Consider the following 115248-nt stretch of genomic DNA (forward strand, 5'->3'; position numbering starts at 1 on the left):
ATGTGTTGAACTGGTGAAGACCAAGGTTGGTTGGTAAGAAAGTGCTTCCACCTACAGGTGATTTCTCACTCTATCGGGCAAGAGGGGGTAGGATACCCGAGGACCAGGAGTACCCGGAGAAAACCTCCCGGTGGCTAGCTCATGGAACGGGTGTGATACATAGAGTGTCCCGAGACGAGAGCTGAACCCAGGGCCTCTCACTCGTGACAACCAAGGGGTCGCTAAAGTGCGTTACATAGCGCGTGCAGTCTGCTAGTCTCCGACGTCCACGTGGTCTGAGGGCGATGGGGGGAGGTCAGGAGGATAAACAGTCTGGCACAGCATCTGAGGCATCCATGGCATGTGTCCTACGATGACAGGACAAACTTGTCACCTGGTGACCTGAGTACAAAGACACGTTTGTCAGGGGTGACTGCAATGTCACTGACAAGCGTGACACACTGTGACATACACGTGACCTAGAGTTGTCTGCCCCTGACACACAAGCCTGGCACTTTCACTGTCAGGTAAAGACTTCTTGTGACACTGTCTGTACTTTCTGACATGACTCTGTCTGTCTGTCTGTCTGTCTGTCTGTCTGTCTGTCTGTCTGTACTTCTCGTCGTGTGGAGCTTTCTCCACTGTCCGCCTCCAATGCTACACACAGACACAGTGAGTGGTTGTGAAACTAAACACGGTTTGCTATTCCGCCCATCAAAACATTTTAAGAAGCAGAAATATTTTATTTTGCATAAAAGAGAGTGGTCTTGCAAGTGAAAATTCTCTAATTCAATATTTGCGACATTAAAAAAACTATTTACATTTATTTATTATAGCTGCCTTCAAACAACATTTAACCTTTGCTGAAAAAGCTCGCCAGTGCTCATCAAAGGATGGCACCAAGTGCTGAGAACTTTCAGAAACTATTTAAATTACAAGAACAGAATTCCAGCCTCTTATAAAATTGATGCTCCTCAAGTTAATGTACCTCTCCCGAGTGAAGAAATCGATGAGTTGAATCGATCAGCCTGGCGGCCTCTCAACAACGCCCCACTTTCTCCTCCTTCACTGAGTGAGTGAGAGAGAGAGGGACGAGAGTAGGTATTGTGCTGAGTGAGTTGCACGAGTGAGTGTTGAGGTAAGAAAGTGAGTGTGAATAGCAGGTGTTGTGACGAGAGTAAGACGAGTCAATGTTGTGCTGAGAGAGTGAGTAAATAGTGAGGTGAGAGTGAGTGTGGTGAGTAAATAGTGAGCTGAGAGAGTGAGTGAGAGAAGCAGGTACTGTCCAGACAAAGTGAATGCTGCATGGAGGTAGTCAGGTGGTGGTGTAGCAGGGAGGACGCCCACTCTGGATTTGTCTTGTTTACGTGGTGGAGAGTGTGAAGGTGTGTTTGTCACGGGGCGGGTAGAACAACACACAAGTCCTGGTGATGGCGATTCGCCTTCATTAGCGGACTCTGGTGGGCGACTTCTTGCAATTATTCGTCCCTCCAACTTTGTGCCCAGGGCCTTGTTTTCGTCTTCTTCCCATCAGCATGGCGCCCTCTAGTGGCGTGCGCAGCGCTCACTGGGACTGCGTGACCTGCGTGACCTGCACATGCGCAGTGGCCAGTGGGGTCCTGGCTGCTTGTGTTTGACTATTTCTTTAACTATTTCTTGAGTTTTAACCGCTCCTGACAAGCGCCTTACCTTCCTACAAACTCCAGCTTCGTGCACATTCAGAAGACACGACAAAGCACAAAAAGACAGACATGTCCTGAGCCACGTGACCTCAGCATGATGGGGAGGGCAGTGACACAGATGAATGATAAGACATGTAACATCCCCAGTTTCGCTCTTTCATGGACTACAGAAGAAACACGTAGTAGGTTGCGAGTAGTCGTTACTGGGCGGCGCTATCACAAGCAGCCTCGTGACCACCAGTTGTCAACTGTGGCTGGTGGCAGTCGCCGGCTGTGATGTAGTTGTTGCCGGCTGTGGTGTACTTGTCGCCGGCTTACCTGAGGACAAGCTGAACAAACCTCAGACTCGAGCTAACCTCCTCCTGCTTCCTCCACTGAGCTGCTCACCTCACGTGACTGGCTTCCAATCATAAAGTACACGGTGACCTTTTGTAGTGTCTGGTCTATTGAATGTATCCTGTCTACCCTGTCTAATGTCCTGGTCTATTTAGTCTCTTCACTACTGAATGTATCCTGTCTACCCTGTCTAGTGTCTTGGTCTATTTAGTGTCTTCTGACACTACTTTAGTAGACTACTTGTCTACCTAGTTCCTACACTACTGACTGTACCCTGACTACTTGTCTAGTCTCATTCTCTTTCAGAAAGCAGCACGTGCGCTGAGATCTGATGACGTCACTGCGCGTGAAAGCCTGTGCAAGTTAATGAAGCAATCGCTTGAAGTACGGGGGGGGGGGGGACCCCAGTGTAGAGTTGCTCGCCGTCAAGCTCACCTTGTCCACAAATACTTAGCAGATTGACTGTGGGGGTGTGGTGCATGTCGGGGTAGGGGGCAGATGCAGCAGCAGCACACGATTGTTCATCGCCAGCTGATTGGCTCGTTTTCTCGGCCGTTAACTCTCGACGTCAAATTGAATTCAGGTTGCGTTTACCTTTCACTTTATTCTTTTTACATTCCCTCGGCATTTTTCTTCCTTGCACGAAGGAGCGAAGGAGCGCATAGAGTGACTGTTACTATCAGTTTTCTTGCAAGATCTTTTAGTTCTCTAGTCATCGCTGCTGTCGTTTACTGTTGCTCAACCGTTGGTTTGCAGATGAAAGACGAAAGCCTCGGTGTGAACTAGCACCGACATGGAGAGCACGTGACGGAGGTCGACAGGAGGCTCGGGCAGGTCTGGTCTCCTAGGCAACAAGTCTCTGGTTTGGCAAAGACACGGGGGAGGTGAGGACCTGCCCTGTAATGACAACACTGCCCTGTGTGTCATGAATGTGTCACCATGTGTGTCATGAAATGCTGCCCCCATGTAACCAGTTACTGCTGTACGTGTCATGACATGACAGTCCTATACACAGTGCTGCGGTACAAACATGACCAAACTTTACTTTCATGTTGAATGCCAAGTCTTGCTCGTGTAATGCTGAGGTGCCGAGGGCCTCCTGGGACAAGAAGACCAGTAATGGGTTACACTGCCACCTTCTCTCCTTCTCCTCCCTCAGTAGATTTTAGTTTCCTTCCGCTTTTCATTTCCGACACCAGAGGTCAACACTGCAGTCGTCCGGAGTCAAGTTCTGTTTTCCCTTCATTTCACTCCCGCTGTTTCCTAGTTCTTGTCTGTTTTTATTCAACTTCAATCCTGAAGTTTGCTACAGGAGTGAGTGAGCGAGGGCAGTTGTGTGTCCTGATCAAATGAAGAAGTGCAGCCTGGTGATGTGATGGTTGACAGCTGGACGCTGGGCCGCCCCCACCCCCCATAGTGCACGAGCTCTCGCCTCCTCCATGTGTGTCTGCTGAACATGGAAATCTTTCTCTCATCTTTAGACTGCCATTGGCTGGGGGGACAGGCCCCTGCACACTCCCTCCCACACACATTTCGTGTGCTTGGGATGTGCAAGGTGCGAGGAGCAGGAGTGAACCTCGTGTCTGTCCACCTTTCATCGTGCAGTGGAGTCGTTGTCGGGTGTTTGCTGTCCACCCGGGCCCTGCAGCCCCACCCTGGTGTCTCCTGCAGCACTGACCAAGACACAAAGTCCACGGTCCTGACTTGTCAACAGAAAACATTCTCAGGAACTGCATCAGCAGCTGCACTGATGGTTGTGTTGTCGCCCTGCACACAATGAGATGACAACAGCCACAGCCCTCCTTTATTTGTCAACAACACATGGCAGTGTCAGTGACTGGCTGGCTAGTGTCAGTGACAAGTGGTTGAGGACACTCAGGCTGACACGGCCTCCAGGCTGTCCTCAGGTGTTTGTATTTGTAAGTCTCGGTAAAGGTTTGCACCTCCGATGTCTTGGCCAGCCTCCGTGGCAAGTGGTCTTCAGGGCTTTGTGTGCATAAATTAGCAATTAGCTGACATGGGTTGTTTACTGATATACATAAACATTCACTTGCAGCACTTGTACTTGCTTTTAACACTGGAATAAATGATAAAGTTGGTGTCGTAGACATTGTGTGTGTAACTCCACATGATTGGGTGTCAGCTGACAACATCTGTAATGACATCTGGCAGCAGCTGATTGAGTTTCTTCTCTACAGCAGTTGTTACACATCCAGACATCTACAGACATCTACTGCACTGCTACAGACAGCATTACTGTCATCCAGACATCTACAGACATCTACAGACATCTACAGACAGCATTACTGTACAAACACATCAGTCAGTTCTCTCCACACACAAACACAACGAGCAGTTTTCTCTAAATTTGTAATGCTGGTTATAAACTGTCCAGAAGGACAAGGCCAATATCTACCAATGTAAATAAACATTTGAACACAATATTATTGTTGCTATGCTATCATGTATAATATTACTCGCCGAGAACAGGGGAGGAGGTAGACACTAGTCGTTAGTAAATAGGAAAATAAAAACTGTGGGCCCCTCCACTCGCCCCCCTCTCCCCCCTCATCTGCCTGTCTCACCCTTAGTCTTTGTAGGCAACATCTCTGTCTCACCCTTGGCCTTTGTAGGCAACATCTCTGTCTCACCCTTGGCCTTTGTAGGCAACATCTCTGTCTCACCCTTGGCCTTTGTAGGCAACATCTCTGTCTCACCCTTGGCCTTTGTAGGCAACATCTCTGTCTCACCCTTGGCCTTTGTAGGCAACATCTCTGTCTCACCCTTGGCCATTGAAGGCAACATCTCTGTCCCACAACGGACAAAAGAAACAAACAAACAAGTTCCGCAGCAACCCACTCCTCCCATCGTTCCTGACCTTCTTGTAGACTAAGTCGTCCTGTCCATGTTTGTGAGGACTGGAGAAGCGATGTGGACATTCCGAGGTTTGAACCAGGGCTACACAGAAATATCGCCGCCCTCGCCTTTACTTAAAAGATTCAGTCTCTCGTCATTTATTTCTCGTCTGGTTGATAGCAGAGTGCGCTCCCCTGACATATTCTAGAACCTCGCTTGAGGTGTTTACAGCCAAACAGTTTGTGTCCTCAACAGTTGTTGTAAAGACTGAATACTTGTCACGCTTCTCAACTTGACTGAACGCCTCGGCCTTAGAGAGACTGCAAGTCGATTGTTTCACATGTGAACATGTGTGAACAATGTGTATCCTCAGAAATCTAGGTGCGTGACCTTCTTCCCCTTGTGAACGTGACTGAACTTCTCATCCTCACAAATACAATGTTCGTGACCTTCCTTCTCTTAGTTTTTCTCTCTTTATTTCTTCGTATTCGTCATTCTCCTTCTACATGAAGAGCTGATCGTCACGTGTCTCTCCTTCGGTCTGGCCAATGGCTGGCGGTGGTCACAAATAACATGGCGTGGTCACGTGCTAATCAAGGACGCAATCAACAGTAGTTGACAGGAATTCCATAAGCTGATCAGGAAATCTTCAGAATTTCAACATCTTTGTGTCAACTTCCCCCAAAACCCCTCCCCCTGTTTTGTACGGAAATGTCCTTCATCGGGCGAAACGTGGGAAACACGAAAAGTCCTCCCACACACACCACCACCACCACCACCACCTCCACCACCACCACCACCTCCACCACCACCACCACCACGGGGAGAAATGGATGATGTTTTAGGGAAAAAGATTTGTCTTAGTGATGCCTTCATAACTGAGAGACAAACTGTCATCCTGACAAAGACATACCTGGACCTCGCCAGCTGCCTGTCCAAAATGACAATTTTCCAAAAGCGAAGACCAGGTCTGGCGAGGTACCTGCCAAGAATGTCAATGTTTCGAATGGAAGAGGAGTATTCCTCTACCTGTGTACCTGTCGACAATGTCAGCTGCGCCAATGGAGGACCTGTCTTTGTCTGTTGAGTTGCGGTGATAATATTGAGTTGATTCAGACGGACATTGCACAATGTCAGCAGCACCAACAGTCTTGATTATACCTGTCATCTGTCCCGAGAAAACTTTTTAGTTCGTTTTCTCTAAGGTGCCAGCGAGTCATGCAGCCAGCCAGCCATCCAGCCAGCCAACCAGCCATGCTGTTCATCTTTGTCTGCTGCCTCGTACATTGTGCCAGGGCCCGCTACTCACGTCCTGAGGGTCCTGTCTTCAGTCCCCAGCTTACCTTCCCCGAGATTCCGCAATGGCCGCGTTTTAACCCCAGTCAAAATTCCAGTCAGCAGCGCCATCAAGAGATCAGAGACGACTTACAGTCTCAGACATTCCCCCTCCTCCATCCTTCATATGACTGCGCACTGATCCGCACCCCGATGCACGTGGACACATCCCAGGATGCTCTTGCTTCCATGCTTGTCCTCCAACACCATGCACACTCTTCCCCCCCCTGCCCTCCCCAAACTTCTCTTGCATCGACATGACTGTTTAGGGATGCGACCCAGAAAAGTTTTCACATAGCAGATTCTTACTGCACGGGCATCTGGACACTGGGATCACTCCGCCAATCGTCCTGACCGCCTGCAAACAGGACAGAAATCGATCCCCCCAAACCCCAGCCACACCCCAGCCACACCCCAGACTCTCGCCAAGGTCTCGGCGTCCACCGCACGAGCTGACGGCTGCTTTATGCACAAATATTATTGCTTCCGTTCCGTCTGCACCCTTGGAAACATTCGGATTCTTCCTTTTAGGGCTTTCGTGCACAACTTTGTTATCATTTTTACTCCCAGGACTTTGCCTCAGCACTTCTGGAGTCAACTTGGATTTATCTCCCTTTTCTTGACAGTTGAGCTTTGGAGGACGTACGTCACTCGGCTTCAAGCTCCACTTCTAATAATGATGATGACGACGATAATACTAATAATGTCCACTTCTGGTCTAGTACATGACTTGGCCATCTCTTGACATCACATAGAAACATCTAGAATAGGATTGCAGCTGACTGCAGGCTTACCTGACAGTAAACTTTCTGTGAATGTTGCTCGCTCTCTAAAAAATGACTTTCTGAAATGTCTGCGAGAAAGAGAGAAAGAGAGAAAGAGAGAAAGAGAGAAAGAGAGAAAGAGAGAAAGAGAGAAAGAGTATTTTGTGCTTATGTATTGTGTGGCTTCTCTCCGAGATTTGGAAGCTTACTATATATTTCATTAGTGCGGCACATCTCTAAACTGAGAGAGTGCCAGAGTCGGGGGAAGAGGTATAAAGGTGTCCCCTGCTGGAGAGTGAGAAGTGTTCGTTGTGCACGAGACTGACAGGCGGATAAACTGCGGGAAGACAAAGAGCAGTGTGGCTGGTGTTCCTCGCCCACACTTGACCCCCCGTATCCTCAGGTGGAACTAATTACACACTGACCGCCAGTCGTGCTTCGTTAGCCATGTTTTCTTCCCTCATTCCCGCCATACGATGTCTGAGCCTCGCTCCTCCTCGCCGCTTGCCTGCAGGCCATCCCCACCCTCACACGCTCGGCTGTGTCAAAGGTCATGAGAGGAATACATTGACCATGGCCGAGGTGTTTTACGCATCCACACACTCAAACACAGACTAACACAGACTAACACAGACTAACACACACACACACACACACACACACGCACACACACACACACACACACGCACGCACACGCACGCACACGCACACGCACACGCACACGCACACGCACACGCACACACACACACACACGCACGCACACGCACACGCACACACACATACATAACACTAACACTAACACTAACATACACATATACACTAACACACACACACACACACACACTAACACACGCACACCTAGAGATATGCATTGTACAGCTGGATGCACACTTACCAACATCAGTGTACGACTGTCGTGTGTCGTGACTCACTATGCGCCCCTCCGCATCCCTCCACTAAATACTTTGTCTTTATGTCTTGTGGTACTTGTTCACAGAGCTCTGGCTTTCCTCACTGCTGTACATGTTCACTAAACTTTCTCACTACTGTACATGTTCACTAAACTCACTGCTGTACGTGTTCACTACACTTTCTACCTGCTGTACGTGTTCACTACACTTTCTCACTGCTGTGAGTCTCTGACACCTCACCTTCCACCACCCCAACGACCTGAAAAGTTAGTGGGATGACCTCTCATCCGTGTCTGTACCCGAGTTGTACCCGTGTTTCCATGTCAGTCATTTCCACACTTCAGACGTTTGTAGATTTTCTGTATTCACTCATCTACACATGCGCACAAAGGTTACTTACTCGCCTGCTGAAGAGAGAAACCCTCCTGCCTGACTTTTGCATCTTGAAGACTTAAACAATTTGGAAGAAATAAATTTTGCGAAAATCGTTTTTATTTCATGTCGTGGTCTTAAACCTGTCAGCTTCGATGCAGGAAAGAGCAGCAAAGGGCGAGTGTCTACCCACACAATCGTCTACCCACACCCACACAAGTGTCCACCCACACACCTAGCCGGGGTACAAGCAGCCAGGAGGTAGAGCATCACAGCTGCCAGACAATCAAGCCATAAACGTCAGACTCCTTCACCACTCTCTCCTTCATGGCTCCCTCGGCAGCGGCTGTCGTCTGGTGCACGGGGGACCTGCCAACAGACTCCAGAACGTGGAGGGAACTACAGACGGCGTGTGGTTGGTCACGTGACCGGTGTTTGTGTTGTGCTTCATGTTCATGGTCGTGTGCAGTGTGACGTGGGTGACGTGGGTGACGTGGGTGACGTGGGTGACGTTTGTACGCCTGCACTCCTCTAACTGCCGCTGTACTCGTGCAGACAGCTGTGATGACATGGAGGTGCTTGCGGCTGCTCTACTCTGCTCGCTGATGATGCAGAAACATTTGCAGCCTCGCACAGTGGCGCCATCACACAGCTGTATGTCTACGAGCGCCCTCTACACTGCTCTCAACGAGACAAGAGACTTCTCCATCCAGGGGAGGTAAAGCCTGGCCAGCATCAACTCAATGTAGTCCCCGACCTTAGTGATGTCTTAAACTTGTCAACTGTCAGTCGCTCACTGCTCGTCATCAGCCGGCGTTGCGGCAGTTAGTGGATCCCGGCATCAAGTTGAGCCTCGTCCTCGGCAAAAACAACATTTTATTCAGTTAAGAAGGAAAGGAAAGAGAAAATGGCAAACTGAAGGCACTAAAGACAGTTTCTCTTGCAGCTTTTTTGTGTTCGCACGAAATACGACACAGGGTCCGATTATGCAGCTCTGTGGTTTGCAGCCACCCGTCCTCCTCCCCAGCTCCTCCCCAGCTCCTCCCAGACCATCATTTCGGTGTTTCCTGCTTGCAAAGAAAAAGTGTAGTTTGATGATTTAGCTCTGTCGCCCAAGCGCATGAAGAACCTCACATATGCACGCGAGGGGTGAATGACAATCCGATTACAATCCGCCTGCAGCCCTGCTTTTATTGGCCGCCACCCAGCGTCCTCCTCCTCCTCCTCAGTTCCAGTGGGAGGCGGCGCTGGTGAGGGTCTGGTGCTTCCTCCTCCGCACCTCACAGAACAGGGAGCAGCTCCGTGAGGGGCACAGTCGTCAGTCTCACCACAACTCACAAACAGCTGACATCGAGCTGAGTGTGAGCATCGAGCTGTGTGAACGTGCAAAGCTCATACTCACAGCTGTGTGAACGTACAAAGCTCATACTCACAGCTGTGTGAACCTGGTGACATCAGACCCAAGAGGTGCGGTATCTCAGATATCCCAGTGTCAATACTTATCTCTGATGCAGGAGATGTGACGTCACACAGGTCATGGCAGACCGTGGTCAGTGTAAAGCTTGTCTGCTGTAGACATGTCCAGCGCGCTACACGTTACTACAGGCTGGGTGGCTCACTGTGTCAAGGCAGACATACACGTGTGTGCATGTACCCAGCATGCATGACGTGTGCACGCACACATACACACTGCCCACACATCTCAGCTGCTCGTTGCATCACAGCTGGAGTATGCATGATGTCCAACAATCCAGGTGAGAAATGCAGCCGAGGTCTCAATCTCGCCACGTCACACATGTTGTAGTACATCATTCCTTGTTTGTTTACTACAGTAGTCACGTGACTAGCTTTTACAAAATATCACCAACACTTTGTTACTGTAAGTAAAACTGTTCACTGCTGACGTCATTCACGCATGTACTTTATGGTGGACTTGCGTGGTGTACTACTGCGCAGGGCGCACAGGGAGGGAGGGAGGGAGAAAGTCTTTAAATCGTCACAGCCTCGCTTTCACATCGCACCACACCTACCACTGGTTGTGACGGTCGTCACCGTCGACTGTTTGCTGCACCAGATGGAGGCTGCACCGGAAGCAGGCTGTTCCGCGCTCACACTCGGCAGTCGCGCTGGGTTGTGTGGCAGTGCTCCTCACTTCTCACTTCCGGTCTCGTAGCAAAGTTCATTTCCTGTGGGAGTCAGACGTCCATTCTGTCCCCGGCCGACCAGTCACGTGGCCGTGCGTGCATGGAGCGCCTTGACGTGAGCTGGTTTATCCAGGAGTTATCTCCCTTCCGACACCAAAGTGCGGGTATGTGTTACGCCTCGTGTGGGGTCACGTGACCGGCTGCCATGTTGTCTGGGTGCTGGACGTGTCAGACGACCAATCAGTGGTAAGACATGCTGTGACACTTTATCTGACACCATCTAGCAACATACTGTCTGTGACACTCAGCTCTGACGACACGCTGACACAAGGGCTAACAGAGCGCTAAGGACCTGTGCTAACAACAAGCTAACATGTCACGGACTACATTCAGACAGACGACCGCCTCTCCAACCCTCACACGCGCCCAGTGTGTTGTGGGAGTCGACTGGTGGTCGTCAGGCAAGTCCACCATGTCGTGGACAAGACGTTCGGTCTCACTTCACTAGAGACTGGCAGTCACGTGGTGAGGCGTCGTGAGTAGTCAGCACCAGCACCACAGCTGCAAGGACTGCTCCTGGCGGACACCACAGCCTTCAGCCAAACCACAGTCAGCACCACGCGAGTCACGTGATCTAGAATAGCCTCTTTAGCCTTAAGCCCTCCATGGCAGACAAGGACCACGTGAAACACGAGCTTGAGACTCAGATTACGTAACATGGGGGGACAGATGACTTGGTCTTGGTGCTCTGGTGACGTCACATCTGGCGCGATTGTCTCCCTTGACGTCAAAAAAAATATTCCCAACATGCAACAGGCGGATTAAAGGGGAGACAAGCCTTTGCGACTTACTGCGGCTTTCCATCCTTCTCCCAAGCGCCTGAGAAAAGCAACAGATGTTCACAACATCATTAGCAAAGCAAAGGCTTGGTCCTCGCGCGGTCACATGACCACCACAGGCTCGTGTAATGCGGCAAAGGGCGCGTAATCTCTCTGCGTCACGTGGTCTTATTTTCATCGCCTGCAAAAACCACCCGTGACCTTTACGACCTTTCTCTCTTGCCCTTTTTTTCAGCCCGTCGAGCTCTAAATTCTCGACACTAACGTGCTTTTGTTACATGATCCGCCACCGAGGGTCTTATCGTTACTTTTATTGGAGTTCTCGCTGCAAGTGTTTGCGCTGTGTGGAGGGACACTGTATGTGAGGAGGGGGGAACTGTTTGTGTGTGGACGGTCAAGTTCTCTGTCCTCATCAAGGGGTGGATGAGTAAACTCAGTGCTTACAGTGCAATGTCAAAGATGGACGACAGACTTGTTCTGACATTTCTCAGATTTCTGAATGTTTTCAGCTCGGTGTCATTGTCACGTGGCATACTTCACCTCAAGTTCACTTTACTTGTATTCATTGAATCTCCTTCTCCGGTGGTTTTTATTGGTTGTTATTTTCATTTTTGCTTTTTTTTTTTAATAATGTGTTCTTCGTGGGTTTATCGGGATTCAGAAGATGAAGATGTTTCAGAAGCCGGTGTAATCCAGTTACGCCATGAAATAAATGTTGTCATCTGAAGACATGGAGATGTTCGCCTGATCGTCTGTAGATGTTCCATGTTTTTATCACCAGGTGTATCGCAGATCATTGACATTCACACCCACCAGACCGTATCGCCGCCATCTCCAACATTTTTCCAACATGTATTCTACTCTGCTTCATTTTAACTGTCACACTTTCTAACTTTGTCAGAAGGTTGTCTTCGTGTCCTCTCCTGAACCTTCGTGAGCGCTGCTCACCTGTCACTGCTGTGTCGTCCTCTTCGTTCTGTTGTCACAGTGTGTGGCAACACTTGGCTGGACTGACTAGGTCGGTGCCTGCAACAGTTGCCTCTGTCTGCACACATAGCATCATGCATGCCAGCTGTTAGTAGCGGACGGACGGATGGATGGACGGCGTGGTATGTCCGCTATGACATGAGGACCCATCCCCAGTCCTTCACTGGCAGTTGTACAAGAAGTCACCAAGTTCGTGTGCAGGGGTCAGTCCGGCAGGTCGTGTCCAGGGGCTGGGGGCAGACGCAGTGTCCGACCCTCGGTGGCGTGTGTGAACAGGAAGGGTTGGTGAACAGTGAACAGTGAACACCCTCCCGACAAGGAAAGTGAACGACAGGCCGACCTTCCCGACCAGAAGAAAGCTCGCGCGCCAAACACTTGTCATCGCTGAAAAACAAACACAATTAAAACACGAACTGTAACACAATGTCTTACTCCTCACACCCTGACTACCACCGCTACCCTCACCTCCCCATCCCTCCCTCAATTACCGGTTACCTCCCCTGATGAGCGGCAATGATTCCCGCGTTAAACGCCATCACGGCCTGCGCTAACGACGTAGGTGTCGCTGGGGTCTGACAGCTGACGTCTATCGCAGTAGATGTTGCAGGTTTGATGGTGCCGGCAACTGAAGTCTGTAGAACAATTGTGTCCACCCTCCTTACAACATGCACCACCGCCCACGCCACCATCCACCAGCGATGGCGAGGAGACGGTAATGACAAAGTGATGGTCACTGGCCGTCATGACGAGCCCTCGTCTCTACACGTGCATCGTCACACATTACACAACAACACTCACACTGCACGGGTGTGTCCACGGGTGTACACCTGCCTCTATGTCAGTGTGAGTGTGTGAGAGAGAGATTTGTCTGCAGAGGGACAGGTGAGGTAGGTGTGTGTAGATGTGTGAGTAAGCATGCGTGTGTGTGTGGTTTGCTTATGTACAGATGTACAAGCATACGAGTTATTTATGTCTCTGCCGATGAAAGTTGTCATGGTGACCTATGAGGTCAGACACCACCACAGACACCACCACAGTCAGCACCACAGACACCACCACAGACACCACCACAGTCAGCACCACAGACACCACCACAGACACCACCACAGTCAGCACCACAGTCACCACCACAGACACCACCACAGTCACCACCACAAACACCACCACAAACACCACCACAGACATGACTTGCAGGACTTCACTTCTTCCTGAGTTATCGACATCGGCACTGAAGCCCTGTGTGGGTCAGACTACTAAAGTGATGAAAGGTCAGCACTCAAGTAGCTGATGACAAGCATTTGCTCCAAGCAAGTGTTCAAACAGTCGTACTTCATCATCAACTGTCATCACTATGAGCATGGAAGGTCTCGGCTTGCCATGTCTACAGCGCCAGAGGTCTCGGCCTGCCCACACACTGAATGCTTTCACATTTGTTCACAACCTCAATCACGGGGGAATTTTTTGAAAGGTGGGAACACTGTATTTACGCCAGCAAAGTTTTCCTCCAATCAAACCATATTGTCACATCGCATTTTTAGCCTCAATTTTCGTCAGGCTGCCGAGACCTTTGCCGAGTGCTGTTTGTCTTGCAGGATGTCAGGGTGACTGTCAGGGCGGCGATGGAGAGAGCAAATGGCCCCGTAATGAGCGCCAATGTTATTGATGGAAACAACATCCGCACAGGAGGCTCATAAAAACGACAAGGGAGCAGCCAGCAAAAGTAAACAAGTAAACAAGTCATCGTCAAGGAGGGCTTGGTCGCAAGATGCAGCTGCCGATGGGCTGTGCGATCGCACGCGCCGTCTCGTGGTGCCAGGCGATAAGAAGGTGGCGGCGATGTTCGTGCGACGAGGAGATGAGTTGATGGAGGCAGCGGCCAGGAGCAAACTGCGGCCATAAAGCTGTCCTCCTGCTTTCAGGCGCAAGTAACTCTCGCAGGCTCCGTCAGGCTCCGTCAGGCGCCACGAGGCTCCATGCTCTCTCAGGGCGAACCTGTCCACAGAGTGAAGTCTGTGGGTGTGACGGCTTCTTGCTGCCACCTATTTCACTCGCAACTACACACACTGCAAGTGGGGCGAAATGGCGAAATGGCGAAATGGAGAAATGGAGAAATGGAGAAATTCTTTTACATTTTTTTTTTACTGCGAAATGAGATTTTGTCAGACGAAACACAGAAACGTCCATCTTTGAAGTGTGACAGCGATAACAGTGTCTCCGGCTACTTCCACCTCACAAGTAGAGGTCCGTGCACTACAGTAACACCTGCTTCTTTGATCACACAAATAACTTCACATGTGCGAGTGATGTTTGTAGATGTACTCAGCTACATTTGGTAGTGCAGCTATTGTAGTAGTGTAGTTTGTATACTCAGCAATTTGTAGTAGTGTAGTTTGTAGATGTACTGAGCTATATGTGGTAGTGTAGTTTGTAGTAGTGTAGTTTGTAGATGTACTCAGCAATTTGTAGTAGTGTAGTTTGTAGATGTACTCAGCAATTTGTAGTAGTGTAGTTTGTAGATGTACTCAGCTACAACTAACATTGTATAACACTCCCACATAGCTACATAGTCACAGAGACAAACTATCAGACAGTCGGACATTGAGTGTAGGCATGACTATGAACTGTCAGACTGTCGGACATTGAATATAGGCATGACTATGAACTGTCAGACTGTCGGACATTGATTACACACGTTGATTCGTGACTGACGACATGAATAACTCACCAGATGTCATCCCTTTAGAGGGAAACTCAAGGCTGTGCTAAGGCTGTGGCGACGGTCAAACGTTTCTAAAATATATTTAGTTACAATTACAGAGCACGAGAGCGATACAGGAGAAATAAAGGATTCGTTTCTCACTTAATTACACTTATTAACACTATTTCGGTTGCCGATGTTTATAAAAATTGAAAAAATCCAATGAAATCGACCGTTGTGTTCTTCCGCCGTGTAACCGCGATAGCTTCCCGAGATGGTCAAGCAGAGGAGTCTGGGTGTGACGTCAGTCTGGGTGTGACGTCAGTCAGTGACGTACAGCAAGTGTGTGAGGTCATTGCGAAGATTTGACGTCGTCATCGGTGGTGTCACGTGAGTTTATTTAGGTTTTACAGTGAACTGTTCAAAGCACAGTTTTAAAAATTACAGAAAACAGTCTGTCACCTGGTAAGCAGTCTTGGTCACACGACGACAAGCCGGACAGCGACAGTTGTGTATTCTACAGAGGACTACAGGATGGACAGAGTTGTGTACAAATGACTACATGATGGACAGTTACAGTTGTGTACTTCTACAGACGACTACAGGACAGCCAGAGCTGTGTGCTTCTACAGAGGACTACAGGATAGTTGTGTACTCTCTACAGAGGACTACAGGATAGTTGTGTACTCTCTACAGAGGACTACAGGATAGTTGTGTACTTCTACAGAGGACTACAAGATAGTTGTGTACTTCTACAGACGACTACAGGACAGCCAGAGCTGTGTGCTTCTACAGAGGACTACAGGATAGTTGTGTACTCTCTACAGAGGACTACAGGATAGTTGTGTACTTCTACAGAGGACTACAGGATAGTTGTGTACTCTCTACAGACGACTACAGGATAGTTGTGTACTCTCTACAGACGACTACAAGATAGTTGTGTACTTCTACAGAGGACTACAAGATAGTTGTGTACTCTCTACAGACGACTACAGGACAGCCAGAGCTGTGTGCTTCCTCAAGTTGCTGGAGGACAGATGTCGGTGCACCGAGAACAGGCGCCGGTGTCCCTCCGGTCTTAGCTACCAGAAGGAATATCCGAGAGAGAAGAATTATCTCGTTCCTTTAATGGTCGGCGGCTTGAGGAGTCTGTAACTCTCCTCCTTAGTGTTCACCGGCAGGACCTGGCATCTTTGATCTCCAGAGAAACAGCCGTTATTCTAACTCAGCAGGCTGTGTGGCTGGCTGTGTGGCTGGCTGTGTGTAGACATCTTAGCTCGGAGTCTTGTCTGGGTGCAGCTTGTGATGTGTTGGTAATCACTCCAGAGACAACATGGCTTAGGGCTTATGAACCCAGGCGCCCGCCCGTCCGTCCGTCCCTCAGCTGTGGGCTGGTCATCAGCTCAACGACGACATCAACCCCACCGCTGATCGCCAACCACCTCTGAAGGCTGATCCACTTAGTGGCGGATAATCATTTCTAAATGAACAGTGCTGGCAAGTCACAGGATACCAAACCATAAGGCTACTTAGTATTCCTCTGTCAAAGTATTGAAAGGTCCACCAAGCCTTTGATCTCTGCTGTGTGATGTCGCGCCACTATTACTGTGTCACGTGACCCACTGTCATCAAGCTTCGAGTAGTCAAGTCCCGCTTACCCTCCTGTACTAGATACAGGAATAGACACTGCCACCGACTGTCATGAAGACAATGGTAAGCAACCAGAAGATGAAGGGCGGTGTGGTGATTACTCAGACTAATTAACAAAGGTCGTGCGGGGTTAGAGACTGTAGGTAGGAGAAGTCTGGTGAATAAAAGAGGGTCTTGCTACTTCTCCACAGAAGCATGTGGCACTACTACCACCACCGTCTAACGATTGATGTGAGTATTTTTCTGTTTAAGATGTTTTTATTGTCCAACTTGTGTGTCAAAGAGTGGGTTACATGCACATCTCCAAACACGGAGAAACCCACAGCAAGTGAGTGGTGCTCAGACAGCGAGTGGTGGAGGGTGTGCATGTCTTCTATTTCTGTCCTCCTCCCGACGATCTGTGCAAAGAGATCGGTTACCACCAGCGGCGACGAGAAAAGCGGACAAAGTATTTTTGTGCCGAACAAACAACGGCGCCAGACAACAGCAAACAGTCGCGAGCGACAACAGTCAACACAGCTTTTGCTCTGTCACCATGTCCCCCACGGACTGTTTTTACTTTGTGTTGTTTGCCATCACCACAAAACTAAACAGCTCCCTCTTAAAATGTCCCATGTCCAGCGCATTGCAAGGAGATTGTTAAAGAGGGATCTGCTTGTTTGATGTTTCATTGTTGTTTATCATTCCATCAAAATACCTTTTTCCGTTATTCGTGTGTATCTGAGGATTTTGCAGGCACAAAAGAATTTCTATTAAACGCTAGCAAATCAAGTTTATGGCTCCATCATCGTGTTTCAATTCCACTAATGACCACCTTTTGTGCAGTGAACGAGTTTGAAGCAAGTGAGTTTCCTCCGTCTGCCCTCGCCATACTTTGTCCACCCGGACTTGGCAGCCCTCGGGAGAGCTTGGCAACCACCGGAAGAGTCCACTCTGCGCATGTGTCCAGCTGATAGCCTCCCTTGTTGGCGCGAAGATGGACAGACAAGACCTGCCCCTCAGGCGAGGGATTTCGCAAAATAATATTTCTGCCGTGTGTAAGGTCGGATGCAGTCAGTCAAAGGAAACAGATTTCTGCAATCGATTTCCTCCGCGCATCGCGGCATAAACTGATGGCGGTGCAGGCGGCAGATCGACAATCTCCATGTTGCTGGTCTGATGGTGTAGACCCCACCTCCCCACCACCACCACCACTACTACTACTACCACCACCAACATCACTACTACCACCACCACCACCACCACCACTACTACTACCACCACCAACACCACCACTACTACTACCACCACCACCACTACTACTACCACCACCAACATCACTACTACCACCACCAACAACAACACTACTACTACCACCACCACCACCACTACTACTACTACCACCACACCCACTCGCCAGAAGAGAAGCCAGCAAAGTCTTGCTGTTCCCGAGTGTCGGGGACACGAGAGGTCAGAGGTCAGAGGCGTAGGTGATGAAGCCAGACGAGAGAACAAAGTCCACTTCATTAGCAGCAGCTGTCAGACGTGGACATCACTGTAGACACAGCAACAACAACAACTACCAGGAGGATTTTGCTAGCTTCTCATCAGACTGCTCACCACCATGACTGTTGTTGATGCTGCAGCCTTCTGTCGCTTTGACCAGAAACACGGGAACCTCCTCGCCGTCTGCCCTTGGCACCCCCGACATGTTGCAACAAGAAGTCACGTGACCGGGATATTCCCTTCCTGAAGCCTTCCGAAGAGCGGCCACACCACACCACACCGCCAGACACCACACCACACCACACCACCAGACACCACACCACACCACACCACACCACACCACACCACCAGACACCACATAAACTTTGATATACTGCCTGTTCAAACTAGAAACGATTAAAACATTCTGTGCAGCTACCTCATGAAAGCAGGTGAGACACAATCTCTGTCCTGCGATCAAACTACCAAACTACCCGAGAGCAGAGTAGTTGTCTGACTACCAGCCACTGCCCACGATTTTAACAATATTCATCTGCCATGAGCTGCTGTTTGATCGAAGCCCCTGTTTGCAGAAATATGTTAAGATATTAAAAGAAAGAACAAGTGTTCACTATCCGATATTCATGTTCTCCAGCTTCCAGTAGCCATGCTCCGAGTGTCCGGTGATGCAAGAGCTGCTTTGTCTGCCACAATTAGCTGCAGCAGGTCAGGAGGCCTGCGTGTGGTGAAACACATCAACTGTCTGCTGCAGCCACCAAGACCTCGAGCTGTCCAGGGTGTCCTCCTAACCACCCATCAGAGGCTTTCAAGCAGCAACTCGGGTAGAGGAGCACGGCAGGCCATGTGCAGCAGCAGCAGCAGCAGCAGCACCACACACCCTGCATCACAGCCAATAATGGCTTCGCTTTGTGGTCTGAGTTCGCCAAGTGCAGCCTAGACATGATGATTATGGTGATGGACACAACAACAGGAAGATGACAACGACGACGATGATGATAATCATGTGATGATGTTCGTACTGATGATGATTGGCGTGGTGTAGTCAGCACGGACGGAGCCTCCTGACGACAGCTTCACCAACATTAGCATTGATGGCAGTGAGATCGGCGCTGGTCAGTCTGCCAGGATTTCCCATCATCCCCAGCACACCCCCGCCCCCCACAGTCAGTGCCCAGCAAAGCTCCATCACCGTGATTCATCCCATATCCTAAGACGGATCTGGAAGTGGTGAGCTAGAGAAGGGTTAAAAACGAGAACCGATGTACAGAAAGATTAAACAGGGTTACGGAAAGAAAAGAAGCGACTGAAGAATGAGATAAAGAGATTTTTTGCATTAACAGAGTAAAAACATCAAACTGACAGTCATGATCGATTGCCGGCTCGAGTATCTGCAATTCAAAACTCTTTGTAATCTGGAGGCAGGCAGTAAATATCACAGCCTCGCTCTCGCATGTCTCAGTCCTCCCTCCATTCACTCACTCACAGCTCCTTGTACGGACATTTTGCCTTCGCCGACATCGCTGCAGCTTTTTGTTGGACTTTGTCTTGGTGATGGCTGTCCGTACAGACTATGGAGATCCTCGGCGACAGATGTTGTAGCTGTTGTATATATATATATGTTGTATATGTTGTAGTTGTTATATGTATTGTATATATGTTGTATATGTTGTAGCTGTTGTATATATGTTGTATATGTTGTAGCTGTTTTATATATATATGTTGTATAGATGTTGTAGTTGTTTTATATATAGTATATGTTGTAGCTGTTGTATATATGTTGTATATGTTGTAGTTGTTTTATATATATGGTGTACATATGTTGTAGCTGTTGTGTATATGTTGTCGCTGTTGTATATATGTTGTATATGTTGTAGCTGTGTAGCCACTGACTGGCTGCAGTAGTCAGTGTACTGTAGCGGCCTCGGTGACATCAGTCATTAGTACCTCCTACAGTCATTAGTACCTCCTACTACCTCAATGGCGGATGCCCTGATAACGTGATGTAGCGGCACCAGAGGATGAAGCATGAAGGAGGCGGTTTCCGTGTCAAGAGGTCAGAGTGTCACGGCCATGCAGTCTCTAAACCTACAACACACTGTGCTGTAGGCTGTCCTATAACATGGCCCTCAGGACTGCCACTCACAGCCACCAGCCCCCATACATGCCCCCCCTCCGGGGGCTGTGGGGGGCGAGACGTGGTCAAGTGGCGGCTGCCAAGACTGCGGGGGCCTTCAGAGCTCCATCGCCAAGCCCGGGGGTCAATACCAGCCCAGCGGCTCACAGGGCCACAGGTCACGCTCTGGTGACAAGCGGAGACCACTCTACACCTCAGGACTGTGTACATATTGGACATACTTACAGACAAGTATTAGTACAGTGCTGACATCTACCTCACAGCGCCATACTTACACAAGTATTAGTACAGTGCTGACATCTACCTCACAGCGCCATACTTACACAAGTATTAGTACAGTGCTGACATCTACCTCACAGCGCCATACTTACACAAGTATCAGTACAGTGCTGACATCTACCTCGTGCCACCCAATGCAAGTCACGCACGTGTTACAAACCTCACAGCCGCATGGCTGTCTAAACAAATAGTCCAGACCTGGTCACAGACCTCGTCACAGACCTCGTCACAGACCCAGTGTCAGACGAAGACCTACGTGACCGACATGACAACAGTTGTTGACAAACATCCAGCACGCGCTACATGTTACAGTCCTCCACTGCCACACTATCAGAGGATTCCAGACAACACGTTTATCCTACAAAAACAAGGCTGAGACACAGTACAACTTGCGTTTGTCACTTCGATTAGAAAATAAATCAAAATAAATACTCAGTCTTCAATAAAATGTAAATAAATGAATGTGTCACAACGGAAAGTTCTGATGGTATTTGTGGGGAAGATGTTTTTTTTAGAAGGAGGATGAATTTGGCTGTTTTGTAATACCCCAACATTAAATGAAGCCAATCTTTCCCTATTTGTAAATTTCTTTCCTTTTTGCCTTATTCGTGTTTTCTCAATCAACCACCGATTTCTTCATTTTAAACTGGACGGCGAACTTTCTTGTGATTTACCGAAAGAAGACAAAAAGTTTAATGAAACATCTCTTCTTTTCCTGCTTGTTTTATGTCACACACTTCTCTCAAAACTCAAAATCGACAGATTTTTATTGAGGGTGGGGGGAACTCGGCTTCCTTTTGACCTTCTTTGACTTCAGGGTCAAGGTCAGGTGTTCTTCATTTTGATTTCTGACAAACTTCCAATAACTGAATATATATTTACTTTTGTCAAACTACTCAGAATTATATATTTTCTAAATTATCTGTTTGTACGTTGACATCGAGAGAATTCAGAATAATTGGGTTTTTTTAAAACTCGCGTTAAGATTTAGTCACGTGATTCAGTGAGTGGTTTATTTCTGATACACTCCACTGTGAGTAGCTAACACTTGTGCAGAGGACATGTGCTCACTCTACCGTGTCCGTCACTCTGTGCGTGACTGGCTTCTCTCTACATGGCTGTCCTTGGCTACCTGGGATACTACGACACTACGACTGTACGCCATTACCATACTACGACTGTACGCCATTACCACACTACGACACTACGACTGAACTAATTCACACATTCACAGCTTTAGTCAAGCCACACGACTTGATAATGAGGGCGATGTCGTTATCAATGACACGATGTGTCGCTGCACTGTGGAGGACAATGATGGTTTGTCTTCATGACTTCAGAACCTTTTGACTGTTTGGCTTTGGAACTCGACAGATTTTTATTGTGTAATACGCTCTGCTTTGAGTGAATAAACTTTGCCATTATCCATTAATTTCTCATGTAAATCACGTGATTGTGAAGTGACAGTTTCCGATCCGACGGGCTGGACAGATCATGTGACACCACGTGACAGCATCATAAAGGTTTCATTGGCTGGTGTGGTTGCACCGTGAGCTAACACACATCGTTGTTTACAAACCAATCCGCTGACCGACGCTCGGCTCTGACGGTGCCTCAGCCTCCCTGTCACGTGCGCCGTCCGCACCTCACCCCTCAGCTCTCCACCCACACCTCACCCCTCAGCTCTCCACCCACACCTCACCCCTCAGCTCTCCACCCACACCTCAACTCTCAGCTCTCCACCCACACCTCACCCCTCAGCTCTCCACCCACACCTCAACTCTCGCTTCATCTCGGGGCGCAGGCCGCAAGCAGCTGTTTTCTCTTCAAATCACAAGGGGCGACACTAAGCTCGTGTAATGTCCACGGTTTCTTAAACTCTTTCCCCTCAAGATATTCTCGCTTGATAAATCCACAAGAGAAAAAAAGACAAGAACATTTCCTACCTCTGGAGGTATTATCTGCTTTCACTCCCTTCGACCCACGAGGGTCAACATTACACTTTTTTCAAAAAACTTTACGGCCAAGAAAAAGCAGAACAGCGCTAAAGACACGAAGCCTTCGTTATCTATTAAATTGTTGCCTAAAAGATGGCACTTCAGTCGTGAAACTTGTCTCGGGTAGCTTTTCGTTGGACAGAAAGATCTCCCGCAGCTTGTCTGGACTGAAGTGTCGCCATGCCCACAGCTGCAGACCAGACTGACTCACAGGCCCTCGTGTCCATGTTTTGAGGGAAGCATCAGCATCATGTGAGGCGGACAGCAGCCAAGCGTGGACAGTGGCTGTCATCATCAGCTGTCGAGGGCTGGTTCTTGGTCGCACCTGGCGGCGGGAAAGAGAAAATGAAGGGTTTGTCAAGCCTGGCCTGCGGGACTGACCATCAAGGCAATGTAAACGAAGTAGTCTTTCTTCTCCAATCCCATACCTGCAGGCGGGGCTACAGTTGCTGCCGCTGCTGCTAACTTCACTGGGTGGGGTTCCTCTCTGTTCTCGCTGGCTAATTGATTGTGGGTTGAAGGATGCCGGTTGTGTGCTCGTCCAGTGGCATCGTTGGTTGTACATGTGTCGGACACATTTAAGTTAAACAAGGGAAGTACGACTTCCCAGAAGTATAAATGCTTGGTTAGCAGTCGACAGCCTTAAGCTTCCTCCGACACCAGAGAACTTTTCTTCCAGACAACGGACATTGAACTGCGAGTAGAGAGTCACCGGGGGGCTGCTGCTGCTGCTGAGATGAGCAAAACTGTTGTTTGAATGTATTTTGCATAATCACTATGCTTAAAGGCCGAAGTTTTCTGTCAGGACAGAAGACAGTGGTATCGCCCGTGCGAGGGAAGGTAGGAGTACACGCGATGCTATTTGTGTCCAGTCGTCTCAAATTACTACTGTACCTGGACAAAGGCGGGGTAGAGATCAGAGACACCGCCGACCCGCCTGGCAACAAAACTTCTTTCTCCTCCGACCATTGTACTTGCCGCAGGGTCTGAGCGATGAGGCGAAACGGCTTCTGTGTGAACCTACTGTCACAGGCTCTAGTCTAGCAATGCAATGTCTTTCTGAGCTGAGTACTTGGTGTTGGCGGTTAGAAAGCTGAAGTGAAACGGTTTCCAACTGAACACACTGTCAGGGTTAGGACTGAATGTATTCTCCACCAACAAACAAAACTAGAATATACAAAACAGAGAAGAATGAACAGCGCAAGTGACACAAACATAAAAACAACTGAATTTTCAAACAAAATCAGTGGCTGGAGGCACTGCCGTACAGATTGATACATAACAAAGCAAAATCACCAGTATAACAATGGAAGCACAAAATTTAACACTATTACTCATCCTTCAATTGATATCACAGAATAACAAACATGTAAAGTGAACAAGATAAAAATCAGCGATAACATACGAGTGGGTCTTGCAGTTTTAGACTGGAAGGAACATGTCTATATAGACAATACATTTATCGGTGTGGAGCTGTACCGTGGTAACAACAATTCAGTTTTGAAAGTACAAACATTGATGGTAAATTATTATCTCATTAATGAATGATGGTTGGAATTTGTTATTTAAATTATATTATTAATTTCCGAATCTTCATCAGAACTACTGTCTGTTTCAATTAACATATTTTCCTCATGTTCGGAATCAAATTTGTATTGTTCAACGACACATCTCCAGATATCCTCTACTAAATTATAAGTTTTCTTTTTTAATGTGCGTTGTCCAAGTTGTCTCCGATTGTGCTGTACACTTGCTTTGTTATAATTGGAAGTAGAGTCTCTATCAACGTGTTCATTCCAGTCTAAAACAGCGAGACCCATGCGCATGTCATAGTGCATCGTGTTTTTAATATGAACACGCTTAGGCAGATACATCAGACATATATTATTAAAACTTTCAACATAAAATGTGTCCCTAGACATCACGTAGTCCTCTGGATGCTTATACAAAACATGGCCGTGTAGAAAGTCGCTCAGCAGCTTGACAGCAGCAGGATCAGTCAGCACTATTAGAGATGGTATATAGAGCGATTGCCTGCAAGGTGAGCCTTGGTTACACTTGTCATGGATGTTTTGGAAATGTGTAATACATCCATCCAACAAGTGCCTAAGTCTCACAGGGTCGCCATCGCAATGATCTATACACCAGTACACATGATCTCTGACCGCTGCTGTCTTGTCGCTGAGCTGAGGATGCCACGTCTTGCCGATGTTGACTTTACTACCTTGCGCCAGTTTTTTCATCCCAGCTTTGATACTCTTAGCGACGTGCCACCTCTCGTTGATGTTTCTAACACCTTTATTTTTTACTAACTTATTTATTGTCACGTTACGATCGTGAACGTGTTCTTGAATTCTAACACCTGACTCATTCATACTTGCATACATCCTCTCACATCCCACTGCCTCGTGCCGCTGGGTGCACACGTCGTCCTCTTTGGTGATATGTTGGAGGTTTACAACCTTGTGAGTCGACAGTCCTAAAGTAACATGATCAGTGTGATACGAATTTTTCCGACAAGCGTGCCGTGCATCTGTCATCACACTGATCCCATCGTCCACAGGAGACTGTTCTGCTGCAAGTGCGGCTGCGACGGACTGGCGCTTCAAGACGTCAACGACTGCAGAAAACCGTGGCAGCCTTTTCCTCAAAAATGTATCGTTCACATGTCCCAAATTGGCAAAATTAGAAATTTTTTTATATTGAATGGGGATGATCCCCGACGTAATGTACGCAAGGTACATTCTTTCATTTGCAAAATAACTGTCACCTAGTGGGGATGACGAGCTCCAGATGATAGTATGTCTGTTGGCACAGCCCAAAGTGATGATCAGCACATGCCCATCCATTGTTGAATTATTCACTTCGAGCGAAGAGGTGCACGAGACTGAATGTGCATGAACTTGATCAATAATATCCTTCACCTTGTCGTGCTCACCAACAAACAAACATGGGATTGCTGATGATGTTTGTTCTTGTATGGGTACATTATCACTATCTTGACTGCAGGGAAACTCAGGACTTTCACCGCTCAAGAAATTATCCAGTAGAGAGGACACAAAAGCAGACCGGGACTTACATCCCGATTTTTTAGCCCAAGTTCAAACTTATCATTAAATATTTTTCTTGCTTCTTCATCATCAAAAAACAAGCGTGTATCTTTTGTTACAGCATTATACTCGTAGGTTTTAACAGTGCCGTCCGCCAAAGTTTTCTTACTGCGTTTCTTCAGTGGCGTTGGGTTTTTCTCCATTGTAGACTGGTCACACTGTTTGGTAAATCCAGGTTACAGACTGGCGCTTTTCACAAATGTATCATTTACATGTCCCACATTGGCACAATAAACATTTTTGAAAATATTGAATGGCGATAATCCCCGATGTAGTGCAAGGTACATTCTTTCACTTGCAAAATAACTGTCACCTAGCGGAGACTAGTTACAAAATACAAACGATATTATGTCCGGTAGGACAACCAAAGATGATCAGCACGTGTCCACCCATTTTTGAAATGTTCACTTGAAGCCAAGAGGTGCACGAGACTGAATGTGCATGAACGTGACCTACAATTTTCTTCACCTTGTACTCACCAACAGACAAACATGGACTCTGAGTTACAGGTGTTACAGGTGTTACAAGTGTGAATTGTTCCCCATTTGTAAAGGTACGAACATTGCACTCAAACAGATGTACTTTATGTCAGTCACCAGATGAATAACCTGAATATTGTGAATATTATCAACCCTTATGAGTGAAGAAAGATATAGAGAGATGAAAACAGATACACGAAAGCATCAAAAATAAAGTTTTAAAATTCAGTTGTCTTTGTGTTTGTGTCATTTCCGCTGTTCATCTCTTTCTCCCTTATTTTCTTTTTATTTGATGGAGAATACATTCAATTGCCGGTCCTAACTCTGACTGTGACAGTATGTTCAGTTGCCAACCGTTTCACTCCAGCTTTCTCACCGCCAACCCCAAGTACTCGGCTGAGAAAGACGGTTTATCGCCTGCGATCTCCACCCTGCCTCGGGGCCAGGGTAGCAATTAGGGAAGACTGACCGCTGGTACTGACCCCGTGTACTCCTACCTTCCCTCGCACGGGCGAAACCATTTGAAAACACGCCCATTTCGACTTCGGCCTTTAATAAATCTTCTCTCATACTTTCATCCACACATCGTTAAGTCTTTTGTTCGGGGGAGAGAAGGGGTGGTGCTTGGTGAGCCACATGACCAATGGACTGACGTGTGAGCCTCACGTGGTGTGCCCGTCATGAGGATGTTGATGTCGGTAGGAACATCTCTGTGTCAACTCTCACCCTCCTACACAGTTCCCCAGGCCCAAAGTTTCGCGTTTTGACAAGAAATATTGTAATAGTAAGCCTCAGACAAGTAGCATTTATTATATATCATACATTTACATGAAGAAGACAGTGAATTATATATCTACAAGAAAGATAACACTTGTAGTATATATTTACAGGAAACGCTACACTTAAACCAGCAAACGAAATGCAAGACAGGCTCAGGAAATTGGATTTTCCGGCTGATAAATCGTAAACCAGAAGATATTTTTAAGTTTTCATGTCCTTTGTGTCAGACTGAGGTTTCCATCTCCGTCATTAACCTCTGTAGCCGATTCCCAGTGAACACGGCAGTCAGCTATTAAAGGTAACCATGGTAACTGTGAGTCCCGGTGAACACGGCACTCCAATAGTAATTGTGGGTTTAGTCTGTATTAACATCTTACTCTGTGTATGGCGGAATGCGTTGCCTCCTCCCAGTTCCCCCACGAACTGCCTGATACCATCCTCAGAAGTGACTTTCAGAGATCTTCAATTTCTTCATCTCTTAATTTAGGAATTGAAATAAAACTGAAAGATTGGCAGATATCTTCTGAGCTAAATACTCGACTTGTTTCCATGAGGTAGTGAGAATGTACTCTCATCATCTGGACTCTCTGCTGGAGCAGCCAGCTTTACCGCCATTGTGTTTGGCTGTAGACGACTCCCTGATGATGTTGCCCAGACATTTATGAAGACGACCTCGTCTGTGGGAGTGGAGCGCTGAGGATGAAGAGGAGTTAATAAAGCTGCAGTCATTTCGCCTTTTTATCTGATAAAAACGATGTTTTGTATTTTATGATACTCTTTGTAGATGTCTTTCTAGTGAGGGAAGGGAGCTGACACAGTGAGAGAAGCGACACTGGTTGTCTGTACTCGTATTGTTCTGTGGCTTTTCGTAAAGTTCCACCCGAGGACACGTGTCATGAAAGCCCATCGCTTCAAGTGAACTGCGAGGTTCGCTCGATAAACCGTTTACCGAGGTCCGTGGTCATGGTGTCACAAGTCATCATCGACGATCCTCTTGGCCAGCAGTCAGTCAGTCTGGTCACCAAGGCAGAAAGAAGGGGGAGGGGATGGCGTGGACTGGGGGCAAAGCGCTGTGCAAGCTGCCAGTGTTGTCTCTCATAATAAGGTATATGCATAATGCCTGCGCCTCCCTGCCTGCCTGTTGACAGCACAAACACCAGCATCCAGCCGCCCTCGACAGAGGCCGAGCCCCGGCTAGCTTCAGCCGCATCCCGCACCTCAGCCTCCGCGATGGATGGCTTCTACTTGCGCTTGTTTCTCTAAGCCCACCAGCCTGTGCCAACTCTTTCCTATACTGACATGTCTTTTTTAAATTATGACAGAAGTTATATATCGTCTGGGGCCTTGCAGCCACTGATAAATGATAATAGCTTGCCTTGATGTGTGAAAATGTGATGAGAACAGTTGTTAATGTGTGCAAGTGCGATGATGACACTTGTTGATGTGTGCGAGTGTGATGATGACACTTGTTGATGTGTGCAAGTGTGATGAGAACAGTTGTTAATGTGTGCAAGTGTGATGATGACACTTGTTGATGTGTGCAAGTGTGATGATGACACTTGTTGATGTGTGCAAGTGTGATGAGAACAGTTCTTGATGTGTGCGAGTGTGATGAGAACAGTTCTTGATGTGTGTACATGTGTTAGCTTACGTTTTGATGACTGACGGGTGATGAGTGTTTAAGTGTGCAACTGTAATGAGAGGAGTCGTTGATGTTTGAATACATAATGAGAGGAGTTGTTGATGTGTCAAAGTGTAGTTCTTGAATGCGCTGCTGTGTTTTGATGCCCATTTCGTCAGGTTGGTCTGCTACATGTTGAGATGTGTAAACTCATTATTGGTTAATGAAGCACTGTCATGAAAATGTCATTCCTGATCACTGATGACATCTCATATTTGCATTGCCTTCGTCAGTCATCAATTTCATTCATCTGTCTATCCAACTGGTCAGGACAAGCTCTTGCCTAGTACTCACTAAACTCTCACGGTTCTCACTTCCACGCTATTTTTAGACCTTTCTTAACATTCTTCTTGTCATCATGTCCAAGCCATTGACTACCTGCCTGGAGAGACTTCAGAAAATAACTGTAGTATAAACATTCGACAGCTTTTAACATCGCACAGTTTGAGATTGACCATCATTAGTTAACATGGACAGTTAACGATGTAACAAGTATTAATTATCATTTACAATTTCAAGACTTCATCAAGATTTATTATCGCATATCTGCTGTGCTTACTCCTGATTACTAATTATCACCAATAGCCTCTACCCCTGCTACCACTTGTCATCAGGTGGGTACGTGAACCTGCTCCTAGCGGTTAATGATATAACTGCAATATGAATACTGACATCTGCGAATAAGGGACAGAAAGAGAGGAAGAAGCTTTGAAAGACACGAGGACACAGTTTCAATTCGATGTTAAAACTATTGCCATCTTTCTCTGGCAGTTTAACCCGAATCCCTGTGCACTTTGTCAGTTGTAAGTTTACCGACCTGGACAGAGCAATGGGCTCCGGGTATCTAAATATGTCTGAAGAAATAGCTGGTGTCGTCAGGCCAAGACTTTGGTGATTACTTTTTCCGTCTTTGAAGTCCCCTGGCTTTTCTCCGGCACAGAGTCTGACACGCGCGGGATGTAGTGGAATGTCGTCTGCTGTCTTGCAGCCTCCGTCGATGTGCTCTCCTCACGCCAAATGCACGGCAAGGTCTTTCACAGGGAGAGTATCTTTTGATGTGTGACTAATGGCATCGCACAGCCACTATTTCACAAAACTCGTAGATAGAAAAAACTGGTTCTGGACAAGATCACTTCCACACAAGACGAAGACAGAATGCAGGAAATAGGAGGAGATTAGCCCTGCCGGTCTATTAGCTAACTGAACCTAGTTCTACTCTGGCAAAACAATCTGCGTGCTTCTTGGGTTACCTGGTGAATGTCCGCAGTGCCTGTGTGTGCCTCAATGTCCTTGTGTGGCAGCACACATCTGTATGCACGCACTCGCATCCTCTCAGTTGTAATTCAAAGTTTGTTTTCTTCTCACTTTACACTGAGCCTCTCCATCCTCTTTGTGGGCTGACATCGTACACCTAATGATAACTGTGCTCGACTAAACAAATTGCCGGTTCCAGACTCTACAAGGCCTCTGAACACTGTCACAGACCCACCATAGTCATTATCTTCCATCCCCACAAGAATTCGAGTGCAACATCTTGCCACTTCTTTCAGGCGGTTTGAATGCTGTTCAACATATTTCTGGAAAACATATGAGAAACCCTTTGTAACCACAACAACTCCGTTTCCATCGGAGGGAGGTCCTTACGTAACTTACACTTTATCATTGGTGGGAATTCAATATGTAACTTACATTTTATTATTGGTGAGAATTCAATATGTAACTTACACTTTACTGTTGGTGGGAGGTCCATCTATAACTTACACTTTATTCGTGGAATATTGACCTGATGGCAGGCAGCAACAGGCATTGGCAATAGGTCACAAACAAACTGACAGACACCGCGAGTCCACGCAGGACAGAGACCAGCACTGGAAAAATTAAAGTCAACGGGCATAGCAAAGACGAAATCTGTTTGAATGAAGTAAATCACAGAGATGAACAGTTTTTGGTCTTCGTGAGCCATCTTTTCCGGAGATGGCAGGCGTGTGGCAAATACCTGCATCACATACCCACATCAGGGAGGCTACAGGCACAACTGCAATGGTCAGTCTGTACAGTAGCATGAGGTTGATCACCAAATACTGACTCTACAGTGCTATGAGGATGACCACCAAGTACAGACTGTTCAGTAACATGAGGCTCACCACCAAATCCAGGCTGTGCAAGTCACTCGTACCACCCAGCCTGCTGTGGGGTTGGGAGACGTGTCTCTGAAACCAGAAAACAAATCCAGGCATTTCAGATCAAGTACCTCCGAAAACTGCTTTGAATCTCCTTCATGGAATGCAAGTCCAATGATTTTTTTTTTTACGGAGCACGGTCGCCACTCTCCTGGCACACCAGCCCCTCCCCCCTTCTCTCAACAGCCAAGCATCGCAGACCGGTCTGGTGCCGACATGTCGTCTGGCACGACACTCTAGGCCCGTCCTTCAGGTCTCCTGGAGATGGACAGACAAAGAACTGCATCGTAAAAGAGTGGACTAGTCATTCCATGCAGGACCTACTCACTACCGCTCGACCGGCCTAAAGAGGGATCATTGTCAGCTTCAACATCTAGCAAGGTCTCCCTTTAAAGGGTGATCAAGTAGTACTAGTCAAGGGATGATGATGATGATGATGATGATGATGATGATGATGATGGCGATTACCATATAGATAAAAAGGGTCAAAGTGAGAACCTTTCACAAACCCAACTTTTAACTATGAAAGGTAGCGCCACCTACACTTCTACAAATGATGCTGTTACTAGTACTTGACCATACTACCTCGTTGTTAAAGTCATTATCTAAACATAAAATTATTTTTAAGAATTACCATTTTAGCATTATACTGACTACGCTCACCGATGGAAAGGTTGGACAGTGGCCATGAATCTGCTATAGTGCTATATAGTATTTGCTGTAGTGTGATACAACATTCACAATTCACAACATTACACAACGGGAATGAACATCAGATCTTATTGTCCAAACAGACGTCAGACCTCATCACAGTCCGATGGATGTCAGATCTCATCATCTTGCACATAGACGCCCATCTCATCTTGTCCTAAATGGACGTCAGATCTCATCATCTTCTACGTCAGTACTCATCTTCTCCCAATTTTCTTCTTTCGCTCTGTTTTCTCCCTCTGTAGCTACTACTCACCTCGTCACCTTTATTACCTTATCTTTCCTAAAAGTTCAAGATTCAATCCTCGCTTTAATCTTCACAGATATTTGAAGTTTCATCTGTGTGTACCCTACTGACCTATCAGTGGTGGTGTGTGCGCCTTGAAATGTTCGCTCCCCACCAGCGGCTGTCGGAAATCGAGCGAATGCTTCCCCGTTGTAAGGGAGTTAACTACAAAACGTGCGTAGGTCTTTCACCAGTAGTTAGCTCCCTGTAAAACCCACGCAAAGTGATGGAAAACTGCTTTCACCGCTTTCAGTTAAATACAGTTTATTATTTACATTGTTATCACTCATAACTACAGAACACAATGTATCAACTACTAATCACAGTGTGTCTCTTACAGGGCTACTCTTACAAAATACAGGACAGACTGACATGGGGAGGACATGCATGGCTAATCAGCAAATCCTATTTCACTTCTGGTAACGTATGAGTATAAACTAGTGCAGCCACCCTGGAAATGTTACGCGTGAAATGCAGTACAAACTAGTTTCTGCAATGTCTGACATTGGTACTCTCTATGAAAGGCTGCTCAGTACATTCCAGTGATTTATTGGTGATACACGACTGAACAGTTGCCTGGCAACGCTAACTGGATTCTATGAAGAGGTTTTTAAGATGCATTTAGACGACTCTTAAGAACCAACACCAGTGGCGATGGCAAATATTTAGAATATTCCTTGTTGTCATTGCTAGCAGCTGCGTCAATTACTTATCTATTTATTTATTATATAGGCATCACCATCTTACCATATGAGCGGAAGCAGCCAGAAATAAACGCGGTTTACAAGGTGGGAGGAGAGTTAGCTTTCTATGCCAAGGCAACAAGTAAGTCTATATCACAACAAACCAGCCGGCTCTGTAAATAAGTGTCACATATGCAGATAAAGAACAGCGTGCCTGAGATGAGATCTGAACCCAGGAGTTTTCACTGCACTGGTGACATGTGCTCACCGTTGCAGCAGGATCACAAAATTGTTAACAGGTAATGGAAATGCCAATCCCGATCTTATTTAAAAAAAAAAAAAAAGATGAGGAAGCGACATGAAAAACAGACTCACCAAGGCAAATCAAGCCTTTGCTAAATGCTAGAAGAAACCTGGAAGTCAAATTAATGTCCTAAGAATGTATAGAAGCAATGTCCTTTAAGTCTTAGTCTAGGGCAGGAATGATGGAAAATAGCAGCGAAACTCGGGCAGAAACTAGAGACCTATCTAACCAAATGTCAAAGAAAATCCTCAGAATATGCCAGTATTTACAATGTCGAGGTCTGACATCCCAGCGAGGTCAGGACAGCTAATGAACCTCTAGAAAGGTTGCGGGATCTGTGTTGTTACTTTAATGGTTTGGCCTATAAATTATTGACCATCCCATCGGCAAAAGACCTCGGAGGCCTTATGGGTTCCACACTTGTCCAGTGAGAAGGTGTTTAATAGAAGAAAATCCTGATGAAATATTTTTAAAACCCCTAGCTACTGCAAGAGGGTAGAGACGAGAGCGGGTGGGCCGACTCGGCGTCCTCTGTACAGGAAAACAACTTCCCCTCCGCAGACTTGTTCACTCTTACGTACTCATCCTCACTGTCCGAAGACAAAGTCTCTCTGCTGCATTTCTAAAGACTTTCTGTAGCTATAGTTGAACGATTTATCTTTTTTTTTTCTACTCCCCACACATCACGGAGCTCAGGAAGAGGATGTGATCGAGCGGTACCACTTACAGGATATTTACAGCAGGGTCGTACAGGGCTACAGAAGTATACTCTGGCCTTCAGAGGCTTGATTAAAGCCACAACTGTCTAGAAAATATAGGACAATGCACAACCAGCTGACTGGAGTGGGCCACACCAATATCCCCGTCTAGAAGTCCGGCTAATGAGTTGTGTTGGTATGACGAGACACAACCTCAGTATCAGTAAATGCAGGGGAGCTAAGGAGACCACAGAGAAAAGAGACCAATGGAAAAGGTGTGATGGGAAAATGACAGGAGAAAGACCAGTATAGATAGAAAACAGGAAAAGTAAAACAGGTTAAAATGGTAAGAGTTTGTTGAAAAAAAATATAAAAGGGCCGGTAAGAGAGAAAAATGAATAGCAGAAGAGAAAGGGGTGGGCAAGCTCAGTTACCAAGCCAGAAAGAGGCTGGTGTTGGCAAGAGCAGTCAGGCCCAAAGGGGCAATGACTCAAAAAGTATTAAACACACACACTAATCAGGAATCAAATGCACTTTATAATCATTCACACGCAAACATAGTGATACAGTAGACACTGCTTTTGGACATAGCAGTGTGTGTCACAGGCAAATGGAAACATCCTTTTACCAGGTAATGCAGGTTATAAAATTTATGGCATCTAAAATAGTTTAATAATTTAAGTTTTATCATACAAACACCAAATATGCAAAGAAATGTTATCCGAAATGTTCATGTTAATAAAATTTATTTCAGAAACTGTTAAACATAGCATAATAGAAGCTCAAAATTTTCAGACTTGGGGGTCTCTATACAAACATTTTTGCCCTCACAAATTCTCCTCTTTAACAACAGCTGAAGGAAACATAAGCCATTGATTGAAAGGACGTCATAAAATTGGGACTAAAGAATCTTGTCCAAAGTAACTTCAGCAAACGAAAAATCTCAAATACATTAGAAACACATGAAACCATTCTGCATCTTACTCAGATGAAGATCACAGAAATAAAACACTCATACATAAACATTTTATGAACAAGATTAAATAGAACTGATTTTTCAAATTTTGACATTAAGTCCGTTGTCTACAATTAGCTGCCAACAAACTCTAAGGCACTAACAGTAAATTTCTGTATACGAAACTAGACATTTGTTGTAAATGCACAGATCAGATTAAATGAAATCTGACAGATGTAGACAGTTCAACCATGTCATGTCTTATGCAAAATTTCCTTAAACCTTTAATTAATGATTATGATGAATAAAAACACAAAATATATCTGTGGAGAGATTTTCTTTTTGTGCCACCATACTTGTAATGCCTAGTTCAACCAATAATTGGTTTACTTTACCTTTCATGCAAAAGTTGGTGGTTTCACCAAAGTTAGTAAGTCACAAACAAACCGGTCTTGTTAACCAGTCAGCTATGTGATTGCTGACAACATAGATCCTGTATCAGGAAAGAAAAACACACTTTTTTCCTGTGGTGGCAATGCTGTCAGGACACTAATGTTTCACTTTACAGTAAGTACACAAAGCAGGTAAGACTTGACCATGTAATCCGCAAACTGTCAGGCTTCTGAATATCCAGTACTCATAAATCAATAAATGGATTATAGAAGCAACCTTTCTAATACCCTGTTTGAAAAGGTCACAGAAGAAAATTTATACATTATTCCTAATAGATTTCTAACTGTAGTTCTTATTATAGGATGACATTTTCCAATGTGAGGAATACGTGACCCTACAATTGTCCAAGAAATCTCTGTCCCTTTAGGACTAATTTTGTAAAGCCACTTTAGTCTATAGTTTTGTCAACATTTTTATGGTGTCGATCTGGTATATAAGCTATAGCAAGTACTGAACTAAAGTCAATACTTCTTAGCATGCATTTAAATCAGTGGTGCCCAACTTTTTCTCACCCAAGGGCTGTGAGCCTTTGACAGAATATTAGCTTAACAGTAGTTTGCCAACAAAACACAATATCACTGACATAATACCTGAGTGTCATTGTAAATCTTTTACATAATATTTCCAAGTGCCAGGTGTGTGGGTTTCGCACAAGATCATTCTCTGGCCTTTAATATCATGCATGCTGTTACAAAAATGTAAGGATCAGATAAAATGCATACCAGGCAGCCTGAAATCATTTTGTCACTATGAACTTGAGGGACTGTTTGTTCCTTTGGCTGTGAGGATTCAGGTTGTCTTTACCTCAGCAAGATTTGGTAAGCCAACCCAGCAATTAAAAACCTGATGCTCAGTTCAAAGCTTGTAACTGCTCTAAACAAAAAGTTAAAATTTCTTCTAAAAGATGGGCTAGATGGAAGTCGAGACAGACTAATGTTGCAAGTAAGTACTTTATGTGACTTTGGCAGTTTTGTTTTTTGCTCTTCTAGTTGAAATATGTTCGTATTCTCTGCAAGTGCAATAGCACCAAAAAAATTCACAATCTCAACTGACATGCAGCATTAAGAATAAGATTCTGAAGGCCAGTCAAATGACAGCATAAAAAAAATGACTCTAGGAGCTAGCAAAAGAAAGTAGCAGACTGTCTAATACCCTAGATGTCAAAATGAATGCAACCTGTCAGTGAAACCCCAGAACAGAGTTTTGAATCTTTAATGTGTGGTATGGACCACTACTCAGAGCTTTGATTAAAAACTCTGAAAATGCCACAACATACTACGCCTCTGTAGGTCACTCCTAACGGTAACTTTTTTTTTCAATTATACATCCCTCTCCTGGCACAAAAAATGACAAGTATCAGTCTTACTCTTCCCCCACCCCCCACCTCTCTCACACACACATCCTCCCACACAAGCAGTAAAATGACAGTTAACAGTGTATTTTTTTTCCCATCTGCATTAGTTTTTGAATAGTCTCAAATAGTTCACAGATTAAGGTAATGAAATGAGAAAAAAAAAATCAAAGCATTTATATCACTAATATTTGTTAGACAGTTCAGACACTCTAACAAGTGTGGTTTCCTATAAGATTTTGCATTTTCATTAAGAAAAATAATGAACATAATCCCATTTACTAAGAAATGATAATTATGCTGCAGTGTCTGGCAACAGTTAAGCCAACAAATGTTCTTCAAGTGCATTCTACAAATCAGCATTGCAAGACCAACCTTGAAATGTAGCATGAGATCACAATGTATACTGCCCAAACATGAAGAAATGGTCAGCAATACTGAGGGCAGTCCAGTAGCAAAGCAGTGCAATACTGGTCAACTATACAGTGAGGAGTGTGGTTTCAGATCTAGTCACAGTGCGAAATCACTGCCAGGTCCTCTCAATCTACCAACTTTCTGAATTTTGCCACTTTGACTGACCTATTGCAGTCTGTAAAATACAAGACCTGTCATCAAACCTCAAGAACAAACTACCGTAAAATTCTGCCCATTTTTAATTCTAATCCGTTTGTGTTCTTTATGATATTCTCAACTGTTGCATTCAATAACTTCTAATCTGCACCTTTGGTGTTATTTGTGAAATGTGAAATGCTGAGTACGTTGCAGAGGCTGTGATAACCGCACTTTTGTGGTCTAAAACAACCAGAAACAAAAACAATAAAAGCCATGGTCAAGGCAGGCTTATACAGAAAGGAAAAAGAAAAGCTCCCCTCTGCAGACATTTCAAGTCTTCAATGCTGTTGTACAGTCACTTATCTGCTGATGCTTGTGCTGTGACTGACATAGTGCCTTGTCAATCTCTCTCACTTTCTGTACATTAGCACTGCAGTGCACGTGTTCCCTCGCTAGCACCCACCACAAAGAAGGTGGCTTTGTTCCCAGTACTTTGGTAACGACTCTGAAAAATATCAAAAACAACATTACTCTCAGATGTACCCTCCCTGATCAATCCAGACAATGATTTCCCAGTAATCACTGTCTATAAATATATCAGCATCTGTGATGTGTGTCAATGCTTGTGATAGGCATCATATGTCATATAACAGACTACGTGGTATGTGAGCAAAAAAATGCAAATTCCTATTTTTAATGTATGCAAAACACATGCCAACTATGACAACAGAACCAAAAATGTCTAGCTACTGCTGTGTCAGCAACAGTTATTTTAAGAGTTATCATCTATATTGCATCTTCATTCACAAATATCAACTCACATTTATACATTCAACAACTCTTTCTACAGCCTCTTTCTTTAGCAGTGTAACAGTACAGCCTCCAAAGCCCCCTCCAGTCATGCGGGAGCCGAAGACCCCCTCATCCCTCATCTCCAGGGCTGTCTCCACTAGCATGTCCAGTTCCTTGCACGAGACTTCATAATCATCCCTAGTAAGGATACAAAGGCAGCTGCTCAAACCTTACAGTCATTTTATTTCTTGTAAAAACTTAACTTGGCCTTCTTAGCTTTTTCTAGCTGAATGCTAGATCAAAAAAAATATAATGAGCGTTAAGGGCAACCGATGATAGGAACTTCATTAGTCATAGATGTGAAGAAGCATTATGTCATTACCTCTTTAATATCATAGATGTTAATTAACTTCTGTTTCTGTACTTATTTTGAAATATTAATCAGATTTTATGCTTAAGAGCTGACTAGCTTAAAGTGACATAAAATGAGTTAAAGTGGCATCATGTGTTACATTCATAATTAAAGCCTGATGGTGAAACTCTATGACATTAATCAGTCATAAATGCAAAAAGCTTTAACATTTTTCGCATTAACAGATGTGGTCACAAACACATCACCTTTTCCATATGTGCCTGTAAAGCTCACTCTCAAATTTATCATGAAAACATAATTTTTTTAAAAACATTACAGTAACCACAAAAATGGCACATTGTTGTACAAAAGCACTGCAATAAGCTGAGTCCTGACATACTTTCACAATGACCCATATGCTCAATCATTTATTCCCACACAGCTGAGATTAAGCAATTAGATAGCATTTTCCCAACCTGAGAGAATTATGACTCTCCACCATCAAATGACCAAATCTTTTGTAGTCACCACGCTCCAGTGCATCTGCTGCTTCCTCAGTTCGCTTGATCTCAGTGATGACATGACGAGCACGGCGATATGTTTCACTATCCAGTTTATCTTTGTTAGCTGCACAAAGAGTCAGTCTTGTCAAGTGGTAGCTTTAATTCCAAAAATAGCCGCCACCTACAAAGTCTCTGCTATGGCAGAGAAAACAATGCTGCTCAAATACTGCTCAGTAAGTCACCAAAGAGGTTCCTCAATTTTTTGTCAATTCAAACATTTGTCTCTTACAGCGAGCTTTTCTACAAACTTTTCTCCAACATGCTTCTGTAATTTGAATTAGACCAGCTATAATATTTGCAATGTTTGTATTCTGTACACATCATTCACAAGCTGTACCTTCAAGATCAGCCGAGGAGGCTTCACGTAAACTTTTCTTGCCAAGGGTTGCTGCTGCCGTCTCACACTGACGTCGGCGCATTGGGTACTCAGAACCAGTTAGTTCATGCTTCACATTGGAATTGGTCACCAGAACCACAACACCAGCATCCTTCATCGGAACCAGGCGACCTTCACACGACCTAATGAAGCAGCAAATCCAGGAGATTTAGGTCAGAATTCACCGCATAAAAAAATTGTTTAAAGAAAACACTTATCAGCCTCTCCTTAAGCTAACACCCTCATCTATGCTAGCTCACCTGCAATCAATCAAAAGGGCATGATCTGTTTTGCCCATAACTGAAATGAACTGGTCCATAATACCACAAGGCATGCCAGCAAAGTCATGCTCTGCTTTCTGGCATACTAAAGCCTTGTTCAGCTGCTCCACTCGAAGATTAGGCACAAGCTGTTCCAAGAAAGTGAAGGTTGCCACTTCAAGAGAGGCTGAACTGGAAACACCCCCACCAAGTGGAACAGAGGTCACTACCACTGCATCAAAGGCAGGAACTTCACCTAAACAAGAAGGAAGACTATTTAAAACTCCCTAATACAGTTGATCATCTATACAGCTCTCTGGTGATCCAATTTCACTATTAATATTTTTCAAATATTAATATATGCCTTTTTCCCCTCCAACATTCACCATCTGCATTTGCTTTTATCTGCCTACCTACATCAACCTTTACAGATGTATGAAACAATAAGGTCATGTAACTTTCAAGCTAAGGCAGGAAATAGTATTAAAGAACAATGATTCCCTGTCAAATATTGTCACTGCCACCGATGCCCTTAAGGTCTACCTGGATTTTGTTTGAGGTTTCTCTTTATTTATAGTCAGCGTATGACTGCACATATGCTGAACTTCAGCTTTCTAAATGACACAAACCATGATTACATTCCGCCCTGCGAGGAGGGGCAAGAAATTCAGGTAAAAATCATCACAAAATATGCTTAAGGATTTTTGAATTTTTGCTAAAATCATAAACTGAAGGAAAGTCTCCTAGCCATCATACCGTAACCTTGCAGGCGTGGAAAGAGGAAAAGTTCTGGTATATCTAACAAAATTAAATTCGAACTAAAAATAAAATAAAAATGTTTAAAGAGTTAATGATCAGCATTGAGACTGATAAATATTAAATACACTGACCAAACAAACAAAAAAAAAAAATCAGGAAGACAATTTTCCCCACATAATTGTAAAACCTGTTTTTCTCAAAATGTGTCTTTTGAAGCAATGTTGGAGACCAATCAAAAAGTCACACAGATTTGACAAGTTTAAGCAAAATTCATGCCTTAGTTCAATAAGATAAACAGCAAATATCTCCTTTATGAAGTTAGGCTATTTTTATGCCATTAGCATATCTTGACAAAAAAGACCTCAACAAAGGTTTACACAGACCCTAATTCTTCGTATCTCTTTTCATGCTTCAACTGATTGTAGCATAGCTCTATACAAAGAACGTACATATTTAAAAATATTTTTACAAAGAAAAGAGTGTTAAATGTCATATTCCTGCTTACCTGGAAACTTTGCCACCACGCCTTTTATGTAGTTTGCCCATTTGGGAGAACCTGGTTCCAGCTTTTGGATCTTGGGGACTAGAAACTCAACCAATTTTGGTTCATTGGGGCCTTCTGCTAGGGTGAAAATGCGACAAATGTCCCCATCTCTCTCTCGACCAACAAGAATAGTGACCAGAGGTAATGCCTGCAAGTTCGTGAAAATGGTATCATCGTTATAGTAGGCTGTCCGTAATTTATTACTAAAACATAACTGTTCAATAATAGAAAACATGAAACAAATCAAAGCATCAAAAAGATTCAGTGATTCTAGTATACCTGAAGGCTAATGGCTGTGATTAATAGGTTCAAGAAAAACTGAAGTGCAAAACTATTATCTAAAGACAAAGATTGCTGGGTTTGATAATAGCAATACCCAGATAATTTGCTTAAAGCTCTCAATATGACTGAAGCAAAATCCCAGAAAAATTGTACTCTAGGTCAACAAAATAAAGACGGTACAAGTGTATTACTTTAGGGCACACCAGAAGCAGGAGTGGGTGAGATAGGTCATGCAACATGCAACAAGATCCTATTGAACAATGGGAAGGAGAGCTGAGAAGGTTGAACAGAGGGAAGCAGGACATGGAATTGTGTGGCGTTAATGCTGTGCCTTAGTTATAAACCTTGTAATAACGATATTTTGTATTTTGTTATCTATTAAGCTTAGACTTAGGACAGACAGAAAAGCAGTAGTATGTTATATCGACCTGTCAGCAACTTTGAGCAAAGTATTACGTGCTGTTTAACTTGGGCTTCTCTAACAAATCAACTATCTCATCTTTAACAACAGCATTTGAATATCCTTTGTATCACATACAATGCTGACTATAGCAAACATTAACTTGCTTATCCACAAATTCAAAAAAAAAAGCATTAAAAACACTAAAGATAGAAACAAAATACTTAAAATGACAAAATTAACTCATGAAAGACTATGTGGCACGGTTACAAGCCACTGACTGATATTTCTGGGCTGCTAAATACTTTTTAGTGGGGACAAAAAAAAATTATCTACAGTGTTGTTCCGTTCATTTTCCCAACTTTTTGATTTGAGGCCTCAAGAGGGTGACCGGGGGAAGAGAGGACAGAGAGCAGGTGAGGTGAATTCGTTCAACGCGAGAACAGGAAGGAGTTACAGAGTGTAGATAGCAGCCAGTGCACGACACGGGACTAGGCCCACCTCAGCTAACCAATCAAACGGTGGCAACCACACACACACCCACCGCCCATTTATCGACAGGCCACCCGTGTCAGCGATGCCACGTCAAGGCACGTGTCACATGGCACGAAAACAAGATTGCATCACCACCTGACCTCAGGTCTCCGCCGACTGTTTAACAACTCAGTGGATATCACGTGCATATTTCCATGTCACATTCTTTAGTGTCCAGAGCCTGTTTGGAAACAAACCCGAGACTTGGCCTACACTACATCCCATACATTTTTTTTTTTTAAAGAAGGGGGATCGGGAAAAGGTTCGCTCTTGACCTGAAAGACTCGTAAATATGTTAACAAGCAATTAAAGTGCGACAAACTTACCATGGGAAACACGAACCCCTCGTTGTAGTCTGTGTGTTCGCCGATGAGATTGACTCGCCCGGGAGCACAGGCTGCAATGTTGGGTGCATCGCCGAATTGTTCGCGGAAAGCAGCGACAGCTGCCTCCATGAGATCTTTAAGAGGTGGAATTGGTGAAATCATATTGTCTATGAGACTTCAAAACACAGCGGGGGCAAATTTGAGTGAGGACTCGACGCTAACACCAGCAGGAATGCCGCACTCGCGGAGAACAAATGTCATTCAAGTGATCTCTCCGCCACACGCCGAGTGAGGATGGCGCCAAGTGAGGACTGGCCTTAACCCCTACCCTCCTAAACGAGCATAGTGCACATTTCTCTGTCTCACATGATACACATCATTTATGAATTTTTGATCTAGAGAACTTGAGAAATAAAAATATTTAAGATTTCACTCATTATTTTGATTTTTTTTTTAATGACATAGTGTGACTTTTACTACACACTTTCTCAGCTTCAAACCTGATTTCTTTCTTAGCTCTTATATATACATGTATAAGACATTGACTAAATAGGTAATATATACACACACATATGTATATGTGTGTGTGTGTGTGTGTGTGTGTGTGTGTGTGCATATTAAATAAGAAATTATACAATATACACGTGTAGATGTATATAAACGTTTATTCCATCCAAAGATGAGGCAGATGCCTTTACCTCATGTATGAACATGCATTGCACATTGATTTAAAGGATTTATACATTGCTTGAAATAAATCTGCTCTTCGTCCTGAGTGCTGTTCATGATCAAGTAGTAACAATTCATATAAGGATTGCTTCCAGTATTTCAAAATTTCTTATTATAGCTCAGTCAGCCCCTTGACTTGCACAGACCATCAGGAGAATTAAGTGGATGAGGCCGATGACCAAGTTAACTGCTCATGTAGTCTTTGTTCCGTGCAACAACAAAGCAGGTTTGGTGTGGGAATGTCTTTCCATTCTCATCATCTTCTTCTGTTGACCTTGGCATCAGGCTGCCAGGCGCAAGGAAAGATGATTTTGCAATGTAAGGTCAGTTCACACCAGAAAAGCAGGAAGAAAACTACTTGTACATTCGATACTTGTAGCCAATATGGTGGTGTTGCTATGCTAAATCCAGTTCATTCTGGCCATTGCCACTGTTGCTGTTACATTCTTGAGACTTCTGTCATGAAGCTGCCATCTATGGTTCCCATTGACCAATTTTGCTGTCACCATTAACTGATCTTGTCACAGCTGGCCGCCCTCCACTATGCTAATGTTGTGTCACTGTGTTGATGAGGTTTACTGTCACTATGTTGGTGAGATTTAGAGGCTTATTGTTGCCTGCAAAGCACAGATTCTGTATGAGCACTAACAGAGTGAGGTAGTTATGAAGCTTTTAGAAGATGAACTCGAGAGAGAATACACCAGGAGGGGGGAGAGAGGGGGGGCAATAATATAGTATAGTTGTTATATTTTTAATATTGCATTGGAATTTATAACTGGAAAATCTGATAAATAACAATGCAGTTAAGAGATTTCCATAAGTGGTGGTAGGAAGATGGGGAATCCAGAGTAAGTAATCTAAGATCAGCGAGGAGTTTCGAACATCAAGGATGATGGCACTGATGGCAGCTATTCATACCTTTTTTCATCAAAGATTTCAAATTTACAGAGTTTCCCCCGAGGCATACATAACTAATGATCGGAGACATCCCCATTGAGTCTACTGTAACTGGCATCTGTGACGTCCAGTATGATACACAAGCTGCCGACCTGTTCTGCACAAAAGCCCTGACACAAGAACCCAAACTTTGTATTGTTTGTCCATTTTTACATTGCTACGTATATGTATGTGTGTGCATGTGGTGTAGGACAGCCAAATGGCGCAGGGCCAGGCTGTACAGGTCGAAGAATGTGAGTGGTGCTACTAATACAGGGGTGGGCAAACTACGACCCGCGGACGTCTTTGGGCTGACCCGTCTGAAAAAGTGTGAAGTGCACATGTTATCATTTTTAAAAATTCAGCCTAGGTTAATTTGATCAAAATTTAATTTATCAAGTACAACAGCGTTAGAAATCGCCAGTCCATAACACTCTAACATAAACAAGGTACAAAGATAACAAATAACAGGCTGACATGTCTGACAGAATCGTTATAGAGAGCATCGGGGGTGGCTGCATTCAAAGGACAGGCTGGTTTTAAAGTTTCACTGAGCAAATTCAAACAGCTTCCCTTTATACAATAAATTCAGTGAATGAACGCTATTATGTACTCATTTGTTTTCATTCCATGATCACTAGGTTTGTTGTGTAGTCACCTGAACTGGGTTTTGGGTAGTTTATCGGCCTGCGGCAGAGTTAGAATTTTGAGACCGGCCTGCAAATAAAAAAGAAAAAAAGAAAGAAAAACGTTGTCCACCCCTGTACTAATACAACAGTGACCTCGCAGGATTTGGACAGAATAGAAAGGGTCTCACAAATTATCGCCACACTGCTCGCAGGTTTGTTTTGCCTGACACCAGCTCACCTCTGTGATACATTGCATCACCCGCCAGCTGACTACACCAGGGACTGGTGTACAGGTGTGACTGCCCCACACGGTCAGGCCTGGCCCTGACGATCTCATGTCATGCTTTGTCTTTGCATTGTGGTGGAATAGACTACTTTTTAATTTTAACATCTGTGCCCTCAAGGTCAGCTGGTTCAAAGATTCTTACCCTTGGTCAAAAGTGTAGAATACGAACAATCCTACTCCAGGTGCGTGACATATTTGTCGCCTCCACTCTTTCTAGGTCAAGATCGGGTTAACAGCGGTATAACAAAATTTGTCAAGGCAGCACTCTACAAATAGGTCACATTAAACACCACACCGCAGGCAAGGTTAACATGTTGACCATCTCTCAAGCATGCAGCGTAGGGAAGGGAAGAGATGTGATATAGTCACCCACAGAATACACTGAGGAAACCTATGGTCATAATTACAAATTTAATATCCAAAGTATTGTTGTCCTTCCTTTCGGCTCTCAGAAAGCATTAAATAAGGCAACTTAATTACTTTTGTAGGGATATTCAGAGCAGTAATGCTTGTAGATGGTGTATTTGTTTTTTGGTTGTTTTTTTTTTTCTTCCGACTGCCATACTAAATAAAGACAGCGGCTGTGCGCAGCAGACATATGTACAGCGGTTGTGTGCTGTGTAAGCAGGCTGAGGGCAAACAAGGAAGCTTATAACTAACACACACACACGCGCGCACACACGCACGCGCACACACTCACACGCACACACGTAAACCAAACGACGCACGTTCCCTCCACGTGGCCTTGTGCCAGGAGAATGCTGGTGCCATGTGTTGCAGGGTGCGTGGTAACGGTATTCGCCTTCTATTGTCTTTTGATTTTTTTTTTCTTTCCTTCCTATAGGCTCTATCCTGTTTGTATCAACACGAGGATAAAGATTACCATTTGTACTACACAATATATACAGCTGCACTATTAATTACATCTCAGCTAGCCTCCACCCCGCTTCTCACAGTGTTAAAATGTCGCTAATAAAAAAACACTTCGCTAAATGAAGGAAGGGGTGAATGTCGAACGAATGAATGATTACTCTTTGTTCTTCAATGAATCCTGTGATCTAGTCTGCGGACCTTTTCATTCTTGAGTTCTCGCTTAATCTCGTTTAAATAGAAGAAAGCGACGAATGAAGCCATCAGATAAAAGGATTAGGATGATACAAATATTTTAACATATTCCACAAACCACAGTTATTGACATCTCTACCTGTCTGACTGTTCTGCTGTCACACACTCGCTCATACAACAGCACCCACGAGCTGACTGAAGGCAATCGTTGCTTGCTTTCTTGCTTTGGCAGGAACGTGCTTTCACCTACAGGTGATTTCGCACTGTAAGAGGAGAGAGATGGGGGAAGGAGGGGTGATTGTTTTACGCCGAGCAAGCAGCTAAGGCAAAGCAGTCAGCCTACAAACAGATGCCAAATGCAGAGAAAGAACAGCGTGCCCGAGACAAGATCTGAACCAATGACAGGCAGTCTTCACTGTGTTGGTGACAGGCGCTCCGGACTGCAGAAAAAAACCTGAAATCTCTCAGACGGCCGGCCCTGCGAACAGGTGACACATACAGAGAGTGCCCAAGACTTGATCTGAAGGCGTCAAACATCTACAACTGTTACATACATGTACCTGGCAAGAAGCCTGTAAGGCAGCGGTTCTCAACCCTAACCCCCGACGTGTTTACAAGGGGGGTGCGAAGGTGGTCATTTTTTCAAAAGTTTCTTATACCGGTATTAGTGAAATTATCTTACATTGATGGCTAAGGGGGGCGCGCGGACGTACCTTTGTTCGTCAGGGGGGCGTCACAAGTAAAAGGTTGAGAACCGCTGCTGTAAGGGAATAAAATTAGAAGTGAACAACATTAAAAATTGTAGGTCGGGGCTGTCATCAGATCAGCGGCCTACAGAGGGGTCACGGTGCCGAGGGTCAGCAAAGCCTCATCCGACACTTGGCCAAGACTTCGCGCTCCTCGGCACCAAATAGCAATGCCCTGAATGAACTGCTGCACTTGACAACCATGCAGCAGGAAGAAATTGTTGTCAAACTTCAGACGAGTACGATAGTGACATACTTTGCTCCCATATTTCAACCTGAGTTCATGTCCCAGAATGCGCAGAAGATAACAGGGAAAATTTACTTAGTACTTACAGTGACAACAAGGGAGGCAAGTTCCTGAACTCCGGCTGCGATAAATGTGATCGGAGAGCCACCTGTGGTTGTCATGGTAACAGGTGTTCACACGACCAGCAGTGGGCGGAGTTAGTATTGATGATTTTCCTTTTCCTGCTACGGCTGTTGGACATTAATTTTCTGTTCGAGTCTAGTGTACCTATTGTGAAACGATCTCAGTTTACAGGTTAAAAACTAAAAGATCTTCATTTTCACCTGTCGCACTTTACTGGCTATATACAGTATATACCTTCTTGTCACAGTGCACGTGTTGTACTGTGTACTTTATACAACAAAGTTTCTGTAATGGCTATCATGACCGGGGCCCGGATTCACATAAGCTGTGTGTGCAGATCTGTGTCGTATGGTCATGGGACATGGCCGGCTGGACAGTAAGAATTATGGTCTCTAAAACTTTCTGTAGAAATTCTCCACTTTTTTACTTTTTATCCCCTATCGATTGCTGTACCGTAGGTCTCACCTGTATCTCACGAACCAGCGAACAGCCGTTTCTAATAGAGTATTTATTGCATGATGCACTCTGGTTTAACCTTAACAAAAGAAAGTGGCCGGGTCAAATGAGGATGACAATCCGGCCATAATGGTAAAGCCTGTGACATCTCTATACATATGAAACCCATGAAAAGGAGTTCTGTCGCAGGTGTTATTATTGTGGGTGACATAAACATATGTATTTTATTACGAAACTCGATCGTTGAAATCAACAAGAACAATTAAGAAGCATCGATCTCATTTCACACAAGGTGAGAAAATCGTTTAATAATATATCTAGACCATGCTGAAATGACCCGGTGGTGGCAATATATATATATAGTTCTCTCGATCTCTCTCTCTGTGTCCATCTTTAAAACAAAATCAAACAGGAATAGTTCCGACACGACATGCACGTACTTCGACATTACTGCTACATGTAATGAGGAATTAAATAGGTTTACGTAGAATACAAAAATATATATACATAAGAAAACACCTGTATGACTGTACAATTAATGGTCGCCATGGCGATCTATTTCACTCACAGGCCTTTCCTGCAAATTAAATGTCGGCGTGGGAGCAAGCAGACAATTAAATTCCCGTCGCAGTTTATCGAATCCAGCGTGTATAAATGTTTTCTTGAGGAAGGTATACAAGCACGAAGCAACCAGTGCGCAAAAATAAGCGATGTCATTGTGTGCAGGCTGTGATAAATGTTTGCGATCGATAGCCTCGCGCCATGACATGCGTGGCGTGCGTCTCCGGCCGCCACCTCAGCCTCGCCCATCATCTTGTTGCCATGGTTACAAAGACCACGCACTCACAGCTTCCGCCGGCCGCCGAGCGCCTGTCGTCTCCACTCGGAACATTCCGGAGACAGGCGGAGACGGCCGCTGCGCAGATAGCAACTTCCGCATGAAGCTGGCAGCCATGCCCGCGATGGTACAAAAGACTTGAAGATATGTGTTTTCGGCCAGCTTGCTTGTCACATGGCGGTGAGACAGCCGACAGCTTGGGTGTTACGACGTATAGGACCCCCTGCTTCCATTCCAGAGGTTGCGGATTTGGCGGTGTAAGTATCAACATCATTTCTGAGGCGAAACCACGCGTGCAGAGATCGTGATCGATAAGGGTGATAGTTTTCAGCCTTGACTGCAGAAGATGAGCTTGGCTGCAGAGGCACTTTTTTTTCCCAGGGTCGTGCTTGTTTTCGTACTCAGTCTTTCTCTCTTCCTTTCTCTTGCTCGCGTGGCGCGCGCGCGTGCACACGCAACCACCCACACAGCCAGCTGAGTAACAACATAGCTTATTGCATCCATTCACCCAGAATATTAGGCACTATATCAATATGCCTGTCACTTATCCTTCCATGTAAACCTTGCTGGCGCTGTCATGCCTGAAGTGGCCAATCGGATGACTGAACAAAATAATGATGTTTACATACATTCATCTTGTACAGTGGGACAGAAATGGGCTCAACTTTGCCACCATTGATGGGCATTATATAGAGTCGCCTATAACATTGGGACTGATTACTTTTTTAGGGGTAGGGTAATAATAATGAAGTAGATTTGTATATGGCATATCAATAAGACTAGACTCAATACACTTTGCACATATAAAAGCAAATAACAGATACAGATTCAAAATGCTCATAATACACATTCAAACAGACCAAACTATCAGCAATCAAATATGCAAACCATATCAACAGATGCAGAATACAAGGTAAGAAAAAAGAGAATGACACTAACATGTTACAAAAACAATGCATCAGAAAGATAACTACTCTTTCTACTCTTTCTCCTCCTTCCTTTCGTAGCTTGCAAACTGTGCTTCTGTATTTGTGTAGCTTGCATTGTGTGTTTGTTTCTCATACTGCTCATGCGTTGAGATCCATAGGCCTGGTGGCCAAGTTGTAACATCCACTACACACCAGTCCATCATTGCTACAATCAAAACATTAAAACTCTTGAAAGTGTTTTATAGAAATAATATGTTGTAGTTAATGCATTCTTATAAACTAGTTATCGAACACTTTTAAATATTTATGCATTCTTCTATTTATTATAAATATAAACATTGTATATTATATACTTGGTTACGCATTTTTTTATTAAACCTGTTGTTAGAAGTTTCTTCAGTTGATTAAGTTGCCATGTCACCTTTACAAGATGAGATAGGTTGAGTAGTTGGTAAGTGAGGGACAGACAGAACACATTACATTAGTGACTGCTATAAGATCTAATCATTGCCACTTTTTAGCATCTGGAAAATGTGTTTATGCTATAAGTTGAAAACCAACCTAATACCGGACATGAGGAGCAGGTATAGGATCATTTTTGGTCCATCTGAATGTTATACAATGCCGTGTAGAAAACTGATGCCATTTCCTATTTAAATAATAATGTGCTCTCAAGAGATTGCAGAGCTTCCCTCATCTCTAAAATGAAAATGTCTGTGACTGCATGTACAGTTTTATTCATTTTATATATGATGGTACTCCTGAACTTATTTAGCATTAATATTAGCTTGGCTGAGCAGTTATTACTGTGTTTTATAGTTATAGTGTCTGCAGGGAAAATTGTGTTTGTTTATCAGTGGGCAGTCTTGCTCGACGCAGGCCCTTAACAAAATATTTTAATGAAATTATGATAGGCACAAGCAGGCTCTTTACACGATATTCTAACATAGTTATGATAGATGCAAGCTGTTTTGTTCTTCAGGCTCTTTACAACATATTTATGAGCAGAGTTATGAGCATAACCAGTATCATTTCTGCATAAGCAACATCAAAGATACACTGAAAGTCACATGTTAATCTGTTTCACTAATTTACTTACCTTTGTACATATACATTAAATGGTCCAATAGCTTTTTTTTTTAAAGGAAAATGTTAATCAACTTAATGTCAGTTGTATGATGTTGAACAATGACAGGTAGCCCCTGACATCTCAAACTTTAGTGTCACCTTACAACAGGAAGAGCCTTAGGGATTTTATTGGTAAGCATTTTTAAGTTGAATTTCGTGCAGTAATACAAAGATGTTGTCATTGTGCGATAAAGACCCTGTTTTGCTTGTGCTGACTGTTGTGCAGATTAAAGGAAGGTGCCACTGTGTTTGGGCGAAGCACTGGGGCAGACATCTACCTGGATTCCAAGCATCTGCGAAATTTTATCTCGCGGCGCCATGCAGTTGTCATGGGAGAAGTTGGAGAGGATGGACAGCTAATATTTGTACTTCACAATAGTGGGCTCAATGGGACATACATCAACGATGTGCGGGTACAGGCTCTTTTACCTTTACATAGTTTGAAAGAAACTTGTCTTATAATTATTTTTTTCACTTCCCAATTTGCATCATGTGACCATGGGCTGAGGATGGCAACTTTGGTATCTGGTAATAAGAGTTGGAAGTGGATTAAGAAACTCATCGGTCTCATCAAAATTTTTCTGGCCACTGCTTATATCTCTGAAATGTTGGGGTGTGTAGTTGAAGTGTGCACTTACCAAGTATTTCAAACTAGTATGCTAGTTTCAAACAAGGTATGCTAGCAGATATTTATTATAGGGGTTAATTGTAGCTTAAATAAGATTTTGTTCTTTTTTAAGAAAGCGGTCCAGTGGCGCAACGGTTAGCGCCTGTCACCAATACAGTGAAGGTTGGCTGCCCAGAGTTCATTTCTCGTCTCGGGCACGCTGTTCTTTCTCTGCACGTGGCATCTGTTTACAGGACTGGCTGCCTTGCCGTAATATAGCCTCAGCTGCTGGCACGGCGTAAATCACCAATTCCCCCCCCCACACACTTGTTCTTTTTTAAAGAGTGCTTATGTTTATGGCTCTATTGAATAAAGTTTCTGACCCTAAAGGTAAGAATTATTTGTAAGACAAAAGTACTAAAATTGTTAAATATTTTGGGGGTTCATCTCTTAGATGGGAGACAAACAGCAGCTGCAAGAAGGGGACAGAGTGATCTTTGGCCATAAGAATGGTTACAAAGTCAAGGTGGGTGAGAAGGCGCTTCAGCCAGACTCCGAGTTCCAATTTGTTGTAAGTGCTCATTTTGTTCTTGTTCTATTGATCACTATTATTAATTACATAGCTTTGTAAGTCAGTTTAGCTAACAATAACAAGCGTTTTAATTTATTTCATCACGTGCTATGAATAATCTGTTCACCACTTCTTCTGACCAAAATGTGCTGATTATAACCACACAATAATACTTTTTTAAAACTGCATTTCTCTGCCACTGAAGGTGGACACAAAGCACTTAAATATGCAGACATACTTGAAAACAGGTTGGCATCACACAAACCTTATAAAGCCTATTATTAATATGGTCATAGAGAATGGAGGAAACTGTATTTGTATTGTGCAGAACTGCCAGTTTAACAAATATTGTCCAGTTTTTAGTATATATTATGCTGCTGAAATAAATATTTTTGGGATTAAATTCAAAATAAAAAATTAAGTCACCAAACTATAGTGAAAGTGCTTGAAAGTTCTTTTTATTGATTGCAGTTGGAACGAGTTATAAGTTCAACACGGTCTTCGCCAACAAACATCAGTGAAATTGACAATGATTTTGAGGTTGCTAATGTGGAACATAGCAAAAACCTTTTTTTGTTGCATAAGAAGGATCATTGCACTAGCTTTCAAGGATCGAAAAATTCAAGAAGTCTAAATGGCAGGGCAAAGTTATATGATGGCGATGAATCAAACAGTGTACATACAAACTGTGTAGATGAGGTAGTATTGCAGTCATCTCCCTGCTCTTCTACAGAAAGTTTTTCAACAAAAGTATTACAAGATGCCAGTGGAAGAAGTGCCGAAAACTCTAAACTTCTTTACCATAAAAACGGCGATGATGATTGTGGTGGGACTTACCGAAGACGTAAGAATTCTGACAATAGTGTAACTCGATCTCCACCTCATTGTGAACACAAAAGGTCAGCATCACCAACAATGTCAGATACAAACAATCAGCCACACTGGCTAAATTCTGACGAGATTGTTTCCTCTAGACCAACGCATGCTGGCAGAAAATCCAAAGCTCATTGGTCAAGAACCGGAAAAATACTTCAATGCTCAAGTTCATTTACTAGTGATAGACACAACACAAAGCTACCAAGGACGCAGTTAAATGGATTTGAAAGTGCCAGTATGGGACACAGCAAGTTAGATTCAAATTCCAGGTCTCCAAGTCCATCTCAGCTAGTGAAAAGGAGGTCAGGGTCACCAGGACCTAGACACAGAATCGCAAAGCACCCTGAGATGGATGTAAAAGGCCAGCAGTCACAGAGGCCAAGTTCGTCTTTGACAGGCTACGAGGAGACAGAGGCAGCATCCCCTGAGAGTGTTGCTCGCACCCCCTCACCCTCTTTCATGACCAAGGAAGAGGATGAAGAGGAAGAAGATGAGGAAGAAATGGAGATTGATGATGAAAGTGTAACTTGGGAAGTACCTCCCACTCCTGGGCGTGGTCTTGTAGAGACAGGAGAACTGCTTGCCAGTCCCCAAGCATCTCCATGCAGGACAAAGCAAAAGATAACCCTAGGTCATGGTCTTATGCAATCAGAATTAGATCACAATCCTCAGACATCTCCTCAAAGGGTAAAGCAAAAGACAACCCCAGGATCCTGTCTTGTAGAGATAGATGAACCAGGTCCACTCTGTCAAACATATTCTCACACATTAAACCAAAAGACTACTTCAGACCACAGTCTTTCAGAGACGGGAGATCTACATCTGAATCGTCAGACTTCTCCTCGCAGGGCAAAGCGTAAACTCTCACCAGGTCCTGTGCATCAGTCTCTTAAAATTTCCATGCCCTTTGCCATCAGAACACCAGCCATGAAGAAAGTGGTGAAAGATATGTACAGGGAAGGAGACAAAGATAGTTCAGAATTAGAAACAAGGGAGAGAATCTCTAGTTCTGGATTTTCTGAAAATCATCTTGGTGATTCTAAGTGTGTGGCCCAGAGCCAAAAGGAAACAGGCTTGGCAGTTGGCCAGAGAAGCCAAGTGGCACTTGGCAAATTAGACAGACATGGTGCCAGGATGATGGCATCTGATTCAAGTGATGATGATGTGTTTCATCGCTCAAGATCTCCTGATGCCAGACTTGACAGATCTCAGAAAACAGGGAAGTTGATCGACACTGAAACAGAAGGGGAGACAAGTCATCAGAGCATGGGCAGAGGAAGGACAAGGTATAAAGCTGCTGTACCCAAGCTGCTGCGAGAAAAGGAAAATGGGTGAGTGGTTCTCTTTACACCAATTCGACAGTCTTGTTTGGTTTGGCGTGTCGATCTGTTGTTAGTGTAAGCTCTGAGAGACACTTTGTATGTCATGTTTTGCTGGTTTGGCTGATGCATTCATACATTAGAAGCTGGATACAAACACGATCCATTTTTTGTGCATTTATTTAGATGCAGTAGTGTCCTTTAGTCTTTTGCTGTTGCTGTGTGTTGTCAACTCTCCACTAGGTCATGTCATTTTCCAGGTGTCAGATGATCTCTCTGTCAAATGTTTGCACTGGATCATGTAGATTTATTCTCGGTCATGCAGAAACAAAACAGCCTTACCATCTGACTTTACTTTTGAATCTAATGCTGATGTCCTCATTGAGACCTGGTTAAAACCTGCGGTCAGTGAGGTGAAGATGCAAGAACTCACACCTCCAGACTTTGTTCTTTATTCTTGTCTCGTGCTGTCACACGCCAGTGGAATTAACATCCTCTTTAAACAGTCATTGAAAGAGTATGTTTTTTTCAACATCCGATGGCAAATTTAACACATTTGAACTCTGCCTGGTGAGGCTCTCACCTGGAGAAGTCTACAACGTTCCTGTCTCTGTCAGCCACCTAATGAAGGAAACAAGCTAGCTGAATGAATTTCTTATGGAATTTCTCTGGTTGATGTATAAGCACATGTCTGTGACTTCCGGCCTTGTACTCAATTACGTCAGGTTACGTAAGGGGTCTCGAATCACTCCTTCAGGATTATGATCTGGTACAGCTGATCCAACATCTCGTTCACAAGCACCATAATGTTATCAACTGATCCATGATCTTTCTGTGCCTGACCTACTATCAGACCATTTTCCAGTGTCTTTCAACCTGGATTTCCAATGGTTTATGCTGACTAAGCGTGTCGATCATTGGCTCCCACAACTTAGCCTTCGCTGATCTTACCACCTTGGCTGATGATTTTTCACCCTCTTTTTTGGATCCAGCTCTTGAAACGTTTTTGCATCCATTATCTGCTTGAACCAATTCAGTCAGCAGATTGTTAAAATCATTCTACTGAGATAGCATTGCAGCAAGTGGTGAATGACTTACCATTTGCTGGCAGCATGAATCACATCTGTTGATACTGGTTCTGTCAGATATGTTTTATACCCTGTGACATCTTTCTCTAGTTCCTTCATTTTTTTTCAGCCTCTCTGGCGCTGCGTTGAAATGCCTTTGTCTGCTGTTGTATTGTCCTCGATTCAATGACAGCATCTGTCCATTCGTCAGTCTTCCTAACTGCCTGCTGGACAAGATCTAAAGAGCTCAGAATAATGCCGCTTATTTTGTCTTCCATAGGCAAAAAAGCATACCCCTCTTCTACAGGCCTCACTGGCTTCCAGTCCCAGCTCGCTTTGATTACAAGATGGCTGCACTGTGCTGCCATGTCTTCAGGGCCTTCTCCCAGCATATCTGTGTGAGCTACTGATGCCTTACTACCTGTCTCTTCAGTCTGCTTGTGTTTCCTTCCTCTGTATGCCACACATCAGACTGCAGAAATTTAGCAGACACCTATTTTTCTGCTCAGGTCCCACTGTTTGAATTTCTTTTCCTCTTTCTCTTTAAGGGCTGGCTGCCTTGCCATGATATAGCCATAGTTACTGGCTCCATGTAAAATGCATCTTACTCTTTGAATTGTACATTTGAAGCCTTCAAGTCTGGCCTTAAAACCCATCTCTTTAAGAAATACCTTGCATAATCAAGAGTACTGTTCTGCTTACTCCTCGGGTCATCATCCATGATTTTAATTTTTTTTTTTTTTTTTTGTCAACATGTCATCTGTTTCCTGATGCTTATGTTTCTAGCACAAATTGTCTATTTATGATCTTTGGCGTGCAGCACATTGAGCTCACATTCATGCAGAAAAATGTACTTTACAAATTCACTTACTATTATGGACATTTGTTAAAGTCCTGTAACAGAGGCAATGCTGATGTAGCTATGAATAGATACATTGGTGATGTTTCTTTAAGATTTCTCTGCAGTAATTGCAAAGGAGTCAAGTTTTTCTAATGACCTTTTCAAATAACTCACCCATTCCCCAACCCCCAGCATGGGTAAATAAATTAATACAGCTCTATCTTGTTATTTTGTTCCTCTGTGTATGTATATATGTTTGTATTTCTGACAAAGGGAGAATTAATTTTAATATTTTATTAATGGTGTCCATTCACTTAATCCCCAGACACTTAATTCCCTAGACTTTTAATGGTTAAAGATACGAGTCAATGGATCGTTTTCTGTACCTCCGATCATTAGCTTACCTGTCATATTGATTAACAAAAATTACCTCGCGAACACTTAAGAACAATTTTCATATCATATTGTTGAAGAACATTGGATTTACTAGCTTATATGAACTTTAACTAATGTTGTAGATGTTCAAATGATGTTGAAGTTAATAGCATGATTTAAATATTATTAATGTATTTCAATATTTATTTGAATTGTAAAACTTATTGTGATGTTTATATAAAAATAATTATTTGAATTTCAATTAAATTTTTTGCTGACTTCATACTTTTTATAGTTAAGGGTTTAGTTTAGGGATTAAGTGTCTGGGGATTAAGTGCTTAGGGATTAAAAGTCTAGGGGATTAAGTGACTGGGATTCTTTATTAATATATGGTTAGAAATTGCTCTCAAGGGATAAAGAAGCAGCAGTATCACAAGCTGGGACACAGTATTGAAGTAAACAATACGACAAACTGGGATGTATTATTGGAGTAAACAACATCAGATTATCATTGATAGGTGTACTTCTAAAGTGCTTTGAACCAGAAAGCAGGTCCATTCTTACTAACATTTTAAAAAAATGACCCAACCCTCAAAATTTCTCAGAGGGCAAAGCTGGAGACAACCCTAGTGGTTTTGTAGATAATGCAATCAATTATAAATTACATTTGTAAAAAGTGCTAGCTGATAATGTACGAATATATGTGCCTTAACTTTGTCCATTTATTGTATGTGATTGTGACTAACGTGATTAATATAGACTTGTGTTTTTTATCAGACGTCAGCAACGGCCTCCTCTCACAGTTAGCACAGGGCTAAAGATGGCTGGTAAAGGCATAAGATCATCAGATATAGGCAAGGGTCATAACTCAGCTGGTAAGATGGTTTATACAGGCTGCAGTTAAAGGCCACTTTATTCAAAGCAGACAGAACTAAAGCATTTTTTTCTTCACCTCTGTGTGTGTGTGTGTGCGCATGCCCATCTGTATATTTTTAATCTGTGAAATGGGTGGAGCTTGAATGCAATAATATCTACAAGTTATAGCTACAGGTACAAGAGTTTATATTTTTTAAAGGAAAATCCAAGCAGGTTTAGAAAAAGAAGGAATAAGTTTTAAAAAGAGAATCTTGACGAAATATGGCACTGCAAAGTCAGCTGACAACATAAGGTGTTTGAACTTTTTTAATATAGGTGAGTCTATTCTTAAAGATGTGTGGGTGGCTGTTGAGCGAGTAACTGCAGACAACATTGCCAAGCACAGCCGGGCCTCCTCCTCATCCTCTTCTTCCAACAGACCTGCAAAAAATAGTGCCTTCACAGGTGAGCTTATTCAGACCTACTCTGCTGACGGCAGTATTTGCAAGCTTGTCATTACCACCTGTTCACTGTTATGGCTTCTGCAAATTCTTGTGAGTGGATGGTCATGTTTTTCCGTACAGAGCACTTTTTCTTTGCCTTGGTGTATGATTTGTTGTTAAAAACAAAGATCCCATTGTTCCTGTGTCATCACAAGATGAAGTATGCTAAACTTAAACCTTTCTGTTTTTGGGGTGTTATTAAGTACTCTGTAATTCAAAATTTATTTTACTTATATTAGCAGGTTAATTTATAGTTCAATGTATCGTGTTGAATTAATAAATTATTTTTAATATTCTCAACTAGCAAATGGGGACTACTTCAGTCAGAGCTACATTGAGATGTTGCATTAAAAACTGCCTGGAGCTCTTGTGAGCATCAGTGTCACTCATTCACTAACAGCTCGGACATTATCTGTGTCATTCAGTAGTTTTAATTTCTTTATAAATCAGTTCACTCCCATTAAAATATTATTTTACATGAATGTCAATGGTGCATGTTTGTGCTTGTTGCTATAGAAACTGTGTTTTTTAGATTTTCTTTATCTTTGTTGTGGATTATGGTTAGAAAGATGATCTGCACCATTGCTCATTTTCAGACAAAACCAAGAGCAAGGATATAGTCAAGCCAGCAGTGATGGATGAGAAGAAACAACCTCTACATACAGAGAAGCCTAACACAGTCAGGAAGGAGAAGCAATCGTTTGAAGAAAAACTGGCATTTGCCAAAGACAAACCCAGACAGGGGTTTACTCTTGACAACTTTTTATTTCCTCCCGATGATGAAAAAAGGAAGCTTCCCAAAGTCAGGCAAATGTTATTGAGCAAGAAACTCAACAAGAGTGACTCTACGCAAGAAAAAAGTTCAGATAAAGAAGTAAGTTCAGTAGGAGAGAAAAGCTTATATAAGAGAGAGAGAACAACGCAGAAAAGGCAAGGACACAGAGAGAGAAGCCAAGATGATGCTGAAGACAAGGATACCATGGTAACTAGAGGCGGTGAAAAGCATCGAGATCGTAAGGACATAGTGATGACCAGAGGCAGGGACAGAAGTGGAGATAGGAAAGACACAGTAATAACTAGAGGAGGTAGGGATACAAGTCAAGATGGAAAAGATACAATCGTGACTAGAGGCAGGGATGCAAGCCGAGATGGAAAAGACACAAACAGGGCTAGGGGCAGGGATACAGGTCGAAATGGTAAAGATGTAGTCATGACTAGAGGCAGGGATACAAGTCGAGATGGAAGGGAAATAGAAGAAGACGAGGAGGAGGAGGAGAAAGAGCAGGAGGTTGGCAGGAAGGATTGGGACGATGAACCATCACGTGAAAGGGTATCTTCTCGGCCTGTCCGGAAAACTGCTGTTCGAAGACCCCGGATCATGATGGACAGAGATCAACAGCAGGAAATATTAAATGACAGTGATGATGAGGTAGATAATGTACCAAGGCGCAGAGAACGTCGAAAACGGAGGAGAAAGCGAAGAGGAGATGGTGATGATGATGATGAGGAGGATGAAAGTTTAGAAGATGGTGTTGTGTGGTACGAAGAAGAGTCTTGTGAATCAGATCTCTGCACAAGACCATCCCAACGGCGTGTTGAATGGGTAGGTTGCTAAGTAGTCATCTTTCCTTGTCTTGCTGACCTTTCTCTTTGCTCAGTAGTTCTTCTTATTCCTCAATTGATGGTCTTATATAATTGTAGCTGCTGTGCCTTAGATGAGCCTGTAACTCTTACAGACAAAAAGCAAAGTGATTCATTGCTTAGAATATGAATGGTGGCACAAAGTACGCTGTGTTCTAAGATTTACACCTATTAATCTGCAGTAAAGACAACTATCAGTGACATACAGTTTTAAAGAGCGTGTTTTAAACATTTAAGTGATGGGATATTTAAGAAATATTGTTTCTTGTTTTCTTGTACTAAATTCAAATGAAATATGGTAACTGTATGAAATGGACAGCTCCTGCCATGAAAGTAGGCCACGTGACACAAAAAAAATTATTTGGTTAATATATACAAACATAAAGTGCCAAACAATGAAATATTTTATTAGAATATATTTTACTTTATAACTATTTTCGGTTGTTGGAGTACAAAACACTGTCAGAGAAACCGGCAACCATCTCAGACATGGCTCTTGATCAGTTGACTGCCTACATTCAATAAAAATAAAACACCTGATTCGTTGACTACTTTAGCTCCCTAAGTGAAGTCATTCATAGTAGAATAATTTCTAAAGGTACCAACTGTTTCTTCCCTTATTTATTCATTTATTTATGCAGAGAGTGATGTGTTTTGTGACACTACCCTGTTCGCATTACAGTGCACAAAACAGGCACTGGTTGAGAAGAAGTTCCAAGGACATGAACCGTAAGGGAAGAGTTAAAAGAGAGGAGGTAGAGAATATCATAGCCTATTTGCTGTTGAGGCCATAAACACAAGTGATTCACCATATCAGGGCATGCCGTGTGAAAGGGTGAGCTCAGCCCTCTCCTTATCTCCCTCGAGAAATCAGGTACCAACTTCCAGGTGGATGGAGGAGTTTTCAGCAACAGACCCGTGTTGATCTCAAATACACAATCTTTTGCTGTACAGTCAAAAAGTACAAGCCTCCCCCAGTTTCTAAAAGTGTTTGCTATTTTCTAATTGTAATAATTGCCTCAAGGTGGTAGACATGCCTACGTCTCTGTACAAGTCTATATGTTGTTATGTGGTCATGTGTCTGTCACATGCCATGTTATGTAGTCATGTGAATGTCACATGCCATGTTGTTATGCCTCAGTGATGTGAGGCAAAATGTCCTTAGCTTGACAGATTGATGAAATAGCAGAAACAAGAATAGCAGCATTATGTTGCTGGCATAGAGAGTCTTTGTGGCAAACTAAGCACAGAGTTTAATCACAATCCAAGTATAAAATCATCATCAGTTAATAAAATGTGTGTTGCTACTATAAACAAAAGAACTTGTTACTCATATAATATTATAGATGTCTGATTTTATATTTCATTCAGCATTGCGATGGCAAATTTTGTAGATCTCTGTGGTAGGATGACAAAATATTGTTTGCCTCTCACTCCCTCCATTTTGCATAGTATAGACACACATGTGGACTTTACATATTCATACGCACATATATTTTTTGGTGTTTCAGGTGCAGTGTGATGATTGCGATAAGTGGTATCACACTGTATGTGTTGGCTGCAACTATGAATCTATCAAAGATGAAGAATTTCATTGTGGATGCCAGTAGAAGTGATTAAAGTCAAGTAACATCACTGGCCACAATTCTCAGCAAACACCAGTGAGTTGGGTATTGTGAGAAACAAATGTACCTTGCTGGATCACAAAAGATTCACTTCATTGTGTGTGCATGTTTTGCAAACTAATTATGTGAGGAAGTGCATGTATGGGGAGGACACTTTGTCCTCACCTCTTTGCCAGATCATTGTGAATCATTCTGAGGATGTTAACATCAATGGGGACATTACTGATAATGTTATCCATTGATTTTAGCATGTGTAAAATTTTCAGAGTTGCATCCATCTGTTCATGTTGGCTGCGTGGTTTGTGAACTGTGAGTAAGTATTGTTGGCTGCTTATGCTCAGTCAACATCAACATGAATTACAGCTGTTTGGAAGCATGGATGTTCAAATTTGCTGTTAGGATGATGCACCAAAGAGCACCTTCTAAAGAGCATGTAGACACATCACTTTGCATCTATTATGAACAGGAACCATGTTTTTCTGCACTATGCTAGCAAGTGCCCATCTGCAACAGCTACAGATTGCATTCTTGCAGCTTCATTTGTCCAGTTGGATTTCAGACATGAGCTTTTGTGTTTAGTTATTTTTTTTCAGAGTGGTTATCTGTGCTATGTAAGACTGTTCCACCATTCACTGGTACAGCACGTACCTTGGATTTCTCAGTGTTCGGTGTTCTGTGTTCAGTTTCTGCAGTGAAATTCAGCAAGACAGTTTCAAACTTCAGCCCTATCTGTTGCTCCCAGTGCTAGCGACATACTGGGCTTAGTGCAATGGTGTGCTATACAAAAGGTGACAAATATGAAAAGTGCACAGTGGTATTTAGCGATAAGTTGGTGTGTGCTATGTTGCTATTTAGTGTAAACTCTAGTCAGAGTCTACCCCATATGTGTGTTCATGGTAAAAGTGTGAGGATTTTGCTATAAGGTGCTTTGAACTGGCCATGAACAAGCCTAGGAGCTTCGTTACGAGACCATTCAAACTGTCAGTCCCTAGGACATGTGAGCACAGTGGCTGTTTCCATGTTGCAGTCAGCATGACTGAAGAGAATACAGTAGACTGATATCCCGAAAAGTGAAATCTGAAAAACTGTTACTTGTTTGTTGGTTTATATTATTGAGGGTACACGGAATTGCTCTTGCATAATTGAAGTATGCAAAAGCTTTTTTGACAGCCTAAAATGATATTTGCACTGCAGATGATCTCAAGCTGGTCAATCAAAGTGGACAAGATCCAGTTATACTGTCAAAAATGTTGAGTCTCAGGGTGCTTCTGTTGCAAAAGCTATGAAGTCGGTGTCTGATGACCAGTGATCTGCTGGTACGGAGTTATTGTGCTTTATAAACATCATATTTTTTTAATAAACTTTTTTAACTACATATCGCCTCATTTGAAAATTAAAGTTACTTAAATTATTTAAAACCAAGAAAGTATCTGTGAAAATATGTACTACAATGTAGGGCACTGATTTATTTTATGGATATTATGTTCCACTTTTATTTTGTATCAACCATCCTTTCTGCATTAAACATGTAGATGGCATTCTGAAGTGGGTGCCCATGCTTTTCAGATATTTCTTCTCTTTTTTTTTTTTTAACAGTCAGTGAGCTGAAAATAATATTAAAAACTGACAACAGATAAAAATTTATTCCTTTTTTCTTGATTGGTTAAAATAATAACTTTTTGATCAGCTTGTGTCATGCAGCATCATGTTTTGTGAATGTAGTTGTTCTGCTTGTCATAACACATCTGATTTGAGCAAACAGCATTAAAATGAAAATTGAGATAATAATTAGTAACAAAATAATTTATTTTAATAAAACACGTTTCACATATATAAGAATAGTACCCAACAAGCAATTTTTAGTTATTTCTAAAACTAGGCAAGGTATTGTAAATGTACACTTTCATAACTTGGTTGATTGTTACTGGCACAGCTGAGAGGAGAGATTCACTGCTTAGAACCTGTGCCGGCCATTTATTTTCCATTTGGTAACTGGCATCATCAGAGTGTGAATATATGATGAAGAAAGTCTTCTAGCATCATTGACACAGACCAAAAGCATTCTAGGCTCACTAAGAATGAATTATTTGGACAAATGATAGTTAAGCATAGCCTGTACTTTCTATGTAGTTTCAAAGCTCAGCAGGGAGCTGTTCTTGTGTTCTTTTTGTCATGTGTGGGGTCACAGTGGCTATTCAGCTTGCCAGACAAATGATGCCGCATCTTCTAGGTCCTTTATGTAGCCATGAAGTTGGTGTAAGAGGGAGGTATAACAAAATCTTGTTTTCATGTTCTGAGAGCTAGATGAGTTGGAGACTTCTGAACACTTTGAAATTTATGAATAAAGTCTGTAGGACAGCTAGAGAGAAAATTTCAGTCACCAAGTTTAGATGAGACTAATGCATATGATTGTTGATCCTGTGGAGGTCAAAATAATCAGATTGACATTTAAAATAAATATCTCGTAACAACAGTTGTAAAACCAAGATTTTTGTTCGAACAAAGTGAAGGTGATACCATTGCCAAGTTAAACAGCAGATTGAGAGTTTTTCTTAATGCAAAGAAGAGCTACAGATTAATCACCATTTAATTTAGTCTTTATCACACAGTCCTTGACTAGGGAGAAGGTTGCTACTGTCTGATGTTGCTATATTCTAAAAATAGGTCACTGCTGGCTGAATATTTATGATTTCCACTGTGAGATATTGTTGTGCTGTCTTCTTTCATTAAAGCATGACTCTGTTCCTGCAATTGACTATAATTTCTGTGGAGTACTATGGGACCCATGTACAAAATCTGTTGTGAGCTTATTCACCATAAACTCTTTGATTAGGCAGGTCCACCATGTCATTTAGATATCATAATTGATTTTAGGGTTAGTCCCAGCAACTGAAAAAATGCCCTAAGATGTTGCATGTCATTGGAAGTCTTGCATTCGAAATTTGCTTTATTTTGTCCTTTTTAATTTTACTGTAAATTTTGGTTTATTGAGCACACCTGTATGTAAGCCACACCCACTAATTTTTTTTTTTAAATCTCTACTTTATTCACAAATATATCCAACTTTTTCAGTGGCCAGGTTGATCGCCTTCAGCTTAAAAGCTGCATGTTAAACATTTCATCTCATTTTCGGTATGATGAGGTTGTGTGCTTTAGCAGCTGATCTGATCAATTGTATGTGGCTTTTTTTTTTTTTTTGAATGTGAACAATTAACACTTTAAGATGGTGCTCATAGAAAAATCAAATTGGAAAAATCGGCAAATGAGCAGCGTCACTGTTTAAGCTGCAGGGTTTAAAGCTGGGAAAACAGTAACAACTTACCAAAATTTACAGTAATTCTAAATGTCACTCGCTTGTTGGCACAGTTCTCTTTGATGGAGATTCTTCAGAAGCCCCAGCTCTGCCTTGTCAGTCTGGATCCTTGTGAGGTTGGGTTCAGGTGTCAGCAGTTTAAATTTTATCAGATAATTGTTTTTAATAGTCGAGCAAGATTTGACCAGTTTACTATGCTAAATATGCTTAGATTTGCTTATCTTATGAGACAACTACAATCAGGTGCACTCTTTACTCTGTACATGCCTTACACAGTGTACTCTGTACATGCTGTATACACTCAGTGCTTTGTATATTCTGTACACTTTGTGTATTTTACATACTGCTTTGTGTACTTTGTATATTCTGTGCACTGCATTCAATCATGTACATGCATATTCTGTACACTGTGCATGATGTACTTTGTACATGTCAGTACTCTGTAGTCCAAAAGTAAAACTTTTTGCTGGTCTTCTCCCTCTACTGTTTGTGGATACAGCCCTTAATATTAATGTTAATACACCCTTAGGACTAACCAAAAGAGCTTACAGTTTTCAAACTACAGCCCTTTCTGTTTTCTGTCATGCTAGTATATTAAAACTAACCAAAAGCCTACAGTTTGTGCCATGTTATGGCTGATCAAAAACCTGTACTATGTTTGTCCTGTTAAGGCATTGCAGACAAACATGTTCCACAGTTTACAGTTTTAACCATGTTTGAAAATTGCTAGGGCTGACAGAACCCTCCTGTTTTTACCAGGAATGCACAGTATGGGAGAGGCTGTGATGGTTCTTGACAGAAAAGGGATAAAAACCGAATCCCATGACCTCTTTTTTTCTTGTCTGCTGATGCTGTTGCTGTTGCTAGAGGCTACAAAACTAGTGTCTGGGCCCCCTATGGTCTAGCATCCCCATTTCTGATCCATCAAGCACAACAAAATCAGCTAACAGTGAAAACTTCCTCAGTTCCTGATCATTGGGGACAGAAGCTAGATTTGTAACTGATGGTTTATTTTTGGTTAGAGGGACAATTTTCAGTCCTCTTGAAATCCAGATGAACATTGCTTTTCATTTTACATACTCATCTTTATTTGAGGAATAGATTTTTTTGAACCTTTATAGTATAAAGATGCACAGCTGCTAGCAACTTGCCTCACTCTAGCAGGTCTGAACTACCACACAACAAAGAGTAGATTCTGTAAAAGCCAGGATGTCCACCAACAAACTGAAAAAACTCAGGCCATTCCAATAACCTCTGAAAATAAGCTGAAATGTGTGCCATCATCCACTACTTGGATTTTTCTGGGGCAAGCATTACTTTTTCAAAATTGAACTAGGAATTTAAGTGTTATCATGGACACATCATCTCATGAATCACACATCGATGCTATCTGCAAGTCTATCTTCCTTGACCTTCACAGGATGAGTCACATCCAACCCTTCCTGTCCGTTTCAACCACTAAGAAACTCTTGTCTGTTTTTTGTATTGAATTACAGCAACTCTCTGCCCTTCAACTCTCCTATCTGCCTACTGGACAAACTTCAAAGAACTTCTGCCATTAACAGTGTCTTCCAACGACCACAAGCAGACCATTCTACACCCTCCTCTGCAAGCTCCACTGGGTGGCAGTTCAAGATCACATTGATTACAGGATTGCCTCACTGTGCTACCATTGACTTCATAGCCGACCCAGCATACCTCTGAGCTACTAACGCCTTACAACCTAAATAAGCCTCTTTGGTCTACTTGTGTTTCCCTCCTTTCTGTGCCATGCATCAGATGAGAGAATTTTGGCAGATGCTTTTTCTCCTTCTCTGGATCTGCCCCTATGAAAGCTTTCAAGAGTGGCCTCAAATGCCTTTCATAGTCAGGCAAACTTTTCTGCTCTCTCTTCAGTTATTCATCTTTTTCTATGCACTTTGTTCATTTTTTCCACAGTGACTTCTGATTGTTGGTTTGTTTATGGTCTTTTGTGCACAGTGCATGGAGCTTGCCTCTACGTAGCAGGTCATTATTATTTTAAAGCTGGCTGTTAGTATTTTTTGAGTTTTCATATCCACTCAGATTAAGACAAAGGTCAAGCATAGATTATCCTATAAAACAGGAACAACACATGGAGGAAACTACTAATGTATTTCACATAGGTATTGACATTTAACTTGCAAATGCCCTCTTCAAAGAGGCCAGAAAGATATGCTGCCAAAGTACACGAGATGTTTTGAAAATATGTCCTGCATACAAACTACTTTCAGCATAATAATTTTATTGTTAACATCTGTGTGTAATATTTATTTCTCTCAAGACAAAACAGTATTTCTTCCTAATTTTTCAGACTGCATTGTTTAGTTCTCATGTTTGTTGATGTTGCTGGAGTGTAACCATATTAATTTTTAGATGGCGATGAATTCCATCATGTGACAAATTTTGTTTTGCTGTTTGCTTTATTCTTTTTTGTCAGTTAAGGAGGACTATCTTACCTGGTCTAATAGATGAATTGCAAAGATTCTCTCCCTCATTCTCAAGGCAGAATACAATTTATATGTAATGTGTTCAGTACAATGGTTTTGCTGGGCTGACATAAGTATTGTCAAAATGCTATTTGAGTAAAGCTTTGAGTGTAAAGGTATTACTAGATGCCAGAGTAACCTGGGTGTGTGATGGAATGGTGCTGAAGAATTACTTGTCTGGTATTAGTGTTACTAAATAATGACTGTAAAGCAGAATATTGTTAAGGTATATCAAAATTTGATGGTGTTATGTGTGGACTAACAGTTGCCATTGTTGGTATTTGATAAGATATTATTGGTCAAGATGAAGGCATATATGGGCAAAGTGTGGCTAGAGTTGAGATTTATGGGGCATAATATTGCAAATGATATATGTATGGAAAGAATATTATTCCAGAAGCAGGTATGTGTGGTCAGACTGCCCCTAAAGAGACAACTGCAGGCAGAATATTGTAAGGTTGACAGAAATATCTAAACACTATCTCATTTGCACAGCATTTATCTTTTTTAATATTCCCTTTTTATGCTATTTTTTGTTTACATGCATTTAAGTGTGTATAGTTAGTATCCACACACACAGAGCATTCCCTTATTTTTTATGAGTAGGCTGTATAGTGCCTCTGTGGTGATCATCATCAAGATCTCTACAAACTATTTAAAACTTGTTTAAAGCTTAAACATTTAGGTGCCTCTGTCAAAATTATTATATTTAGGTCATAGTGTTCACCCGTTTAATGCCTGCAGTGCATTATAATAAAAAGCTATACGTGTTAACCTGCAAGACTTTAGCTCCATTGCAAGTTAATAGAGCAATTGATTACAGAAATATATCAAACCAGTCACACCTGTAAAGTCCACATGAGATCAGTGTTTTAGGTGTCGGCATATTGACAGTGATCTAGAAGTGTACAATGATCTTGAGATGTACATTGCCAAGAGATGTACTGTGCATCTGTTTATCACTTCATTTCACACCTAATTCCAACTATTACAGTGTTTAGCCCTTTAGTAGATCAGTAAATATATATCTCCATGTAGGGCAACAGTCTTTTTCACTTTGTATTGAGTAGAGCAAGCCTCTTGAATAAGAGACTGGATTATGATCTGCTCATGAAGATAGTGCAACCAAGTATTACATTTGTTTTTAATAATACTCACAGGCTACTTACAGTTTGGAGTGTTTGTAGACAGATAAACTCATGTCAGGTTTGTTGCCACACACTTTACTGCTTGTGTACAAGTACATAAAAGTATTATGAGCATGGCATGACATGGACAACACTGCTACCAAGTTGTAATACGATTCAATCCAATCCAGCATTTAGCACAGTAAGGACAAACCTTGCATGTGTATGTTTTGTGGGAAATTTTCAGATACTCAAAATTATCATTCTATAGTAGAGTGATATATACAGTAAATAAATGACCTCTGTAGCACATAGATACGTGGAAGTATCGGTAGCCTCTGAAAAAGCTTCAAGGAGCACATCAGCAGGACATGGATTGCCCTTGATAACTCACATCATTATTTACAAACCTGTATTCCTAGAGTAGAGGACTGATGAACATAAGGAGGATTATTTTAGATGTGAGTGTAGGAGTTAAAGCCAGAAATAACTAGTTGTAGTGGAAAACTGAAGAAGCATTAATGGTAGTTGTGATTATTAATGTTCAAAATTTGTGTAAAAATGGTTTGTATAAGTGACAGTGATTTTCTCACAGATAGGTTGGCTGCAAATGGATGCCCTTGGTGGTACATAGACTTTGAATTCCTTTAGCATTTGTCGCAAGAAACTGAAGACAACATTTTTGTCAGTTTTGGTAAAAAGGTTTTAAAAAGAACTGGTTCTTTATGTGCTACTTTGAAGCAAACATTTGTTCTGGGTACATCATACTTTAGCAGCAGATAAAAAAGATAAATGTATCTGTATATATGACAGAACACACCATGTTGTAAATGTGTCTCATTTGTGTACCTGAAGACACTTTGTTCTGGGTGTGCCATGCTTTGGTAAAATGTACCCAATTATGGGGCTGTCACACCTTGTTCTGGATATACTGTGGTGTAAAAAATAAATACTTCCACTTGTGCAGCTGGAGACACTTTGTTACAGAAATGCTTTGGTGCAGGCATTAAATATATCCTAGTGTGAATGGAGACAGTTTTGAAAAATGTAAAGGTGTTATGATGCTGTCTAGACAGGATATTTTAGGATGCTGTCTATGAGACGGACAGGATATTTTAGGATGCTGTCTGTGACACTGACAGGGTATTTGTAGATGCTATCTCTGTGACAGTCTAGACAGGGTATTTGTGGATGCTGTCTGACACTGATAGGGTATTTGTAGATGCTATGTGACAATGCAGACAGTGTATTTGTAGATGCTGTCTGTTTATGCAGGGTATTTGTGGATGCTGTGTGATTGTCCAGAGAGAGTGTTTTTTTTTTGAGGCTGTCTGTGTGACTGGCATATTTGTGGATGCTGTCCGTGTGACTGTTTGGAGATGATTGACAGAAAGGAATGCAGGGTTTGGAACTACAATCTGTGAACATGACAGTGTCATTTGTGTGCTTCAAAGTAATGCCTAGTCAGAGCCAGCGCTAGGGGGATGTGGGCCCTTTGGAAGCCAGCACAGCCTACTCATCCCAACAGCGCACATGTTAGCACAGAGACCCTTTCAGGTGCAGGGCCTTATAGGCAGTCACCCCTGATCGCTTCCCCCTAACGCCGGCTCTGATGCAGTAGTAGGTTGAAAAAATAGAGTGGATAGTGTGAGAGAGAGAGAGCTGTCTGTATACTGCATTTTTCTGGTAAGCGCTTATCAAAGATGTCAGCAGTTATTTTAAGTTTTCATATTTTGCAGCTTTTACAGCTTCAGTTAGGACGACAGCACAAGTTTCTTATACACTAGTGGTGATGAGTTTTTCATCATAGTGTTCTGTTTGTGATTGTTGTAAGACCATATTTTTCATTTATAAAACCAAAGATTTTCTTTGTTTAATTTTTTTTTCTTGCGTTAGGTGTTTTTTGCATCATTGATTTTGGATTTTTATATTATGTAACTTTTGATGATGTAACAGTTGTGATATTTTGTGTTTTGGGATATATACACTTGTTGCACTGTTATTGTTGTTGCTTAGCAGGTTTAGACTGTACAATTGAAATGTTTGTCCCGATACATAAGATACAATTTTATCCTAACCTGCCTCTTGAAATCCAAGTGGTCATTACACCACACCAGCTGTTGTATATTACATATAAGTCATAAATTAACACAACTGCTTTCAGATCTACACAAAGAAAAAAGAAAAATGTTCAAAACACTTGCATGCAGAAAGTATAAAGGAAGTGAGGATTGACAAAAACAAATCAGTGGGTTGTGTTTTGTACCATTACACACAGACATACATTTGGACATATACAGAAAAGTGTGTAAACTTCTTACTATACCTAACAGATTTTCTGGTCTCCTGTATTGACAATTTAAAGTTCTTCCTACCAAGTTTTAAGAAACTCCTGATGCGAGATTGAAATAGGCTAAGCTTCAAAGGGGTAGATAGTATGTGTTTAATATGTACTTGTTTGCAGTTATAATACATGTAGTTTCTATAAAGTGAAAATAATGGATCATTTTCGGAAATTGTCTAAATTGTAATAAGTACTTTGGCAGTGTCTAAGAATGTGTAAGTCTGGTTGATTCACATTACAGTAAGTCAAGTTTTTTTAATTAAACTTTCTTTTGTTTGTTTTCCTTACATAATTGTGCATAATGTGCTGTTTATTCAGCATGTTAAAACACAGTAGCAGCAATTTTCTGCAGTCATTCTTCATTTCCGAAGTCTTTGTACATAGCCTTGACATCAGAAAAGAGAGATGTGATTGGACATTCTAGAGATGTCATTTCTGCTGCTCTTTTCATAAGGTGCTTGAGTGTTGAGAGTTTTGCAAGGCATGCAAGTTTTAAAAAATTATTGTCTCTTGATTAACAGACAATCAATGGAAATATCAAAAATATTTGACAAGCATTGCATTTTATTTGATACTCATTAAATGTATTTTTCATGCAGCCCGCGCTAGTTTTCTGTGTAGAATCTGGAGACGTGTAAAGTTTCGATTTTTAATCACTTCAAACAAAATGTACAATACTTGTCTGTAAAGCTGTGTGAAAACAAGTGTTTATACTATGGTGAATTTGTGATCACATGTTCCAAATGTGTTTGTATCGTAGAATATCAAAATGGCATTATCATTAACTCTTTGTTCTAGCAGGATTTCTTGCTACCCTTGCACTGCATCCATTATAGGGTGCTTGTCAGTGTTTTAAGTGTGGTTACAGCAGTGATATGTACCTGGTGTACTTGAAATAATCGTGTCTGATTCAAGTGTCAGCACTAGTGGAAAGAGGGTCCGCCCTGAAGGATCTGACCTCATTGTTATATAGTTGTCATAGAAACAGAGGTTTAGAGGGAGGCCGTGACTCTCTGTCTACAAGCTAGCAACGACCCTTTCTCTCTGTGTGGCTGTCGTAATGGTGCACACAAACAAAACATAGCCATTGTTTTGTGAGCATGTTGCAATACTCTTACCCTTCATGGATATATTTTTTGACTTTTAATAAAATGTTAAGACAGCACTGTGCAAGTTTTTCCATTGTAGTTTTGTGTTATGTTTAAGTTCTTATTTTTATTTATAAATATGCAATAACCCATTTATCTCTTTTGCGTGTGTGGGAGAAGGGTGGGCTAAGTCCACATAAGTGGAATTTCATGCCTCAGTCCTGCATGTTTTGTTGTTGTTTTTTGATTGTTTTTTGCATCTGTGCATTGTTTTCCCGTTTACCTATTTATCTGGCTATATTTCAGGATATTTTGTGACTTGACTGCTTAGAATTTTGTTGTGAGAAACAAGTGTGCCTAACTTCTGGTATCAACAATTAATGTGTATTAGTAACAGCATTACATGTAGAACCGCAAGCTATTTATATAAATAACAGCATTATGCGTATAGCTGCCAGCAACCCCTAAGTCATCTAAGGATATTTGAGAACTTGCTCACATCAATGCTTTCTTACTCCCCTTGTTATGGGGAATTTCTTGCAAACTTTCCCACACTTCTCTGATTCTTCCGTCTTCTCATCATCAGCCATTTCTCGTGTCCTTAAGTGAAGTGACACTGAAAGAGGATTATTCAACTGACAATGGCAGAGTATCATAACACTGACAGATAAAACTCATATGGTATCATACAACTGACACTGTGTCATACAACTGACATTTAATGATTTTAAAGGTAACTTATACCATATAGATGATGTGCAAGCTTCCACAAACCCAAGAATTTCACACTGTCTGTGACTATGTAATGTCTGCCAAATTTGTGCTAAAATATGAAAAGCAAACACTTCTTGAGTTCTTTTAAGAATGGCATTATCATGTTCTCTGGACCTGCACAAAGTATAAGTCTATCTTGGTAACATGTCTATAGGCATTTCCTCTTCACTGTTCTCAAGAGGAACCTCCAGACCTTAAAAATGTGAATTATTTGACAAGGATGTATAGGGCGTACTGGAAGAAAACAAAAAATAAGAATAGTGATCTAAATAAAGAAGTGTGTGACAGTAGGTGTGCATGAATTGTTGATGCTTTACATGGAGGTTGATGTGGAGATGCAACCATTTAAGAGCCAGGATAACCAATGCATAGCACAAAATAATTTCTTAAGCTTCTGTAAGATCATCATTGAAATAGAGATGGATGGTTTGAAGGTAGGAATCGTCATTCATGCTCAGCTCATAAAACTGTTCATCTTCATCAGGAATATCGTTCTCCTCCAGTGTCTTGGTCATATCCAGGTTGCGACAGTCATATTTCCAAGTGTAGCTGGCAGCATGATAATTATATTTGAGGTAGCGGTCCAAGATCTCTGTCATGATCTCCTCAGAACAAACCTGAGAAATATTTGGCAGCCATTAACCATTTAAAATCCTCTCTCAAATCCTCTTGGTTTACAAGGAAGAAAAAAAAAATTGAAAGATGTAAAATACGGAATACAGAGGATCCTGGTATTTTTCAGGTTTCACTTAAAATAATCCAGGGAAATATAAGTAATAGAATTTTGATGAAATCAATAGCGAAACCATGGTTGCTGCCTAATACTTTGTCCACAGGAAAGAGCAAAATAGTGGGTTGAGTGGGGATCATGGAGATACTTATAATGATGGTGGAAATGATGCCCACTACACTTAAATTTTAGTGACTGGCAAGATAAGGATGCTGATGACATTGAGCAGCTATTGAATGATGAACAATTTTGACAAAGATTTTTAATCTACCTCTATAACCTGTTCCTGTGAAGTCAAGGTGTTGATGATTTTGATGAACCGCGTCTTTCCAGACAAGATACCAACGAGGTAACTATCATCCTTCCACCATGGACGTCCAAAATCGTTTGTCCAGTTAGAATCGGGATATGGAGGAGGAATATGAATAAATCTGCCATTTGGGCAGTAAGGGATGATGCCACCTGTCTGAGGGTCAACGTGTGTTCGAATCTGTAAAATTTAATCACATTATAGCTATTGTGAAAAGTGTTGACTTAAGTCTTTCTTTGTTCTTATTTGTCTTATTTCTTGTGCCCCTTCTTTCCTTTTCTTACCCTCTGCAAAACTTGTGCTTTCTTCCTGACTTTTATCCACAACACACAATAACCTACATTAACTGCTCACATCAAAATCATCATTCTTTATTTGTTTGCTGTCTCTTCTCTTGCTTCTGCAAATGATAACTTCTGAAAGTTTTGCATTTATAGCCTATTTGTAATTAGTTCTGTTCTAGGAACATTATTAGAGGAAACTGACATTCATAATCTTTAATATTAAAAAATGTTAATTCAATCATATTCTCACAATGTATTAATGAAGTACTTCGACGATACACATATACACAAACAGGAACACGCAAGAAACTGTTATGGTACAGATGGATTGAGTTATGTTATCAACAACAAATGTCAGTTTGATGGTCACTGTACAGGTAAGTGCATCCAGTCCTGTTAGAGACACGTAATACTAGTAAAGTAGGTGAGAGAAAACTATGGGCTGAGACCAATGCATATAAACCACAAATTTATAAATTGACAAATCAGAGAGATGGAAAAATATGTAAAAAGCATGGTTAGTAAACTTCTTGATGTTGATCAAGTAATGGTCCTGCAAATGACTCAAAAAAGGGATATTAAACATACCTCCTTGGTCTTAGGATTAAACCAATGTGAGATGTCTTTTCCAGCTGCTGCAAGAATGGGTTTTAGCAGCACATCACCTGTGCACAGTGACAAAAGATAGATTTTCATTTGCATAGATACAGTGTACTCTAGAGAGCTAGATATTTCTATTGCTACTAACTCAGTATTATGTTGGAGTTTTGTGTGATAGAGAACATTGTTTTGTTCCTATTATTGTGCCTGTCATGTTATCTATATTTGAATGTGCTTGCTAATCGAAAATTTACTATTACAAGTTTAATTTACTCCTCGGCTAAAGGTGTGTTTCTGAGGGGTACATAATGTAGTCTATGGTGCAATTACTAGTGGTGATTTTAGGGTTCCAAAGCATGGAATGTTAAATGCATGCTGTGTAATAGACGATAAAATGAAGTATATATATCGACAAATTGATATGAATAAATAAAATTAAACCAGATTCCAAGTATGATTCTTGCGGGATTACCACTTTTGCTGTCGAAAACTAAAATTATGTTAAATAATGTTTTTTACGATCATGCGTGCGCGAAACAATTATAAGAAAAATGTTACTTTGTACCTTTGTATTTTTCACACAGTGGTGTTAGATCGTATACTTTTCCCAGAAAGGACACCCAAAGATCATCAGAAGTATTGTGAACTGACACTTCGTTCGGTGTGAAATATTTTGGTCGTTCCACTGACATTTTACCACGAGTGTATCGTGACAAGATGTTGTCGAAGCTGGTTGCCAATGTCAACAAGCAAGAGCTCCAATTTAAAATAAAACAAACTAAAACTTCAAAGGTTTTTGAAATCTTTGTTTCTGCAATCCATTTTATTTTTTCAAAGATTAGAGTGTAAAACTTGTGTGCATTATCAAGTCATACCTGCATAAATATCGCTTTTTTTCCGTCTACTCAACTACACCGGAAGTAGGTCGTGAAAGCTCCAAGATGGCGGGCGAGACGCAGGTAATGGTTGTGGTGCGGGTGGTAGTAATGATAGCACCACAGTATCTTGTAAGAACGTCCACTGCTGAGTTTGTTGCTGTACTACTTGCAAAAATATAATGGCCGTGTTGTCTTTATAGTCTTAACTTTGTTTACATAATTTTTAAACAACTATTGCATAAATAATGTAATACATGTATGGTAATTAAAAACAAATATAAATGGAAATTACAGTTTATATATACACACACACACGTACTTTGTACGTAGTCTTCATATTTTACAATCAGTTTAAACACAGTAAAGCAGTTACAGCGAAGTGAGCATCATGTAACAGGTCAGTGAGGTACAAGTACAACCTAAAAGCAGTGGTCGACAAAAACTGGAGACTTGGCTCAACAGAAGCATGAAAATCAAGATGAGTGATGGAAGAACCCTTATTGGCAAGTGTTTTGTTTTTGTTTTGTTTTTTTAAATTACATTAGAACTATTTTATGGGCTAAGATTTATCATGGAAGATTTCTGTACTAGTTGGTGCATTAATGTTTGCTGTTTTGCTTTCAGGTGTGTTCCTTTGCACAGATCGTGATGGAAATGTAATTTTAGGAAACTGCGAGGAGTACATCAGGGGGCCTGGTGAGCACTATTTTTTTTTTTGAAAGCTGGAAACAATACTTTTCTATCTTTATTACATACACAAAAGAAGGAAACTGATGAAATTATTTGTTTATTTTTCTTATTTATGTTTAATGACATATATAAAAATGAAAATAGTTTAGTTCTTGTAAATATAAAACTGACTTAGGTTCTTATTTTGATAGAAAGTGAAGATGAGGAACCACGTGTGCTAGGCCTAGCAATGGTACCAGGCCATCACATCCTGTCCATCCACGTGGACCAGCCAGCTGACTGACCTTTTTTTTTGTATATTTAAACTTTTGGTTAAACTTCAGCATCGTTCAGTGCCAGTCAGTGCAAAACACCCATGATGACAGACAACTACTCTATACCCCTAAAAATGTGCAGCTTTAGATTTGCGGTATTTTGTCATATTACTTTCCCCATTTTTCTTTCTTTCCTTGTGCCTTCTGGTATTGCAGGGACCATACCCTGGAAGTGAATATAAAATTGGATGGATCAAAAGGGCATATGTTAAGGGGTCATTAAAAGGTGATGCATAGGCTTGCTGCAGCCATTTACATTCTGTGGTGCAACTGGTGAACTGGACAAATTTAAGGGTTGGTACAGGTCAGGAAATGCTTGAAAAATCAGTATATTTCCAGTCCCTGGAAAAGTCAATCTTCTTCTTCCTTCCTATACGCCCCCAGTGGAGCATAGGGCCGCAACCACACGCCGCCATCGGACCCGGTCCTGGGCGTCCCTTTCCAGCTGGCACCATGTCATGGAAAAGTCAATGTTTAAAGAAATTTATTAAAAGAGAAAAGTTACAAATATTTGCTGAAAATTTATTAGGCTTAATTTTTGACTTTTTTTTTTTTAAAGAATGAATGTGCTCGTTCATTTTTCTGTATAAGCCAGAAATTGACACATGGCTGCAGAATAACTTTCCCTACTGATTTGACTGCTGCCATTTGCACTCGCATTGTCTTACAATATCAACAAAGCAAACTTCAATAAACTGGGGCTTAGAGATGAAAAATATATAACTTTTTGGCCATGGCTTCAAGAAGTGAAAATATATACAAAGCCAAATATAAATGTGATCTTTATGGCAAGAGAGGGAAAGTGCAGGTTGACAATATGTATTCCATTGATAAACACTGCCTAATGTATTGTGGAGGAGAGCTTCCGTTGTGAGCAGCATTTGAAAAACTGCAGAGTATGATATGAGATTCTAAATTTTGTAAATGTATGAAGTATTGTGTACATTAATTTATGTACACATTATTTAAGTATGCCAATCAGCCAGTCAGGAGATGTGTTGACAGTAAAACTCATTTCTCCATCAAATGCCCAGATTGAAGTCACTTATAATTTGTGTCAAGAATGTACCAGTGCATCTGTGACGCACCCGAGTACCCATGAGTGTAGGTGCAGGTTAGACTGATTTAGCTTGAACAGTCAATAATGTCCCAGCACATCTCCAGTGGCAACAGTTAGTTACAGCCAGCCAGCACTGGGATTAGAGAAAGTGTGATTTTGTGGTAAGACAGAATTCAAAATATAGCCAAGAATGAGTAATTTCTCTTGGAAGAACTAATGTTGATATGAAGACTGCATCAGACAACACTCCTTAGGATGTTTGGCCTGTCGCAACAGCAGTACAAGGACGATCCCAGCACTTTTAAGAGCAAGTGAATTTTGGGTAAATATTGCAAAAGCTGATATTTTGATTGACAACGCCTTTAAATGCGCCACGATGCACAAATCGCTGTTATTATTATAACAGTCTGCAAACATCTGATATAATTTCATATTTAAAAATACACAAGGAATAATGCAAGAAAGCTAACGTTGGCATATTTTGGACTTAAAAAAGGTGTAGCTGGAGCCAGGCCCGTTCTTAGCCCCCGCGGGGCCCGAGGCAAAGGGCATGTGCGGGGCCCTTACGCCACGATCACACGGTTTTAGTTGGGATCTAAAGTCACTTTTTTCCTCAGGGATATCTCGTCTTTTATCATTGACAGCAAGCTGCATACACATTACAACATAAGCCTACGATTAATTTATTTGTAACGTTCGTCAATAGGTTACAACGAAGGGAACTGACTACACTTCCATATGCCTAGTTACCATATCAATCAAAAGCGCGGGGCCACTTGAAGCGCGGGGCCCTAGGCAGATGCCTCGTCCGCCTGCCCCTAAGCACGGCCCTGGCTGGAGCGCTTATTTAGGGTAGGGTGTACCGCCGACTGCTTTGTTTTCTCCACCCCCATACTTGGTCGTGTGAAACAGACAAAAGCGGGTGACGTAGCACACAAACTTTCCACTATAAAGAGCAGGCAAAAGTTCAGTGCTTACATCTGTTTCCGAAAGACGACAGTTCCTGCTTGGAAGAGCAGTAAAGTTTAGTTCTGACCACCCTGAGTATGAGAGAAGTACTGTTCTGCTGCAAGGTGTTTTGGTCCTGTTCACGTTACTCAACCCGCTCTTCCCCTGCCCCAGGGAGTTAGGTGTTAAGGTTTGGTAGGCTAGTGGTTATATGTGTAAATAAATCTGTCTTTGAACTTGATTACCTGTGGCTTTGTAACATTAATGAGAATGGCAGGTCATTCTTCTGCTGGATGGCATTCATAGACGAAGATGTCTACAGTCACTGGGCTGGAACAGAACATCTCGATAATCAAACACATAGTGTCGTAGATCACATCATCTGAATATCCAGATGATCACAACCCAGAAATTAAAGTACAATGTTGAGACGCATGACTGTTTGGCAATGATGTCTATCCCAGGTGCGACTTAGAGAAAAAAAAATGAAACTAGCTGCGATGGTGTTATCCAGAGAGGATTAATGGCGGAGAGAGTTGATGTTACACTGTAGCAGAGGAATAAATAAACAGCCGCAGGCAAGTAAATCATAATAATAGCTACGAGTATTTATACAGCTCCTTTCCAAAGATTTGCTCAGAGCCCATTACATAAAACAGACTGAATCGTTAACAACCATGCACATGTATTCGCATATGACAGGCACCATTACTTCTACAACACATACACGTTATACACGCTCACTTTTACAACACACACTTCTACAACATACACAAAGTAAATACAAGGTATACACGCTCAGGGTCACAGTCAAGTTTTTGTTTGGAAAAAAAGTTTAGACTAAATGTGGTAAGAGAATCGGTGTCGATAAATGATCCGTTGCTATAGTGTATCATCAGATAAATGGCAACATTTTTTTTTACATATTCATCGGGGTCATTCAGAGAAGTTAGCACAGCTGGGAAGATCTCAGTTTCTACAACCATCTCAGCAAGGTCTACAGAGTGCTTGGCAATCTGGCTGAAGGCAGAAAGCACCTGCCTCTGGAAAAAAAAAGTTACATGTGCAATAAACAATAAAACTGCATTAAACCTATATTATGACCATTAACATTTAACAATGGTGTCTTATTCCTTTCTATTTTCTAATGAATCCCTTTTCTCTACAAGTCTTGAAATATTGTGGTATGCATCACCTACATCACAACAGTGCCATCAATTGAGCTTTGGATATTAAATACTAATTCTTAATTACTAACAGACAGATATGTCATAGCATAATTTTCACTACTAAACATCTATGAGATATTCATAAAAAGATACAAAAACTAAATGCAGATACCACCAAAACATACACAGAGTATAACAGTTTGGGATATTCAGCAGCTCAGAACTGAGCAATATCCAGAGCACAAAGTCCGTGAATGGCAACATGAAAGATGCAAGACCATATGTGCTGCTTTTTTACTGCTTGACAGTATCTATATGATTCAAAGTTGTTTATATATCTCACCTTCAGCTTGTACAGCACTTAGATGATACAAACATGTTTACAGATCTCACCTTCAGCTTGGCATCTGGATTTAGGATCATCTGAGCAAGATGTGCTATAGCTCCAGCGTCCACCACTGTGCAAGCTCTGGTGAATGTTTGCTAATATCAATGAGTGCTGAAGCTGCTATGCGTTTCTGGGACAACTCAGGCTCCTGGATACAAAGCACCAGCAGGGGGTCAGCACCAGCATCAATCACTTCCTGGGCCAACTCTGCACAGATGTATATGTGCACACACACACAGATGCACACATTAAATTGTTTGTTAAGACGAAAAAAATATGCTCGCACACGCACACACATAGACACACGGACCTTTGCCAGCACGAACTTTTATTACGGACTGCTAGCAGACGATTTGTTTCCAGTTAGCTACTCAAACGAGGCAGTTGCTACTACAAGCTTCCGGCTTAGTCCCATTCATTGTTTAGGCTCGCCGAGACTAACAGCGGAGAACTTCGCAAGACGCTGAGCGTTGGTCTTGGCAGAGAGACAGCAATCCACCTGTACACATCCTTGATCTCCACCTCTCGTTGATTAGCAAATCACACTTCGTAAGTCGAAGCTGCGACGAACCTTCAAAAACTTTTTTGTTTTCTGACCCCAGGACGCCGCACTTTTAGCTTTAACCCGGATCTTGCTCATAGACATGAACCGTGCAAGTGACCCTGGATAAATCATGCACTCACCTGGCTCGCCCCCTACCATCCTCCATCCTAGACCTTGTTTTTCTTAGTACAGGTAGTCCTCGACTTACGACGTTGATCCGTTCTTACGCGGCGTCGTAAACCGAATTTCGACGTAAGTCGGATCATACGTTCATACAGCACTGTACCATAATAACAGTATAGTACTGCAAACACTTAGCCTATCCAAACACCTATCCTAACACAGTACCCTACATAATTATCAATAAACATAAGCTAGTACAGTAAAATATGACTCTATGACATCGTCACTCTCCACCATCACCTCACCAACCACGTTTCGCAAAAGACTGAAAACTCATCTGTTTCTTTCAAACCAGTCTTAAACTACCAAGAAACACTTCTGTCTATATTTTTTATTTTCCTGGTGTTTTATATATTTGTTCACATTATTTTTTCTTCTTTTTGTATTTTTTTCTGCGCAATGAGCATTCTTCGGAATGGATACCTGCGCATTACAAATCGACATCATCATCATCATGACTTCCGCGCAGGTGGAATGAGGCGCACGTACAGTTCGACTTACGACGCTAAACCTCGTAAGTCGGAATGAGCGTCGTGTAAAGCGTCGTAACCACGAAACGACGTAACTCGAGACCGTCGTAACCCGAGGACTACCTGTATATATTTGTTGTTCGGGATTATAGCCATCTTGCTTATTAAATATTTTTGAGAAACGCGTTGTCGTTTGCTGACTCACTTTCCCTCTGACCACCCTTCTTGTCTGGTTACCGCAGCATTAGCAGGCTGTGTTTCTGGTGGTGATATGTGGGTGGCGCATTGTAGGGTAGACGATAATTACTTTCCTTTTTTATCGATGATTATTGATCCTTTTATCGCAATTAATAATGTGGGGCGATGCAGTCTTAGGGCGAATTAAATGACCTGTGTCGGTCAAGTTTTCGCGTGCTGAGTCTATTAATTAAATTTTAATTCTGAGTTTCGTTTTCTGAACCATAAAAGCTGATGATATATAAGGTGACCAGACGTTTCTGGGGCGAAAGCGGGACACGTGCCGATGATGGTGTCGTCACCGTCAAAGAACGCCGAAAAAAGTGATTTTTAAAGACAACCGGACATTTGATGGACTTGCCAGAAAGCCAGAAAGCGGGACATTGGGCTTCCCGCCCGATGAGCAGGCGGGACACGAGGTCAAAAGCGGGACTGTCCCGCCTAAAGCGGGATATCTGGTCACCTTAATTATATATGTTACAGATAAAAATCACACAACTAAAAATAGGAACATTCGGCATCTAGCATTCGCTTTCTATTTTTAGACCATGGACATTCCCGAAAATCCTATTCTTGAAATGTCAGAGTTGTCTCTCTTGGTCTGCTTCCTCCTCGACTCGCGAGCGATTCGTAGTGACAGTGTACTCGCTGGATGCTGAGGCTAGAGCGGTGTGTAGGTACATCGTATGTTCTCCTAGTTCAGCCAGTTTCCATGTTTACCTGCCAGTCTTTGTTCAGGTGAAAGGAGACTACAGGAGTCTAATTGGTATTTGGTTTACAAGTATATTTCCCAAGGAAATTGCATGAGAGAAAATTAGTATGATCGTGTTGTCAGTTTTAGAGGCTTAGCAAGGAGTTCGGAGAATAAGAGAGAGGAAAATCTAACCAGGACCATCGTTTTTGTTTCTGTTTTACTTGAAGTAGCACTGTTTCTGTTGTGTGATGATTACATGTATGTGTCTTGGTCGCTGATGTGTGTGATGACCTTACCAGTCTTTTATCCTGCAAAACCATACATAAAAACATACAGTGTACATCATAATTTAGAGAAAAGGTACAAATGAGACTGTTTAATGTATTTGTATTTTATGTATTCTCTTAATGTATAACATCAAGAATGAATATGATTTCATGACTGAATATTAGGCACAGAATTTTCATTTGTGTTTTAGTTACAAGAAGACTTAAACTGGTTATTTTGAATGAGCCTTATATTTCATGTTTGTGTTAATATATGCAATATTTTCATCAGATAAAAGCCACATTTCATGGACCCAGAACATAAGCACCGTCTACAGATAGCATGGGCTCAGCTTTTGGAAACTGTGGGCAACGTGATTGGAGTTGTTGATGGCCTGTTCGCTAAAAAAGTAATCACTCGGGCCATGAAAGAACGAATTATGGTGAGATCATTTTTACTGCATAGCATTTGACACTTTAAAATGAAGAAATGAAGGCTTTAATAGTAAATATATTTCATTCAATTTCACTGAATGGCTGGCCTTGCAGGCCATATGACATACAGGGTAGGGCCATTAAACTGTGGTGGTTTGGGTCCAAACTGCTTAGGTGGTCTGCTGCATAAATATTTTTTGATAATACATAAATTATAATAAATAATGAAAAAAAAAGAATATTTTTTGTCCCAATTCTTTCTCTTAATTTTGTGACATCATAAGGTGCAAATCGGTTTCAATGGCGGCCTCCATTACACTGACACTCAGAGTGCATAAAACAGATTAATCTTTGAATTTCATTGTAAGTTATTTTATTGTTTATAGGTAAATAGAAGACTTATCTTCTATACATTTCTCCTGGAAGTTATAAGCCAGCATTTAAATATGTAATCTGCGATAGTGCATAGCATGTCAATCACATACATCGGAAATGCCAAATGACAGCTGTCAACACCTGTCTCCAGTGTTTGAGAGGCCATGTCCAGGTCTGTACGATCCATAGTGTATAAAAATTGGGATCCAAACATTTGACGTGGCTTAAGCAAATTCACAGATTACTGGACCTTGGCATAATGGCCCTACAGTAAATATAGCATTGTCTGAAGCCAGCCATTTCTGCAGTACTAGCAGTCCTACAAGATATAAACCATTCTTTTAATCATCATTTACAGATGATGGAAGCAGACATCTGTAAGTGCAATGATGGTGCAATGAGCAAATATCTTAATTTACTGTGACATGGATTATAGCTGTCTGTAATTTGTTCCCCTTCAACTTAATGATGACTGCTAAATCTATGTTAACATGGAATGTTATAGTATAAAAATATATTGGGATGACATTATTACTGAGCAAGAAATGATTGTAGGCAATATCTTTCAGTTTTTCAGCAACAATAGATTATAATAGTTCCTACAATGCTGGAACTCATTAGCATTGTTGGAGGTAATCATGACAGTATATAATCTTTGCAGTTTATTATTATTTTAAAATTATTTTATAGTAAAGATTACATGGTACACTGGCCCTAAGGAAGGTATGTGGGTCACTATATTTCTGGAACAGTATAAACACAGAGTATAAACACACCTAAACCTTGCTTTTATTATTTTTGATAAATCAGGTACTGGTGTCAGTTCTAAGTCATTTACCTAGTTGCTGGCTCAAATGAACTAAACCAATCAACCTGCTAATTTTTAGCATATTAGTCACTTGACTATGAAGTTGTAAAAATTTACCTTAATACAGTAAGACGGCAGAATATTTTTAACTTCACAATTTTACATTGTCCACAGCAGGGGCACACAGTAGATTCAGACAAACTACGTGCCTTGATGGATTTGTTGCCCAAACGTGGGCCTGAGGCTTTTGATGCATTCTATGATGTCCTCATCGAGCAAGGAGAATTTGAGGCAGCAGACGTTCTCAAACCAGAATTAAGGGACAAGCACAAAGCCTTGAGTCCACCACATCCTGCGGTGGGCATCCAGGAGACTGCTGTGTCCCTTATCATAGATGATGATTTGCCTGAAAGTAAGTAGGAGTTTTAAATAAATAATATTGTGGGACGTCGAAGGTTGGTGTTCTATATTAGGAGATGGTACGCATTATATATGTCCAGTGTTCTATACAGTTAGATGGTACATACTATATATGACCAGTGTACTGTATTATGACCACTGTACAAGGGTGAGAGTTTTCCATCCTGAGGTAAAAATATCTCATGACAAAACTGGAACAGAAAGTCTGATGAGGAGCCAAGGTTTTGGGTAGGGGTGTGGACAGACAAGATTTCAGTAAAGTAGTAGGGGGAGAAGCCTTCAAAGAATCTATAACATAGAGTTAAGAGCTTTTAGTCTATTGTAGCTTTGACTGGTAGTCAATGAAGAGAGAGTGACGTGTTCACATTTGTGAGTCCAGAAAACGAGACAAGCAGCTGAGTTCTGGACTTTCTGAAGCTTATCAATGAGGTACTGTGGATAGCCAGCATGAAACGAGTTGCAGTAGTCTAATTTAGACAGAAGAAGTGAGCAGAAGAAAATTTTGGTGGTTGAGAGTATGGCGAATGGAGCTGATTTTCCGGAGCTCATAGTATGCAGAACGAGAGATGTGAGAAACATGTTCATCAAGAGACATGTCAGCAGATATTATGTAACTTAAGTTACGTGTTGAAGTAACAAAAGTAACATTGGCATCATCTACATGAACAGAAACTCTGGCTCTCCTCTTTGAGAAAATTAAAGCTTCTGGGTTTTGTTGTCATTTAATTTAATTGATGTTAAGCAGAGAAATTTGGATTCCTTTTTATGATTAGCAAATTGTCCAAAAAGTTTACAGCATTTTGTCCATACCAGAAGATGTCCTAGCAGGAGAATTTGTTATATTGAGCTCAGACAAACATACTATGCCTATATGCAGAAGTAATAGGCAGTTGAATAGGTTTACACCCTCAGTAGTCCACCAGCTCAACCATAGATTATAGATAAATTAGCAGTTCTATATGTGCATGGGTGTGCTTTAATTAAGAATGGTTTTATACGTAAGAATGTATGTTTTATGTTTTGCTATAATGTAACACTCGCCTTATATTGTAACTAGCAGTTTTTGTAACAGAATACACTTCCCAAGTTATAATTACCCATTGGGATTAATAAAGTTGGTCATTTGTCAATATTGTGAACTATCAAAGACATTGTATGACTTGTAATATGTGTATGAAAATCATGAAACGCATATGTGACCATATGTGTTGCATAACGTTATATGCATGTGCTCTGGTGCGACATGGCTCTTGAGAAGTCTTCAGTCCCAGGAAAATTTCCAGCTCTCACTCATGACTATAAGGTTGAGCACTAATATCACCAGTGTTCTACACCGTGTCCGCTATAAGATGCTTCACATTAGATATATGCAGCGTTTTATACTGTGAAGTGATACTTATTATATATATGACCAGTTTTCTATATTTAGGTCTCTGTTAGCTTTATTTTTATGCATCTGTTACACTTATTAATCACTTTTACATATTTTATTTATGTAATTCCTTATAATAATTATTCTTAATAATTATTGTATATTTTATTGAATATTGAATTATCTCCAGAGTGGCCAGATCCATCTGTTCATGATCCTGTTCGCACGAAAGTAGTTCCAGTTACTGAAGAGGGAATGCGTCAGAACTTTGCAAATGCACTTGCTGGCAGCAAATCTGTAAGAAGACTTCTTTTTTCAAAAAATTCTTCTAGTTTTTTTTTGTTTTAAAGATTGAGGGGAAAAGGGAGAAAATGCTACATCTGAGCTGTGTATGGTTTTTGGAACATTTTTTAATATGTGCTTTAAGAATATCAGATAATGACATGAATAGGAATCACCATGTTTTTCTACATGACAGATATTCCCTTTGTGGCGGAAAACGCGGGGCATCTTCCTGCTGATTGACAACAACAATTTCAAGGATGCTAGGACTGCTGGTTTGGATCTGGGAGACAGAGATGGGACAAATTTTGACAGGCTTGCACTTGACATGTTGTTTCGGCAGCTAGATTTTGATGTAATAGTGGAGAAGGACTGCAAGGCCCAGGTAGTAACTAATACATCTTGAATTAGGACATGGGAGAAGAATTGTGTATGATTATTATAAATTCTTTCATTTTTGGATTCTGGGAAAATAACATGTTTACCTTTATTAATAAACTTTTAAGAATTTTTATAGGAACATGTTCCCATTTCATATTTTATTAATTTTAGAACAGAGGTATGCCACTAAAAGCACAAGTTTATAATGTGTGGTCACCCTAAAAGAGCGATTTTCAACATAGGCAGGGGCTTAAATAACAAATACATAGAAGGAATAAGGACAAATAACAGCAGCACAAGATCAATGGTGTTAAAACTGATGAAAGTCCAAGATTTTAAAGAATATTCTAATTTGATTGATTCTTGTTGTGAGCTGTGAATGCACTATCAAAGATTTCTCTAAAACTTTGTCCTCTCAGTGATAAATGTTCTGTTCTGCTGTTTTCTCCATATTTGCTGATTTCTTTTGGTCTGTCCTTTTGTTTCTCAGTGAAACAGAAAATGCTGATAACATTTCACCTATCAATAATAACATAAAGATAAATTTTGTCTCGACTTGAGGATGATGTCTAAAATTGACAGGAACATTGGGAAAACACACATTTACACTCAAGAACACACACAACTATGAATATATCTTGTCAGTACTGCTTTCTAAGATTCATACTCTGTGGAGATCTTGGCTGGATTTAATTTCATCATTGACTTGTAAGGTGGATTGTTAATAAAGAGGTTAAATTAAAAATTATTGTCCTGTGTGTCATTTGCAGGAAATTGCAGATGCAGTTCAAAGAGAAGCAGGAAAAAGCCACCTGAATTTTGACTGTTTTGTGTGTGCCATTCTGACACATGGAGAGCGAGATATTATATATGGGGTGGATGGCAATAAACTACTCCTTGATGAAATAATTGCATTTGTGGATGGAGAAAAATGCCCCACACTTATTGATAAACCCAAAATCTTCTTTATCCAAGCCTGTCAAGGAAGTAAGTTACACAGTTATTCATTTCACCCAAGTCATATCACCCCACATACTGAGTCAAATTGTCCCAGCCATTTCCATATCATCCCAGGTTAAACCATATCGTTCACAACACTGAAAAGCAAAATCATCCCAGGCCCAAAAGGCGAATCAATCACTCATGACACAAGTAGTATTGACATCGTGTGCTATATAAGTCAACATTACTATTATTATAATATGCAAAGGTTTCACTGTTTGGGTACTCATTTAGCATGAAGCACATCTTGTCACTCTTGTCACATCTTGTATTTATTGTATATTGTCCCAGGGTGATCAAGGTGACAGATGTACCTGGCTACTTAATGCTGGCTGTCAATTTAGTCTAGACTTTATTTTGACAGTTGTTAGTTATTCTTTAGTTGGAGATTTGCATCCATTGTCACTTCAAAAAATATTGAGAAATGTGTTGTATAAATCCACATTATTATTATTATTGTTCATATAATGTTCACAGTGATGACAACATAGTAAATATTCCAGTCAGAAATTTTATTAATGTTGTATTCATTGTATATCGTCCCAGGGCAATCAAGGTGACAGATGTACCTGGCTATTTAATGCTGGAGTTGGAGATTCGCATCCCAGGCTCAAAAGACATTTGTCACTTTGATCGCCCAGACCAGTCTTTTGAACCTGAGACAATATGCACCATTGCCAGACACATTCTCTGTATGCATATTGCCAAGCAGCCATTTGTGTTTAGCAAACAGGTGGCTACGCATATTCGCATGGCTCTGTTTAAAATAGGCAGTTTAGCTTGTGTATCTATATTGTTTGAAAACCATGTAGCTCTTTTGGTAATATGTTAATAGCTACTTGTTTCATCAGTGATAGATTCCTGTTTTGGGCCTTGAATGATTCAGCCTTTTGATGTTGGGATGATATGGTTTTATCTGGGATGGTATGGACATAGATGGGATGATTTGTCTCGGCTGTGGGGTGAAATGACCATTGACCATTGCTGATCTACCCAATGAAGAATGAAAACTCTCTCTCTCTCACACACACACACAGTGTGATTGTGTAAGAAATCAAGTAGTAGACTTGGTTCATGGTTACAGTGTTTGCAAAAATTAAATTCTGAAGTAAAAGTTTTGTTATAAGAGACAAAAGATATGATTCAAGGGATGATAAATTACATGCTTTGCAGGTACACGGACGTTTCGCCGCCGGACGTTTCGGAGCCGGACGTTTTGCCGATCGGACGTTTCGCCACCGGACGTTTCGGAGTCAGACGTTTTGCCGACCGGCGTTTCACCGCCGGACGTTTCGGCGCGGGACACTTCATTTCGGCATTTCACGCGGGACCTTTAGCCGAAGTCAAGTGTGGGACGCCCCTTAGCTGACACATTTCTCTCGCCATTGTATCAATGTATCAGTGAACTCTCTCTCACTATCCCTCCTCATGTGAACCGTTAGCTCACACATTTCTCTCGCCATTGTATCAATGTTTTTTCTCAAAGCTATTGCGCATAATCTGTGACAATCAAAGTGAACTGTCTGTGAAGTCTGTGTGTAAAATTTGTTTGAAATAAAGAATTATTGTGTAATCTAGTAGTTACTTTCATTCTTTGAGAAGTAAGTAAGCTCTCTCTCTCTCTGACATAATGCGGCGAAACGTCCGGCGGCGAAACGCCGGTCGGCAAAACGTCCGACTCCGAAACGTCCAGCGGCGAAACGTCCAGTCGACAAAACGTCCGGCTCCGAAACGTCCGGCGGCGAAACGTCCGTCGGCAAAACGTCCGCACACGGCTTTGCAAATCATTGGGAACAATTTACCATCCCTTGCTTCAGCATATAAAATGCCCTTAAAAGTTACATTGGCACCCAAACAGCAAGGCATGGAACATTCACACATAATGTAAAAACACATTTTATAGAGACCTTCAGAAGACCAAGGAGTCTTTTTAAACCATTTTTTAAAGTGACCAGTGTCAGGTCATTCCAGTTTGGTCATGAACCACTTGAACATTACATGCTGCTACTATCTGGAAACAGGCTGGCGTATTACTTGTATCATGAAGTGAACTGTATATATTGCCCATTGTTTTTTTTACTATTGTTGTATAGATATGTATTTGTGCTATTTAAGTCACTATATATCTGTGTTGTAGAGATTTTAAGCTGCTTCATCTTTTCACCTTCCTCAGAGAAAAAAGACAAAGGAGCTGGTATGGTGGAGCAATCAAGTGCAGCAGGAGACAAGCCTGCTGATGACAGTATCAGTAACATTATCAGTCGTGTGATAAATTTGAGGATGCAGACTGAACAACATGATGCTGAATTAGAAAAAAGGACTGGTACCAAAAGTGACATTTTCTTGGCCATGGCAACGGTACCAGGTGAGACAATCAGAGATGAAAGTCAAGACACCATGATCTGAATGACAAGAATATTTACTGGACTAAATAATCATTAGTGTCTGTAAAGGTAAATAATTTTCTATAGTAACGGCCCATCACTTGATGACTGGGATCTCGTGACTTCATCTCCCTTACTGCCCTTAGCAGCTATCCAGGGGAGGGGTGTCAAAAATCTTTAGACTTTTTTTTGGCTGTTTTGAGGTAAAATAAGATGTTTAATAAAACACATTTACAATCCTTAATATACCAGTATATTTTTAAGCATTAAATTTTTTCTTTATACTGTACCAGAGGACATGATTTGGTGGAGTTTACTCGTTACTCAGTTCCATCTGTGCACTCACAACTGGTCAGAGTTGACCAATGAACAATGAACAAATCTTTATTTATGAGGGTAACAGAATAAGGAAAGTTATACTTTTTTACATCTAGCCCCTGGACTAATTAGTAGAAATAAATACATTACATTAAGTCAAAACAAGGTAATAAAAATCAGAATCATATGTATAAACATGTTGGTTGATATCTGAATTGAAATGTTTTGTTTTAACATTGGCTAGTGGCTAGAACACTGCACTGTATAGCCTACACCTACACCTCTCGGTCCCACATGACACTTGCCCAAGGCTCCCCAGGCTGCCTCCTAGTGGCACATGTTTGCTTTGTTGGTATGATTAAGCAGGTTAGGACCCCTCTGTAGGTAATCAAAGGGTTTGGAAAAGGTGTTGTACGAGTCCCACTTTAAATTTGTACAGACTGGACACTGCTTTTTGGAGGTCTTAGGGAAGGCTGTTCAAAAGAAGTTCCAGAATATTTCAGGCTCGTCTTGAACAGGTCAATTCCTGGTATGAAGATATTGATATTGCACCATGTTAAACACACGGGAAAGTGGTCGCTGCAGCAGCTATTAAATATACAAATTTTAATAATGATTTTTTGCTTGCTGACACAGATGTAGTCGATTAATGTTTGGGATGTATTAGTGATTCCTGTGGGAGATGCAACAAGATGTGTGAGTTAAAGTTAAAGAGGATAGTTTTTTCTAGCCAATGTTTATTCTGTTTTAAGAGATCATATCTAGCAGTATATATTCCTTGGCTTCAAGCAGTACAGCATCCATCGTAGAACTGAAATTGTCTGTCCATGTCGCTGTCTCATCAGGATTTCTGTAGATAAAGCCAACAAGAATGTGAGATGCATGTTTGTGTTTGATTTCTAACCAGACTGATTTTAAACTATAATGCTGAAGGTGATGTAGGTATTTGTTGTTGACTGACTAGAGTAAGTGATCGGTATTGTTTTGAGTTTGCTTTGTGGGTGTCATCTTTAAAGTGTATATCTGGGGATGGAGATGTCATTACCTGAAACATTTTCTGTGACCCGAGATTCATATACTCCAAAAATGTGAAATGGGGACCCATAATTGTAGAGGATTACTTTTTAACAGGATTTTGATTTGTGCTTATTCAAACAATATATATACATATAAATTTTTTTTTAAATTCATTTTTAAAAGCAAAGGAATCAACACATATTGTGTAGTTATCAACTTTCAAAAGTATATCACCTGCAAAACTGCCTTTTTAGAAACATTTCTTGAGTGATAGCTTCCTCACATCATGCATATTAATGAATTCTTGAGTGCAATCCTAGTTGTCTTTAATAGATGTGAAAACAGTCCAAGGACAATACAGAGTTTTTATTTTATTTAATTTTTTTTTCACTTATGAGGTTCCCTCCCCCCTTGTGTTAGATTTTGTTTTTCTGTTTGTTTTTGGTTGGATTTTCCTTTTTACATTTTTACTGCATTGGGTTATATTTCTTGATGTCCATATGTTCTATCTGTACTTAATGCTTTTTCTACATTTTTAAAAAAGATGGTTTCCAGTAATTTTATTTATTTTGCAGATTTTGTGTCCTGGCGCAACACTAATCATGGGACATGGTTCATTCAAGCTGTTGTTTTCATCTTCTCCACACTTTGTCACAAATATGACCTGTTGAGTCTAATGACTAAGGTGAGCTACAACCACCATTAAACCTGTGATATATTTATGACACCAAAGGCTTATATTTACGATACCACAACTTAGGTCACTAGACTCCACCATGATGATGACAAGTGGAAGTGTGGCTGAAGGTTTAGTCTTTAGACAGCAAATGACTAATCACTCATGCTGTTCATATTATTAGAGTGCCATTATTTCTTAGCAAAGATATTTTAGAATGTATTTACTGTTAAAACAATGGAAAGGCCACTTTTATATTTTCTACATTTTTATTGATCGTGTTTGTACCAACAGTGAGCAATTTCTTCAAAATATTTTGTGAGCAAATTTGCTGTATAAGTAAACAGTCAACCTGAATTCGAGAGAGGATCCAGTTTGGTCTTCTGCTTGCTCAGTACAGCAGTAAAGCAAAAAGGTCACTGAACCCACAAAAAACGAAATGCATGTAATTGCAACATATCCATATGATAAGGCAGAATTGAGCAATAGAAATCATGCAGTGTACGTGCTAGCCCTGTCCATTGTCAACACAACTCAGTAATTCTAGAGTCCTGGGAGGGTTTATTGCCAGTTTCTATGCGCCTTTCGAATCATGCCTCAAAGACAAAGATTAAGTACTGTCATGTAAGGGAGGGTCATTGCGTGGCTGCAGGAGGGCGTAGGTGTCCAAGAAATTGGCTGCCAGTTGGGAGTTGCTCATACTGTTATTCAAACTCTACGAGACCGCTACAATACAACAGGAAGTGGACGACAGACAGAAAACAGCCACTGCCAGCAAATTCAGGGGACAGCCGCCAGTGTAACTGTCAGTGACCAGATGGTTCGCAACCAGATCAGGTCAAGGTGACCGACTGTCTGCCCTATCCTGATACCTGCATATTGGGCTGCTTGTCTTGGCATCTGGCATGGACAAGGCAACAGTGGGCCACAGTCCTCTTCACTGATGAATCTCATTTTGCCAGGTCCTTCCATGATGGCCTAATTCGTGTCTGACATGGAGAGTATTACCATGATCCAAATGTAGTGGAGCGTGATCGCTATGGTGATGGATCCATCATGGTGTGGGATGTGGACGGCCTACAGAACTCCCCTCTGCTTAGAGCAAGCCAACCTGTCGGTTGTGGCATACAGAAATAACATTTTACAGCCTCTTGTACTGCCAGCACTGCATGCCATTGAGCCAGGTGCTGTCTTCAGGACGACAGGGCCAGGGTTGTCAATGACTTCCTGCAACAACACCAAATCAGCCGCATGGACTGGCTGACCTGTTGCCCAGATCTCCATCCCATTGAGGGATGTCCTGGCCCAGTGACTAAGAGTCAACCATCCCCCAGCAGTTTACCTCAATCAGCTGTATCGGTTTCTTCAGCAAGAGTGGCAGGCAGTTCCTTAAAGAACTCTGAGAACATTGGTTCAGCTCATGAGACAATGATGCCTTGCCTGTATTCATGCCAATGGTGGACACACACAATACTGAGTTTGTTTTTTTCTCTGATATCATTTTCTGAATTTTTAAATTATGGTTTATGTCAGTTCAAGCTCAAATTCTTTTCATTAAAATGATTTGTTTCAGTGACATTGGCTGATGATATTTCATTTAATGAATAAAGAAATGCTTTGATTCAATGTTATTATGTGTATTTATTGGGACAAAACAATGTTTGACTATACAACTGGCCTTTCCATTGTTTTGAGCAGTATAAATACATGCACACTTTGCATACCACTGCTGCCAAAATTGGAGAGGTTTTCAATATCTAACAGACATTTCCTGCATGTAGTTATGGTGAGAAGCGTTAACAAAATAATTCTTAGGAACTGTGTTTATTTTCCTCCTTCTATGCTGCTGCCCTAAGACATTTGCTTATCATCACGGGTATCTGCTGTAGGTAGTTCCTGAATTCCCTGACGGGCTCTTGCTTGTGTTGCAGGTGAACAATCTGGTTAGTAGAGCAGAGACAAAGGAAGAAAGATATAAGCAGGTATCAGAATTCAAATCAAGCCTCACTAAAACATTCTACTTCTTCCCTGGTTTGACAAAGGAAGTTTCTTCCCAGCTTATGACAAGTAGTAGTGATGGAAGGCAGACAGCACACGTTCATCCACAACAACCTCAACAGCCAGAGGATACCTCAAGCAGTGTAATGTACGGATGATTTAGTTCAAAGGTCATGAGTGTTGTGCCATTTTAAGAATAAAACTTTGCCCCAGGAAAGAAAACTAAGTTTTTTCTTGTATTCCACATGAGTGCCACAGCAAAGCAGCTCCCTCTTCTGGAGAAAAGGACACTGGAAAGATATTTGTACCACCTATCTGTAGACTACCATATCTGGTGTGGATCTTTGCTCAGTCCTATCAGAATGCTTGTTGATTGACATCCAAATTATGTTTCATTATATTTTACTCTTGTATCAGTGCACAATGTGTGGAAAACACAATAACCAAAATATGCAATCGATTTTACAAAATGTCAAATACAAAACCAAAATATCAAATGCCTATTGTGTCTAGCAATGGAAGATGGTGAACGGCATTCTATTTGCCAGAAGTACAAATCGTATGCTTTATTCATTCTGCTTAATGAGTTTAGTAAATGGAAAGGTTATTGTTGTAAATATTCTTTAATAATCCTTGTTTGTTTATACGTGACAGATAACAGAAATTAAAAAAAAATTAGATTTTTATTTAAAGCTTTTTTAAAATAATAAGCTGATAATAGACTGTGTTAATGTTACTAAAGAGAATAAAAACTGGCATGTGGAATGTTTGACAATTAAAAGTGACAATTAACAGTGTAATTGCTGATGTGTATTTTATGGTGATTAAATGATTTGATAAGAGTGTGCAGGAAGAATTTGACAGAATGTTAACTCTCTCCCTCTGGTTATCTCAAGGAGTTCCTCTGTCCTTATTTCCTTATCTGCCATGACAACTAAAATGTAATAAAACAAATCTGTTTCAGGATTCAGTGAATTTAAATAATTCTGCCAATAGTTCTATCTTTTGTGTAAGAAAAGCCTATACATATATATGTCACATGTATTACTCTTATTAACACTTTTGCTGCAAGTTCAGTCTATATTTTATTCTGTGATTTATTTTAAAATCATTTTTATTTCTGAGACTCAACTGAATTCATTGTTAAGAAGCCTGTTTAATGTGTTGAGCTGTACTGTCCTGACAGTAGCTTAAGAGATGACAGAATATGCAGTTGGTTTGTCTACAATTGCTGATGTTATTTGAAACAGACCTGTTGCATGCAGTAGAAGTTACAAGTTTTGCAACACAATAATAATACAATAACATACTTGCAGACTCACTTGAGAAACAGTATATAAACACAATGTGTAAGGAATTATTATTAAATGTGAACAAGGAAAGAGTATTGATAGAACATTTGCCTGTATTCTAACAGTTACGTACATAAATTGTAGTCTTCAGATATTTATCTCAAGTACATTTTCATGATCCTACAGCTATCATCTTCATTCACTGTATGTTCACTGCCATGTTCATACTGTTCAGTCTCCACTGTTTTCTTTCCTAAGTCCACAAATATCCTTTCAAAGGCACAGGGTTTGTTTTGCTTTTTTTTTTTTAATTCTGCAGACTGACCTTAAACACAGTTATTCAAGGACTGTAGCCATAGGAACAACCAGCATGCATAATCATATAGAAGAAAGAAGGACTGCAACGAGTTCTGGTGCCAGTGCTGAAAGATTTCTGGATGCCTCCTACGTTAATAATCTAAAACTATTTCCCCAAAGACTGCTGTCCTGTGCTGACTGCTCTCAGTGTTAAATCAGTTTCCAACATTTCCATCCCCCTCCCACACACACAGACTACAGGCCGCTACTCATGGTGTGTGTTGCTGTTCATTCCTTGCCAATAATGACAAAGCAGAGTGTGGAGAGGACCGACTGTATGTGTGCACGTGCGCGCGGATTAGTGTGCTTTAGGTTGTGATTCAACTCTACAGAAATTGTCAAAAATTGGGCAGGAACACCCTTTTTGTCAAAGGGAAGGTCTTAGGTTGTTTGGTTGGTTTCATTCTAGAGCAGATTTACCTCTGTACTATTTTCCATGTTCTAAGATATGCTACCATAAGATGTTTCAGTATTGTGTATAGAAAAATCTGCTCGTACGGTTGCGGCGATTTCATTTTTTTGTGTGTGTTTGTGTGTGTTTTAGTATTTCATTTCCGTTTTGTTCAGCACCAGATCCTAGCTTCCCTCCCGCCGTTTCCAGTTCATAGCATCAAAGAGAATAACGAGGCATCACTACTATTATAATAATGAGAGCCTGAAGTCAGGAGGTCACGGCCACGCCCCTTTAGGACAGTAAAGGTCACGAGCCTCGGGTGTCCGCACCTTCCTTCTGATGATTGTGTACTGGCAACACACTAACACAATCAGGCGCGCACGCTTTCATGTTTTGGGAAATAGAGCTTTAACATGTGTCAAAGATTCAACTTCTCTAATTTAGAAAACAAAATGAAACGTTTCAACTATACATTGGTTCTGCAAGTACCTCTAGCTGGACACATTTACCTCAACTCACTTGATGCTTTACTGCAATTACTATCTTCAATTTAGAGGCAAGTACGGACTAGCTAGGATTCTCTTTTATTGATAAACAAAAAGACCAGCAGATTACTTTTGACGATTTGACAAGTCTTGTGTTGATGCTCGCCGTCGCGTAGTGGGTGGCTCCTCCATCAGGAGCAACTTCGACACTAGGCTCCACCTCCTACTCGACAGTCGTCACAAAACCTCCGACTACTTCTGTGTCTATTGAAACAGATGACAGGGCTGAGGGCCCCGTCCCACTCTCACACTATGCTCACACACTCTTCAGGAAGTGATGGTACCCACTCACAGTCATCACAACTGACATCTGACATCACTCACAAACACTAATATTACACAATCTCTTGAAACCTACTTCACCCTAGACTGACACAGTCCAAAACAAAAACAATACCACAAAAATCCACTACTCAAAATCACACATGTGGGTCTGGTCTGTTTCTGATTGTTTAGCGAGCATGCAAGGAATGGATGTGAGTGACTTGTCACTTTGCCTTCTCCGTCTCGTCGTCCCCTGCCATCTCCCTCTCATTGAGACACTCCCCATCTTACTCTCATAGGTAATCATGTCTCTGTTCTTCAATGGCACTGTCGAGGGATCCGAGCTAACTTTGAAGAATTCCTCTGTATAGGATCTCGATCATTTCTCTCCCTCTTGTCATCGCTTTACATGAGACCTATACTTCTACCTCTTTTTCATTCAGAGGTTTTCACGTTTGACAGCAGGACTCACAGACCGAGGTCCCTTCAGTTGAGGTTTGCTCTTCTTCTCTCTCCCTCATTTTGTTTAGCGGAATGCCGCTCTCCATTCCTCTTCAAGTTGTTGCTACCAGAGTTTCCCTGGGAAGACTATCACTATATATATATCTGCTGTGTCCTCCCCGATGACCACATGATCAGTACTGCAGGTTGGTACACGTTAATAATGATGACAATATGTACTTAATTCGCCTCAACACAGAGACGCAGGTTGTATCTGACCTACTGCAGTGCTTTGCCACTCACGCCACCACCCGAGGTGCAGGAGGGAAGGGCAGGTGAGATTGTGCAATCAGTGCTGTGAGCTGCACACCTTCCCCCCGACACTAATGGCGGCCTGAGCCATCGCTTACCCACCGTGTTGCTGACAACTTATAGTGACGGTGCTTGCTGGGTGTTGTGACAACTGTAAGTTGTGTAGGTATGTATAGTTAGCAGTGTACATTACATTTGTTCATTTTGTACAGTTGGTAAATTGTAAGACTGATAGACAGACAGCTGTTTATATCTCCTGAGAGAAGCGAAAGTAGGAAACGTGTGAGGGATTTCCAGAGGAAGATAAGTGCATGTAGGCTTCTCGATCATGTTTTCAGTCTTGGTGTCAAAATTTCGACAGTGAGCTAGCGTATACCTTCGTGTAGTTGTGTGTGTGTGATGACTTTCAAGCAATACTTGTTAAGACTTAAAATAGATATTTGTATGCATATATTTAACTAAAGAGTTAACATTATTCTGAATAATGTCTTTACTTAATCTATAGTTTTTTGAAGGCATATGGTGAGTGAGTTTTATGACTGTGTGTAGCACAGCATTGAATAATGAAGTAAGAATGAAGAGTGTTTTATAGATGATTGCAGACATTGCTGTGGTTGTGTCTTTGTGGTGACTGACAGCAAACTATGATGGAGAAGGAACATAAAGATCGTCTCCAGAGAGCATGGTTACCTCTTCTGAACACTGTGGGAGATGTGATAAGAGTTATCGATGGCCTGTTTACCAAAAATATAATCACTCGACTCATGAAAGAAAGAATTGTGGTAAGAAGATTATTTTTTTAACTTTCACTTGATTGTACAAGAAGTAAATGATGTAAGGGTGAATACCTTCAATTAAGTATACTGAATGATTGAATGACAGCAGAGCATGGCATAATAGCTGTTACTGTCTGAAGTCAGCATTTTGTTTCAGCAGTAACTTGCTGCCCTAAAAAAAAAATCCTAGGAGACACGCTCATTAATTGTTGGCCTGTGACCCTGTCCTGACCATGAACATGTATAATAGGGTGTCTGTAAGTTACTTTGTGTATGAGTGTATGTTGTAGAAGTGTGTATAAGGTGTGTCTGTCATTTACTTTGTGCATGAGTGAGTGTGTGTTGTAGAAGTGTGTCTGCTATATGTGAATATGGGTGCATGGTTTGTTAGTCATTTAGTCTATGTATGATTTGCCTAAAGCGCTATAAGAAAATCTCTGGAAAGGCACGATATAAAGACTCATTATTATTACTAGATAATGTTGAGCAGTGTTTATAATGCTGACCTGTTTATGTGCTGTCATGCAGTGTAGATAATGTTGACCTGTGTCTGTATTGTTAACCAACTGAGCATTAGATTGCTGATGCATTAGGATGCAGTGGTAGAGAAAGCTCAAGGAAATCCATTGCACAGATGAGGATGAAGTACACAGATACATCCAGTTGCAAAATACATTGTTAAGTCAGCATTTATAATTGCAGTGCAGTGATGGAGGTTGACAAAACATCTCAGTTTATTAAGAAAGATAGACAGTGGCTGTCCTCCCTCAACTTGATGTTGACTGCTTGGAGTGAAGATTAGGGGAAAATTTATAATCACAAGTTTATATACAGTTTTGTCTCATCAAAACTATGAACGAAATTTTTTTATTGACTCAGGCCACGTGGCCTCAACATTCAGGTGATGAGTACAGCTTGTTACAATATCATGAGGTTTAACCATCAACTATTAACTTTGGTGTAATATATCGTAATATCGTATCATGGACAATGACATAAAATAATACAGAATAATTAAACAATACCACTTTGAACTTTACGACGTTTAAAGCAATAGTACAGGTATCTAGCAAGACAGTTAAGGTGTGAAGCATCATTAAACAAAAGATTAATTGTAAAATATGATGGTTGGGTTCTATATTGAATTGGCAAAAATGTAAGTCTCAGGTCCTCTAAAAGATGGCAATGGAAAAGATGTATTTCATCGTCTTGCGCTGTCTGACAATGGGGGCATTTGAGGTCTGGCTCTGTAGTAGTCACGTATCTGTACCTATGAGTTTTCATGTCAGAAATTCCCATACGGAATCTAATTAGGGAATCTCTCAGAATCTTATTTTTAACAATATGCAGATAAGGTTCTATCTGTAGACTTGGTTTTAAAGTTGCATAAACGGTAAACCTAGAACTGTCTGCAACATGTTGATGCCAGTCTTGTTTGTAACAGTCGATAAGACGTTGCTTAAAAATACGAAGGAAGAGTCTCACATTCTGTACACCCTGATTCATCCACACATATCCAAAACCATACGAGTGTAGAGTCATACACACTTCTGATACCCAGCATATCAAAACTATGAGAATGTGTGTGAGTCAAATAATGACTGTAAATTTCAAGCTTTTTAAATCTTGTGGCATCCAAGCATACTGTTATGGCATGAGTGAGAAATGATTTTAACCAATGTCTAAAAGTTTGTCAGCAACACTAGAGGAAAGCATAAGACCTGAACATGTGGGTAATTATGACCATGTAGTCTTTACCAGTCTTTTTATTGCTAATCATATTTTTAAATTAAATTATGGTAAGATTTCATGGTACACTTACCATAATAATAGTGAACTATATGCAGTTCACTTCCTCCCTAAAATTGTTTCCTCATGACTGACACAGTTTTATAGTTGTGATACTTTGTCTAGAGATACAGTAACACATTTTTTTCTTCACACTTTTCCATTGTGAACAGCAGGGCAATGCAGTGCATTCAGACAAACTACGTGCCTTGATGGATTTGTTGCCCAGGCGTGGGCCTGAGGCTTTTGATGCATTCTATGATGTTCTAATAGAACAAGAAGAGTTTGATGCAGCAGATTATCTCAAACCAGAACTAAAGGGACAGCACAAGACCAGAAATGATGACTTACCTAAAAGTAGGTGAGCAATTAACTAAAAAAAATATTTGTGAGTGGGTTGATGGTTGGTGTGGTTTGTCGAAACAATAAAACACTAAAGTGCAGAACAATAGAGCCTCATCTTAAGCCATGGATATGTTCCTAATATGCAAGTATTCAAATTTTAGACGTAGTTGAGCAATATTTATGCTCTATTCTTCACATCTGTAATATTATCTTATTTTATTGTTTTATTATTTCTATAGTGTCTTGCAGGATGAATACACTCTGACACTGTAATACCATTCAATACAAGCTTTTTCATCATCATTATTATTGACATACAGTGTTCTATAACATAGGAGCTGTGTTTTGTAGTGGACACAATTTTATAACTAATATACTATATTGTGTCTGCTATTGAATTTGGTTTCATGTACTGATGATAAGATAGCATTAACAGTTTGTTTATCAATTTGGATACAAGATTTTGTTGACTCTCTGATCAGTTGTTGCAAAAGTGTTTGTTTGCAGTTAACTTCTGTTTAGATTGTAGAACACACAAGATGTTTCTGATCATACTTATCTGCATTTCAGTTTTTAATGAAATACTTTTTAACATTTTTTTCTAGAGTGGCCAGATCGAGATGTTCATGATCCTGATCACATAAAAGTATCTCTTGTTGCTGACAAAGAAATGATTCAAAATTTTGAGAATGCATATTCTGATGAGGTATCTGTAAGTATATCAACTGTTTTTTTTTTATTATCTTTTAGTCTTATTAGAATATACACTCCTGCGGCAGTTAGTAGCTCAATCCTATGTCCTCTGCTTTCCTTTTTCTTTATATTCAACCTAGGTTTTACAGAAATAATTGGACTGCATGCTCTCTCACGTGCTGCTTTTGTTGAGGACAGGCAGCTTTATTCTTCTGTTAATAAAGCTTCCATCGATTTCCTTCTGTTCTCCACAGAAGAACATATTTCTGGTGTTTAAACCTGAATGACTCAGATTTTAAACTTTTGCTGATTGATTTCACTTCCTCAGCTGATTAGTCTCCTATTTATCAATAACCCATAGGATAAATTCCGTTATGTAATGACGATCGAGACATTTTGGTAGGCAACAAACTTTCTGTGAAAGATCATGTCAATAATGTTTTCCAGTTCGTGTGTCATCTACATCAGATCAGCACAATTCCTCACTGCCTGAAAAATACTCGTTACTTCCCTTAGTTCTGTCCTTGCCATGACCACAGCAACTTCTTGCTGGCTGGATCCTCTTGGCTCTATAGTCTTGAGTCGCCCCCTTCCCCTTTCTCTAACGTTCAGGTGTAAGACAATGCAGTTTGAAGAAGTCTTTATAAACCTAGTATGTATAATGACAGGGACAAGCTTTTGTATTTACTGATATTTATTAATGCTGAAAATATTTAATTGTATGAATTATGTCTTAGATCAGTTGTTCTGTTTAAGTGTAAGGAGATTTGTGTGTGTGTGTGGATGCTAATAATATTTTGGACTGTTTCTATGTAGCAGTATATTCTTCAGTTAGGCAAGGTATACACATCATACATAATCATCACTATTATGTTTGTGAAAGTGTACATCTACCGTTAAGGTGTGCACAGCTGTCAGGAACAGTAATATTAAATTACATCTATTATTGTGTGTATATTCAATAGTGACTTTAATAAAATGTTTATGAAAGTGTTAAATGGAAAGAATTCACTCTATTTGTGTAAAATGCAGATATACCCTATGTGCCGGGCAAAACGTGGGATCTTTCTGCTGATTGACAACCAGAACTTTTATGCTGCACGTGCAGCTGGCATTAAACTGGCGGACAGAGATGGAACAGAATTTGATCAAACTGCACTTCATTCTCTGTTTGAGGCGTTGGATTTTAAAGTAGAGATAAAGGACAATTGTAGCGCCAAGGTAACAATGTTTTCTTTTAATTAAGCTAGCTAAGTATATTTCTTGCATCGTGACATAGGGGAGGGTGATTGGTGTTTTACCACGAGACAGCAACTAATCCTAGATGTAGCAATTAAGGCAGCCAGACCTGTAAACATGTGCCACATGCAGAGAAAGAATAATGTGCCCGAGATGAGATCTGAACCCAGGACAGCCAACCCTCACTATATTGTATTTTTGCAGCAAATTGCAGATGCATTGCAAGAAGTGGCAAGGAAAAGTCATCGTGATTTTGACTGTTTCGCATGTGCCATTCTGAGTCATGGAGAGCAAGGTGTTGTCTTCGGGGTAGACGGCGACAAAATATTAATTAAGGACATAATTGGAGCCATGGATGGAGTCAGGTGTCCCACACTTATTGGCAAACCTAAACTATTTTTTGTCCAAGCTTGTCAAGGAAGTAAGTGTACCCGTGTTTGTTGTTTGTCTAATCAATGTAGATGGAAAGCTGTATAAAAATTGACAGAAATGCTTGAAATCTGGTGTGTAGACATACCTCACAGTATGTATTATGTATTATAAGGTATTATAAGGTACAATGTATTATGTACTTATGTATTATAAGGTACAATGAATGCATCATTTTAGAGGACAGATTTCCAGCCATTTCATCCTTTCTTCTTCTTCAGATAAGTACGACAAAGGAGTAAGTGTGGTGAAACTGGGAGATGCAGCAGGAGACATGCCCACAGGTGACAGTGTCAGTACAGGTGATGGTGTCAGCACAGGTGCTGATGTCAGTACTGTTGCAGATCACATGAAGAATATGACCATGCAGGATGCTGTGCAACACAAGGAAGAACTAGATGTTATGGATCTTTACAATCTCGTAGATAATGTGCTGAATAAGCAATGCGATAATGTGTCTAATGGAAAGACTGGAACCAAATGTGACATTTTTCTAGCCATGGCAACTTCACCAGGTGAGACAATGGGAGACTAAATATAAATTTAGGGCTAGTATATGTGCACAGAAGCATGCACATGTTGTGTATGAATACATGCATTTGTGCAAATGGAGTGTGTATACATTCATGTAGACATTCATCAGGTTCTGTATGAGTTTTCAGAGAGGGGATTGTTTGACCAGTTGTAATTATTTTAATCTGCATGACGGTTTTGTTTCAGATTATGTGTCCATACGCAATACTAAATTTGGGTCATGGTTCATCCAAGCTGTTGCTTATGTCTTCTCCAAGTTTGCTCATAAAAATGAGTTGTTACATCTTATGATTAAAGTAAGTGAAAAGGTTGCAGCTATCATTACACCTGTAACATACTTATGACCGGTATGAACTCATACTTTGGTGACATCTAATGTTACCTTTGTCAACAGTTGTGGGGAAGGGTAGAGTGTGTGTGCGATCTTGCTCAAAGGGAGAAAAAACGTTCTTACATAGACAAACAGCGGTCTCTTCCCTTGTTTCTTTGTGGCCTGCTTGAACATGGAAACTATGGAACTGTAGTCTATAATGTTACAGACACTCGCGTGCACATCACGCCTGGACATTTGTGCTTTCTTTTCTACACAAAACCACTCTGCCTCTTTGGTAGGATGTATACATAAAAATTTGAACTAATAGAAATACACAAAACATGTTAATAATTCCCTAGTACATATACATCAGTTAATTTTGTTAATGATATCTAATTCTAAAAGCAGTCCTGAGAGAAAGTTTCTTTTCTTGAAGATCAAACTAAAAACTAATAAAATGTAAAGGTCGGCACAACACTGCTTTCACTACATCAATAGTCACTGGGACTAATGTTCCACAATCCAAATATATATATCTAGAACACACACACACACAAGTTATCTTGAAGTGTAGAGATAAACAAAATAAAACACAACTGATGTGTCCACGTGATACCCTGAAAGTCTCCTTCTGATATGTCAAACGCTGCCTCTTGGGGTCAGGTGTTGTTTTCCTGGGCCATATACTCCAAGATACCAGTAAAAACTGAACAACTCACAAAACAACACAAAAACTCTCATGGCATCTGCCAGGCCCATCAGTCCGTGGCATTAGTCAGATCCAAACACTCACGGACCATCTCCCGGCCCCGCAGACAGCTACAACAAAGAGAACACATTACTCATAATATCTTTAATAAAAAATAAATCAAAAATTTAATATACAAAAAGCCCGAGATATACAAAAATACAAACATCACACCTTTCTATGCAGACTCAGCCTCCACACCCCCCTTACACACGTGGTGTCCCTCCACTCGCCGGGTGACCTCGGGAAGTGAAGTGCTGGCCTGCAACAGTTAATTTAAAATTTGAAATCGTCTTCCCCCTTTTCTCTTCCATTATCTAAAAAAGGATCCCGATTAGTCATTCAACAGGTGGACTCTGCCAGCATGGCTGTGTGGACTGTTATCCCTATTTCTTCAATGGCATTGACTTTCTTATATTTTCTACACGTACATGTTTACGAAGCTTGGGTTCGTTTGTGTTGCAGGTGAATCGTTTGGTCAGCAGAGCAGAGACCAGGGAGGGAGGATATAAGCAGGTGTCTGGATTTAATTCGAAACTCACCAAAGAACTCTACTTCTTTCCTGGCTTGAAGAAGCAAGTCCCCTCTCCTCGCCCCGAGACGAGCATTGAACCACAAGCACAGAACTGAGCGGTGAACAGACAGCCAACCACATGGGTAGAGCGCAGACTGTCTGAACCACAATACAGCGCTGCTCTCTCTCTCTCACTCACAAACAAACAAACAATTGCAAACAAACAAACACAGGTGCCTTGCAACTAAGTATTCCGAGAAGTAAATTTAAAGTATTTGTAAAATGCACTAACCTGCCGTACTGTATGCAGCCTTCCACGAATAGTGGCTTTGTCAGATGAAACAAAGCATCACATCTGCTTAGGGCGTGGTCTAGGCGCCTTGTCCACTGGCATTGTTAGTACACAAAGGTACACAAAGGTACACAAAGGTACACAACAACTTCAACCGCAAGAACTTTTTATTTCATGTGAGTGATTGAAGGTTTTCGATTCCTCATCTTCCAAGGTGGCGCCGGAAGCTGTTTGAACCCGACTGTAGCAGACGACCAAGCTGCTCCTCCATGTATAAACCGCCGGAGACAAATAAAAATTACTTGCACGAGGAGAGAAGATTTTGTTTGTGTCGTTGGCCAGTACATCATAGTCCATCATGATGATGTGTTTCAGTGTGTACATATTTTTGAATTGATTCTTTGTATAGTAACTTTTTTAAAATAAAAACTCGCCCTCAACAAGTATTGGCTGTACTCCAATAGGACTACACTGATAGATGTTTAAGAATATTATTCCTTCTTGTTTACAATATTATGTATTGGAATTATTTGTTAACTAGTAGACCCAGTGCGTTATTAGCAATTTCAGTATGAGCTCTGTCTGCCTTACTATGTGAGTAAAACTACATTTTAAATAGGAATTGGATGCAAACACTGTCTTTAATTATTATTTTCATAACATACTCGGTACTTACAACACATTTAGCGCGTGTGTAAAAGAGAGAGAGATAGCTGAAGAGAAAATCATTCACACATCATACTGGCTGTGTATATACATAGGCAACAAATACCAGTAATAATAAAGAAAATAATAGTAAAGAATTTTTTTTAATTGTGAAGGAAGACTTTTTTTTAAAAATCACATGGTAACGGTTGGTGTTTAAAATAGTGAATGTAAAAGAGTATTATGGTTAATACACTTATTTAAAGCGAAAATGTATATTGTCAAACAGGCCTCACAAAACAATGCATCTGCTGAAAATAATTGTTTCATTTCTCGAACATTGCAATTATAACTTCTCAGGACAAATTCCAGCGTACAGAGGTATATGGAACCAGATGTTCACTGGAACATTGGAACTGTCTTCCTTTGCATATCCTCCATCTACCCGCCACCCTGTAAACGTTCACTAAACATACATGGTCCATCAACACTACTTCTTACACCAATCAACATAGTTGTGATTATGGTCAGTCGACTGCTCCATCCTTACTGTTTGTTCCAAGATTCCTGTTATATTTGTCTTTTATTACTTGTCTGCACAGTTGTTTCTCCTTCCGTCCTCCCTATTCTGTCCATGTCTCCTACTTGTCTGAAGCAATGAGAACACGTTTATTATTTTATTAGACCTCCCCAAACTTTCATGCAGTCGCTGTATATCAGGAGAATAATTTCAAACACGGGTTAATAAATAATTTAAAGATTGTAAAAAAAGTTCTAATTTATATTGTCTGGTAATACTTTCCATGTCTCATCACTGAGGTGTTACATTTCATTCGTTTTGAAGTGAGATGCATGCAATTTTGTAAACTTGACTTTTGATGGTCGCAACATGAACATGGGGCTTCATATATTGTCACAAGGGTGACATAACGATGTGATAATGCGTGGATTCTACTTGTACTGATGATTTAAATAATAGTTAAATCTTGTATAAAACTTGACCTCCTGTCACACATGGTGACTGTGTACTGTGTACTGTGTTCACTTTTCATATTTCAGTTTGGATGAAACAGATTTGAAAACAGGCCGTCATGTTAAATGTGTATCAGTAGTTAATCCAGCCTTTAAAGACTGACACTGGTATTGTCTTGGTATACCAGAGGCGGCCGTTAGTGGGGTGGTTAACCCTTGTCATGGCTACAGTGTTCAGGGTTCAGATCTCGTCTCGGGACATCAGTTGGCTGGGCGTCGGAGGCTTTCTTGGGGTACTCGGTCTTCCCCCTCCCTCTAGAGAGCACCAAATCACCTCAGTGTGGAAGCACCTTTCTATTAAATAAACCAACCAACCATCTTGGTGTACCGTAGACCAGAGATTCTCAACCTTTTTGGCGACTGTACCCCAAAAAGTCCGCGGGTACCCGTCGCGCGTAATTAGTTCACGCATTAAAGTACCCGTGGTCACAATGGTGTGAGCTTATTTATGTCTCTGAGTATCCCTGCATAACACTTGCCGTACAGTGTTGAGGACCGCCGCCGTGGACAGCGCTGTTGTCGCTGTGACGTCACTTCCGACGGCAGACAGTCGGGCGTGCGAGGCGACTGTTGGCTGCGTCTCTCTCTCTCTGTTCTTGTTTGTCTGCTCTGTGTCCTCCCCCTGCAGGCCTCTATTTTGGGGCATTGGCTCTGCCATCGCAAATAACAAGAAACTATTTGAATTTTCCGGCTTCCTGCTCCATCAAACGATTCGTCGTCTGCTTTGTCCCGCGACATGCCGCAGCGCGTAGCCGGCCATTCGGCGTGGTCACGTGAAGGTCAGAGCGAGGCCGTGGTTGCCAGGATGTTGATAGGCACCGCCGCCATTCCGGACACCAGAGGAAGACCTGAACAGTTTGTACACCGACGACATGGAGCGGAGGATCAGAATGTCACGAGGCTGGTCCACAGGAAGTGTGGAGTGAAACATGTAGACACAACTTCCATCAAAGTCGTGTCGCCATGCGCATTCTCCTCGGCACCGGACAGCTGGGGCCCAGCGGGCCTCTTGGGTGGGCCAGAGATCACCGTCTCCTAAAGAGATAACTCAGGCACCCATCACACCAGGGTGGACGAGTGGAGTTGTCCGGACTCCAGAGACAGAAACCCTTCAATCTGCCTCTCAAGTCGAGTGTGCGGAGTATCAGGGAACAGGATTAATAATGAAACCTTGAGTCACGGGGTCCAAGTTGTGGTAGCATCACACCATTATAAGTTATTAGAGGCAGAATGAAAAAAAAAAAGTTGGTGGGAGGGGCTGGGCGGCAGTGAAATGCATGCCCCTGCAAGTTCTTTAAGACTACAAGAGAGATGTGAACTTCCACCCCCTCCCAATCAAAGTAAATGATATAATGAAAGTGTGTGTGTGAGTGTCAGTAGAGAGCGTGACAAGTCCGCCAACACCTGGCACCTGGTGCTCACTGCTCAGTGCTCACTGCTCAGAGGCTGGCGGACACAAAGTGAGGGCATCTCTTGACCTTGACCCTGCAGGCACGCCTGCACACACGCACGTGCACACACCGCCGTTGTGATCAAACAGCCGACAAGCCGACACAAAGAACGTAGGACAGCTGGACAGACACGGAGGACCGAGTTATTCTGTCCACTTGTTGATGACAACACCCTCGTCAGCAGCTGTGTAATTAGCGGCCAGGAGGGCGCGAAGGCTGTCGTCTGCTCCATTGACATTTGCGCGCTAAACCTTGACGGTGGGGTCTCAAGGTCACAAGTCAAACAAAGAAGTGAACAGGCGGGGTCAAAGGCCATCCAAAGTTTGTGGTCCAGACAAGTCCTGACAAGGGCACCGGCAAAGTCTGCAGGCGTTAACTAGGTCTGCCCTTGAGGAATATTTGTGTTGGTGTGTTGACTTTAATACAAGAGTTAGCAACCACATCCAGGTATGTGTCACGGGCCTGGCCAGATGCTTGACACGTGACACACAGTGGAGTGGAGGAAGATCGCACAAAACAAGGTGTGTGCGCTCAACTCAGGTAAAAATTTAGCAAGGAAGCCCCAGGTGTCTTCACGGTGAAATGAAGACGAAGGGTGGGAAGGTAAGCAGTACAGGATACAACGACGGGAAGGAGGCTCGTGCACTTTAACCTGTAGCTAGAGTCGTTATTGCCTGTCACCATGGTGATACTGGCACTAATGTTGATATAAATAATGATACTGAAACTGATCTTGGTTTGGTGTTCCTTGTGGAAATTACCATTGCTGACTGTGATTGTCAAGACGGAGTGTGCTGTGAAGCTCACACCTGTAAATGAGGACTACTCCATGGACACAGGTGTGCTAATCAGCTCCAATACCTCAAACAATGTGAGAATAAAATATTATTCTTTATTTCAAGGAGATATGCACAAGTCTTTTATCTCCCAAAGGACGGACATCAAAGTGCTGTTTCTTTCAGATGGACAAGGTGTTCTGATAAAACTAATTGAGTTTTTAGAGCGAAGTATTGTCGTGTTTTGAATGGACTATACTTTCATAAAAATAAACATAGCATTTAGGACTACACAAATATATTTATTTTGTATTTACTCAATGATGGAAAATCTAAAATCCCACCTTCGGAGCTATTAAGGGCGTAGAAACAACAAAAAGTCCAACATTGCATACATTTGGAGAGTGCTTCCCAATTCCAAAGGTTGTTTGTGTGGCCGAAGGGTTGGTTGGGTGGCCAGGTGTGTGGCCAGGTGTGTGGCCAGGACAGGGGTGTGAGTGGTGTGAGGAAGGTGTGTTTTCAGCCACAGGAAGTTGAACACGTGGCTTTCCTGAGGCGGCGCCTCCTACTGTGATGATACAGTGGGTCCAGCCAGGCTCTTGGTCGATGGTCTGCATGTGCATCAACATTCCATCATTCTCTCTCTCTCCCTCTCACACACACACACACGGACACACACACGTGCCAATAATCAGATCGGTTGTCCACCAGTCAGTTGTTTAAGCCCAAGACTTCAATTGACTTTGTGTACAGTGACACCTGTAGCAAGACATTGGTACTCTGTGAGCACAGGTGAGCACAGGTGAGCACAGGTTACCTGTAAGTCCTGCTGGCGAATACCTCAACAGACGCAGTATGTAGCAGTGGAGTGGACACCGCAGCTGGATGCCTCATCGTTTACATTTCGGTCCGCTGTCCGAGCGTGCCAAGCAGCTTCCAAAAAAAAAAAAGTCAGGAAGAGGAATTGCCAGGAATTTTAAGGGAAATATTCCGAGGCAATCTTGACAATCAAATAAAAAACTAAAAATACACATCCCTTTTGACCTGCACATTAAACTTCCCCAACTCCACAAAGTGAGACCTGCAACATGCCATGACAGCCAGAAGGGCAACTCGAGGACGAAGCAAAATGTGAGTAAGCGGAAGTGACGTCACCACGCACGGCACACTCACAACTGCAACTTTACGCGAAGAGAAACGTGCGCGGAGGTGGCCGGAGGTGACCGAGGATGACCGGCAGCCATATAGCGAGGGAGGGTCAGCTCAGGTCACCGACGGCTGTTCGTTGAACGTTGCCGCCATTTTCGCCTCTTTCCCCAGTTTCCCTCACAGGGCTTTCCCCTGTGGCTCCTGTTAAAAACATCTTCAGCCAGCTGCAGCTGTGTCCACTGCTCCACTGTCAAAAGATCCGATAGATGGTCACGTGAGCATTTCAACTCTGACAGCAATGGGCTTTGAGCTTGAGAAAGTGGAAACGAAGTCTTGGAGCGGTTAAAGTAGGGAGGTCCACACAATGTCTTGGACACCATTCCTGACAACTCCCTTGGTTCTTGTTTCTGTTCTGTCTCAGCGTGTTGTCTGTCGCTTGTCTGTGTACAATGTACTTCAGGTGTGTCCAGTCTCTTTGAAGTTGTTTCCTGTTGTGTCCACTATGCATTTACAGCCCCCACACGTGATGTACAGCACACACATATGACATACAGCACACACGTGTGATGTACAGCCCACATCTCTGTGACGTACAGCACACACGTGTGATATACAGCACACACATATGACATACAGCCCACACGTGTCATATACAGCACACACATATGACGTACAGCCCGACTGTCCAGCGGGCATACAGCCCACACTGAGATGCAGACATGGAGTAAGGGGTTGGGAGGGAAAACAGACTAACGGCCATCAGGTCCTGTCGCCAGGTGAGTTGTTTGTACCTGACGTCACCTGAGAAGTGTGCAGCGCATCCCGTGAGAAAGCGTGTTATTGACCAAAGACTCGTTCCCACACAAGGCGACCTCCAGCAACAGTTTAAAGCCCCAGGGTTCAAGACTTCATTAAGAATTTCGTCTTTTTGAGGAAAGGTGAGCAGTGCTGGCGGAGAGATTGCACATCTGTGTACACACGCATCAACATCCACATGCACCACAGACAGGCAGACAAACAGACAGAGCGACAGAAGAACAGTTGTCTTCATCCCATGATAAACTGTGCACGAAATTCTGAGGGAGACAAAAACGAACTTGAAATTTGAAATATCTTTCTGACGATATCTATAAGAGACAGAGAGTGTAAACTATGAGACACTGGGTATGTGGGGGTTAGAGGGGGTATGTGGGAGTTAGAGGGGGTATGTGGGGGAGAAGGAGGGGTATGTGGGGGTTAGAGGGGAGATGACGGGGAGAAGGAGAGGCCAGGCGGTGCGGCAGGCGGCTCGGCTCTCCACGCATGCAGGTGCACTGGAGAAGGCAGTGGAGGTGTGGGCATTCCAAGCGCATCTTCATCCGCACGAAGGCCACCCAGTCGATAGTCGCTAGGAAGGTCGAGCGAACAACGCCACCCCGTGTCTTCAGGAACCACAACTCGCTCCCTCCCCAGGTCAGCACGGCCTGACTGTCCCCTGCCTCCAGCACGGTGTTGTCAGCGGGTCCGACATACTGACCATCAAGAGGAAGAGCGAACTGCAACTCCAATTCTTATTGAGTAAACCTGAGCATATTTTACTCAACAGACAGACAGACAGACAGACAGACAGACAGACAGACAGACAGACAGACAGACAGACAGACAGACAGACAGACAGACAGACAGACAGACAGACAGACGTCATTTTGGACGAACTGTGTCGTTGATAAGCAGACGATACTTACAAAGACAGAAAAGACAACTGTGAACATAATTTGTCGGAGTATTGTCCTTTCAAACGGAGGCCACAGGCAACATAGCTAAAAATTAAACAACAATTGAGAGAGCGCCAGACTGACAGATAAACAGACAACAGACAGGAAGCAGAGGTGAGAGAAAGAGAGATAAAGCCAGGAAGGAAAGAAGGAGGGAGTGCATGCGCCACTAGTGTTGCTAACATTTTGTGAGAACTTGCCCTTGGTGTTACCGACAGACACTGATTGCTCTACGGGAGGAAACATCAATAAAAACATTTAAAGAGTCAATAACAACATTAAAGAGTCCACAAGGTGAGTACACAGCACTCAGCTGAAGGAAAACAAAGGGTGTGCACGTGCACACGATAAACAACAAACATGCACAACAGTGGCAATGGATGTGGCAGCCTCAGGGTCAGTCCTGGACACAGCGGCAAGTGTCTGGAGAAACTCCAACAGACTTGCTTTGTTCTCATGAGTTGTGTTCATTAGTGTGAGCTGCGGTACTCAACTTGTGGGTTTCTTCCCAGCTAGGAGCATGTCAGACCTACAAACAGGTCTGTCAGACGTGTCTCCTGGAACATGTCTTCTCAGATCAGCCAGTCCAGAATTCATCAGCGTTCAACCAGGAGTATGTCGGAAAGAGTAGCGATGAACATGTCTTTCCTGAGAACCAGGTCCTGTCCTTTGAGACAATGTAGCTAAGGACCTGTCTTGTCGGACACACGTGCTGTCAGAACATGGGCCTGCACCCAGTAACATTCGAGAACCAGGTCCTGTCCTTTGAGATAATGTAGCTAAGGACCTGTCTTGTCTTGTCGGACACACGTGCTGTCAGAACATGCAGCCTGCAACAAATCCATCCACAATGTGGCAGGTGAATGTGAGAACGCGGAGACTGTAAGCCACTCCGACCCTCATTAACAGAAAGCTCGGGTATCTTCAGCATCCACAGCCGACAACATCGTGTGTTGGAATGTCAGACGTCGGCGATGTCACATCGGTGGAGGAAGACGGGCGTGAAGTAGTTGAGCACTACAGGTGTAGTAGTAGACACATCGGTCAGAGCATCATTATGTCTAGTGTACTGGTAGACAGGACGGCTTTGAATCCTTCTACTGGTGTGTATCGAATGGCGATAAGCCCACTGCCTCTCTCTTTCCTCGCTGCCTGCTGTCTGGTAATGGAGGCCGGCAATGACGACTGTTGATGGCGGGGACGATGACGAGCCTGTGGTGTCCGACATCTAACACTCAGCTGTCAGCCGACGCTGGCCGCCAATCATTTGATCCTCGCCAAACATTCTCTGTCCTTGTTTGTTGTTCTGTGCTTGCTCCTTCATTTGATGTGATTATCCCGGTGAACTCCCTTAGAAGTGATCCCGCTTTGTTAATAAACGTGCATAACTAACGAGGGCCGGCTAGCCCCACACCCTCCCCGGTATCCTCATCTTTTCATCTTTTTTTATGATTGCATGTCCCTGTTTGTGGAGGCCTCCCAACACCTATCGCCTCTGGCCACAAGACGAGCCCTGGCTTTTCTGGAGCCGTGTCTTGGCATCCTCACCTGCCCGCGGCCTTGGGCAGCGCGGCGACCACATACCTGTCTACAGACGACAGCTGTGCGCACGCGCGGGGCGTTGGTGGGCATCGCCTACACGGTGATTAAAATAGATGAGGGCAGCTTCCCCGGGCTAGCACGACGGTACGAGCCGCAGGTCCTCCGCTTGCCAAGGAAAACATGGTAGACAAAGTACGTCACTTCCGCTTTGGTGCCGCCATGCTGCGTGTTGACTCTGCGGGCTCGACGTGCTGACGGCCATCTTGGTTACATGTCGTCTGCGTGACACCTGGCCTCGCCTGTGGAGGCTGGCAGGTCGAGGGGTCAAAGTCGGTCTGCAACCACTCTAGTTAACCCTTCAGCGGCAGACAGTCGGGTTCTTCCTCCCAACAGTCGGGTTCTTCCTCCCATCCGCGCGCGCCCACCCTCCACTTTGCAGTCAAGGTCGTGTGGTCTGCAGCTGCAGGTGACGTTGGTCGCCATGGCACTGTGATCGTGTGACGTGCAGATTGACGGAGTGTGACGTGTCAGTGCGGAGACTTACTGACGAGGTTTTGTGCTGCAGTTCTCCATTACATCATACCATTGAAAAACTTTCACAGTAAACCACTCATGGCACCTGACAATAACAACTGAAGCTGACAGTTCCTCATTTAGTTTCGTAACGACGTCTGGAGGGTGGGGGACATTTTTTTGTCCAGAAATAAATTGTGGTAGACACGAGAGCAAAACATTGGAGGGGACATATTCCCTAAGATACGACAGAGTGAATATTCCAAGTTTAAAAATGTAAACAAACGCTTTGTGTCATCCCCGACAGACATTAATGTCACCTCGGCCTTCACCTCAGTCGATGTCACCACCATTAAACGAGTGACATCACTTGGCATAGCCATTCACTGGCTAGATGCTGTGCTGTCAGTCACATCACACACGATACACAACCCCGACATCATCTGTGTGAGGTGCTGTCAGGTCGTCCTGCGGTCACGTGACCAACCCAGGCCGAGGTGAGTGAGGGAAGACTAAACACATACATGCGAGATGCCCAAACCATATTTGTTGTTACGAGCGTTGTCCTGGCGACTTAGCATGGCCGTATTCTAGCGAAACAGCCGGTCGCTTGGCCTGGCACCAAGACAGCGATGACATGGACAAGCGACATTTTTGTCTGTGGGGGCCAGCGCTTAAGCCGCCATGTTAATCCCGGCATATCCGCCGCTGCTCGTAGCTTGGCAAGTAAAGCTGGTCCTTCCTCCACAGCCGTGACGTCATGCGGCAAGTAAAGCTGGTCCTTCCTCCACAGCCGTGACGTCATGCGGCAAGTAAAGCTGGTCCTTCCTCCACAGCCGTGACGTCATGCGGCAAGTAAAGCTGGTCCTTCCTCCACAGCCGTGACGTCATGCGGCAAGTAAAGCTGGTCCTTCCTCCACAGCCGTGACGTCATGCGGCAAGTAAAGCTGGTCCTTCCTCAACAGCCGCTGACGTCACGCGGCAAGTAAAGCTGGTCCTTCCTCCACAGCCGTGACGTCACGCGGCAAGTAAAGCTGGCCCTTGTCTACAGCCGCTCTACCGTAGCTTACACTGCCGGGGGTTTATCCTCTCCCTCCCTTGTGGTGTAGGGGCTGATGCCAGACAAAATGAAAGTTTGGTGGAGGGATGAAAGCGAGTTATTTTCGTCAACCGCGGTCACATGATAAAAGGGAGAGCACGCTCACACCTACGCAGGGAGGTGGTGTAGATAGAAACAGAGAGGTGATTGAGATTAAAGCAGGGAAATAATACAAAAACATTTCAAAGAATCCGTTGCACAGCGAAAACAACTAAAAGGAAATCTGATAATTACTAAGGTCAATGCAAAGACGCGAGGGCTGAGTTGTGTTGGTTTTGTTGTGTATCTGCAGGTTTACCCTGCACCCAGTGACCTGCCTCATCTGCCAAAATGGCCTTACTTCACAAATATTATCTCTATCTCACACACACACAGAGTGAGAAAGAGAGAGAATACTGAATAATCTTTATCGTTACTGTTCGGTCGCTGCGTTATTACTAGTGAGTGACGAGTGAGTTAAGTGAAACACACATACATTATACATACACTGGTATGTAAATAAAATGTATTAAACTTTGTTTCATCGATGTTTCATGTTTGTAGTGACATCCTACTGTTGTTAGAGCTTTCAGTAGGGTACACGTGACTTACACATGTGATGCTCACGAGGATATTAAATTCCAAAAGAGTATTTTGTCCGCGAGACACTCGTCTTACCTTCAAGAAGCCATCCATCCCATAATCTAAGTTAGCATTTCTTTCCCACCCACCGCCCGAGAGACTTGTCGCACCTGCGTGCTGCACGACCTGGTGTGGGTAGTGTGGTGTCCACACCTGCGCCAATCAACGCACCGTATCGCGCGAGCAATGCTCCAGACGTCGTCATGCCGAGTGCGCCTGCGCAACAGAAATGACGAGAGAGGGTTGCTGTCGTCACGAGGGCTGAGCGAGACAAAAGTAACTTTGTTCCGCACACGGAGGCCAGGTAATGGCGGCGAGTGAACCGCGCTCACGGGGTTAGCGCCCACGGCGCGCGGCGCACACAATCACATTCCAGCCACAGGAAAATATTGGAGGGACTTTGCACAGCCGCCACAAATCCTGCTGGGAATACCTTGTTCCAGCAGATTGCTGGAAGGTTTGAGAACAGGTGTCGAAGAAAATGTCTTTAATCCCATCGGCAAGCATGGCGATTCTTGAGCTGACCGTTGTTTTCTTTTTCCGTGTTTCATTCTTCGCCTTTCATGATTTTTTCTCAGACGAAAGAGATTCCAGGCCAGCTGGTATACGCATGCGCACTCGCATTAAAATGTGGACGTCCACTTGTCTACAGGAGTCCGAGAGGATGGCCAGGCACGCAGACAAACTCCTTACAGGAGGGACAAACGTGAAAGAAGGAAGAAAGGTGAACAACAAGAGACGTAAGGCGGAATA

The 115248-nt window shown here is 42.1% G+C and overlaps 6 protein-coding genes across 12 annotated transcripts; 4 read left to right on the plus strand and 2 right to left on the minus strand.

The window, feature by feature from the left end:
• Positions 1-34087: 34087 nt before the first annotated feature.
• Positions 34088-42162, minus strand: LOC112557176 (galactokinase-like). The gene is made up of 7 exons (XM_025226871.1): positions 41860-42162; positions 40279-40465; positions 39015-39270; positions 38716-38897; positions 38292-38442; positions 37493-37661; positions 34088-37176 (listed from the first exon to the last, which is right to left on the minus strand). Exons 1-7 carry the CDS (start codon positions 42019-42021, stop codon positions 37096-37098), a joined length of 1188 nt encoding a protein of 395 aa, XP_025082656.1. The 5' UTR covers positions 42022-42162; the 3' UTR covers positions 34088-37095.
• Positions 42163-47446: 5284 nt separating this feature from the next.
• LOC112556115 (zinc finger CCCH domain-containing protein 13-like) lies at positions 47447-70707 on the plus strand. 2 transcript variants are annotated; one of them, XM_025224797.1, is made up of 8 exons: positions 47447-48171; positions 50198-50384; positions 51033-51149; positions 51621-53356; positions 56405-56502; positions 56819-56947; positions 57582-58588; positions 59309-59494. In XM_025224797.1, the coding sequence occupies exons 1-8, from the start codon at positions 48089-48091 to the stop codon at positions 59357-59359; spliced, it is 3408 nt and encodes a 1135-aa protein (XP_025080582.1). In that variant the 5' UTR covers positions 47447-48088; the 3' UTR covers positions 59360-59494. The 2 variants fall into 2 exon arrangements, with proteins under 2 accessions (XP_025080582.1, XP_025080581.1); XM_025224796.1 differs by lacking the exon at positions 59309-59494 and adding an exon at positions 60138-70707 and having other exon boundaries at positions 47449-48171.
• A 622-nt stretch (positions 70708-71329) lies between these two features.
• Positions 71330-74180, minus strand: LOC112556118 (cytochrome b5 domain-containing protein 1-like). Its single transcript, XM_025224807.1, has 4 exons — positions 73894-74180; positions 73317-73393; positions 72406-72624; positions 71330-72021 (listed from the first exon to the last, which is right to left on the minus strand). Exons 1-4 carry the CDS (start codon positions 74018-74020, stop codon positions 71791-71793), a joined length of 654 nt encoding a protein of 217 aa, XP_025080592.1. The 5' UTR covers positions 74021-74180; the 3' UTR covers positions 71330-71790.
• A 12-nt stretch (positions 74181-74192) lies between these two features.
• LOC112556119 (N-alpha-acetyltransferase 38, NatC auxiliary subunit-like) lies at positions 74193-76237 on the plus strand. The gene is made up of 4 exons (XM_025224808.1): positions 74193-74287; positions 74604-74709; positions 74831-74902; positions 75088-76237. The coding sequence occupies exons 1-4, from the start codon at positions 74270-74272 to the stop codon at positions 75177-75179; spliced, it is 288 nt and encodes a 95-aa protein (XP_025080593.1). The 5' UTR covers positions 74193-74269; the 3' UTR covers positions 75180-76237.
• A 4562-nt stretch (positions 76238-80799) lies between these two features.
• LOC112556116 (caspase-2-like) lies at positions 80800-93434 on the plus strand. Of its 6 annotated transcripts, none has more exons than XM_025224800.1 (9): positions 80800-80882; positions 81462-81612; positions 82962-83199; positions 84770-84876; positions 85058-85246; positions 86013-86229; positions 88418-88609; positions 90539-90648; positions 92571-93434. In XM_025224800.1, exons 2-9 carry the CDS (start codon positions 81478-81480, stop codon positions 92793-92795), a joined length of 1413 nt encoding a protein of 470 aa, XP_025080585.1. In that variant the 5' UTR covers positions 80800-80882; positions 81462-81477; the 3' UTR covers positions 92796-93434. The 6 variants fall into 6 exon arrangements, with proteins under 6 accessions (XP_025080585.1, XP_025080587.1, XP_025080584.1 ...); XM_025224802.1 differs by having other exon boundaries at positions 80806-80878; XM_025224799.1 differs by having other exon boundaries at positions 80813-80947.
• A 3036-nt stretch (positions 93435-96470) lies between these two features.
• Positions 96471-105574, plus strand: LOC112556117 (caspase-3-like). The gene is made up of 9 exons (XM_025224806.1): positions 96471-96602; positions 96881-97024; positions 98980-99163; positions 99757-99863; positions 100877-101065; positions 101288-101504; positions 101734-102027; positions 102233-102342; positions 103573-105574. Exons 2-9 carry the CDS (start codon positions 96887-96889, stop codon positions 103735-103737), a joined length of 1404 nt encoding a protein of 467 aa, XP_025080591.1. The 5' UTR covers positions 96471-96602; positions 96881-96886; the 3' UTR covers positions 103738-105574.
• Positions 105575-115248: the final 9674 nt, after the last annotated feature.

The sequence above is a fragment of the Pomacea canaliculata genome, linkage group LG2 (genome assembly GCF_003073045.1).
Source record: "Pomacea canaliculata isolate SZHN2017 linkage group LG2, ASM307304v1, whole genome shotgun sequence".
NCBI lineage: Eukaryota > Metazoa > Mollusca > Gastropoda > Architaenioglossa > Ampullariidae > Pomacea > Pomacea canaliculata.

What these genes read in the sequence shown, in the direction of transcription:
- LOC112557176 (XM_025226871.1), bottom strand. Translation starts at nt 42,021, where the DNA reads ATGATTTCACCAATTCCACCTCTTAAAGATCTCATGGAGGCAGCTGTC. An exon ending in CGTGGTGGCAAAGTTTCCAG is followed by an intron (nt 39,271 to 40,278) that starts GTAAGCAGGAAT and finishes CTTCTTGTTTAG; the next exon opens with GTGAAGTTCCTGCCTTTGAT. An exon ending in CTCCTCGGCTGATCTTGAAG is followed by an intron (nt 38,443 to 38,715) that starts GTACAGCTTGTG and finishes CTCTTTGTGCAG; the next exon opens with CTAACAAAGATAAACTGGAT.
- LOC112556115 (XM_025224796.1), top strand. Translation starts at nt 48,089, where the DNA reads ATGGCGGTGAGACAGCCGACAGCTTGGGTGTTACGACGTATAGGACCC. An exon ending in CATACATCAACGATGTGCGG is followed by an intron (nt 50,385 to 51,032) that starts GTACAGGCTCTT and finishes TTCATCTCTTAG; the next exon opens with ATGGGAGACAAACAGCAGCT. An exon ending in CCCAACGGCGTGTTGAATGG is followed by an intron (nt 58,589 to 60,137) that starts GTAGGTTGCTAA and finishes TTGGTGTTTCAG; the next exon opens with GTGCAGTGTGATGATTGCGA.
- LOC112556118 (XM_025224807.1), bottom strand. Translation starts at nt 74,020, where the DNA reads ATGTCAGTGGAACGACCAAAATATTTCACACCGAACGAAGTGTCAGTT. An exon ending in TTAATCCTAAGACCAAGGAG is followed by an intron (nt 72,625 to 73,316) that starts GTATGTTTAATA and finishes TAAATTTTACAG; the next exon opens with ATTCGAACACACGTTGACCC. An exon ending in CACAGGAACAGGTTATAGAG is followed by an intron (nt 72,022 to 72,405) that starts GTAGATTAAAAA and finishes AATATTTCTCAG; the next exon opens with GTTTGTTCTGAGGAGATCAT.
- LOC112556119 (XM_025224808.1), top strand. An exon ending in TGATGGAAGAACCCTTATTG is followed by an intron (nt 74,710 to 74,830) that starts GCAAGTGTTTTG and finishes TTTTGCTTTCAG; the next exon opens with GTGTGTTCCTTTGCACAGAT. An exon ending in GGAGTACATCAGGGGGCCTG is followed by an intron (nt 74,903 to 75,087) that starts GTGAGCACTATT and finishes TTATTTTGATAG; the next exon opens with AAAGTGAAGATGAGGAACCA.
- LOC112556116 (XM_025224800.1), top strand. Translation starts at nt 81,478, where the DNA reads ATGGACCCAGAACATAAGCACCGTCTACAGATAGCATGGGCTCAGCTT. An exon ending in CCATGAAAGAACGAATTATG is followed by an intron (nt 81,613 to 82,961) that starts GTGAGATCATTT and finishes CATTGTCCACAG; the next exon opens with CAGGGGCACACAGTAGATTC. An exon ending in AGATGATGATTTGCCTGAAA is followed by an intron (nt 83,200 to 84,769) that starts GTAAGTAGGAGT and finishes AATTATCTCCAG; the next exon opens with AGTGGCCAGATCCATCTGTT.
- LOC112556117 (XM_025224806.1), top strand. Translation starts at nt 96,887, where the DNA reads ATGATGGAGAAGGAACATAAAGATCGTCTCCAGAGAGCATGGTTACCT. An exon ending in TCATGAAAGAAAGAATTGTG is followed by an intron (nt 97,025 to 98,979) that starts GTAAGAAGATTA and finishes CATTGTGAACAG; the next exon opens with CAGGGCAATGCAGTGCATTC. An exon ending in AAATGATGACTTACCTAAAA is followed by an intron (nt 99,164 to 99,756) that starts GTAGGTGAGCAA and finishes ATTTTTTTCTAG; the next exon opens with AGTGGCCAGATCGAGATGTT.